Source organism: Balaenoptera musculus, chromosome 7 (genome assembly GCF_009873245.2).
Source record: "Balaenoptera musculus isolate JJ_BM4_2016_0621 chromosome 7, mBalMus1.pri.v3, whole genome shotgun sequence".
NCBI classification, from domain to species: Eukaryota; Metazoa; Chordata; class Mammalia; order Artiodactyla; family Balaenopteridae; genus Balaenoptera; species Balaenoptera musculus.
The window spans coordinates 101,361,857-101,491,810 of NC_045791.1; the positions used below are offsets into that span (position 1 = coordinate 101,361,857).

The 129,954-nt window shown below is 41.3% G+C and overlaps 1 protein-coding gene across 4 annotated transcripts; it reads right to left on the reverse strand.

Moving 5' to 3' along the window:
• Positions 1-55,178: 55,178 nt before the first annotated feature.
• Positions 55,179-121,559, reverse strand: IRS1 (insulin receptor substrate 1). Of its 4 annotated transcripts, none has more exons than XM_036857342.1 (2): positions 117,296-121,558; positions 55,179-59,741 (listed from the first exon to the last, which is right to left on the reverse strand). In XM_036857342.1, the coding sequence occupies exon 1, from the start codon at positions 121,040-121,042 to the stop codon at positions 117,317-117,319; it is 3,726 nt and encodes a 1,241-aa protein (XP_036713237.1). In that variant the 5' UTR covers positions 121,043-121,558; the 3' UTR covers positions 55,179-59,741; positions 117,296-117,316. The 4 variants fall into 4 exon arrangements, with proteins under 4 accessions (XP_036713237.1, XP_036713238.1, XP_036713240.1 ...); XM_036857343.1 differs by lacking the exon at positions 55,179-59,741 and adding an exon at positions 91,843-91,902 and having other exon boundaries at positions 117,296-121,559; XM_036857345.1 differs by lacking the exon at positions 55,179-59,741 and adding an exon at positions 93,244-93,276 and having other exon boundaries at positions 117,296-121,559.
• Positions 121,560-129,954: the final 8,395 nt, after the last annotated feature.

Genomic DNA, 129,954 nt, shown 5'->3' on the forward strand with positions numbered 1-129,954 from the left:
CCTTGTAAAAGCCTCTACACTGTTGTTTGTTCTCGGCACACTGTCCCATGTTCATTGATAGACATTCCAAAGTTCTATGGGAAATGTGGTTCAACTCGGGGCCTTCAAATCACCAAAGGATTTGTAAATTGATAAGTTATCACTTTCTAATGGTATGTAATCTGACTTTACAGTCTCTTATTTCACATTTCCAGTAAGTTTTATCACTGTATTTTCTATCAAGTCCATAGACATCGTTGCTACCATCCACTATTTTAAGACTGTCATGTCCACTCATCACTGTATAGACCGTTATGAGGGCTAAGATGTATGTGATATAAAAAATGGGAGTATCGCGTCAATGGAGAAGGGAAACCAAACTGTCAACCAGTTATTTTATCTTGCATGGCAATATTGCTTTACAGTCAATTAATTACACAATGTAGATGTCTGTGGCAAAGATGCTTATGGCAAAAATACTGGACACAATATATATTATATATATGTATATATATCTCACATATACATTATTAATATATATATATATATATATGTCCTATCGATTCTATTTCTCCAGAGAACACTGACTCATACATAGGGGGTGGGAATCTTAAGGGCCATCTTAGAATTCTGACTACCATAGATAGTTATTTTTAAATCTTGGAATTCGATGAAATCACAATGTTGAGTGTAGACAGAAAAAAAAAATTAGCTCCTCCTATTTATTCCCTTAGAGCTGCCTGTCTCTCTCCTTTTTCCGTCCCTGTTCTCCAGGCTTCCCTCTAGTTCTGAGAGCTGCCCGAACCCTTGCTGCTTACAGTAACCAGAGAAGATTTCTGTTACTTGCAACTGAAGAACGCCAACTGATTCACCCTTGGATGAGTCTTATTCATACCAAGGCTTGAGAACCACTGACTCAGACTAACAGAGCCGACAGAGTAAGACTGAGATGCAAATAAATGATAATGGATATTTTGTACCCAAATTTTGAAATAAAATGTATCTACATTTCACAGGGAATCCCCTCTAAATGATTTCTTGATAGTTTGCTCAATGCAAAGAGCTGAGACTCTGGTATAGAATGTGGAAACACAGCAGAACAGCATTCTGAAGTTGGCTTTACAAGACTAATTTCCTTTACTTGTGAACCAGTGACAACTAATGTCCCCATTGTTCTTGCTTGGGCATGGTGGATGGAGAAGGCAGAGGAAAATGTAACCAAGAGAGAATGTGACAAATGTAGAAAGACTCGTATAACCAGTGGCCCCCATCTCATCCCCTACCTTCTCAAAACCTTGCTTTCCAAAAAGCAGCCAAGTAGAGTAACAAAAGCACAGGCTTTAGCAGAAGACAAAGCTGGGTTTAAACTCTAACACTTTCATTCACCAGCTGTGCAAGTTTGAGCTCATTACCTGACTTTTCTGCATCTCCTTTTCCTCATCCATCAAATGTAGTAACATTGCCTTTCTCCCAGGTTATTGAAAGGATTAAATGAGATTAGGGATATGAAAGCATTTCTATTGTGTGCTAAATAACGGTGACTATTTGCTGCCGCTGTTTGCCTGTTATTCTCTCTGAAATAGGAACTGGAAAGATGACCTCCTTTGACTCTCATCATTGCCAAACACATACAGATCAGAAACCTTAAGAGAGAAAAGCTGTAAACAGCATGAAGCTGCAGCACGGCTTGCTCATACTCCTTGACCTATTCATGACTCGCTAATATTATCCGGCCCCCATCCCTCATCTCAACTCCACTTTGGATTGGATAGAAAGTGGAAAAAAAAAAAAAGAAAAAAGAAAAAGTCCTGGACATCTGAGCTATGCTATGTAAATGCATACCAAGGCAGTGAGATAAGAATCGTGAAGTCCAGAGAAAGTAAAAGCAAATTAAAGCATTAAAATTCTTTCATTAAGTGAATGCAAATTCAGAATGATTGCACAACTTATATGCCTTTTCTCCAGTTACCAAGCTCCCCTCTATCAATTCAGAGAAACACTAGCTAGGATGAACATGCCATGGTGTCTGTTCTCTTGGACAGTTTTTACTACACAAATTTACCGGTGTGACAACTTAAAAAAGGTTATGTGGATAAACCTTGCAGATGTTTTCCCACATTTACCTATACTATAACTAACTCTTTCATCTGGTATATCTAAAAGCTTTCCTTATATTACCTTCTTCATATTAACATTTAAGACTTGTGACAAATCCAATTTTTAATTATTCTCAATAAATCTCACAGTTCTATTCATGAAGCTAATCAGATGACTCCACCATTACATGGCTTATTTTCATGTTCCTTGACTCCAAGGATTATCGTCATCCTCAGAGTAAAGATAAGGATGAGTCAAATGTTCCCTTTCAGAGTTCCTCTTATTCATCTGTGCCTTAAATAAATTGGCTGCCACCCGACTATAAAAGATGAAGTTTAAGTACATATGAAACTCATCCTATCATTTTCTTGAGTGTAGACACCCCAGCACCCAAATCTCCCACATCAGGAGATTCAAAGACAACGCAAGCCATAGAGCAAGAATTGAAGTCTAGGACAATATGACTGAAAGTTCTCTTGACCTAATAATCCCTGGTTAACATGTTCTGACCCTCTTCCAAGTTTCACCTTAGCTAAATCATGATATTTATAAGACAGAATGAAACAACAGCATGCCTCACGAAAGCAGGAAGGGAGGGATTTTGGCCATCAGAAATGCAAATGAGCACTGGGGAAAATGATTAAAACAAAATTTGACCTATTAACTCCTAACCTTTACTTCTCATTTTAATTTGTAAGGGCTTACTGGGAGAAGGAAATTAAACAACTACAGGAAATGATCAACACCATTTTGTAAGTTCTCTATATTCTGTACATGAGATTAATAAGTAAACATAATAGATGTTTGGGGGCCAGATCAACTGGTTTGTGAGTCAGTAAGGTTCTTGATTCTATCTGCCATTTTGTCAGCTGCTAACTCCATCAGCCCATCCCACAAATTACTGAGTTAATGCATTCAGCGGTACCCAAGAGCCCCTGTAGAATGGCTAATTGTACTTAGCAAGCAATACCTAATTTAACTCAAAAATGAGAGGAAAAACTTTAGAGGTTAGAAAATTATTGCATATATATCCTCTTTGACTCCCACTGTTTGTATAGATATTTATTTCTCTTCCTCTCTCCTGCCTTTTCACGCCTTTTCATTTTTTTTCTTCTTTTTTTTTCTTCCATATTTATGGTAAGACATCAATCACCTCATGAGTATTATTAAAAACCCAAGAGCTTACTCCCTCTCAGCTCATACAAAGGATAATTTTTCTATTGTTTCATCACATTTCCTGGGGCTTACTTAAGATGTAATGATCCACTAAGTTCTCCACTGTGCAGAATTCATTCAATTGCTTTGCCTTTGGATCAAATGCAGAAATTGACTCCGGTTGTCCACCGAGGGCGTTCCTAATTCAAAACCAACAGGAAGCCCGGTGAAGTCACGGAGAAGAGGGAATGGATAAGGAAGGGGATTAGATACCAAGAAATATAGCCCTTTTCATGGTAAGAGAACTCTAGCAACCACAAACCGATAAGGAAAGCCTTGGGGCTGCCTTTCCAAAGGGATGCCAGCAAGGAAAGCTGATTCTGAATTCAGAGGAAGCAGCTGCCTGCCAGGGAACAGAGAGGCCACGAGGAACAGCAGAGAAGCAGTGCGGGGTGGTTGAAGCATTAAAGCCCCTGAGTCGGGACGCTAGCGTTTAGTCCTGGATTCTCTACACCAGCCGGGAAGTCCTGTACCATTCAGTTCATCTCCCTGAGTCTCGGCTGCCTCATCTGTACAATGTAGATGATACAAATTTACTCCAAGGAGCTGTTCTCAGGCTCAGATGAAGTTAGGTAGTGGCAGCCCTTTGTAAAGTGGAACGTGGTTTGCAAATGTTAATGTTAGCTCTTATTATTGTTTGCTGGACTTGTGGCCCAACCTTATGCTCTTTGCCTGGAAACACTGGGCAGGTCTTTCCCTCAGTGTAGCGTGATTTAGAGGGTTTCAAGGAAAATTACAGAAAAGGAGCCTTTATCCCTGAGTAATAGGAAAAAGTAATCATATCTTCAGACTACTTGGACAGAGTGTACCCTCCAGCACATTGCAAAGCATGAAAAGTTTCTTTTCTGGTGTTCCATGCTCTTTCTCTGTGTTCCATCCTATTCAGTCCTCCTCTGGGAAATATTTTCCTTTTACCTCCTTCCTTGCTCTATTTATTCTCCTGGACTCAAAACCTGAGCCCAGAAAAGAACACTAACAAACTCATTGTATTGGTTACATTAGCTTTTTGAAATCTAAAGGTTTTAACGCAGAACGTATGACTTACTTATCTGGAAGTCTTGATAAGGTTTGGATGATTGGGGGACTGGACAGTGTCATGAAACACTCAGGTTCTTTCTATCTCTCTGTTCTGCTAAACACAATGTCAGCTCCATCCTAAGGTTGTTTGCCCTATGGTTATAGGATGATTACATGAATCAATTAGGGCTCTGTGCTTCTATGTTCATGTCCACAGAGGGGCAAGTGAATGGGGACAGGCAGGGAGGAAGAGAAAGATGCTTTCCCCAGGCATTGAACCAAAGCCTTGTTTCTCTCTGTTTGGAAGGACCTCTGTCATTTAGCCCTGAGCTGTAAAACACGGAATGCTGTGCTTGAGTTCCTAAACCAATTGCCCATCTAGCTTGGCTTCATTCTTCAACCTGTGTCTCTCCAAGGTGACCTCCAGTGGCTGCCAGCTGCATCCTCTCCATTTAGCCACTCCAGCAGAAAATGGTTAACTCCAACTGAGACATTTTAGAGGAGGCAGTCAGTGATTGGCTCAAACTGGTCCATGTACCAATCTCCGAACCAATCACTGTAGCTGTGCCAAAGGGATAGTCTGAGTCATGTGCCTGGCTCCCGTAGTGAGGAGAGGACAGGCCACTGTGACCACCAGCCCCACCAGGTTCATGTGGAATGTGTAGGGTTAGCACTGAAAGGAAAACAGAGGGCTGTTATCAGAAAGACACTGGAGCAGCCTGCAGGACAGCTAGAGGACACAGTCACCACAGCCTTACACACTCTCTGGGTCTTAATCTTTACTTGTTTCTTCCTGAAAGGTAATTTAAATATGTTCAGTCTCCTACCTTGAATATAAAATCATGGTAATTCCCATCCACCCAAATCAGAGTGATATGCAAAAATCACCTAATACATTAAGAGTCCAGCAGATTGAATATCACAAAATGTTTAATAATAAACATCATAAAGCAGACCAAGAATACTACCGTGATGAAAGTGTTTACTAACCTCAAGTGAAGTTTACCCTAATTAGATGGTAACCACACTGGTCCAGTACACAGTGTTCATACACAAGAAACAGGCGCAGCCAACATTTGATCTGAGCTCCGATAATACTGGCTGCATTCTCCTTTTATTTTTTTTTTATTTATTTATTTTTTAAATTTATTTATTATTATTACTATTTTTTTTGGCTGCTTTGGGTCTTCGTTGCTGTGCGTGGGCTTTCTCTAGTTGCGGCGAGCGGAGGCTACTCTTTGTTGCGGTGCGCGAGCTTCTCATTGCGGTGGCTTCTCTTGTTGCGGAGCACGGGCTCTAGGGCGCAGGCTCAGTAGTTGTGACACATGGGCTCAGTAGTTGTGGCTCATGGGCCCTAGAGCACAGGCTCAGTAGTTGTGGCGCACCAGCTTAGTTGCTCCGCGGCGTGTGGGATCTTCCCGGACCAGGGCTCGAACCCATGTCCCCTGAATTGGCAGGCAAATTCTTAACCACTGTGCCACCAGGGAAGCCCTGCATTCTCCTTTCAGACACACGTGTCCTCAAAGGAGGAAACTTTTTACCTAATATTTTTGTATGTGTTTTGCTCCTTTATGATTAGCTTTGAAGGATAAAAAATTCACCAGATCATACCATACAAGCTGGGATGTGTTCCAGCATGCCTAAATGTCTTTTAAATAATTCTCCAGTAAAATTCTGCTTTCAGCACTCAAACAAGTGAGCAGAGCTGGTGAGGCAGAACAATATTGGTTTTATTGACAGGTTTTATTGCTATCTGTTATCCAGCTGTGTGTTCCATTGATAGTTTACCACAGGGCAATTAAAGACGTTGCTCCTTAGATGCATAGCTAGATTGTTTGTTTCAAAGTCATTTTGCTAATCAGAAAATACTACATTTGATATGCATAACTCTTTGTAAAAATCCTCATCCAAAGACGAACTTCACACTAGCATCTCAGAGGAACTTCCCCAATCAGAAATATGTTTGGACACAAAAATGTACAGAATACTTCATCTGTAGTGTCTTCACCTGGTCACATATAGCAGTTACATTACTCTCATTAAAAAAAGAACTGCTGGGCTTCCCTGGTGGTGCAGTGGTTGAGAATCTGCCTGCCAGTGCAGGGGTCACGGGTTCGAGCCTTGGTCTGGGAAGATCCCACATGCCGCGGAGCAACTAGGCCCGTGAACCACAACTACTGAGCCTGCGCATCTGGAGCCTGTGTTCCGCAACAAGAGAGGCCGCAACAGTGAGAGGCCCGTGCACCGCGATGAAGAGTGGCCCCCACTTGCCGCAACTAGAGAAAGCCCTCGCACAGAAACGAAGACCCAACACAGCCAAAAATAAAGAAAGAAAGAAAGAACTGAACACAGACATAAAGAACGGACGTATGGATACTGGGGGGGAGGGGGAGGGGGAGGGGAGGGGGGGGGGGGAGGGGGGAGGGGTGGGATGAATTGGGAGATTGGGATTGACATATATACACTACTATGTATGAAACAGATAACTAATGAGAACCTATTGTATAGCACAGGGAACTCTACTCAATGCTCTGTGGTGACCTAAATGGGAAGTAAATCCAAAAAACAGAGCATATATGTATACATATAGCTGATTCACTTTGCTGTACAACAGAAACTAACACAACATTGTAAAGCAACTATACTCCAATAAGAGTTAATTTTAAAAATAAAAATAAAAAAATAAAAAAAGAACTGCTCAATATGCAACAGTGAATCACGAATAAAAAATAGACTTCACAAAATGGTTGCAAAAATAAGCAAAATGCAAACAATTTTTTTAAAACCCACTTACCTTAAAAGTGAAAAATTAGGCCCCAGAACCATAAAATTCAAAACGTTTTGATTAATAAGACTATTTGTTGTACTTACAAAAAAATAAGCACCGGCTCTTTTCTTTGGCAAATGAATATTACAATATAATTCTCCCTGAAAAACATTGGCCCTGAGCCCAAAGGAAAGCAAGAAGCAAATGACAACCTATTTGTTGGGCTGCAATGAGCTGCCTTTTCTGTAATTGCCTCTGCCCCGGGGATGTCTGACCTTGCTTATCTGAGCATGAGCTCGCCGCTGAGTTTAGTCTGGCCTCTCAGTATCTGCACATGCTGGCTGGTAAATTAAGCAGGCTTCTCCACGCAGGTGGCCTGGCTTGTATATGCACCGCCTTTGTAGCCCGGTGACAAACGCTTGGTGTTATCGTGGGTGTTACACACCAAAATCCACAGAGACATGGGAGAAGTCCATTGGTTTTCAGTCACAAGGGAAAAGAGGCACATTTACACCAGGCTCTTTTCTTTCGGTTTATTTCTATGGCCCTTCTACTTTATACTACACTATCTAGGGGTCGAGGTGGAGGAGTAGTGATTACAATTCTCTATTCGGAGAAGGAAAGGATTTGACAGTGAAGCAAATATATCTAGTTCTCATTCCACATGTATTTGTGTTTTCATGTGATCTTACAAAAAGAGCGAGAGATTAGCAAACAACCTCACTAAAAGCCGTGCCTCGTGAATGGAAAGAAAGATCTAGATTTGAAGGGTAGCTTAGGAACAGTGTCTCTTTGAGAGTAGAGACTGTGTCCTCCTTATCATTCTATCTCCAGTGCCTAGAACATGCCTGGCACATAAATATTTGCCTAGGGATGATCAATTTTTCTCAGAACCATTTGATTCATAACAGGAGCTCAATTAGTGTGTATCTCCAACAAGCCTCTTCCTCCTACCTTTGCAATCTTTGGAAGAAGGAAGTTCTGATCTGCATAATCCCTGGTGAACACAGCCTGTGTGCAGCCTTGATGTGATCCAGGAATCATCAGGGTGTAGAATCTGCCTTGTGAGTCTTTGAGAAGGAAGTGCCATTTGGGCTGGGCTGCACACCTCAGCAGTGAATGGTATTTCAGGAGGGGAAACACGCAGACGTGAAAAAAATCACATGGGACGACTCCAGAGGTTCTGAAAAGCGAAAAAAATCATTCTTGTGTGGTCTGCTCCCCCAGGTTAGCTCAGATGTCGGATTGGTTGTGTGAGATGATTTACATGTGCCAGGAAATAACACTATAACCCAATTCCCAGGTTCAGTCTGTTTCTCCCTGCCGGGCACAGGGACTTCACCACCCTGCCACGTGCCCCCCAGGAGCCTGTCCTCAGCCGTACCTGCTGATAATCCTTTGAGGAACCTCAGCTTAGTCATTCCTCACGCTATGCTTCTCCTGAGAAAACTAGACACTAAATCTTAGGTGTCTGAGATCTGAGACAATTAGACTTAGAGGGACATAGCATAGAGGTTCAAAAACTGTCGCAGATGCCTTGATGTTTCAAAGTGAACAATCAGAGGTCTTGAATCCTTTTTGTTTTTTAAGTGATTGCTTAAAAAAATTAAGCAAAAAATTGAAAATTGAAGTCCAAACCGTAATTTGAGGGCCTTACACAGTCTTAAGTCATCAGATACTCAGTAAATAAAAGACTCTTAAAAACCTTTCCCTTAATAACTACATGGGCACCAGACAGGGAAAATGGATGTCAGTCTGGCACCACAGCCAGATCCTGGAAACCCCTATGGCTGGAGAGCTCTAGGGAATCTTAGGGGGTCCTTTGGGGACTGGGAGGCAGTATTTAACAACCAGTATGGAAATATCAGGTTAAATCATGAGAAATTACTGGTATTTAACCATTTGGAAACTACAAAACTGGCGATTTCATAGAGTGCAGCCTAATGCCTCACTATTTTAATAACCGGCACAGCCATATCAGTGCATATACAGGGATTCTGTCTCCCCCCAAACAGGCAAAGTTTGACACTTTGGTTGTGTTTACCCAGCACAAGTAGATATGCTCTGACAGGTATCTAGTTAACTTCATCCATCCGGGCAACTAGATATTTTAAATCCCAGGTAGAAGTTGCTAAGGCTGGGGGTTCCATCAACAGCATATCTTTCCCCACGCCCCATTCAGAACCATGAAAACTAGCATTTACTGAGCTTACACCCCGATCCCGATGTCATCCTAAGACCTTAATGTGAATAAACTCCTTTAATTCTCACATAACCCTAGGGGCTGGGTTCTACTGTCATCCTCATTTTATAAATGCAGAAACTGAGACGGAGAAATCGATCACTTTTCCAAAGTCCCAGGTGGAGAGCAGCCGAGGTAGCCTGTGCCCCCAACCCATCTGCCTCCAGAGTCTATGCATCTCAGTCTCATACTCAAGCTGCCTTGAGGTGACAGAGGACCACAGAGACAATTGGAGACCAAAATGGCAGCCTTATGGCTGATCAGAGCTGGACTGGAGCACGTGGTTGATTTAGTACCACTGCGAACACCAACCCCTGAAAGAGATAAATGTGCCCACTCAGTGCCTGGCACAGATCAAAACGGCAGGTCTGCCTTACAGCTCTACAGGACAGAGAGGAAGATACGAATCGTGCAGACAGGCTGGAAGGAAAAGAAAGAGGCCCAAGAGAGGCTGAGTTCCTCTTCCGAAGTCACCAGGCAGAGAAACCCACCTCCTCCTGGGCAAAGCTGTGGCCAGGGGCTCTGAACAAGGGGACCCTGGAGAGAATTCCGGGGGACTATGAAATTGGAAAGCGGAAAAACTACTTCTTTATTGTCATCGACCTCTCTCTGACCTACTAACCTCTAGCTGAAATTTAGCATTTCCTTCTGTTATGAAAGGAAGCAATAAGCCAAACTCATATGAGCAGCACGTGTGACCCTGTCAAATGCTTTCACAGCACGTTACTACTTGGAGAGATCTGGAATCTCACTCGTGGTCATCAGTACTTGAGACTCACGGAAGTTCAGACCTGTTGCTCGATCTTGCTACTTAGTGCATTAAGAAACTCATGTACATTTATACCACAACTTTCCTTTATTTTTTTTTTTTTTTGGTATTTTGAAAATGGCCTTTAGCTATAATTAATTTCCTCTATACTCCTAAATACTGTATTGTATATGTTTAAAAACATTATTTTTAAAGGGGTCCATAGGCTTTGTCAGACTTCCAAAGAGAACCCCCCAAAATACAAGAACCTCTGCTCTGATTGATGTCCCTCCATGTAGAAATTTGAGGCAATAGAAATGGAGCTGCCACCCTAAGAGATGTTAATAAACCATAAATAAGTAAATAATCTTGTTTCTCTAGGTTTGATGTCTCCTTCTTCCTTTCCATGAATCCGGTCACATCTCTCCACCAGAACCTTCAAAAATCAAGGCTGTATAACAGAAGTCTCTGAGACTAGACGGATAGGTTGGAGACTTTATTTCTTTCTAGCCTGTCTTTCTCTAATCACAAATTGCTTAAACTGTGCAAAAGTGTTAAATGCATCTATTTATTTTCAGTTTATGTATTTATGCCCTGCCTTGCTCCAGAAATATTTTTAGGGATTATTAGAATGCATGTCTTTTAGGATCATCAAGGCAATCTCACTAATTACAGTGATTGGCAATTCTGTAGCTCCCAGCAGCCTTGCCCTGGACCTTCCGTTCAAGTGCTGCTTTCAGCACAGGTACAAGTGCAAGTTCTTCCCAGAGCAGCAGTTAAGAAATGGCAGGCACCAACAATGAGAGGATGCTTCACCTCCACCGGACAAAAAATAGATTTAGAAATTCTTGTTCCAGATTCCACTTTTATTTGAACTGCATATTTACGTAAGTAAAGTTCATCCCCCCCCAAGCTCAGAATTTGTGTCTCACCCCACAGATGGCCTACCTCGTTGTAGAAGTCTTGGTGGGATCAGACTCAGCTTTACCCTGAGTGTCCATGACCAAGCAGAGTTCCCACTTTGTTCCTATCACCATAATTTCTCACGTCCAACTAGCACACTGAAATTAAGAGAAAATAACTGATGATTTAATGCTGACCTTGTCTTAAAGTCTTTACCTGTACTTGATTGGGCTTCTACTAGCCTCTTTTTGGAAATTTCATTTTCCTTTTTTTGATGTAAGTAACGGCCTAAATATTTGCTCCTAAGATTCAAGTCTTTGTCCCTTTTTCAATCATATCATGACATCCAATTCCGAATCATCCAAATCATATCATGATATCCAATGACATCTAAATCATTTATATAGCATTTTGAAAGACTTTAGAATTTGATTATCTCTCTCCCAATGCTCTGAGAAAAAAAGAATATGTAAATGGGTTTCCTTCCCTATCTCTGCCAAATATAAGCAGTGAGTACGTGACCAAAAGCAAGCGAGCTGTGTCCTAGCCTATCGTGGGACACGCCCAGACTGCACCAAGCCTAGCCCAGGCACACTCTGGGAGGATCGCTCTTTGTCTGGTCAGCCTCCTGGGAGGATTTGAATCTCCTAAGAACTCAGTTGATTCCACCTAGTACAGATATGTCTGTAAAAAATCTGAACTGACTCTTCAGCTCAAGAATTTATACAGAGTCCATTGAAAGTGATGAAACCCACACTATGAAATAAGAAGCTAGAGATGACTAACTAATTAATGTAAGCATGTGTGCACACACACCAGCAGGACCACAGCGACTGCCACCACACCCAGAAAACAAACAGAAAACGACAGATACTGTTCTGTAAAGTTCTGGTGTTCGCTTCTAAGCCTTTCTCACTAAGGAACTAGTGAAAACTCTTACCCAGGTAGGGCTAAGGGGCCTGTCCCTGGCCTATGCTGTCTGCATCCTTTCCTGCTGTCGTAGTCCCAATTCTGTCACCTGAAGACCGATTTCCAGGGGTTCTAGGGGTGTCTCTCTGTAGCAAGGCATTTCATATGGCTGCAAATGATGCTCAGTCTGCAACTGCTTGAAGCGGCAATTCTAAGTGTTCAGTCTTTATCAAGCAGAGCCCTACTGCAATTGCTCTCATTCTCTGACCTCTTGAAATGCAGCACCTGTCTGACAGGGCGTGGTGGTTGCGCTTGTCTGCAGACACCCTGTAGCTCTGTCTTTTTCTGCACCTTGAATGATCTCACCCCTGAGGCTCTGTCCAGCCTCCTCCAAGGGACTGCAGCATTTGGGGGGGTTTTTAAAGCAACTGATTTTAACTTATAGATTGGATCCAAACTGAAAGAGATTTCCAGACATGGAATTCTTGATCATCCCCAGTAGGCCCATTATACAGGCTCCCAGGAGCCTAGGCTCAAGACTTTAGAGTTTAACCCCTTTGTTCCCACAGATTCTCCGGCAACACCAGGGGTTCTCATCCACAGGATCAGGACACCATGTACTTTAGGTATAAGGTGTACTGGAAATAATTTACTGCTGACATTGGAAAATGATTGACTTGCTTAATAAGAGCCAATTCCAAGTTATTCCCTAACAATGACAATTCTACTCACCGTTTCTTTTGTGGGAGGGAGAGCTGTACATGTCAGCACTGGGAATAAAATATAGCCTAAGGCCTATTTTATCTATGCCCCAGGCTCTTAATTCTTGTGATGATAAAAACTTATTGTCGATAATTCCTCACTCCACCCTCCTCCCGTTCTGGTGTTCCAATAAAATCTGAGTACATCCAGGGAGTCTGTAGCACGTGGAAATGTCATCTAATCACAGAAGTAGAGTAAGAAAGAGGGCGAGGAGAAAGTTTAAAATGCCTGAGCTACTGTTGATCAATTTTACAATCAACCTGCAAAATATAAACCTAGAAATATCCATTCTAAGTATGACCATAAGAAATTGCCAATATTTGACCATTTCTGACCCACAAAAGCAGCAATCTCATATGGGTCAATTTAATATTACTCACATTGCATTAAAACAACCTGGGGAAGAGACCAACAAAAATCATCCAATCCTACCCGATAGGTCTGCATCAGGGGAAGGAAGCTGCCTGCAATGTTTTTGTTTTGTTTTGTTTTATTCCATTTTTAACCTAGAGGACTTCAACAATACACAGCGCTATAAGTGTTTCCTTGTCTTTACCCATGTTTGGGTATATACATCTGAGAATAGCAATGGAATTTCTTCCTCAGCTCTGGACATTTCATCACTGTTATAAAAAAAAAATGCATCAACAGAATTTAAGAATGGTTGGACTAAGTCCTCTCAAAATGGAAAGCTATTATTTTAAAGTTTCTGAGGAAGGATCTAACAGAGAGGAATAAATGATCCCTTCACTTGAACTTTTCTGACTGAGTTTCTCCATCAGTACAGGGTACTATTATAGCTGCCACTATAATTTTGACCCCAAAATACAAAGAAAAATGAGATAATGTGCATGAAGGGTTTAGAAGAATGAGTCTATTCTTTTCCTATTTTTGTCGTGTTTTCATTTCTCAAGTTAATCTGATGGTTGTTGTTACAAGGAGGGTATTCATCAAATACACTATAAATAAGCATTACCATGCTCAAAATCCTTCAATGTGGGAAGTTTTATTTCCTTAGTATATTTACCTGTATATATGGAATGAGGTCACCCTCCATTGCCGAGATCCTAACAATTGCTATTTCCAAACAAAGGTGTGACCGTAAGTAGTTCAAACACTGGCAGCCTCTCTCTTCCTCTTTTTAATACTAAACTTCCATAGACACAGAATTGCTCAGCTCCTCAGGTCTTGCCTTTTAGTTAAAAATTAAAATCTACACATTGTGGAAATACCTTAAACATTTTATCTAGTGAAGACCAATGAGGATCAGAAGATGTATTAGGAGATATCTTTACCTGTTGATGTTTCCAAAGGATTTCAGTTCTCTAGGAGGAAGGAAAAAAAAATATGGAGAGGAAAAAAGATGCTTAATTCCTTGATTACTGAACAGTAATCATGCAGTTTATCTTTTCAACACAGTAGTGGCAGTGTTGGTTGTATGAGTTTGCTTGGCTGCTATAACAAAATACTTCAGACTGGGTGGCCTAAACAGCAGACATTTATTTCTGGAGCCACAGTTCTGGAGGCTGGAAAGTCCAAGATCAAGGTGTCACCTGATTCAGTTCTTGATGAGGGATCTCTTCCTGGCTTGCAGATACCTGCCCTCTTATGTCCTCACATGATGGAGAAAGAGAAAGAGAGAGAGAAAAAGAAAGAGAGACAGAGGGCTCTTGGTGTCTCTTCCTCTTCTTATAATGGCACTAACGCCATCATGAGGCCCCTACCCTCATGACCTCATCTGAATCTAATTACCTCCAAAAGGCCCCACCTCCAAATGCCCTTGGAAGGTTAAGGCTTCAGTGTATGAACTTGGTGGGTTTGGGGTGGGGAGGACAATTCAGTCCATAGCGCTAGTTAACAGCAACCAAAAAATCTTAAAAGCAATCTTAAAAATCTTAAAATTCATCTTAGAAAGCGGCTTTCTAGATATCTGAATTTAACTAATAAAATACCAAGATGGCCATTCTAAAATGAATGTCTTCAATATTCCAGACAAATCTCACATCTTTAGTAAACTATGGCTACACACCAAGAAGTTTATATTACCTTTTCCTTTTAGTATTTATATTTCCTTACTTTATACTTACCCTCGGTCTTTTTTTTTTTTTTTTTTTAACAATTTGGCTTAGCATGCTAAAAATAGCCTGTGTGCACTGTTTTTCCTTTTAGCTTCATTGTTACAAACTGATTTCTAATTGTCTTTGAGACTGGGAAAAATCTCCTGCGAATGCAGTAAGCATATCTGATTGAAACTCACCAGCGGATTAACACAACCTCGGATTTGGGGGGCACAGTTCTTCCTACCCCTTCAGCCCTGACACTCTACCCCACCTATATCATACACCCTTGGGGATTTATTTCTGCCCGTGTAGAATCTGGGTATTAAATGCTCTGAGTTGCTATAGTTAGAGAGACTCTATTTTTAGTTACAAACTGTTTCCCTGAGATACATACAGCTGCTCATTAACACTGGGAGCCTTTTTCACAAAGCTTGTGTTCTGACCTTCCTTTTCAATGCCCGATAGGCTTATGAGGGAAAATACAAACACCGGTTATATTTAGTTTTCTCCTCAGCCATGTCAAACCCTAAATTGAAAGGAAGTCATAAATACACTACAAGGAAAGGGCTCTCCTTTCCTTTAAGTAGCATTTTAGTGCCCCGCAGTATTGTGGTATAAAGGGTAGAGAGGAACCTGTATGAAAATAAGAGATTAAGTAAATTAAAATTTAACCTTTTAAAGATGTTGTCCAGTACGTGGAGTTGTTCACACCATGTGGCCTTGAAGAGTATCTGAGACATAGTAGGCGTTCATCCAATATTTATGGAATGTGGAAGGATGACCCTGTGTAGCAGGCATTCTGAAAAGGCTAATTGCTTGAATGAATATATCATTTTGCATAGTTTACCCTTTAAGATCAGAAAGAACATTCTCTGAAAAGAATTCCTTGGAGAGGTAAGCACTGCAAACCCACAAACCAACACATTCCCAGCAATGGGTCCAACCGTCAGTTTGCAAGTTGTCTCAGCTGCTTCCTAGGTGATAATGAGCTTTCACTCACACAGACACAAGGAGAGGCATTGCTGGGTTTGGAGCTCCTGGCTTGTGAAAATTCTGATACCCGCTGTCTGCCGGTTGCTCCATGATCAATTCCATCTCACTCCTCAGCAGCTGGTAACTCATTTCCTAAGTTCTCTTGGGGGCCTGGTGATGAGGACCAGGAAGCCATCCACCACCGTCTTCGGCACCTCTCTCATCCTTCTCAAAGGCCTCATACACATCATGACCACCCACACCCTCCGGTTTTCACCGCTCACTGAAGTCTAGGGTATATTGTAACGTGAAGGCAGGGGCTTGGCACTCAGCAGGCTTTCGTTTAAATCCATACTCATCTACTTTTACCTGGAAGTGGGAGAGGGAGTGCCTTGAGTGAGTCGCTTCATCTCTAAACTTTGATCTCTCCATCTGAGGCATAGAAGGAAAAGCCTACTTCGTGAAAATTACATGAAATAATTAATGTAAATAATCTAGTTCAGTTCCTGGTGCTGGAAGGAAACGCTCTGTAAGTGGGGACCATTGTTATTCACAAGTCTGTGAATTTCACTTCTAGCCACCACCCTGCACCTTGACTTCTTCCTTCTCTCTCTTTCAACTTCTGTACATTATGCATTAGTCTCTTTTTCCCTCTCAATTTTTCTTTCTTTCCTGCTCTTTGCCCTTCTCACAAATCAAAACAAGGCTATTAGTGGTTCTAAAAGCAGCACTATTGATATAACCACAGACAAGAAAAAGGAAGCCATCAACTTTGAAATAAAATATTTGAAGTGAAATATAGGACTAGGGTTAATAAGTGCAAACAGCCTTAAAAATAAGTCCAAAATACCAAATTACTTCTTCAGAATGTCCCCAGAAGTCTCCACTGCTTCTCAGTTTAATCTGCTTTTCTTTGAGTAGTCAACAGTTCAGAACAAAACAAAACAGAAAGTTGGTTCTTATTCAATTTTTCAAACTTCAAACATATTTTTGGAGAGTAGTATCAAATAATTAACATTGCTGAGTTTTGATCCAGGCTTCCATTAACAACAAATATTCCACGGAAGTATTTTCTAGTATTTTTTACTGCAAATATACCATCATCAGTTCCATGATGGGTAAAATAGACTACTAGGGTTTAGCCTTGGAAACAGGTAAATTATAAAAGTGCTTCCATAAACAGTGTGTTCTAAATTCCAAATAAGTGAGTTACAGCTACGTATGGAATGGCTTGGTAGCAAGTTGAAACCTGTGTCGTTAAGCATTTTCCCACACCTAGCACATCATCCTTTCTCTGTTTTATTGCTTTGTTTTGTTTTTCTAAGATGTGGCTTGGAAAGGAGTTAGACAGCTCTCCAACACAGATAAAAGTGCAGGAACCCAGCATCTAAAAATGAATGACAGCAGGAGAGAGATCTACTTGCTGAGACATTACCACTTTTCATTTCAGCAAATGTTTGGCCAAGAAATAATCATCAGTCCTCTTCTAGGAACACCTGTAACCTCAGGTTTATTTTTTTTCCTTTTCATTTCTTCTCATTCTGGTTTTTAATGAGGGACTTATCATATTGCAGGAATGTGTTTTGTTTTTATGATCAGCATCACGGCTTCATGGGAAAACTAAATGGAATCTCCCAAACGTTAAACACACACAGCAGACACTGTCTCCAGTTTTAGATAGCACACGAAGCAGGGGCTCACACACATCCCTACTGTGGACCCCCTAGAACTGTGCTGTGCAATATAAAATCCGTTAGACACGTGACTGCTTAAAGTAAAATGAATTGACAATAAGTAAAATGAAACTTCAGTTCCTTGGTCTTGGTAGTCACATGTGGTTTGTGGCTACCATATTGGACAGTGCAGATATAGAGCATTTCCTTCATTGGAGAAAGTTTTTTTTTTTTTTTTAAAGATTTATTTATTGATTGATTGATTGATTGCTATGTTGGGTCTTCGTTTCTGTGCTAGGGCTTTCTGTAGTTGCGGCAAGCGGGGGGCCACTCTTCATCGCGGTGCGCGGGCCTCTCATTATCGCGGCCTCTCTTGTTGCGGAGCACGGGCTCCAGACGCGCAGGCTCAGTAGTTGTGGCTCACGGGCCTAGTTGCTCTGCGGCATGTGGGATCTTCCCAGACCAGGGCGCGAACCCGTGTCCCCTGCATTAGCAGGCAGATTCTCAACCACTGCGCCACCAGGGAAGCCCTGGAGGAAGTTTTTTTGAACAAGGCTGCATTGTTCAGAATCAGCAGAATACAGATTTTTCATGGAAGAACATGGAGATCTACACTACACCCAGATGATGAATTTTTGGAGAGGACTTTTGCTGCTCTGGACCAGTGTCCAAATAAAGACTTCTCTATTTTACCACACGACCATTTGCTGCTTCCCAGGGGGTAACATGAGAAAGTCACCACTCTGCTCTTCTGACGTAGTGGCTTGTTGCCTCAGAAATAGCTAACGTTGCAGATTCAGACCTCTGACCCTCTTACACAAGTCAGCAGGCCATGGGCTGCCAAGGAGTCAACCTTTGTTCTAAACCACTTTGTTAGCAAGCAAACTGAGCAAGGACAACCACCTAGTTATCGTGTTCTCCCCAAATGCAACAGAGATTGTGAGTACATAGCCAAGGTCATAATACAGTTCTGGAAGTAAAGCTTCCTTAGTTTCCTGGGTGGCACTGACTACACGTATAAAAATGACTCTTGACATTTTCAAGAACCCCAGCACATGCACCACCTGCTAAGGAAGGGAAGGCGGATAACAGAAAACTATTGCAGCCTTAGGACGGAGCAAGACTTCTGCATCTCAGTTCAGGCACAGAAAATATTCTCCTGACCTACGCAACAACCGCCCCCCCCCCCACCCCCGACCTCTTTATTACTTGGACACTAATTTCCACCTTCTAAAATGCACCTATTAAATTTGGTAGCCCAATAAGCATTTTAGTAATGTGGGTTGAGTTGGCTTTGACTTAACTCTGCCATGAGCTTATTTAATGAAAAAAACCTGCTAAGAAGATCAAAGTTCCTTCTTTTAATTCCTTTAGATCCTTTGAGGAAACCAATGTTTATCTCTGTAAAGTTCAAGTCTGCATAACTAAAAGTCAGCCAAATCTGACATCCAGATATTGAAACTTGCAGAGCCCATCTCCCCCTCCTCTCTCAGTCTTGGATTCCCATTCCCTGCTTAGACTACAGTTTGGAAGTGGCTGAATGAATTCACAAGTACTACCGTTTGCACTTTCACACACAGTTTAAAGGCAGAAGTATCAGGTTTCACAGCGCTGTGAGGAAGTTGGCAACCACTTCAAAGCAATGGTGAAGCATCTATTACTTTATTAAGCAAGGGCAATAATGATCTACAAAGTGCCAACTTGCTCACGTTTTCCTGCTCTCTCTGCATTTCATTGCAAATGCCACAGTCTCTCTCTTCCTGCTTAAACACCACTTAGTACATTTCCTTTAAAATTACAGATCTGACAGCAGTGACGAACAAAGCTCTAAAACCACATAGCTAAATGACTTATACAGCTATAAGAGCTACAGAGGGGTAGAAAAATCTGCTGTAAAATAATTTGTCTCTAATCACTTTGTAGCTGTGGGCACTTTATTCTCCCCCACTCCCTTCATTTTTGAGCTCTGTATATTTCTACAGATATTGTGAGACCCAATAATAATTACAAACAATTAGTCCCTACAGTAACTCAACAGATATTTAACTGTGTTTCCATTAGTCCAATGCTTGGTAATCAAAATGGAACAATGTAAGTGCAAATATTCTGTACTGTATCCAAGGAATACACAATCGAGTCTTGGAGATAAGTCTAACCCCTATTAAGCAACAATGACAAATTAAGGTACAGGTTAATTAAATGTGAATTTGGGAAAATAAATTATCTTTTCTGGTCCCTTTCTACTTTAATGGCATAGGAATTCTAGGCCAGTATAACCAGAATGCCCCATTATGCCTTACAGGCTGTAAGTCTTGTGGATGTTGAGACCTGAGGTGACAATTGAACTGCCATTCCTGAAACTTGACCTTGTCACTTTTAACAAGGCTGGTTCTTACCAAGTGATCCCTCACACTTAGGATCTGTTTGTCAGCAGCTAGTGAAACTCTAGCCAGCTGATATATACACTCACCTCTTTCCTCCCTGATGGTCCCCACTGGGGTAGATGAATGGAGGTGAATGACTTTTAAAGCCATGGTAACCACATCTGCCTTTTTAATGTTATCCATTAGCACTTGGTCCTGTCACAGTCTTCTGTAAGCTCTTATAAATGAATCAATTATATGGATTCCGGACAGTAAATCTGATTATTGGTCTTCCCATTTATATGTAAAATAGAAATGGTTTGGGGATTGCTACTCCCACCAGAAAAAATCCAACCTTGCAGAACATGGAAATGACATCTACCCAGAGAAGCCAAGATTATCATGACTATAGCTAACCCATCATCTGAGTATTTCAGAACTCAGGCCTGAGGCCAAAGACTGTTTGAGGAGGATAGTTGGGTATGGCCGAGCATAAAGGAATAGAAGTAGAATGGGTTACTTTGCATGCCCAGATCTCTTGTGCACGTGATGTAGCTACTGCCTGACTTCTCTCCTTTATTAAGCACAATGTCAAAGTTAATTAGCTCTTTGACCACACCAATAATGTTCATCTAACAATAAAATAAGAGCTAACTTTTTGCTCTTTTCCCTGCGTTGTTCTTGAGTCAAACTGTCATTTCTCACCATCACAGCTAATTGGTTCAATTCCAAAAAATATAGAAGCAGAGAACAAGTTTCCATATGCAAAGGGCCAGAGGAAAGAATTCAGAAATTAGAAAGAAATCCATATTCACAACTGTGAAGAGTGACTTATTAAGGTGTAACACTGCTTTTTTAGGCAGTTGTTTGTCCAAATGGACAATGGCTTTCAAAACAATCAGCTTAGAAGGTGATTTACGCCAAAGACACGATTCTCTTCTACATACATCTGAACCCTGACTTTGGAGCTACCTTCAGCTCCAATGTATGAGACACCTCTGAAAATCCAGCCCATTACTTTAAAATCACACTTCAGTTGAGGCCCAAACGATATTGCCCGATTTGATCATTCACTTTGTGAACCCAGTGTCTCAGTTCATTCAGGCTGTTTATTATAACAAAATACCAGAGACTGGGTGATTTATAAACAACAAATATTTATTTCTTACAGTTCTGGAGGCTGGGAAGTCCAAGGCACCAGCGGACTGCGTATGTAGTAGGAATCGACTTCCTAATTCTTAGTCTGCCATTTTCACTGTCTTCACGTGGTGGAAGGAGTGAGGGAGCTCTCTGAAGTCTCTTTTATAAGGACACTAATCCCATTATTAACCCCATGAAAGCCCTCATGACCTAATCACCTCCCAAAGGCCCCACCTCCTAATACTGTCACCTTGGGCATTAGGATCTCACATATAAATGCAGGGGGAGGGAGAGGACAAACATTCAGTCTATAGCACCCAGCTTGACCATGAACTACTGTTGGCTTGTCTCGAAATATTATATATGTTTTCCAATAATGGAAAGGATGCCCCCGGTGAGAAAGTTCAAAAGCACAAGTCACAGTCTCTGAAGATCATTTCCAAAGGGGCATTTCACCATGGTTGGAGGAAAAATATTGTTATTGGAATAAGTTTACTGTTTCCCAAGATAACTTATCTAAAGTTATCATGTAAACATCTAAAGGCTGTTTCATGTTATAGTTACCTCCCAGAGTCATGGCTTTGAAGAGTCTTCCCTATAAGTGATGTGCCCTGAAGAGTACATTTCTCTACCACCATTACCCCTGCCCCATAAGTTTCATTTCTTTTTTCTTAAAACCCATACCCAAGGTCAAGTCCTATATTTTCCAGGAAACTTTTCCTGACCAACCAGCTTACCCTCAGTCAACTCAGCTGAGATTGCTTAGACATCCCTTTAGTTATTTTTCTCTTTTTCTGCTTGAGATATCTCATTTTCCTATGTGTTGTTATCTTTTCGTACATGGTTTCATATCTACCTCACCAATTAAATTATAAGCTATCTGAAGGCAAAGATCTCTCCTGAGCTTCACTGCATTTGCCATATCACCCAATACTATGCCTAGTATGTCATAGGCACTCAATAAATATTAATTAGGTAATTGCAAGATGACTCTTTTTCCTTCCCACCTTTATCTAATATTTTCTCCTTAAATATTTTTGACTATGTAAAGCATAAACGTAAAATGCATAGGCCATTAGATATATCCTTAACTTTGTGCAAATGATAAAACTCCTCATCCTTGCTTTTCGTCAACAAGTATGTACCAAGCACTTCCTATATGAAAGCCACGATCCTAAGTGTTGAGACTACAACTGTGTAAGAATAGAGCTCACATTTCCAGTGAGGGAAGAGGGAGATAGTTGATTAATAATAATAGTAACAAATAAAAACTAATATATATTATATCAGATGGCGACAGTTGCTGGAGAAAAAGAAATAAAGCATGGAAAAAGAGTAGGGAATACTGGGGGTATGCCCGCAGAAGGTACAATCTAAAATAGGATGATCAGGGAAGACTTCAGTAGGAAGGTGATATTTGAGGAAAGACCCGAAGAGTATGGGATACCAAACCTTGTAACATGTAGAGAGCACTTGGGATATTCAAAGAAATAAAGATCCATATAGGTAGTTGTAGAAGTCTTGGCATTTCAGTGGATGATCTTCTGAGCCTGATATTCCCTGTCTGGAGCCCCCCAAATAGTTTCATAGCCTTCTGTGCTTACTTACACCTAAATATCAATCGCAATGTGCCATTAATCTTTCACTAAATGTCTCCCTCAAGAGACTGTGAGTGATTTGAAGACAAGGATTATCTCATTTATCAATACAAACCTCATAGCATTTAACACAATTCCTGGCCAACTGTGAGAAATCAATAAATGTTTGTTGAATACTGAATAAATCTTCATTCAGCTAAGCAATTCATCTCATCTAAATTCAAAGCATAGCCTATCCTAATTTGAGTCAAATGGTGTTTTTGTGGATATATTTGTTTTTACTGTAAACACTTGACAAACTTCTTTTGAAATGAAGAATTAAATCTCTTATAGAAAGTCAAATAAAGCTGACCCCATCACCTCTTTTGGCACTTCTGTCTGGACCATGGAGAACTTGCCAAATATGGCTTTAAAAGAGGTTAGCACATTTGCTACTGTTCAATAAAGGAGGAACAGCCAGTACAAGAAGAGATGGTGCAGGTTCCCAAAGTAAAATTTTAAACTAGCACACACAGTACTAATTTGGCCCTACAGTTATTAACATGAGGAAAGAGTGAAGTTCAAGCCTTCCAAACACTCAAGGGCAAATGAGATGACTATACAGTTTCCTTGGCATAATCATGGTTGTACAGAGATGTAACATTCTTGCCTGCTTTTAAGTTGGGGGAGGGAATATGAGGAATGCCAGTTTCTTCTTCACCATGATCTACACCTCATGGAGGAGAAGTTTTCTTTCCCTTTTAACTCATTTTCTGTTTCTCCTCTTATTGAGTGTTAGAGCCCTCAAGTCAGAGAAATCCAGCACTCTGTCATCTGGCCCTCTGTCCAAAAGGGCTCTTTACCTGAGAAAGGCTGTCTATTGAGTAGCCCTGAAGGCTGACATCACTCTCCTGTGGATGAGCTCCCTAGCAACAAAGCATCATGAGGAAGTTTACTCCAATCAAATAAAATCTATTATAATTCTAGTTGATACAACAGGCCAAACAAAGTCATTTGGTATCACTCAATACACAAATGTGAGCATTCCACTGCATCTCTCAAAGTGCTTAGAGAGAACACAGATGACTCAGGGGTCCTGCCATATGCTCCTTGGCCCTGAGCTGGTGTGGCAGTTCCAGTGAAATCTGCTGCTGGCTTCTGGCCAGCCAAGAGCCTATTTACTGCTACTGTTCTAGTCGGAAGTTTTGGCCAGCTCCAGCTGTAGCTCTTAATGGTAACTCTCTGCCATCCCCAGAGGTAACAGTGTGCCTATAAAAAGCTGCTATAGCCACTCTCAGAGCTCAGGCTCTGTCTCCCTTCCACTTCTAACCCTCTTGACTCATCTGATTTCTCTCCCATTAATCAGACTCTCTTTCTCTGCGTGCATCCTTCAGATTGACAAGCTACCTGGATGGTTTTATCTGATTTTTTTTTTTTTAGTTTCTGCCCCAGTTGCTGCCTCTGGGGCTGTTCTTTCAGTGACTGAGCATTAGCACCCAAGGCCATTGCTAGCCCTTTCAGTACCACACCACAATTATCCCAAGCTACTGCTCAGCTAGGAGAGGACATGGATGGGCTATCATACATGACCACACGTCGAAAAGTTAATATAAAACAAATGAAATAAAAGGAATGTATTCAATACCTATGCAACAATATAAATCTGACAGTCTATGATCTTAAGGCACACTTTTACCCTAGAAATAGTGTAAAAGGAATCAACATGGTGCTCCTAGATGCTCTGGGCTCTGCATATGGCCAACACATCAGCAAGAAAAAGATGTGGTGTCTAGATGAGTGGGCAAAAGGTGAATGGACACTTGATTTTGCCAATTTTTATTATAAAGAATTTTTTTTTTGAAAAAGCTAATCATGAACTACCTCAGGAAGCTTCCTAAGTCTTCTGTGTGTCTGTGAACAAAAAGTTCTGCCTTTAGGGTGCAGTGAATATTATGGGGTAGCCTAGAGGTCCCCTCTAAACTAGTAGGCAGAGATCCCTGAAGCTTAGATTTCAAAGAAGTCCGGAACTGGGTTTGAAATTATCGTTCTTTATCTTACAGGTGAAAAACCAAGGCCTTGGGAAGTTAAATAGTGAACCTAATAAATACCCTCTGCTGGAGCTTTTCACTGAGCCTTTTCAGACCTCTGTCCCTAATGCTTTGAGTTTACACATGGTTTAAGTCTCATCTCTCTCTAAACTCTATCTAATGATGTTGAATATCCCTTCCGTAAGAGAAGAAACACAGTGAGTTAAGAAATAAGTACATTACATATAGTTTTCCCGAATTTACTCGAAGAAATGAACTCTGAGGTCTCCCTCTGACTCAACATTCCCAGATGGTACTGTACGTACATTGGCCTCGGTCTCCCCCAATCAACTGTAAGCCCCATAAAGGCAGAGATGGTCCTGATAAGTAACGGTTTTCCTAGGATTTAGAACATGATTCATTATTAGCACTCAATATGCAGTTATTGAATAGATAATACATCCTCCTAGTGTTACCTGTAAGGTGGTCAACACTTAGACATATTGACTTAACTGTGCCCTGTCACCTCTAATTAGTAAGTTATCTGGGTTAAATTATTTCAAGAAAGTCATGGTTTGGGTATCCTATTAGCTGGTTATCTATGTTCTTTCCATAGAGATTATTATCACCTATAATCTCTACTAGTCTTCTTGAAGTTGGGCACCATAACCGAAAAACAATTTACATCAAGGGCCGTAAAATTGTGCTGTTTGACTTGATAGTTATACTTTAAGAAGTCAAATTTTAGGAAATAACTCCCAAGGTAGGTGATTTATAAATGTACCCCAAAGTGTTCAAAGCAGTATAATTTATAAAAGAAAAAAGTTGTCCCTGACTAAAGAGTGAAGTAAATTAGAGTACGTTCATAATAAATAGAACCATTCAATGACTATCTATTAAGTGCCTACCATGGCCAGGCACTATCCTTGGTGCCTGATTGACATTGATTAGCAAAACAGACAAAGATCTCTGCCATAATGGAGTTTGAATCATTAAAAAATCATGTTCTTAAGAGCTTTTACTTGCATAGAGACATGCTTAACATGATACTAAGTAAAACAAAAAAAAACAAGATACAAAATTATATATTCAACGAGAAATTTATATATTCCCTATATCCACAGGTAACTATTTTAAATGTCAAAATCGGGCTTCCCTGGTGGCGCAGAGGTTGAGAATCTGCCTGCCAATGCAGGGCACACGGGTTCGAGCCCTGGTCTGGGAAGATCCCACATGCCGTGGAGCAACTAGGCCTGTGAGCCACAACTACTGAGCCTGCGCGACTGGAGCCTGTGCTCCGCAACAAGAGAGGCCGCGATAGTGAGAGACCCGCGCACCGCGATGAAGAGAGTGGCCCCCGCTTGCCACAACTGGAGAGAGCCCTCGCGCAGAAACGAAGACCCAACACAGCCAAAATATAAATAAATAAATAAATAATAATTAAAAAAAAAAAAAGTCAAAATCTTAGTAGAAGTTGTCTCTGAGTGTTGAAATTGTAAGTTACTATTATTTTTATTTATGCTTTTCTAAATTTTGATATTTTAAAAATTATTTTCAATAAGCAACTTTTATAGTCAGATAAACAATGGATCAGGTAGAACAGTGAGTAACACAGCCATCTGAGCCACAGGAATCTGAAACTCTTGTTCTAAAAACTCCTACTCTGTGTTCCTTATAAGTAATATCACTTTTTTAAAGTATAAGTTTCCCAATGTACAAAGCCCTTTTCATCATTCCTTTATCTGGCAGCTGAGAAGAGCAAGCAATAACCAGCCATGTTCAGTGTTAAATGTGTTTGGGGCTGATAAGTTAACTAGTTGATGGGTCAATGTAAGCTGCATTTTGAGATATTACATATTCTAATACCCATGGAATTATTTATATAATGCTACTTGTATACAAAGTAGATCGAGCATCTGTGAGCATGATACACACACACACACACACACACACACACACACACACACACACACCCTAAAGGGTTACAAAACTGTGATAGACAGGTGCTGAAGATTTTCTAAAACAGTCCTAATGTCATTGAATGTTCTTATTATCGATACAGTTAACATTTAAACTAAACTTTGTTTTATTTTCACCCTTTTGTGAGACTTTGACCAAATAGATATTTAAACACTAGGAAAAAAAATACTTTATCAGACCACGTGTTGTAATTTTTGTTTTAGAATCTAAGGTTACCTAAACAAAGGAGCAACATATAAATATTCATGGAGTAACATAAGTAAGGAGTCTTCTTACATTTATTATCCCAAATAGATTGTCAAATGTGTACACACAGAGCCAATTGCTCTACTGTCATTTTCCTGTATATCTGCTCAGCTTAAATACACACACACACACACACACACAAATGAAGTTGAGAAACTAAGTTAAGCAGGAGGAAGGTGACTTGAAGGCATAAGAAGTTAGGTGGAAGTGAGTAATAGGGACAATGATATAAAGGATCAGAAATTGTAGCATCTCAGCTCTGGCGAGTGGGTAAGGAAGTAGGTACGGGATACAGGGAGAGTGGGTGTTGGATCTTTCTGAAGTATATGGAACTGGTCAGTTAACACCTTTGAAAGAAAAAAAAAGCCTCAAATACTTGATTAATGCCCAAAGCAGAATAAGTTCAAGATTATCTGTCTAATCAAAAGATTCGCTTCCAGGGTAAAGCTCGTGATGACATGAGAGAATGGCAGGTTTGACTTATTGCAGTCGGCCCAAGTATGATAGTTGTTGTTGAATGAGTAGTAATAATGTACACTGCCCTCTAAACAAGGTGGCTTGCAGAAAGGGGTCACTATGGGAGGATAGGAAAGTAACACAAAAGACTGTTCAAATTTTGTTCCAAATTGGTAGCTGAAAGAAAAACAATCCCTTTCATCCCGGAAGTCCAAAGAGTTTCCCAACTATGACATGTGAACAAGGCAGGCTTAGAGAAAAATTGTAAGGGTCAGAGAATCTGTAAAGCAGTGCCACTGAGGGCTTGATTCCGAGGACACAGGTGGTAGGAGGGGGGAGCAGCAGTCCCTGGGGAGTATATATAGATTCCAGTCCCTAAATAGCTTGACCTTGTACCATGCAAGGAACACAGAAGAGGAAGGACAGGGGACAGGGACTCAGATTATTTTTTCCTGTTATGTTCATCTTTCCTGTTTGTTTTATTGGGCTTATTTCTTAATATAATGGCAATACAGGTTAATATATGTTTATTGTGGAAAATACATAGAGGCAGACTAACACAAAAATAGAAGTAAATACCACCTGTAATGTCATCCCTCAGAGATACTCATCTTGAACATTCTGACATCTATCCATCCAGCTGTCATTTTTTTTTCAATGTATATAAAGTTGTCTGTTTTTTTTTTAAATTGGGAATCATTGTGAATATACTGCTTTGTAACCTGCCTCTTAAATTTTAAATAATATCTTGATCATTTGGCAATATCATTAAATATTCTTCTAAAACGTGCTTTTTAATGGCTGCATGCAATGCTGTCATGTGGATACCCTCTCATTTAGCCGACTATGACCACACTTTCAACTGCTTCTGACCCACACATAGCGTGTGAGGCACATCATCATACATAGGGCTGTAACAAATCTCTTTTTTGTTTTTCTTCTAGATATCTTTCTTGAGGTGAAATGGGGTGAATGGCTATGCATCTTTTTCAGGCATTTGGCATTTGGTGTCGAATTGTCCTCCAGAAAAGTCTGCTGCTCTATATTTCACCAGCAGCATATGAGTGTGCCCGTTCTCCCTGCATCCTCAGTCATGTTAAATATCACAATATTACAGTGAAAAGAATCTGTTGGGTTTATATTTAAATGTAAGTGCTATATTGTAGTTTCAATTGCAATTTTTAAAATTATTGGTGAGGTTCCCCTTGTACTTATTCACGTCTTGTGTTTTAACCTAAAAGTAAAACAAAAATGCAATTGTCTCTTGCACACATTCTTTTACACAAAAGCAGATGGAGACACTTACCTCCACTCATTCCCAGCGCCTGCGGTACTATTTTCCTCACTGTCGTTTTTCCCATCTAAGTGTTAGTAAAATGGTTAATAAAAAGAAGAGAGGGGAGAATTGCAAAAGAGAGTGTCAAAAAGTTTGGAAGAGGGAAGTGGCTTATGTTTCGACTTCGGTGTCCCTGGAGGAGAGGATTCATCAAGGAGCCAGGGAATATTTGCCAGAGAATATCGGAAACACTCAGAAGTTGGTATTAAGAAGAGTTCAGTCCTGACATTCCCTCTTCTAAGCCCATGGCCTGAGAGCTGCTTCTCCTAGGGAAGAAGGTGGGTGGTTACCTAGAGGTGGACATAGAACCAGTCCTTGTGTCCGAGCAAGTGCCCAGGCAAAGATGCTTAACTGGGTTCTGTCCAGCTTAGCATTGTCAATCCCAAAGTGTCTCGGTCTGAACAAAAAATATGTGGTCACTGTATTGGACTGAATTGTGTCACCCAAAAGATATCCACTTGCAATCTCAGAATGTGACCTTATTTGGAATGATCTTTGCAGATGTAGTGAAGGTAAGGATCTCAAAGTGAGACCATCCCTAATTAGGGTGGCCCTTAATACAATGAGGAGAGCCCTGTATGAGACAGAGACACAGGGGAGAAAGTCATGTGACAACCGAGGCAGGAAATGGAGATCACGCTGCCACAAGCCAAGGAACGTCAAGGACTGCCAAGAGCCACCAGAAGTGAGGAGAGAGGAGTGGATGGATGGCTTCTCCCGCAGCGCCTCCAAAAGGAACCCACCCTGCCAACATCTTGACTTAGGACTTCTGGCCTCCAGAACTGTGAGAAAGTAAATATCTGTTGTTTTAAGCCACCTGGTTTGTGGTACTTTGCGACAAACAGCCCTAGGCAAGTAATACTGTCACCCTGATTTGGAGACGCCATCGGGGGGTCGAGATAGAAATGCAACTTCCTGTCTATAGGAAGGTAAAGTGAAAAGTGCATGTTGAAAGGTCAGGCACTTTCATCAGCCTCCTTTTTTTTTTTTTTTTCTTGGAGTATAATTTCTTTACAATGTTGTGTTAGCTTCTGCTGTACAACGAAGTGAATCAGCTATGTGTATACCTATATCCCCTCCCTCTTGAACCTCCCTCCGGCCCCCCCATCCCACCCTTCTAGGTCACCACAGAGCACCGAGCTGAGCTCCCTGTGTTGCACAGCGGGTTCCCACTACCTCTCTGTTTTACATATGGTAGTGTGTATACATCAGTTCCAACCTGCCTGTCATCCCACCCCCCTTCCCCCACTCAGATCCAGAGCTCAGTTTCCAGGTTTATGGACCCAGCTGTTCCCAGCACAGGCAGGAGACGGGAAGAGATTTCTCTGGAGAAGCCAACTGCCCTGGTTAGTGCCCCACTGGAACCCTCTCCTGTGAGGCCCGCAGGTCAACCGGCTCTGCCCGTGCAGAAACAGCTTCCGGTCATATTTCCGTGCCACCCTCTTAACTATAAATGGAAACCAAATCATCATAAATGGAAGCAAATTCAGAGAATTAAGAGCCTGGCATGCAGAGATTTGCAAGTTAGTGGAGCACCGCATTCTCTAGGAAACTGGCCCTCCTTCCCACAGCCCCAAATCCCTCTATCTTGCTCTGGATTCCTACGGTATGACCTAGCTGCCTTAGTCCTGTGGCATTTACGAGGGCTTTTATATCTATTTTCCTCTTTCAGACGCTGAGTTCTATATTTTATACATCCCTGTCTTCCCCACAGCACTGACTCCAGTCAAGGGTCTCCATAAATATGACTAAAGATGGGACTCACGTTGCCATGCATTTTCCCCACACACACGCATATTCAGCCTAACCTTGCTGCGTCAACCAGCAAACCCATGTTCTAAGAGTCCCAGTGGCTGGACACATCATTCACAAGTGCACCCATGGATTGAGTGCTTCCAGATGCCAGGCACTCTGCTAAGAGTTTGACTCAAGGTTATATCATTCAATCTTTGCAGAACCCTGGAAGCTAAGAACTGCCATTGTCCCCCATTTTACAGGCAAAGAAACCAAGGCTCCCAACGTTTCTCAACTCACCCAGGATCACACAGACTAGATTTGGGCTTAGGCAATTTAACTCCAGATCCTGGGCCCTTCAATCTTTTTTTTTTTTTTTTAGATTTTTTTGAGGTGGACCATTTTTAACGGCTTTATTGAATTTGTTACAATATTGCTTCTGTTTCACGTTTTGGTTTTTTTTGGTCACAAGGCATGTGAGATCTTAGCTCCCCAACCAGGGATCGAACCCGCACCCCCTGCATTGGAAGGCAGGTTCTTAACCACTGGACTGCCAGGGAAGTCCCTGGGCCCTTCAATCTTAAGCCAGGTTCTTCCTCTGACATTATATGGGTCATTCGCTCTGGCCATAAGACTCATTCACCCCTTCTCCACTGATGGCCTCCCTAGCACCAGACGTTACAGGCACTCACAAGTTAATTCTAAAGGCTATGCCAAGAAGACAGAGAGGGAATTCACTGGCCAGTGTCATAGATGGGGCTCCCAACTGTGGAGTGGAAAGCAGCCAAGCCCAGAGCCTCGCACAGGATCTTTCCAGGCCCCACTGAGGTCCAGAGGGATCCCAGCCAATAGGGTTTCCAGTCAGTGCTCCTGCGCAGTGATGAGACTTGCATTTGGAAGGCTGAGGAATAATCCTCCTTCTCTGCACAAACTCAGGCAAACATGGCCTCCTCCAGAGAGTAGTGCAGATTGAATATAAATCTTGGCAATAGTCGTTATGGGTAAAAATCTACTCTGGTTCCCACGCCCCAACTTGGGTAGAGATTAAGCCTTTTGGGAAGTAGATAAACTTCTTTCGGCCTTTAGGATCCCACAGCATATTGAAGCAGTGGTTGTACCCAGCGGCCCCCTAGAATTACTTATGCTTAAAATTATGCTTAAAAAAATGGGAGTTCACGTAAACCCATGAGGAAGCTCAGTGACCTTGCAGTCTGTGGTCAGCTGAATAACGACCCCACCAAAGATACCGAGGATGTGATCCTTGGAACCTGTGGATGTTACCTTATATGGCAAACGAGACTTTGCAGGTGTGATTAAATTAAGGATCTCGAGATGAGATCACCCTGAATTATCCAGGTGGGCTCTGGACGCGATCGCTCAGTAAAACATCCAATGGAACATAGCCCTGCTGACATCGTGAGTTTGGTCCAGTGAAACTCATTCCAGGCTTCTTTCCTCCAGAACCGTAACAGAGTAAATGTGTGTTGTGTTAAGCCACCAAATTTGTGGTCATTTGTTAAAGCAGCCACAGGAAACTAGTACACAGACTCAGGCCTACGAGTGAATAATCAGTTTATTTTGCACTCATTTAGTCTCCCCATTTTCCTTGTTACTAAAGAAGTAGCAAACATAATCATCAGATGCTTTGTGAACAAAGAATGGCAACAGCTGGTCTAGCAAATGCCGCTGCTAACTGCTAGCAGACTGGCTTCTCATTCCTTCTGATTTGGAGGAAGGGTAAGTACGGGGCAGGCTTCAATAGGATCCATGTGTCCCAGAGTCCATTAAGATCATCTGCTGTTTCTCAACAAGTACCAAGGTAAAACACTGCAAATTCCCAGCTATCAGCATGATGCCACAGCCCCAGACAACTGCTTCGCTGCAACTCCATCCCACATAGGTGTAGAGAGGCTGAAATCACAGTGTCATCATGGTGCCTGCAGATCAAGGGCAAGGTATAAAGTGCTTCCCTCTTTTCCTCAATAGGAAGGAACAAAGCTAGGGGACAAAATGGACTTAGCCACTGTAACTCAATTCCTATTGTTTGGGCCAAGTTGACGTTTTGAATAAGAGCTTTGAGGAAATTGTTCAAGACACTTGATAGACAGTTTTGGCCACATTCCAGGCACTTCCAATCTTCTGGCAGCATTGGGTGGTAGACAGTAGACTGCTCTTAGAATTAGACAAACTCACCTTTGACACTTCACATCTGGGCCTCAGTGTCCTCATTTGTAAAATGCGAGGATTGGATTAGATCAGGGTTTGCATGCCAGAATCTCTTATCTGCTGATTTCATTGGTCTGCGTTGTCAAAATAGTTTAAATATCATTGCTCAATGTGTAGCTGAGAGATAGTCTTTTTTAGAATCTATATGCAATGAAAATTATTTTTCCTTTTACAGATAAAACTATGTAGAATGAGCAGCATTCTTTTTAAATTCTCAGTAGAGATGACTTTTTTTTTTTTTCTAATTTATTTTTGGCTGTGTTGGGTCTTCGTTTCGTGCGAGGGCTTTCTCTAGTTGCGGCGAGCGGTGGCCACTCTTCATCGCGGTGCGTGTGCCTCTCACTGTGGCGGCCTCTCTTGTTGCGGAGCACAGGCCCCAGACGCGCAGGCTCAGTAGTTGTGGCTCACAGGCCTAGTTGCTCTGTGGCATGTGGGATCTTCCCAGACCAGGGCTCGAACCCGTGTCCCCTGCATTGGCAGGCAGATTCTCAACCACTGCGTCACCAGGGAAGCCCAAGATGACTATTTTTTGAAGGGAGTACTTCGAGAGAGCAATCAAAATAATGCCAGCGGGGGCTTCCCTGGTGGCGCAGTGGTTAATAATCCGCCTGCCAATGCAGGGGACACGGGTTCGAGCCCTGGTCTGGGAAGATCCCACATGCCACAGAGCAACTAGGCCCGTGAGCCACAACTACTGAGCCTGCGCGTCTGGGGCCTGTGCTCCGCAACAAGAGAGGCCGCCACAGTGAGAGGCACACGCACCGCAATGAAGAGTGGCCACCGCTCGCCGCAACTAGAGAAAGCCCTCGCACGAAACGAAGACCCAACACAGCCAAAATAAAATAAATAATAAAAATTATATTAAAAAAAAATAATGCCAGCTAGAACTATAACTATCTTATTTGTGATAGTGAAGTCCTATGCTAACTAACCAAGTATTTAACTGAATATCACATTTCAAAGCCCCTAATTCAACCCTAGATATAAACATGTGTCTGAATTGCTAGATGCTTTGCCAAACTTTAATGCATGATATAAACTTGTAGAAGCTATCACGACATACACTTTAAACGCCTTCTGAAATAAACGTATGAAGTCTCTAACATCAAGACACTCTGTAGAAAGTGCTGATTATTAATTGTGAAAGAAATCAACATATGCGGTACTATAGGTGCCATAGGTGAGAAAGTACTTATCAGTGAATATTTTCCACAGTCACAAACTTAAGAAAATGCATTTGCACTTCATCAGGCTGTTAGCTCTGTGTTATTTACTGTGCAAGGGCTTCCTCTTTTTCTTTCACTTTTGTACAGGAAAGTGTTTATCTTGCTGGAAGGCAGAGCTGGAAGGTTGGAAAGACCCTCCGCACAGATGAGCATTTCCTGGAAGACGTGGAGATTAAAGGGATTCTGTAGGTCTGCCCAAGGCGGCACTTCCTGCCTGCTCCATTCACACAATTGCTCTTTCTTCTGTATTACATCATTGCCCTGCCTTGACTGCTCTAAATTAACTGCTAGGAATCAAAGTGTCGATGTCCATTGTAGAGAGATGTTCATCTTCTCTCCTAGCACAGCAGCATGGCTAAGGGCTTCGAAAAAGGATCCCAGCTCCACCAGCAACCAGTGGTGTGTCCTCAACCTCCATGAGTCTTGGCTGGGATTGAAACCAAGTAGGACCATATGGGGATCTCCTGGGTACAAATCCTTTTCATGTCCCCTGTTTCTTTCTTTCTTTTTTTAAAATAAATAAATTTATTTATTTATTTATTTATTTATTTATTTATTTTTGGCTGCATTGGGTCTTCGTTGCTGTGCAAGGGTTTTCTCTCGGTGCAGCGAGCGGGAGCTACTCTTCATTGTGGTTCACGGGCTTCTCATTGCAGTGGCTTCTCTTGTTGCGGAGCACAGGCTCTAGGCACATGGGCTTCAGTAGTTGTGGCTCTCGGGCTCTAGAGTGCAGGATCAGTAGATGTGGTGCACAGGGCACCAGATGTAGTTGCTCCAGGGCATGTGGGACCTTCCTGGACCAGGGCTTGAAACTGTGTCCCCTGAATTGGCAGGCAGATTATTAACCACTGTGCCACCAGGGAAATCCCGTTTCTGGTTTGTAGGAAATAGGTTTCATCCAGTCTCCTAAGACTTTCCTTGAGTTCCAAAGGGCAGATTCAAACAGTTGCTAATCAAGGAAGTAAAGGAATGCAGGAACAAAAGAGGAGCAATCAAGAAACGACAGTGCAACGATTAAAGCAGGATCCTGGTTCCACCTCAAGTGATATATCTTTGAGTTCTTCTACAGGAACTAAAGCCCCTACCCAAGTGGAAGATGGTAACTACAAGCTGAGACCGCAGACTGGCTGAAACCAGAAAGCTGATGACTGAGAGTCCTGGAGCACCACCTGTTACCTCCCCACTGACCAATCAGAAGAAAGTCACACACCCTGCAGCCCTTACCCCAAATTTTGCCTATAAAAACTTTTCCCCAAAAACCATCAGGGAGTTTGGGTTTTTTGAGCATGAGCCACCCGTTCTCCTTGCTTGGTCCTGCAATAAACCTTTCTCTGCTCCAAACTCCAACATTTCAGTTTGCTTGGCTTTACTGTGCGTCAGGCACATGAACTGGCATTTGGTAATGGGACCACTAAGGGGAAGTGGGGTAATCCTCATTCTCTCTCCACCCCCTACTTCCTTCCTGACTTACCAACTGCTGTTTCTTGGCCTCACTAAGATCTAAGCAGGGAGGGAGGAGCAATCAACAGGTGAAAAGTTGTTAGTGCTGTCGTAAAATGGTTTCATGCCCTCTGGGACTAGGAGATATTTCAAGCTGACACTTTTTCTCGTGGGTGGGTGTTTTTATGGGTTCTCTGGAGACCCATTCCTGGGATACTCTGGCTATAAATTTGTGAGGAACAGTGCCTTCTTCATCAAGCCGGGCTCAATCCTTGTCAGCTTCTGTTCCCAGAAGGACTTTCCACAGCTGGGATCTCCAGGACTGTATTCCAGCCTGGGATTCCACAGTTGGGCTCTGGAGTCACCAGAGAGCAGGGCCAGTAGTTCCCAGATGTAGTCCTTGATCTGCAGGCACAGCCACTTTGGTTTGCTTAGGTTTGTGCCAGACACCTGACCACTATGCCCAGTCAGCCTGCGACGTGGGTCTCTGAGTGAGGTTAGATTTGGCTCAAGGGGAAGTTACCCCACTCCCCATCCCCTGGAGGGCTAGGGATTCCAGCAAAGCTCTCGCCATAAAACTCCCCTGACAAATCATCTCCTAATTCCCATGTTCTTGACCCTTTTATATCCTTCATCTAGGTGAGAGCCACTTGGATAAGAGAGATAACTGGTTCTAGAAGATATCTTTTGAAACATGCATATGGATGGATGATAGGTAAATTTGGTATCTGACATTTATTGCATCTTTTTAAAAAATTAAGATTAATTCATAAACCATAAAATTCACTCATTTAAAGACTATAATTCAGTGAATTTTAGCATATTCATGAGGTTGTGCAAACATCACCACTATCTAATTCCAGAACATTGCCATCAACCGCCAAAAGAAACCTCATACCCAGGAGCAGTTACGCCCCATTCTCCACTTCCCACAGCCCTGGCAACTACTAATCTACTTTCTATCTCCATAAATTTGCCTATTCTGGATATTTCATATACACGGAATTAAACAATATGTGGCTTCTTTCACTTAGCATAATGTTTTTAAGCTTCATCCGTATTGTAGCACACATCACTATTTCGTGGCTTCTTATGACTAAAAAATACCATTGTTTAGATATACCACATTTTGTCTATCCATTCATCAACTGATGGACATTTAGGTTGTTTTCATTTGTTGGCTATTATGACTGCTATGTACAACTTTTTGTGTGGACATGTTTTCAGTTCTCTTGGGTTTATACTTAAGAGTGGAATTGCTGGGTGACATGGTAACCCCATGTTGACCCTTTTGAGAAACTGCCAGCCTATTTTTCAAATTGCTACACCATTTTGCAATCCTAAATATATAAGCACCTGATTTCTCTTCATTCTTGTCAATATTTGTGGTTGTCCATCTTTTTTATTATAGCCACGCTAGAGGCTGTGAAATGGTTATCTCATTGTGATTTTGATTTGTATTTCTCCAATGACTAATGATGTTGACCATCTTTTCATATGCTTATTGGCCATCTGTATATCTTCTTTGGTGAAATGTCTATTCAAATCCTTTGCCTATTTTTTAATTGGGTAATTTGTCTTTTTATTGTTGACTTGTAAGAGTTCTTTACTCTCAATATCAGACTCTTATCAGATATATGATTTGCAAATATTTTCTCCCATTTGGTGGGCTGTCTTTTCACTTTCTTATTAGTGTTCTTCGAGGCATAAAGGTTTTTAATTTTGACGTGGTCTAATTTATCTATTTTTTTCTTTTGTTGATTTGTGCTTTAGGTGTCATAGCTAAGAAATCATTGCCTAATCCAAGGAAGATTTACACCTATGTTTTCTCTTAAGAGTTTTGTTATTTTATCTGTTACATTAATTTGGTCCATTTTGTATTAATTTTTTTATATGGTGTCAGCATTTGTTGTATCTTGACACTAAATTAAAACCTCCAACTCAGCATCCTGTTACATAAGTAAATCAATTATATTTTTGTAAATAGAGGTGGCTAAAAACATCTAAGCCATTAAAGAAAAATATTTTAAGCACTTTAAAATATTTATGTGTTATAAAAATTAAAGTAGTTATTGGTGTATACATTATAAATCATCCTTATGTATTAAAAGAGATGCCCTAAGGTCTTTATTAGGCAACAGATTATTGACTTTATTTGACTTGCTATTTTTACTTAAAAGCAATGCAAGCAGCATTTCTTTAAAAGTCATAATGCATACCTTTTAATGCATTTGAGTTATTTTAACACTCAATAACTAACTTCTTTAAGGAAAAAATCATTACAAATTAACATATTACTCTTATGGCTATAACCTATCAATACCTTAGGCACACGTTAACAAAATATTATCACTCATAATTGTTCTTGCTAAAGTGTAGGTGCCTGACAAAGAGAAATAGCCTTGTAACATTCTGATTTCTTCTTAAATGAAGTCTTGGATAAGATGAAATGTTAACAAATAGAACTGTTGGTAGACTGCCATTGGAACTCACAGCATTCAGAAATCTATGAAAACATAAGTAGAATACCTGTCTAATTCAGTGGATGTGAGAGGAGAAATGGGGAAGGAAACTAGAGACAGAGACATATTTTTTTAAGAAAAACCTTATGACAGAGGCACCCGAAAAACAATAAAGGATGTAATTTTGGTGTTAGACTTCCTATGTCTGCAACTCAGTTCCACTACTGACCAGTTGTGTGAACTTGAGTGAGTTAACCTTTGTAAAGCCTCTGTTTCTTCCTCTGTAAAATGGGTTTCATGACAGTATCTGTCTCGTAGGATTGCTATAAAGATTGAATTAGTGAATGCAGGTAAGGCACTTAACTCAGTTCCTTGTTTGTAGAGAGAACCCAATAAATGTTAGTTTTATTATTTATTATTGTTTTTGTTTTAAAAAATTTTGTACAGGTCCCCAAATTTCTGAAAATTCTTGGCTTCCAGAATTAAATTCCTTTTCCTTGAAGTTGCCATATGATACATAACTTCAGAATAGGACCCCAAGCAAAACATTTCTGTATACAGGTGAGTTTAGTTGTCCTTTAGTCTTTGGCCATGAATTTGAGCGAACTAATTCCCCACTGGGAGAAAACAAGCTTGGAAGGAACATGAAGTAGTTATTACACAATAAATATGAGGAAAGGCCACCTAAGTAAGAACAGGGGAGACAAAATAGCCTAAAATGAATCCTATAAATGATAACTAAAGTTGCCAGAGAATCAATAGGAAAACGCAAGGTGCCTTAGTTCTAGCTTAACTCTGACAGTGGGTAAAACAGACCACTTAACTTCTCTGGGTTTCACTTTTCTCTCTTGGCAAATGAGGTTTTGGATTTTATCTGATGATTGTTAAAGTTCACTCCAGGGCTTCCCTGGTGGCGCAGCGGTTGAGAATCCGCCTGCCAATGCAGGGGACACGGGTTCGAGCCCTGGTCTGGGAAGATCCCACATGCCGCGGAGCAACTAGGCCCGTGAGCCACAACTACTGAGCCTGCGCGTCTGGAGCCTGTGCTCCGCAACAAGAGAGGCCACGATAGTGAGAGGCCCGCGCACCGCGATGAGGAGTGGACCCCGCTTGCCGCAACTAGAGAAAGCCCTCGCACAGAAACGAAGACCCAACACAGCCAAAAATAAATAAGTTAATTTATTAAAAAAAAAAAGTTCACTCCAGATTAAAAAATCCAATGGTTACACTTCCAAAATAGTTGTGACCATTCATTTATTTTCAGTTTAATCCAAGACTATGTCAGAAAGCATCATTGGAGGGATTCACTCTTATAGTGAGAGCACATATAATCATAGTAACACAAATTTTTCATTTCTTTTTCAAGTTATCTATCTAATATTTTGAATAGGTAATAGATTCATTTAACTCAGACAACAAAAAGTGCAAAAAGGTATACAATAAAAAGCCTTCCTTACCCATTTGGTTCCAATCCTTCCCCTCCAACACACACGCATGTGCACACACACCAGTAACCATGATTTCACTTTCTTATTATCCTTCTGGATATTGTTTGTAAATTTATATATGCAAGGCAACACAAACATATGTTTTTTTCTCCTCTTCTACGTACCAATAATACATAATACTCTCTTTTACAGGCACCGAACATTTCATCGTGTATATGCATCATAATTTACGTAACTAGTCCCACTGATGACTCTACACTTTTCCAGTCCTTTCTATTTTGTTAAGGAACCTTTTTTCAATTAAAAAAAAAATGAGTATTAAATGTTATCAAATGCCTTTTCCACATATATTGGGACAAATGACCTTCATAGTTTCAGCTACTGATTTGCTAAATTATGTTAAACTTCCTATCTGAAAATCATCCTTTTGTCCCTAAAGTAAACCCTTCATTGGGATGAGTTATTTTGTAATGTGTTGTTGGAGTCTGTCTGCCAATATTTTATTCAGGCTTTTTGTCTTGATAGCTGTGTCATACTATTCATGGCTTTCTTGTCGTGCTATCTTTGTTGCGTTGTGAGGACAATACTATCCTGGTTTCATAAAGTTCATTTTGAAGCTTTCCCCTTTTCTGCTCTGAAACAGCCATTGGAGTTATCTGTTCTTGAACGATTTGGTAGAACCTCTCTGAGAAACCATCTGGGCCTGGGGCTTTCCAAGGTTTCGCTTTCACAAACTTCTCTATTTTGTTTGTATTATATGTCTAGTTTATATTTCAGTTTTGTTTTGCTTTTTAAGCCTCAGGAACAGAAAGTTAGATTTATCAGACTCTGATGTTCTGATAATAATGTTCATGGCACATTATTATCACTGGTTTCACAAGGCACCTCTTATTTATTCTCTCAAAGTATCTCTTCCTTTTCATCCCCACATTCCCTCCCCTTCCCTTCTCCCTCATAGGAGACCATTCTAACATGTTTTATGTATTTCTTTTTTTTTTTTTACTATAATACTGTTTATCAAAGTATTAGATTTTATACGTTTAAATCTTTTTACCACTTCATATATATTATTATATTATACACTCAGAATTGTCGATCTTTTATCTTAAGACAAACATTTTTCTTTTACTTTTTTTTTTTTTTTAATTTTTTTTAAAATTAATTATTTATTTATTTTGGCTGTGCTGGGTCTTCGTTTCTGTGCGAGGGCTCTCTCCAGCCGCGGCGAGCGGGGGCCACTCCCCATCGCGGTGCGCGGGCCTCTCACCATCGCGGCCTCCCCCGCTGCGGAGCACAGGCTCCAGACGCGCAGGCCCAGCAATTGTGGCGCACGGGCCCAGCCGCTCCGCGGCACGCGGGATCCTCCCAGACCAGGGCTCGAACGCGCGGCCCCTGCACTGGCAGGCAGATTCCCAACCACTGCACCACCAGGGAAGCCCCTACCTTTTTTTTTTAGTACTCTTATTTTTATCTATTTATTTAATTTTTTTTTTACATTAGGTCCTTGTTGGTTATCTATTTTAAATACAGCAGTGTGTACATGTCAATCCCAAACTCCCAATCTATCCCTCTCCCCTAACCCTTACCCCCCGCAACCATAAGTTCATTGTCTAAGTCTGTGAGTCTGTTTCTGTTTTGTAAATAAGTTCTTTTTTTTTAGATTCCACATATAAGCAATATCATATGATATTTGTCTTTCTCTGTCTGACTTACTTCACTTAGTATGACAATCTCTTATGTATTTCTTTATAAAAAAATATATCCTTGCAAACTGTGCATTGTTTTTCTGTGTGCATGCATTCTTTGATTTACATAAATGCTATTGTGCTACAGTCATCCCACCAGATCCACAGGGTATTGGTTTCAGGACCCCCATGGATACCAAGATCCGATGACGCTCAAGTCCTTTGCATAAAATGGCACAGTACTGTCAGCCTTGCACATCCACGGATTCAGAACCCATGGATACAGAGGGCTGACTTCTATGTTTCATTCCATTTGTTACCTTTTTTCTCAAGCACTGTGTTTAAGACCCATCCATGTCACTGTGCAAACATGGAACCCACTGCTTCTAACTGGTGCAATAAACTCCAAGGTGTGCACCCACTAATTGTACATCTCTACTCTTCCAGTGATGGGCACCTAGGACCCCTGCCACCACAAGAGGCTCAGGAATTAATATCATTGTACCTAGCCCCTTAGGAACCTATGTGAGAATTCATCTGGTGAAATTAAGTTAAACTAAAATATTAGTCCTTGGCTTAGCCATTGCAAATATCTTCTCTCATGCTGTCATTGATTTAGTCATGACAAACATCATGTTTAGTCAAACATCATCACTTTAGTCATGATGATGTTTGTTAAACAGAAATCCTTATTTCTGATGTAATTAAATATCTCAGATTTTTAGTTTATGCTCTCACTTTTGATGTATAATTTTAAAAATCTTTCTCTGTTCTAGGTAACAAAAATATTCTTCTGTATTTTTGCTATTAAATTTTTCTTTGAAATTTAATTATCTAATTAAATCCATTTAATATTCACCTTTATTTGAGATGCCTGGAATGGATCTACATGTATTTTTCTCCAAGATTTTCTAAAAACACCTTAACTGGATGTGTAGTGGTGAGGGTTAACTTTATGTTTCAGTTTGGCTGGCCATGATGCTCAGATATGTGGTCAGACATTATTCTGGATATTTTTGTGAGGGTGTTTTGGCACGAGATTAACATTTAAATTGGTGGATTTGAGGAAAGCAGACTACCCTCCATCTTGTGGGTGGGCCTCATCCAATCAGGTGAAGGCTCAAGTAGAACTAAAGATGGACCCCTGCTGAGCGAGAGGGAATTCTGCAGCAAATAGTTTTCAGGCTTAAACTACAGCACAGGAAGCTCTTCTGTGATCTCCAGTTTACCAGCTCGCCCTGCAGAGTTTGGATATGCCAGCCTCTGTAATCATGTGTTATGACTGTTAAATTAACTTTTGTTAACTAGAGCCCCAGGGTGCTGGATGGTGAGCCACAATTCAACAAAAGACCAGGAGAAATTGAAATAGAGATGTTTATTACTCATAGGTCCTGGAGGAAGTACACAGCAGACCCCCACAGGGCCACATAGAGAGGTCAAGGCAGGGTAAAATATTCTGTAATTTTGGTTTTGTATTCCTCTTTGACTCAAGTGTTAACTAAGAAACTTTTTAAAAAAAATTTCCAGGTGCGTAGTCCTTTTATTGTCTGGTTTTTTTCTTCTAATTTTTTTTCCATTACAATCAGGACATGATTTTTGTACAGATGCTACTTTTCAGACTTCACTTAGTTTTCTCTGTGTCCTAATATATAGTTATTTTTTGGTGAACATTCCATGTCCACTTGGGGGAAAATGTATGCTTTGTATTCATGGGACAGTGTATAATATATATCAATTGACTTTCTCTTGTTAATTCTGTTATTTATATCTTCTACTGCCTTTGTTACTTTTTATTCACTTGATGTGTCATGGACTAAAAGAATGCAGAAAAGTCTCTTCCTATAAAGTATTTCTGCCTACATATTATATTGAAATATTTTTCTGTGTGCATGTTGATACTCTGTTCTTAGGCTTATGTAGACTCAAAACTATCAGATCCTCATTCCTAATTGCACTCTTTGTCATGTTAAACTGTGATATGGTTGTAGTTATAAAGGCAACCAGTAGATCACAATTATTATAGTTGCTTCCTCCCCGTTATTCAATTTTATGTTTATCTTTATACTTTTACTTTAAATATACTTTTACTTCTACTGTTTGCTTTATCAGCTATAAATTATAAATTTTGTGTCTTCACCTGAAAGATCAGGAAATCAGTGATGTACAATGACCTCCATTTCATCATACTATCACTATCACCTTGACATTATCAGGATTGATGACTTTCACACTCAGTTCCATAACAACATATTGGTATCAATCTAAATGGAATCTATTATGATGCCAGTCCTTTCACTGTGCTTTCGATTCTTATTCCCAGCCCTCCCCGACAGGTCTTAGCCCTCAGAAGAGAGGAGGCCTTTGTCCCTGTCCTGTGAGGCTCCACTGCAAGGAGGACTGAAAGGGATGCAGCCAGTTTGGAAACTAGGGACTCTGGGTTTGGAGTCCTAAGCAGGAAACTTGGTCCAAAACACAGAGTCCAAGAGCCTGTGGAGACTTCAGCATCCAGCAGCAGAGAGAAGGCAAAGCGGTGCCAGCAAGGAGGACTTGTGTGAACACAGCTGATGTGCCTTCCTGAGGACTCAAGGAAAATCTGGGCGGAGACTTTGCAGGGGACATAAATCCTACTAGAATAGACGGAGACACTGGATCACAAAAATTTGGATTTAAGTGGTAAAGTGGTCACATGTGACCCCCCGAGACTAGATAGGCCTGGGAACATTCAGCCTACATCTGACATTGAAATGTGACTCAGTAGGAAAATACATTTTTTTGGTAGATAAATAGCAAGGTCTGCTTAAACAGAAATGGGGGATCAGAGATGTTTATATGAAGCTCTTACTCTAATAGATACAGATGTGTACTTTTGCCTTGAAAGAAGAATCGAAGTTAGAACTGGATAAAAGAAGGAAATATGCCCTCCTACAGCTACTTACAAGCTTTCTTAGAATAGAATTTAAACTCATATTGTCATTCTCACCTTTTTACTCTCTGCTGTAATACACACACACACACACACACACAGTAGCCTTCTGGTATTTTCCTTCAGCACACTCCAGGATTTCACATTCCACCTCCAACTGTCCAAATTCTCCTACCTCCCTCTCTTGAGTCTTCAGGGGCCGAGGTCCCGAAAAGCAAAACCACCATGTTACAATCCTTTCCTGTTGCCCTCATCCAGAGGCCACGTCTTCCTTCTCTGAATTCCCGTGATAGTTTATCTGTACCTCTCATGGAGCTTATCTCTTTCTGGCTTGTATTATAGTTGTTTACGTGTATGAGACATCATGGTCAAGAGGAAAGAACCACTGCTGGCTTGAGAGTCAGACCTGTCTGAGGATGGATACCAGGTCCTTCGCTCACAAGGTGGGTGGCCTTGGGAAAATACCAACTCTTGGGAGCCTCCTTTTTTTTGGCAAAATATAAAAGTAATACTCTCTCTCTCATAATTGTTTTGAAGATTGGAGATAGTATACATAAAACACAGTGCTTGGTAAAATACCAAAAAGGTCAATGATTATTTCATTATTTTCATTATTTATGATGTTATTTTTGTATTTCTTATGTCCTGTTACTAGAGTGTCTATCTATTTATCCATTCATTCAACAGATATTTATTGAAAACAGACTAACATGTCAGGCACTGGGGGCCACATGGAGAAAAAGATAGAGAGTTTGGGAGTGGGTAAAGGCAGAAAGTAAACAAGCAAACAAATAAACACAGAGATAGTTTCAGATGAAGATTAGTTCTGTGAAAAAACTAAAAAAAGTATGCAAGAGAGCGATAGAGGCTTTGGGAGACAAAGGCTTCTCTGGGAAGGGAGCGTTTGGGCTAAAACCAGGATAAGAGGAAAGCACCTATGAGAAGTGCTAAAGACAGAGCATTTCAGGAGGAGGGGTCGGATCGGTGTGGAGGCTCTGGGTGAGAATGAGCTGACAGCAGGGTGACCCAAGGAAGGCATGGTGGGGGGTGAAGAGATGGCAGGGTCTGGTCCCCTAGGGTCATTGCTGGCTCTGATGAAGAGCAAGGATTTTTTATTTTTCTTCATTATACCCATTTTTATTTTTGCACTATTGATACACTTTGTGAATTTTTTAAAAAATTTTTTGGGGTATAGTTGATTTATTACAATGTAGTGTCAGTTTCAGGTGTACAGCAAAGTGAATCTGTTATACATCTATATTTATTCACTCTTTTTTAGCTTCTTTTCCCATATTACAAAGCACATGAAAAGATGCTCAACATCACTAATTATTAGAGCAACGCAAATCAAAACTACAATGAGGTATCACCTCATACCCATCAGAACGGCCATCATCAAAAAATCTACAAACAATAAATGCTGGAGAGGGTGTGGAGAAAAGGAAACCCTCCTATGCTGTTGGTGGGAAAGAGCATGGATTTTATTCTCATTGTGGCTGGGCGCCTTCTTGAAGGCATGGACCACTGGCTTGTACTCAGTGTTATATCTGCCATTGTGTTTGCCTCCTGGAGAGACATTACCCCACAGGCATCCCGAAGACTTTTGTGGCAGAGATAAAGGGAGGGAAGGATGATGGGAGGGGAGACAGAGGAGAGAGCTGGAAGGAGGGAGGGAGATCAGAGTACAGACTTCCATACAGACGACTCTGATGGTTCTCCCCTTTGTCGGGGGCTCAAGGAGAGACCGAGGCCGGCCTTGGTGGGTGGAGAAATCTTCATCCTCCCGTGAACATTTGGTGTCACACTGGTCCCCTTCCTCGGGTCGTCCCAGATGATGGCGGGGGCTGGGGAGCTGGGAGGTCGGTGAGAAGCACCGCCCATCGCTGCCTCTGGCTCCCAATGCTGGCAGTTCTGTCTCTCAGGTGACAGATAACAATTGTCAGATGATCTCCCTGTGAAGCAATAAGCTTCCCCAAAACAAAGCGGCCGGCCAAGCTCCAGAAAACTGCAGTCTGGACAAAACACACAAGCCAGGAAAAAACTAAAAGCTCGTGAGCAACTGAACAAAGGACCTCGGGGAAATGCAAGGGGTTAAACATCAGCACACAATGTTCCCGACGCCCTTGAACATACAAGGAGAAAAATCATCTCACATCCCCGGTCAAGGGAAAAAGAAACCATGGGAGAAACAAGTCAGTGTTTTGGTAGGAGAACTAAAAATAATGCCATGAGAGGTTGGCCCAGCCCAGAAATGAAGGGAAAGAGAAATGATAGGCAGTAGGTGAAGGCTAGAAACGAGACGGGGGGAGGGGGCCAGAGCCCGGCCCTTGCGTCTTCCAGAGAGTGTTCCTTTCACAGCCTCAGTGACAGGTCCCCCTGGACACCCTCCTCTGTAAGAACACTGTGGTGAGGAGAATCTAGACTATATATGAAGCAGAAACAACAGTCTTATCTTAAATATTTTTCTTCATTAATTTTGGTCTTAAATATAAAAAGAAGTGAACTCAACCCCAGGGGCCAAGTGGTGCAGGGGGTATTTGCTACGAGACAAACATCTCCAATAGAAGGTTTATGGAGCAGAACGAAATAGCAGTGTTTGGATGAACAAGAAGTGTGAGAGTGGGAGACTCAGGGACCATATTTGAATCCAACTTAAAGGTGAGCACACCTGGATGGGATGACCATTTCTAACCTCAGCTCAGATCTTAAAGAAAGTAATGCAATAGTTGGAATTAAAGGCAGAACTAGCTAATATGTTCATCATTCATAATGTCCAGTTTCCTCATTGGTGTCAGTTTTGGGCTCAGGAAGCTGCATGAGTGCATTTCCGACAAGGGGCGCCATGATGGCAATATTCCATCTATGGTTTCATCATAAACCTCCTTGCACCACAGGCCTTTTTCACCAGAAAGGTAGGCTGCAGACTTCAAGCAAGGAAGACTCCTTGTGCCTAAGGCCTTTTAAACTTCACAGTTATAAAAAGGTAGACCCAACTGTTTTGGCATGAAGGAAGAGATTTTGTCCAAAAGTTGTAAAAATGTTTAGAATTAAAATTATTCTACAAGGTTTCCAATGTATGGGGTACCAGTTATGGGTGAAGCACTATTTCAAGTGCTCTGCATATGGTGAGAATGCCTTGAACGCTCTCCAAACCTCTGCAAAGTAAATGTCATCATCCCTACGTTACAGATGGTAAAACTATGGCTCCTAGAAGTTGACCATTTTCCCACAGTCTCCCAGCTAGTCAATGGGATTTCCAGGTTGGCCTAGGACTGTCTGGTTCCAACACTACAGCCTTTTTCTAGAACAAAAACTCATCACTCCTCAACCACATAGAAAAAATTAAATGGCAGATTTCAACTGCATGGTCATCTTTGGTGAAAGTCTTTGATAATCGATTATGTTCTCATTGGAGGCTCAACATTTTAACAGAACACACTCAGTGGGTATAGTCTTCTTACCTGAAATACTGTAGTGTAGTTTCCTAGAGAAGATATTTTGAGTTTATAATTTCCAAAGAGAAATGCTCTTTTTAAATTTTTGGCTGAGGGTTTCTTTGTGTCATGAAGATCAACTCCACTGCTAGGGCACAGAAGAGTAAAAATAGATTTCCCATTAGTAACAACAAGTAGGAGTTGTTGGTCAGCCCGAAGGAAATTCTTTCATTCTTTTCCTGCTTTCGTTCTTTTTCTGCTAACAACTAAGCAATGCTCATCAGAGGGTGGGCCAGAGCCAACTTCATGTACGGGTAGAGTAGGTGGTTACCTACAAGAGGTGACTTCAGAGATGTGAGAACGGGGTGTTAATCCCAGGCAAGTCTTGAGAGCAACAGCCAACCAGGAACCCCATCTCCCAAAAACAAAGGAGAAAAAGTTTAGCTTTGATGAATGTATCCAGAATTAAAATTTTTCAGAAAATCTAGAAATAAGCTTTCTTCATTGCAAACATGCAAGTTTCATGTCATTGTCAAAGTAAAGTTTTATTTTAATTACATAAAGGGACAAGGGACCAGTTCACCATTTTCCTTTTCAAGACTCAGTGCCTATAAAGCACTAAATCTGCTCCAAGTAAACTAAACATCTCCTACTAAACTTCTCTCCATATGGATACCTAAAACCCCACTATTAGCAATTAGTGTTGTCTCCACTCCAGAGAGACCCTGGGTCCCAAGAAAACATTTGGCAAAGGGGGAATACCCAACCTCAACCCACGTGTAGAGCTGAGGGGAGAAAGAAGTAGGGACAAACTTTACTGACCTACTCTTTTGCCCTAGGCCAGTCCCTAATTCTATAAAATTTGCTAGGGCATCATAAACATTATGAAATTCTGTGATTCTAAGAAACCATCTCTCTGTTTTGAATCTTTAAAGAATCCACTGGAAGTCACAGTGCCCCCTCCCCAGGAATAAAAAATACACACAGCTATACACGAGAAAAACAGTACATTCAATTTTAGAGTGTTGACAAATTTCTGAACCCCAGGGTAAGATCAGATAATTCTCCTATTTTATAAACAAAGAAGGAGCGAGCCAGAGAGAAGTGCTTTGCTCAAAGTCACTCAGTCAGTGGCAAAGCAAAGATGAGAGCTGAAGTATTCCACAGTCACTAAAAGAAACATCCCCTTCGGGTTCCCATCTGTCAAACATTTCAGCAAACACAAATAGTAAGGTTACTCTATTCAGGAAGAAGTTTGTTTAGCTCAGCCAAACTTATTTTCTTTTTCAACAGATGAAGTAAACCAGATTCAGAACTCTACTTTTTTTTTTTTTTTACATATGGGGCATGGGACCCTGCTAACTGGAATAGTTGGTGTGTGGTAGTGATGAAAGGGGGATGTAAAATTAAAGGAACAATTTGAATTTAAACCAGAAACATGCTGCTGACGTAAAAAAACAAGTTAGCTATTTTAGATGCATCATTAACTTTTCCTCTTTGAATTTTATGATGGGATGGGGAAGGAGGGGGGCTGTGGTGTGTGTGTGTGTGTATGAGTGGTATGATACGGTATGTGTGTGTGTGTGTGTATGAGTGGTATGATATGGGGTGTGTGTGTGTGTGTGTGTGTGTGTGTGTGTATTTGGCTGCCATCTTCTGTGAAAAGCAAATGGGAAGCTCTATTTAGTTGAGCTTCAAGAGGTTAATGAGAGAAAGCTGAGGAGCACTTGCATCCCAACTTAACCAGAAGCCCCCAAAAGCAAAAGTGTAGAGAAGAAAGTTAGACTGGGGAGGTGGGAGTGGGAGAGGGGTACAGGTTGTGTCCAGCAATGGAACTGCACCTTGAGAACTTTCCCCGTGGCTGCATAATTAAACATCTAATAATAGCAATGGGAATATGTGGAAGCCAAAAACTTATTTTTAAATAGATTTATCATTCATCTATTAGCACCTGAAGGCCGAATAAAGGGAAGTCAGCAATTTAAAATAAACAAAACAAACAAAAAAAAATACAAAACAAAAAAAAGAGAGAATTTTCCACATGGCATTTCTGACAACCCAGTGTCACAAAAGTATATCAGGATTTCAATGAACATGGATTTTTAATTTTTCCAGTTTCCATGTCTTTGAACTGTTAAACTCTGGAAGTAAAGGTTTGAAGTTGGAGGGAACTGAGTTGGAACCTCAACACTACACTTACCCACTGAGTGACTTAGACAGGTTCCCTTCTAGACCTTAGATTATTTTACTCTCTAAAATGGGGTTATATGTAATAGCTACAAACCTTTGGGACGAAGGCACACGAGCTGATCCGTGACCAGCGACAGGCGTGTGGGGAAATGCTTGATAAATGTGAGCCATGAGTGTTACTCGGGTTTTCACTCTACCTGATCCAGGAGGCGTTCTCAATTCATGGGCAGGAGACGGGGGACCTAAGATCCTTGACTTTAAGTGAGAACAACGAGTTGTACCATTGATAAGTAAAAGATTCCGGCCAGCAGTAACCCTCTGAGATTCTCTGATGCTTTCTGGTCTCTTTGAAAGCTGGGTACGGGAGACTTTCCACCTGGCCGCTCTGATTCCCTCATTCCAGCTTTCCGGTCCTTACAGCTGTCCCATTTCAACACTGTCCCTGTCTCCTGCTCGCCACCTTGCTGACTCTCAGGTCGACCTCAGCAACCCTCCAGGACAGGACTTCCCAATCTGCGCACACACTTCTCACACTGCATGCTGGGCCACGAGCGCACCTCAAACCTCGCCAGGAGAGGGGGCGTTAAAGCCCTTTTAGAATCTGTTTTAATCAATCTGGTACAGATACAGTTCTAAAATAAAGTCACATTAAATGCGGGTGGAACAGAAATCCAGTTTTCTTACCCATAAAACAAGTGGTCCAGACACTCTGAGATCAGAGATCACTTCCAGAACTAATACGGGAGTGCCAAGAACTGGGCCCTTGTGCCACATCATAGCATATAATAGTTCTCAAATAATATCACGGGTGTGGTGAATGAATAAGTAGTGGGATTTTATAATTTAAAAATACCAAGGAATTGTGTTCCTATCTAATGACAATTTATAACAAAGCTTTTTTTTTTTTTTTAATCCAACAATTCTCAAATATGTTATCTTCATCTCATAGGTTATCAGGTATTATCTTCCTGACCTGAATTCATGCTCTTGGCACTGTTTTCATTCTTAGCACTGCAGCTGATGACGAGTTGGAGAAAGAGACTGGAAGAGGATGCCTGTTTACTGCCTCTCCTATTGGTCGAGGTCCTGCCTGCTGTTCTGGAGACCGACCACAGTCTACTTTGAACTTCTTTTGGAGTCTCTTAGGGAAACCCAACTTCTATTTGAAAACAATAACTTTTAACTAATGATTTCTCCTTTTTTTTTTTTTTTTGGCTGTTAATCTAGAAAAACTGAGGCAACAAAAGGAAAAAGTATCATCCGAGATTTACTCTGCTTCAGCTCTGCATGCCTAACGGTAAAAGTAGTTTAGTGTTGGTAGACGACACTTAAAGAAGTCCTTTTAGCACTTCAAGGATCAGCTCCACAGGGATTAAGAGACAGTAATAAACTCTGTCCAGAGTGAAGTAAGTAAGTCAGAAAGAGAAAAACAAATACAGTATGCTAACACGTATATATGGAATCCAAGGGGAAAAAAAAAAAAGGTCATGAAGAACCTAGTGGCAAGATGGGAATAAAGACACAGACCTACTAGAGAATGGACTTGAGGATATGGGGAGGGGGAAGGGTAAGCTGTGACAAAGTGAGAGATTGGCATGGACATATATACACTACCAAACGTAAAATAGATAGCTAGTGGGAAGCAGCTGCATAGCACAGGGAGATCAGCTCTGTGCTTTGTGACCACCTAGAGGGGTGGGATAGGGAGGGTGGGAGGGAGGGAGATGCAAGAGGGAAGAGATATGGGAACATATGTATATGTATAACTGATTCACTTTGTTATAAAGCAGAAACTAACACACCATTGTAAAGCAATTATACTCCAATAAAGATGTTAAAAAAAACAACAACAACAACAAAAAAACTCTGTCCAACAGCACTGTAATTGTGGCAGGAGCACTCCAGAAAGCCCCTTGTACAGATCCAGGAGAATTTCAGAAGCCCAGGGCAAGGGTCGTTGCCTCATCCCAATTCTCTCTCTTAAAAAACATCTATTATAGGGCTGGGCAAACATTTTTATAAAGGATCAGATAGGAAGTGTATTACTTTGGGGGCCATTTGGTTTTTGTCACAGTTACTCAGCTCTGCTGTTGTAGTGCCATAGGCAATACATAAATGAATGAGCAGAGCTATGTTCCAATAAAACTTTATTTACAAAAACAGGCAGCTGGATTGGATTTCACTCACAGGCCATAGCTGGCTGACCCCTGACTGATTGATCACGGAGTGTTGAGATGTATGGAAATACCAGCATGTGGGGATTTACTAAGATTCTCACCCAACCTCTTCCCACCCTTTTTTTCTTTGGCTGCACCATGCAGCATGTGGGATCTTAGTTCCCCGACCAGGGATGGAAACTGTGCCCCCTGCATTGGGAGTGCTGGTTCCTAACCATTGGAGTGCCAGGGAAGTCCCAGACCCCCTTTTTTTTAACAATATTTTGTTTTCTTTCTCATTATGAAAATGAGACATGATCATTGTAAAAACTTACAGAAAAATAAAAAAGATAAAATAAAAATGATGCAAGAGGGAGGAGATATGGGGATGTATGTATATGTATAGCTGATTCACTTTGTTATACAGCAGAAACTAACACACCATTGTAAAGCAGTTATACGCCAATAAAGATGTTAAAAAAAATCATCCATCAAACATACCACTTTTTAATATTTTGAGCTCTTTTGTTTTGTTTGGGATTTTGTTTGATAGAATCAAGATAATGCTGTATTTACGGTAAGTGCAAATTTACCGAATTCTCGCATTTTTATGCTAATTCCTACGTAAGTTTAGACTAATTTTACTAATTTCTACTTTACAGATTATTTTTTCAGGAGCCATGAGAAACTCTAGCAATATCACTTCTCTCACATTTACAGTTAGAGGTTGTGGTGCTTGAGATTTGGAGCAACTTACACAGAGAAGGGAGTGGAAAGGATAGGGCCTAGTGACTGCCAATAACACATTCCAGCAAGGTCAGGGTGTAGAGCAGCCTCGGAGAGAAGGAGTGTGTGTGTGTGTGTGTGCGCGCGCGCGCACACGCGGGCGCGTGCGTGTGTTGCGGAAACAACTTGTTGCTAATATAGTTTCCTGAGGCCCTATTAAAATCTCTATGTTATAATAAGCCTGTCAGGAAATTCTGTATAGGTAGTGTGCAGTCCAAGCTTTGAGAAGCACTGTGGGTTCACGGGGTTCAGGACATGCCACCCCCAAATACAGCCCTTTGGCACACTGAATATTTTAAGCTGAAGGAGTTTGAGAAAACAGCAGCAGCAGGAAGGTCACTCTGACCTTCTCTCGCCGTCCGCCCCTGAGACAGGTCATAAAACCCTCATGTGAGAAGTGCCCTCCCTACACTCAGGAAAGGACCATCCTTATCTCCAAAGACAAAGAGACGCCAAGAAGAATGCAAACAGACAGGCCTTGCAAATTTTCCCCCAGTTCAGCATGCTAACCTCACACTCCTTAACCTATCATATCCCTCCACGAGGGTCCACGCTCCATCAAACCCAGCACAAAAATACTCAGCTAGCTGTTTCTTCGGGTCCTTAGGAAGGCTCCATGTCATGTAAAAATGCGTATGTATAAATTTGTATGTTTTTCTCTTGTTAATTCGTCTTTGTCAGTTTAATTTTCAGACCCAGCCAGGGACCTTAAGAGAGTCAAGGAAAACCTTTCCCTCCCCTGCAGGGAGGGGATGAGAGAGGGGATTCCTATATTGAGGAAGCTTTGACCATTCTATCACTTCAGGTCAGGACTCTCTCCAGCTCAGATGACCCCACTTTTTTCCTATTGCTCATCTTGGTCATTTATCTAATCATCAGTATCCACACTAGGGAAGGTAAGGAGTTCTGATTTAACGAGTTTACAGGAGGCCATATGTAAAAGCTGATGCCTAAAAACACAGGTGCTTGGATTTTTTTGTGGCTTTCACGTCTCACCTACTGTCCTGCTATGTTCCTAAAATAAAGTTATCTCTATTGTGTTGCTGAAGAGGGGTGAACTTCTTGAGGGAACAAATGGGGAAGCACAAAAAGACTTTGGACAGGAATGAACTAAGCTAGACACAAAGATAAAGAATGGAAATAAGTGTAATAAGGGTCTGTTACTTTGTAGGGTAAAAATTATAAGATGGAGAGAGGTTTCCTCTCTGGCTTGTGTGAGATCATATTTGCTCCGTAAGTTAGTAATACAAGTGATAGTGTTTTTAATGTAGAGAATTTAAATTTTTAAAGAATTTGGAAACCAGAGACTTGCAGTGGCATTGATGAGAATACAAGCTTTGCCATCAAGCAGTCCACGGTTGAGAGGCTGCTCCATCCCATAGTATCCCTTGACCATAGTCATGCCCCTTCTCTCTTCGCTTGCCTGTCTGGGGAATAGAGAAATGATAGATGATAGTATCTACCTCTGGGTTGCTGAAAGGATAAAATGAGATAACCGCTGTACATCCTGGTGGCTAATCTAGAATAAATGCAGAATAAATGCCGCTATTGTTTATAATAGAATCAGTGAGGTAATTACAAATTCTCCTGGCCTGTTCATTCTTGCAGGCATTTTGTTGACACTTTACTTGCCATAGTTTGTTTCTGTATATGTGTAAAGGTAATAAGACAATTATGCTATAAATTGCACCATTAATTCACTCCAACTAGACTTCCCTCAAATTAATACTAATTAGTGATGTTTACTTGTAATATCATTAGAAGTTAGAGTGATGTTTGCTTTGCAATACCACTAGCAGGGAAAAAATCAGTTTTTTGTTTTTGTTTTTTTAAAGAATAAATGGAGAAAGCTAATATAAAGTGAAGATGAAATAATGACTTCAAGCATTTATTCAATCATGTTGCATGCTGCTTCTTAACAATAAAAATTTCATTTACTATGCGTGCCAGGCAGAAGGAAGACTCCTCTGGCCTGGTGCACCAAATAAGGATAGAAAAGACAGAAAACTCAGTCTTGTTACTCTCATGGAGCGCCATGCTCGTTAAAAGTAAATAAATTAAAAAAATTAATCTCGAATCTGTTTCCAAAACGTTCAATAATTTGAGTCTACCCTAACAACATAAGACACGCCAATCATCTATTTAAATTGTTTAAGCAAGAAAGCTCAATTTGGGAGGAGTGGGGGAGTTGGCTGTTTGTATATTGGCAACATGGTTTACTATTTTCAAAAACCATTGGTGTTCTATCCATTCTAGTGGTGAAACAATCCAAAAGGCTCCCCTTGTACAGAAATCAGGATTTTCCAGACGTGCCAACCACAAGAGTCACCTGTTTAGACATACTTTCCCAGACAGCTCCAGGGAATCAGCATGTCGAGTAAGTGGCTCTAGTCATCAGACAAGTTTGGGCAACACTTCCCTGCAGCGGTTCTCAGCCCTGACCTGTACTGGAGTCTCCTGGAGAAGATAAAAAGCAGCCGCAGCAGCAACTGACGCCTAGCCCCCATCCCAGACAAAGTAAATCAGCATCTCTGGAGTTGGCCTGGCCATTGATTAAAATTTTTCAAATGCTACCCAGATGATCCTAACCATCTCAGACCCCGTCCCGAGGTCCCCTCCAAGGCAACCTGCATCAGAACAAGAGCTTCATTGAAGGTTGACAAGGCTGTTCTAGTGCCTCTCAACAGAACACATACCTTTCCACCCCAGGGAGGATAGATTTTTGCTCCCCTCTCTCTCTTCCCATCACACCACCACCAACAAAAGCAACTCACAATCTTTTCGGAGGTCTTTTCTTTATATTCTTGGCCACTGGAAGCCAAGTGAAGAGGGACAGGGTGAGGTAAACCTAACCATTCCAAAATCATTTATTGAAGTATGTTAAACAGTGTCACACTGCTCTTACCCAATCAAATGCCGCAGAAAACTTTAATTGGCAGTTTCTGTTTCATGTCCCATAATCAAAAACATGAAGGATCACTAGCATTCACATCCGTGAATTCATTTAGACAGTTTTCTTTAATTAACGATGAAGACACTACAGTTCTAAGTACCAGACAGAATCAGGGAGGAAAAAAAAACTGAAAATAAGCATAACACTATAAAGAAAACTTGGAAAAAGTGAATCTAAATAAAAATATATACCTGGCCTGGTATCCATTACATATATACATAATACATATGTTATACACATATATACAATAAATGTTTTGGTAGCAATATAGACCATGCATTGGTCCTCTTGAACACAGATGAAGTAGCACCATAAGCAGCACCACCATCTTAAGATGATAAACCAAACTGCACATACATTAAATGAAAAAATATATATGTATTTAATTTGGCCCACCCTGTAGCCAAGACGTGTAAGGAAAGAACTTTGTAAGAAAAATGGTTCCGGGAACTACATTCTTAAGCCAATAACAAAGTTCTAAAAAGAAAAAAAAAAAAAAGCACTAAAGATGTCTATACAAATACAGACAAGTTTTCCTGTTTACTGAATTTGTCCTATCATGTGGCATATTGGTTAACACTGGGGAAATTAACAACAAAAACAAAGAGAGAGATTTAAATGCCAGGTGAATAGCCAAAGTCTACAGTACCAGATCTCTTGGTGTATACATCGCAGATGCCATAATCAATGAACTAGGAAAGGAAGACAACTCTCCAGCTATGCCCTATGTTTTTCTAATCGTATTAGCTAATTCTAAGCTCTTGATTACTGATAAATTTCATTAAGAGTAGGGTCAAACACCTCCAACATCATTCCACCACTTCCCAGCACCTAATTTGATGCTCTGGTTACAAGTAGGGAAGGAATCCAGTATGCCATCTGACCCACACCTTCTCTATCCATCCATAGGAGACTGATTTACAGAGCTATAGAAGGACCCTCATGATCTTCTCTGACTTGGCTTTGGAAATGACCAATGGCACCAAGTGTTTAACCCCTTGCTGGTCTACTGACCACAAGGCTCTATTTTCCCTCCATGACCAAGCTCACAGAGTGGAGGTCGTTCTCTTACATCTGGCAAGGTCGCATTTCCTCACATCCCTAGAAGTGTATGCTTCTTCCTTTCGAATTTCTCAGCAGCCTATATAAATGCAGCATTCATACTGCAACTAACATACATGAGGTCCTAGGAACACTTACTCCCCTGTCAAGTCCTTGCAAAGGAGCAAGTTTCTATCTGGTCTCTATCCATTCTCCTTCCCATGCCTTCCAGAGGGTCCTGTCTCTCCCCAGTCAAGGTCTTAATTCCTGCAGTGTTTCTGGTTTCCGTGCCTCCTTGTGTGACGGACTGACCTACAGAGCCCTGACAAAGCAGTTGGAACATTGCACATTAATCTCATTTTTCGTGGCTCTGTTATCAGTGGATGATGAGCTCCCCTCCCCCATTTTGAAACCATCCACAGTGAGTAAAAATGAAAGTTTTCAACTACGCGGTGTATTGCATTCAGGATGCAAGATTGAACAAAACAGGGCCTCAGTATTGTCAAATACTGTTTCTTATAGTTTAGTAAAGCTGTTTAATACTTTAAATGTCTCAGATTTAAAAGACAGCTAGGAGGCAAGCGTCAGCGAAAGAAAAGTTAAAAATCTCTACTTCTGGCTAGATGATTTTTAGAAAATCCATTTTTGCAGTCAACGTAGATTAGTCAAGAGAGTCCCTGACCTTTGAAAGTTAGCAAGAAACAGCCACAAATGTAACATCAGTACTGAATTGTCATTATTGACTCAGGTGGTTGATCATTAATGGATTCTCTTCACTTTTAGCTGGTTCTAGGACTTTTATTTTCTTTTGCTCAGAATAAAGATATCATCAAAGTCATGGAACATATTTGTTCTTTCCACAAAGGAGAATTTTAAAACTCTGCCTAAGTCTCTAAGAAAGAACACTGTAAAAGGTTGGTCTCATGAAGAAAAGCCACTAACTTACAGGTTAACCAGAGGCCACTAGAAGTCCCATTAATGTAAGCCTTTGGCTGGCCTACAAATACTTTGAAATGGATAAAAGCCAAGTCTCCTGAATAGGAACTGAACACAAGGACTTAGCAGCTAAAGGTCAACCCCTCATGTAGACAGAGCAAGAGTTTTTGCCTTAAATACCAGCAACTTCCAGTTTTAAATGGGTGAAGTTTGATACCACCAGAAAACCCAGCTCGGGGACCACTAGAAGCAGCTTAAATAAGAATGCCTACCTTGATACTGTTTGACTCAACAAAACGTCAGTGAAACAGAAACCAAGAGATGGCTTTTTCCAGTCTGGTTCATTTCTTGTTCTCACCCAGAATATGTTGATAATCCCACATGCAGAGGTATCTTGGTAATACATAGTCAAAGTTTAGGTTCCTTTGGAAATAATAACTACCTTTACAGGAAAATGGGTGGGGCTGACTTCGTTCATTGATTTCTCTTTAATTATTTATGTCTTCAACAGAAGAGAGTGGACAGCTTGTCTCCTTCCTACACAAGCAAGAGTAAGAGTCAAAATACTTGAAAAATGAAAGTTTGACTAAGAAAGTCTTTTTTATAAAGAGTAAAAAAAAAAAAACTTTCATATCAAATTTTTAAAATCGGTAGTGTTCTCTCCTAATAGGAAATGATGTCATTCAGTAAGTTCCTTGAAAACAATGGATTCTTATGACTACAGACCTCTTTATCTTAGAAACTGAAGAGCATGCAAACGATTAGAATCTGCAACAATGAACATTGTACAAGAGTCTGCGAGGTACATGCCGTCCGGCTGCGTTAACAGTAGCACAGGTCTCAGCAGGGTGAGGGGTTCCATTGATCTCCACTCCCTTTTGAGTAGAGCAGGGGGTACCTGGCCCATTGATGAGCAGCGCAATGGCCCCCAACCCTGGCCCCTTCCTGGCAGCCCCTCTCCCACCCAGGGAGATCAACCCTTCAGTGAAAGAAAATGTTGCTTCTCTCAATAGCAGGGCTGGGACTTCCTGATAGAGAGTTTACATGGACTCCGGGCAAGTCTGATACTAGCTTTAATTTCACTGAACCTTTAGGAAGTTTCCTGGTCAAAGATTCAAAACTCTGTAGGCAATTTCTTGAAGTACGTCCATTGCCATTTCTTTTTCACAAGGAAAAATTCCAAGATGTGTGTACCTTCCAAACAAGAAAAGGATTAACATTTTCACTGCTGGCTAGATGTTTCCATAGCAGGTCATTATGCTTTGATGTGCTCTCTGTGCCCTGGGTTTTATTAACTAATCACGCATAGGCTAGTAGCCACCAGGGCAAATGGACCAAATTACATTCAGTTAAATAATGTAACACTGGACATTCTCAGAAAACATGAGATAAGAGTCTTAAGGAAAGTGACATGTAGCCCTGGTCATGATAAAAAAACACGTTCTGGAATTTTAATTTCTGGTTAGAAATGAAAGACAAGTATTCACTTGTCTTACATCTTTCTAGAGACAGTGCAGGAAATGAAAGATCCTAATGTGTGCAACGGAAAAAAAAAATGGTGGCAATGGAACAGGAAGCTTACAGAAGTGGGGGAGGGGAGAAGAAAAGATCAACAGTCTCTAGTTTATTATGAATAGAAAGAAATTTCCAGAATTTACAAACACCCACATTGTTCATTCCAAAGAGAGCTTTTGATTCGAAGGGATCACCCATGTCGCCTCCTCTTTACAGTATATACAATGGAAGACACTGATTGCCTTTTCTTGTAATTTTGCTTCCATTCAATTGCCAATTTTAAGCTGACACTTGAAAATACCCAGTAGAATATATCCTTCTTCAGTTTAATTAACATGGCCTATTGCCTTACAGAAAAAAAAAAATACAAAATTAAGATCAATTCTTGTAAGGATCTCAGCTCAACATCAGGGCTATATTACAAGAGATAGTATCAGCAAATAGAACTATACAATTGAGAACCATCTATGGCACTATGATTCTTATTATATTACTTTTCTGAATTACAATCTTAAAACAAGGATCGTACCCTATTCTACTCTTGTTAGCCTTGTTTTAAGCATTTGCTCCACTCTTTACAACAGAACATTGTATACCTCAGTTCCACATCCCAAAAAAAGATGTGCTGTAAGAAAAGTTACATTTTAATTAAAAAAATTACACTTATAAATCAAAAACCTATGTTAAATATTTAATACTCTCTCCACCCAAAGCAAACAGTTCCGTATGAAATAATTTACAATGATGCTCTGTCGTACACGGTTTCAGCAGCAGATGAAATGTGTCTTGTAAATGCAATGAGCGTAAACCCATTCTCTCGTGGCACGGTGGGGGGCACATCAGCTCATGTGGCCAGCTAAGTCCTTAAGGTTGAAGATGAAGTTTATGCAGACTCATTGTTCTGGTGTCACAGTGCTTTTTTCTTGGCACGATATAGAACGTGCAGTTCAGTCAACAAACTCCTGAGGATTGTGTAAAGTAAACAAACTGAAATGGGTGCATCGTACCATCTACTGAGGAGGAAGATGTGAGGTCCTGGTTGTGAATCATGAAATATTTAGAGTCTGGGGACCCATGAGTTAAAGGAGGATTTGCTGAGGTCATTTAGGTCTTCATTCTGAAAAGGAAAACGAAAGAATTCGTCACCATGGGCATCTCAAAATGCACGTTTGATAGCTTTTTAGGGTTCTTCTTTTAAAAGGGGCAGCACCAGATAAACTGAAGTTACAGGCACAAGCAGTACTGAGTACTTCAGTACAATCAACAAACTGTACTTAACTTCTTTCTTTCAAAATGCAAGAGTCTAAAGCAATCACAAACTCAAAATAGTCAATATTAAGTCAGTAAACCAATCGATGTGATTTGGAGGTTTCAGAAGTTTAGCAATACAAAAATACAAAACACTTTGATGTTCTTATGATCCAAACAAAAATGTCCACTGCAGATTTTGTGTAAAACAACTACAAAATATGGTAAGCAGCTTACAGTCAGGCTAGGCTTAATCTTCTTTTGGTTAAAAGTCAACTACAGATTTTAGAATTTGAAGTTGCAGGGCTTAACATTACAAAATCTGAAATCGGTTTTTAACCTGACATTGGTTGACAGGAGAATTTTAGATGCAAAAGGAGATCCAAGCAAAAGAGACCTAGTTAATCATTAACTAAAGAAAGGGTTCCGATTTAGGTCTAACAGAAATAAGTTATTCTGGCAGAAACACAACATTTCTTCTATGCAATTTAAAAAGTCAAACCTCAAGGGGTGTTACCCATTCCCCTCCAGAGAGGAGACACCTTTTCAACCTCATAAAGCCTCTTTTGCTCTCAAGTCTTAACATTAGATAATCCTTCTGAGGTCCCTATTTTTCGTGCATCCAAAAGGTATCTATAAATATCAATATTTATAGAATGTCCTGAGCAGTAGATGGCACAGAGTAGCTAATCAATATATCTGTTGAATGAGTAAATGGTTGCATTAAGTACTATGGAGGATACAAAGGTGAATTCTGCTATAGGCTCTGCTTTCTAGAAATTCTAGCAAGGAAGGTAAGCTTCACTCACAGATAGACGGAATGCAAAGTAGAAACGGGGTGAATACCATGATAGATGCACATAAGCAAAAAGCTCTGGAGGTACGGAGGTGGGAAGAACACTTCTAGCTAGAAGAGTAAAGGAAGCACCTCGTTGACACACTTGGCTTGGTTTGGAAGAAATGGAATAGTTTGGGGATGTGGAAACAGGGATGGTGTTTCAGTGTTGCATCTCCAGAACCCAGCACATGGGCTGGTACCTAGCAGGAACTCATTAAATATGAGCAGAATGAATGAAAGGGACAAGGCACACTTCTCATTGGGGGCACAGGACAAAACGAGGCCCGGTGGGATGAGAGCCCAGCCCTGGACAGGCCAAGTGAGGGATGTGGTTTTGTCGGAGTACAAGATATCTGCAAAGGGGTAGGAGGAGTGACGTCTACAAACGCAGGTTGGGGTGGATGGTGAGGAACCTTGAAGGACAGGCCAAGACGTCTTTAAATAAGTGAAGGGACCACAAGGACATGCTTTGTGATATGATCAACCTGCAAGCAGTAATGATCCAGGTCAGTCACAAGGACAGCAAGAGACTAGAAAATCCACACAAGGTAAATGTTGACCGACGTTAACTTTTTCTTTTCTCTGTCCCTCCTCTTTGAAGGAGAGTATGGCTGGGACCAGCCAGCATTCACCGTCTACAGAATGGCTTTCAGGGAAGTTGAATTTACCAGATGAGGACTCAGTTTTACCAGGAGATTTCTGTTCATTTCACAGTCTTAACTCCGCCCCTAAATGACAGAGAAAGTCTATTTTTCTACTTACAAATAAAGCCTTGACATGGAGACACCAAGGTAAAAAAAACAAACAAAAAAAGCACTCCAGGCTTATCTCTTTAATTGCCAGAGAAACAGGATTTACTGTGAAAGCTACAAGTGAAAGAAAACCTGGCCTTTCAAAAACCCCAGAGATCTTACTTACTTTCAAGTTTCTCCTGAATTCATATTGCAATCTACCAAAATGTTCCCACCAGGATATCTACATACAGCTTAACACAGCTTCATACATCCGGGCCTAAAATTAAGTAGGAAGGCCATACTTTATTACAAAGGCTTGAGACAAACAAACAAACTGCCAATTTATGTAAAATGGGGGAAAAGTTAAGGATGCACAATGTGCTTTTCATTTCACATCTGGCTCTCATCCAGAACAGCTGAATGAACAGCTTAGCACAGGAACAAACTATATCCAGTTGTGTCATCACATGTGCCAACCTGCATGGATGCAGAAGGGCAGAAATTGGGGGCCCTTCGAGGAGAGAGAAAAAAAAATATGGCTTCGCCAGATGCTGAAATCTATTGCTTTGGCCCACTCGGAAACCATCCCTGTAATTTTCCACAAGTAGCATGTTCAAAGAGCAGGAAATAAAAGGATATAACAATTCCTTCATATACCTTCCACTCCAAAATCTCGGCATGCTACTTTTCAAAGCCTTTATCGTAAATCCTGATCAACGTATGTCTCAGCCACTAATGCTACCTACCAGCACCATCAACTTAGGAGTCTAGAAAAAAGTTAAAGTGGGAAAGTGGTAGGCAAGGCTGACACAGAGGAAATGGGAACAGAAGCTATAAACAGACGATAGAGGCCTGGAAAAATTTAAAGAGAGAGTCTGAAGTTCACAACTGTTTATCTTTGTGCAAGGGTGTGTGTGTGTGTGTCTGTGTCGGTACATAAAGTTTAGCTACTGAGTAAACGACAAAGATTTTTAACAGACATCCTCAGTGAGGACTCTTCCTTCCTGCAGCCACCTTGGGGTCTGCATACTTATTCCAGTCATGCAGCCATTGTTCGAAGCATTTTTGGAATGCCTTCTTTAAGTCCCATTTCCTTCTTGCAACTGCCTTCTCAGCCTTGGGCATATTCTTTTGAATGGTCTCTATAGCAGCCAGTTTGGCCGTGTGAGGGCACATTTGATCTCTGGAGACAGCCAAAAAGCTTTGAGAGCCAAATATGGTGAGTAAAAGAGCTGATTAAGCTGGATAATGGTTCCCAGAGAGGTATTATCGAAAGCCAAAGAACTCCAAAAACGAAAGTTCCAAAACCATAGCTGTTTACCATTGCTGTAATGAGTTTTGTCGGAAAGGAACTCTCCTAACATTACACACAGACCTTAGCAGACGCCGCATGGGACTTCAGTTCATCTGTCTACATGCCTGCCTCTACACACTTGCAATCGAGAAGGGCTGCGCTTGAATAAAGCAACTCACTTGAAGAAGGGCAACCGTGTATATTTGTTTGCATGCAATATAATCTATATTCATACATCTTTGTAACTTGGGAATATGTAAAAAAAAAAACAAAAAGCAATACTAGCCTCCCACCGTCATTAAATGCAATAAACATCTGTTGAGTGACAAATTAAAAAAAATACAATGATAAAGGCTGTAACGCACGTGCTGAAAAAGAAGACATGGGTAATGTGTGTTTAATGCACTTTATATATACAACTCCAATCGACTCACAACCAACCATATCAGGCAAATATTGCTACGATGTTTTACAAAAACTCATTTGTAGCTCTCATAAACTGGAAACGGAAAAAGCAAAACATATCCTTGGAGAAGAGCTGTGCAAATATCAAATGGTGATGTTCCCGTTATACATTCTCTCTAGTTACATCACTGGGGAATAACTTCTGAACCCAGAAATACGATGCACCTGTCACAAGATTTAGTAGCAGGAAATTACATTTTGACAAAATTTCATCACCACATCAGCATCTACGGTCCGCATGTGTCTTCTCACAGGATAAAACCCACCTAATCCTGCTGCTAGTAATGAAAAATGTAATTTTTAAAGCATTATCAAATAAGTCAACACTTGGGCAATGCTACTTGAGACCTATGGATTATTGCATTATTGTATCCAGTAGGAATTTACATCTTCTGGACTCGACCCACTTAAACTATGCCGGCTAGAGCTGAAAAACAAATAAAGCTTCCGCTTCCTTTCACACTATCTCAGCCTACTGATTAGTCTCCACTGAGTAAGCAGCTGAAAACAGCATAAGGTTATGATATAAGTACAAGAGAAGGATCCGCACCCTTTCAGCAATGCATTTTTAGTCAAACCCATTGGCTAAAAGTTTTTATCTTGTATTTAAACGCCTTGAAACTTCCTACCAATTTGTTAAGCGCAACATACTTAAAATACCTGGTTAGAGCATTACTAGCGGTTTCTGCTTTTACTAAAGAGACAGGAGTATAATATTGTAAGTTGCTTGGCTGTTGTCATGTACTAAAATGTAGCCAGAAAGAAACTCTTCCTTATCCAACTATGCTTGAAAAAAAAAGTAACTATAGTAATGACTTTTCTTCAATGGAGATCATTGTTTGAGATCTTATATTGTAGATTCAACTAGAAAAATTCATATAAAAAAATTCCTCCACTTGAAGAAATGTGTCAAAACTGCACATTTCTCTTTCCCTTAACATAAACAGCTGTGACTTAAAAAAAAAAAAATCTTGAGCGTAATATAGAAAATTTATGAGACAGTAAATGTAAAGAAGGAATAAACATATAATTCATTATAAACATTGTAATTCCTGTCACCCAAGGAAAACCACTATTCAGCTATGGTTCTGATTTCATTATTTACTTAAAGGATTTGAACTTTTAGTATTCCATATTTAATGTCAAAAATATTTTAAGTAGCGAGGAAATAATGCTTTAATCACATTTAGATCTTTCCCATTCTGAAAAACCTGTGATGAGAAGATAAAATGTTAACCAACATTTTAAACCTTCTTGGTATTCTACCCCTTTCCCATCCTCCCAATTCATTGTGTATGGGGAGAAGTATGACAATTTGAAAGCAGAAAAAAACCCTCTGGCTTCCTGGGTTTGGCTTCCAAAAGCCTAAGTCCTTAAGGGAATGGCACAGGCAAAGTATTCAGAAGAACCAGGAGGAGGGTGGGGGGAGACTACTCTCAGAGGAGAAAAAGGTTACCTTTGGCTGGGATCAGAGGGAGAAAAAAGGTGGAAGGGATGTGAGAGCAGAGAGGTCGGTAGGGAGCTCTGTACCTTGCAGGATGCTGAACACAGCACCTGTGACATCTTCCTATATCCTGTCTTCCCAGGTCTGTTGATTTCTTATTTCGCACAATTATATTCAACTGCGTACCACTAACCATGACCACAGTTCATTTCTTCAGCTACCTCATTGATGCTAATGTAGTTAATTCATGGTACCGCTAATTTAGAGCTGATCAAGTCTTCCAGAATGCTTACCTATAACACCTTATAACACACTGCAAAAGTACTCTGTTTTTAAGCATACCTGAAACCTGAAAAACAGGCCCAGTAATTTTTTTTTAAATCATCAGTATCAAATACATTTATAGTCCTGGTAGTGTGTAGGTGTTCTTTATTTTACCATTCACCATGCAGTCTCCGATAGATAAATGAAAGCATGGATCCATCTGATGGAATGTGAAACCCCTTATGAAAGGAATTTCCTGACTTAGTGCTTGGGTTCTACCATGTGAGTTTGATGGTAGCATCTAGGGAGGAAGCAGCATTACCAGCCCAGCTCTGTTAGCTACGGTAATCACCCAAAGAAAAGAAAGTTAAATCCAGAGAGCTTGAAGTTTGGGCCAAGGGGAACATTTCTCTGCTCTTCACAAGGTACGGCTGGGAGGTATGGGGGCAAGCTGAGACTTTGGGAAAGGACAGATCTAAGTAGTGAAAAAGCCTTCTGTTTTAAAGCCTTCAGACCATAATCACCAAAAAGAAAAAAGAAAAAAATCAAGTTAGGATTGAACTAAAGAAGTCAAGTTAGAGGTAAGACCCAAGATGTTTGCTACTTTATGTTGAAAGGAGAAAGCCGTTTTAGCTAAAGGAAGGAAACCAACATCTTAGGCCAGAATTGAGCTGGAAAAGACTTGGTTTCATGGTCTTAAATGGCAAAGGGTAACCAACAGGCCAAGCCAGGGCTTTTTACTGGAGCTGCTTAAATAGCAGTTTTGCCTGTTGCGAGTCACATGGGGGAGGGCTGGTAAAAATAACAAGGTTGCTGGCCAGCCCTTCCAGAGCGCAGAGTTGCCAAGGAAGGATATTCGGGGACAGTTGCCAACATGTGAGAGGCCATCTCGCTCCAGTTCCCCTTTTGTCCCAGGGAAAGACCTTCTGGCAGGGCTGGTGACTGCAGGAGACCACCAATGAAGAAAGGCACACATATTACGCAAAGGAAAGAAGAGAGGGAGGGCCCAAGGAGCCGACCGTCACGCCTGTGGGCTCCCGATGTGGTCCAGTGGGGGGAAGGCTGTCAGCGCCGTGGATTTCTCCTTCCCCGACAACAAAGGGCAGAGGGAGGAGGGTCTGGAAACTTTTCCAGAGAGTTAGGGATTTATGCAGAAGATAGATTTAAACAACAACAACATATGGTTCTCAACAATGAAAAGTATTCCGTCAACGATCTATTAAGGAAATCTGAATAAACATTCAGAAATCTTTTAAGCCAAAGAATATACACTTCAGTTATTGCCCATTCTTTTTAGTAAAGACAGAGCATGCTGATAAAGCAAAAGGTAATTAAAAGATAAAGCAAGTGGGGGTCAATACCATAACGGTCTCCCCCCAAAATGTAAATCCAAATGTCTCAGATCTCTCTTCTGCCAAAATTCTAACAAGTCCCCACATACATGATCGTCAAGGTAGAGGAACTCAGAAAAACAATCCCTCTAACATTTCACGTCAGACCACATGTGCTGGGAGACAGGAAGCTTTCATTTTAACAGAGCTCAACCAAAATAAACCTGTTGCTTGAAGACATGAAAATAACAGGACATCATCTTCCCTACCTGAGGAGGCAAGTCATAAAAGTCGCTCTTTCTCCTGCCTTCGTGGGAGCTAATTCTGCAGTTTATTCCTGCCTCCCAGGAAGTACAATCCCAGCTCTGAGGTTTATATTGTAATTTCACATTGGTTTTTTTTTTTTTTTTTTTTTTTTTGGTGATGTTCAGATATACAGGACATAGGTTTTATTTGTCTGGCTCTGATAACAAACTAGTAGACTTAAATGAAAATCACGGCTTCATTTACAACATGGTGTTTGCAATACCGTTTCCGTAATTAGGCAAAAGGAAAAGCAAGCAGACCTAGTCCCCTTGCCTTTACTTTTTCTGTTAAATACTTCATAGAGGTCACATTCTTTGCCCACTCCCCGGAGTCATCTCATAAATTGAAGGAAGCAAGTGCCTGACTTTACCTTCGAGTAATTGTCCGGCTGCTCAGTTGTTTCTCATCTACCATCATCAGCTTTTCTGTAACAGCCCAGGAACCAGAGCACAGAACAAGTGTTCTCACAGACAGCCCTACGTCTGCAGAGGGCAGAGGCAAGGATCATTAAGGCCACTGACATCACTTTTGGCAGCCGGAGAAAAGGGAAAACCCGTGTTTAATCTATTTCCTACTTACTGCAAGTTTTAGTCAGAGTCCCCGATAATACAGGTTGTGGTTGACTTTATGGAAGAACTTGGTAATGCAAGAAAAATGTACTGAACTGAACAAGCATCTTTCAAAGGAACCACGAGGTACCTCAGCCATGTGGCCCTGATCTCCTTCCTGTAGGTGTTTTGGTCATTAAACTGGCCTAACACAGGACAGGGCCATTCCCAGCTGTTCATAAGAAGGTCAAGCCCAGAAGAAAACTTTCCCTACTACATACCTCTAATTAACATCTCCTTAAACGCATCATCATAAATCACAAACAAAAAGGTTTTAGCCTTTGTCTTCCTTCTTGCTTTGAGTATACCAAGGGGGAAAGCTGGGAAGAATTTCATCTGGGATTCTTTGAAGTTAAGTGAGTTGTCCCCATTTTTTTTTTTCTTTTTTCTTAAGCAGTCTAAATAATGAAAGAATGCTCTCTGAAACCAATTGAAACAGATCATAAATATATAAGTATATGGCAGCGTATTTCAAATGTATTCAACCTACAATTCTCATTCATTTTACCTTAAGAATTCTTGTTAAAGACATGCAAGGCATAAAGATCTCTGGGCTATGAGAGCAATAATTAAACAAAAGTCAATGTGAGGGAGGATGGAAAACTGTACCATCCACCTTAGACTACAGAAGGCCAGAGGTTCTAAAATAATTGGGTTACTTTAAAGATGAGCATCGTGTTGCTTACAATAAAGTAACAGAATAAATGTGTTTCCCTTGGGTTGCCACTACCTGAGTGTTACGTGAGTAACCTGTAAGCAATTTTGAATTCTAAAATGTAATTTAGGAAACCCTGTCCAGGCAGGTTATTTTGAGAATGAAGACAGAGCCATTACATGGCTGTTAATGCTTTTTAAAGACTGATCAATTTTAACTCAGGACTTATTTCCAAGTTAAAAATTTTTTTAATTAATTAATTAATTAATTTATATTTTTGGCTGTGTTGGGTCTTCGTTTCTGTGCGAGGGCTTTCTCTAGTTGCAGCAAGCGGGGGCCACTCTTCATTGCGGTGCGCGGGCCTCTCACTATCGTGGCCTCTCATTGCGGAGCACACTCCAGACGCACAGGCTCAGTAGTTGTGGCTCACGGGCCTAGTTGCTCCGCGGCATGTGGGAACTTCCCAGACCTGGCCTCGAACCCGTGTCCCCTGCATTGGCAGGCAGATTCTCAACCACGGCGCCACCAGGGAAGCCCCCCAAGTTAAAATTTTAAAAAAGACTGACAATGTACATTATCTCTAGTCTCGTTACCCTTCTCTCTGTAATTTTGGGAAAGTTACCAACTCTCCTGAATCGTAATATTTTCACCTGTAACATGGGGCTAACAGTGCCCATTCCATAGGGTTATCACTGAGGTTCAATGAGATAATACATGAAAAGGTCTCATCATTGTGTTTCACACATAGTAAGCCCTCAATCATTAAATCTTACTGGAACCACTGTCATGAAGAACTAGAAATCCTTGGATCTCATATCCTCTCCGGATACCTGAATACACACCAGCCAAAAACGCCCTGGTGGGAAAAGCAAGCAACAATGAATCCACAGACCAGATGGCAGCCAAGGACCAAAGGTAGAGCCAAGGTTAGGATGTATCTTGGGAAGAGAGACAAAGTTATTTCAGAAAGGAGGTGGGTACGGGGGCAAGGCCAGAACAAAATGTAAAAGTACTAAAAGTAGTAGTAGTAAAGCTAAAAATATGACCCTGTGACACGATTTTAGACAAAAGACCTGCTTACCTACAATGGGCACAGCTCCAGTTAAATATCGGGACGGAGAGCGTTAGCAGATCTTTGAGCAGTTCTTCAGTGAATGCCATCCACATAAATGTCACAGAAAGGCCACTTCTTCTGTTGCTTTCCCAGAAGAAATTAGAAGCTTGAAGTCCCCCCACCCTTTCGAAGTCGGCTAATGAAAGACTTATAATGCTACAGGAAAGAATTTACAAAGAATTCTCATGAATAGGCTTAAATGGATGTTCAATGAGGTTCTTATGCACGATTTCCAGGTGCCAAAGCATGTTTCTAATTGTCGGGGAAGGAATTGGACGGCTTTTGTTTCCGAATTCTTTTCCCCAATCTCTCATCTAAAGGAATCGAACAGGAGAGTGGCACAGCCAGCCAATGCTGCCTGAGTAACTTGACGAAAAACTGAAATTGCTGCCAGATGCACGCATCTAATCGTTGGCAGCTGGAAAAGGAGGGGAAGAAATCGGAAAGATAATCTGAAATAATTGATAATGTATACATCGTTCGCATCTCTAAGGTCTTTGAAGCAGACAATGGTGCAGATTTCTAACTAACTGCAAACACTTCTTTTTTGTCTCAGATAAGGAGGCAAATTCTTCCAGTTGACGAAGAGGGGCCGACGTTTCACCCACTGACCCCAAGCTCCTGGTCCTTTGCTTTCACCTTTCAAGTCTCACTTCCGCTGTGCCCTGTTCCTCCCTCTTTTCTCCATTATCTGACATCTCGGCCTTGTCCTTTTCGACTTGGACAAATGGCATTTGCTAAAAAGTTCCCTCCCAGCACGCTGAACTAAACGCGTCATGTTAGTGTGGTACTGAGCTGGCTGCCTGGATGAGCCAGAAGCAGCCTGGGGACAGTTGGGCCAAAATCCTAATGAAGAGCTGGTGACAACTCCTAACTAAGGAGCCCTTATGAAGAATACTGATCAGTGACTCTGAGGGGACCACAGTCCCAAGTGAGGTAAACGGGGTCTGTGAAGGCGACCCCCAGGCCCGCTGGAGTGCCAGGCAGGAGTCATCTGGACTTCAGCTGAAATGTGCTCATGGGGCTAAACCCACTTCTCATAAAAGAGACCCTCTGGCCTCCAAGCATTCCACAGAGTCTCTAGAGCAATAGTTCTCTGTTTGAGGGGGTGGGGATAATTCCTCCTTTCGATGGGCCCTTAGCAGTGCCTGGAAGCACTTTTGGTTGTCACACATCTGGGGTCGGGGGTAAGGTGAGAGAGATGCTGTTGGCATTCAGTAGGTAGAGGCTAGGAATGCTACCAAACGTCCCACAGTGCACACGGTGGCCGCCTACAGCAAAGAATTACCAAAAGGTCAGTAGTGCTGAGGCTGAGAAACCATGTTCCGGAGCTATTGCCTGTAGCTGAGAAAATGGAGGAAGCCATGCACACACTCGTCAGCTGTTTCTGGAGTTCACATCAGTTCTAGGGAAGAGTAGGAGGGAAGAAGTGCTCCTGTTCCGAGGCTTGCTTTATTGCTGACTGTCACACCATGACCTCAGAGTCCCAGTGGGTGCCTCCCAATTTCCACTGATGGAAAGTTACCTCTACTGCATCCCCCTCCCTCGTGACCTTTTTACTAGAAGATAGCTGGTTAATCTGATTAACCAGTCCTGCCCCATGTTTTCATATGTCCCTGCTCCAAAGGAAAACAGGAACCTTCTGGATGCAATGCAAAACACTGACTGAAGCGGGGAGAATATCAGGATTACTGAGGCCAAAGCAACAGAATTTGGGGAAGACTAGCAGGGTGTGATGCTTCTCCCCCTATTCTGACCACAGAAAAGAGATCAACCCCACAAGGAAATACATCTGATCACCCCCAGCTCTGTATCTCTGCCCAGCTTAGCCAGGACCTTCTGGATGGTCTTGGACCAGGCATTTGACCTCATTTTGCCTCCACAATGTAATAAAGTGAAGAAAATACCTTGCCCTCACGATCATTTGCAAAACTCAATGAGACAACAAGAGAAGGACACTGTGAACCAGAAGACACCTTCCTTATGTTACTTGTTACTATTAGTCCCGCTCATTGCCCTTCAAATGTCTGGGAGTTAAAACAAACAAACAAAAAAATTAAGGATTAGGTCCCCTCGGTTCCAGAGTTAGTTGACTTTTTAAAATAAATCCACTGACTTTGTTTTCTAAGAGGCTACTCCTAAGTCACAGAACTGTTTCCCACATTTTTTTTTTTCATTTGATGAAATAAATACCCACCTTGGAAGATGACTTATTACAAAAAAAATAGTCAAAGTACAAGACTGAGATAGAAACAGCAACTGGAATTTCTAAATATAAGATGTGTTCCCAGGAAGACACTTTTAGGTCTGTTTTCCCTAAACTTAAACTTGAAGAAAAATAGCAGGGTCGGGGTGGGGGGTTGTGGTGCAGGGCACTGCACTTGCACCATCATCGATGAGAGGATACAGTGTTCGAAAGCCTAAAATCTAGACAATGAACAGAGAGAACAAGTTCATTTCCAGGTAGTTAGATATGAAGTTTTTCTGAATGAATCCTAAGGTAATGGTGATAAGAACAGATCCTCTTTCAATATAGGCCACAGAAGCTGCTGTGGTTCTAAGGTACACAAAGAAAACAACAGCTTCTCTTCTTTCTAGACTGTAGCCTGAGCCGCTGACAAAATGTCTTCAAAATAAAACCGAACCACACAATTTCAATATTACTACCCACCAGCGACAGGCTATAATTAACACTTAATTAACAGCTCTATGATGAGCTTTGCTTAATTCTGCTCAAAAACTGCCTTACATTTTTTCTGTAAAACCGTGTCACCAATGGACAATGGCCGACCTGTTTGCTTGGTTTCTCCATGCTTTTTTTTCCTTAACAAGTTAAGGAAGAACGTGACTAGGTCAAGGTCCAGGCCAAGACAGAGTCTTCAGAGATGCTCCTTTCTTCCTGTCTTTCCACTCTCAGCTCTCCTCACTCCCAACCATTACAGTTCCTAACAGGGCCTCTAAACACAGCCACTGACTTACCACACAACATTTCTTCTTGGAGCCTCCCTAGAGAACTTCCAGTAGAAATAAAGGCTCTCCCAGAGTCTTTCAACAGAGGTGCAAGCCTTGAGAGCAACCAGATCCTTGCTAATTTCCCATACTAATGCACAGCTAGAGAAAGTCAATAGGAAGGTGACTTGAGAACCATTGGACATGAGTAAATAAGCTGGGACCCTTCCCCATGGTGGCCTTCTGCCCCTGCCTTTGACCATTTAGTGGTTTAGTAGCACTTCTTCCAGGGATAGAGCCAAGATATAGAAGGAAAACTCAACAAAAATTCAACTAATATGATATCACTTATATGTGGAATCTAAAATATGATACAAATGAACTTATTTACAAAACAGAAACAGACTCACAGACATAGAAAACAAATTTATGGTTACCAAAGGGAAAAGGGGGGATAAATTAGGAGTTTGGAATTAGCAGATACACACTACTATATATAAAATAAACAAGGTCCTACTGTATAGCACAGGGAACTATATTCAATATCCTGTAATAAACCATAATGGAAAAGAATATATATATATATATATATATGTATTTGAATCACTTTACTGTATACCAGAAACTAACACAATATTGTAAATCAACTATACTTCAATTAAAAAAAAAAAATCAACTTAGCAAGTTTTTCCCACCTGACAGTTCTATCAAAGTGGTAAGGAGGTTCGTACAATGACTAACCAAAATACACATCTGGATAACAATTATCCCAATTTTTGTTTTAGATGCCCCATTCCTATTTCTATAGGCAACTTCCACTCCATGACCAAGTCACTGTATAAAGGGTTCGTGGATTAATAGCAACAGAACAATCAAAGCAGTCCCAGGCCTAGTATTATCAGGACTTTCTTGATCGTGTGGTTAGAGAAGAGTTAAAATCATCATTAAATGAGTTGCCCAAGCTCATGAAACTGGTTAGTGGCAGCATGGGGGTGAGACCTGGAGTTTCCCCACCCCCAAAGTAGCATTCTTTCTAACCATGAGTCATTAAAATCTCAAGAGCCCAACTCTTTAGAAAAACAAAATGATCCCAATAGAAGAAGAAGACAGGGTGGTATTCAGTATAAGTGCAAAGCAAGATTCCTGGCAGCCAAGTCACTCAACTACAGTGAGGGGTTTCTTTAGTTGATGGATGTCAAGACACAGCAGAAAAGGACCTCCCCCAAAGTCTCTGAAGACTACACATTTATTGTAACTGAAGATTACACACCAATTTAGTTCAAAATATTTTAACATCTAGTTCAAAATATTTAAATATTTTAACAACCTCAGTTCAAAATATTCACGGGAATTGAGATAGACAAACACTTGCTAAAAATATTTCCACTCTTGTAGTATTGATACCATGTCTGACTTTGGCCTCCACTGTTAAGGCGCACTAGAGAAAAGCACAGAGAAAATAATAACCAAATTACGAAGAGATAAAATATAGTGGTGCCTGTCGCACTTTAATGTGCTTAGGGTCTCCTGAAGATTTGGTTAAAATGCAGATTTTGATTCTCTAGGTTTGGGGTAGGACCCAGGATTCTGCATTTCTAACCAGCTCCCAGGTAACACCAGGGCTGCTGATCTGAGACCACACTTTGAGTAGCAAAGGAGTAAAGAACCTAAAAGAGAAAACATACCATTTAATTGATAGAAAAGAGTAATAAGAGGGCTTAGCTGGGGAGTTATAAGGAGGACTACCCTGTAAGCCATCTCTTCTCCATCTCCATAGGGTAAATGGGCTCAAATTGCAAAAACAGCTTTGAATTGAAACACGAAGGAAAATTTCCAGGTGGAAAAGGTTCTAGAAGAGTTAACTGGAGAAGAATAAGAAAGCTCCGCCTCCAGGGCCCTGGAACAACACAGAGGATCTGGGTGATTGCAGAGAGGACACTGGGGAAGATAACAAGAGTTATTGTAGACGTCCTTAAGAGACTCCACATTGATGGGTTCGTACCCTGTCTAGTGTTCAGGCCATCGGAGACTGAGACTGTTGGATTGGGAAAAGGGGGATGGAAACTGTGACCCAATACATTCCTATCTCTTTCAAAAATGAATGCTGATTACTTTGATGTCTGGCAGTTTTGGTCAAGAGGAACTGAGGAGGGCCATGTGTATTAGCTCACAGATGACAGAACCAAAATAAACGGGCATTCCCCCAACTCAATGAAATGTATTCATCCTGCCCTCTGCCGTCTTTTGCCAAATAAACCACAAGGCATAAATCAGAGGTTAATTCCCAACATTGCATCTTTATTATTTGAGGGGACCCGCAGGTGGTAAAAGCCACCAAATTGCCTACTCAGATTTTATCTCAAATAAATGAGGAGAATCAACATAACAATTCAATGACTATAACAATCCACGGCACCTTTAACTTTGAAATATCAGAAGTACTGATATCAAAATATTCTTCCCATGAGTATTAATTCATCCTCTAAAATCTTTCTTAAGAACAAGGATGATTCCACGTGCAGATATCTCACCCCAGAACCATCAATGTGTGCAGAGGAAGATCTGGAAGCAGCACATTGGGTAGTAACAGGGGAAGCAGCAAAGCCATCATGACTTAAAGGTATCAAAATTTGGAAAAGACTGAAAAATAAGCACAAAAAAGATAGTCTATGGGTGCTAATAATTTCCATTCAGGTCAACAGGCGGTAGCAAACTGGTCCCAATCTCTAAAGGAAGGCAAACAGCCCCAAGTCAAGAGCGTGCCCATCAGTCTGACTTATCAGGAAGTCAGTTTACAACATTCTATTTCCCCATCAATAAAGTTTCACAGGAGTGCAAAGGCCTTCATTATTAGATGGTAATTTCATTCACTGGGCAGGACCCTGTGCCCTGACCAGGAGGTACAAGTTTTTGGGTGTGGAACAGAAGCCCAGGCAAGACAAGCATACACTTCTAATGGCTTTAGGAAACAGCAGGAAAATGATGAGGCGGCCACAGATACTCCCAAAAGCTAATTCCGAAATCACCGCCTGGGCAGTGCAATTCACACGCCGTGCCGTTCACATGAGTTGTTACCCTACCCAGTTGGGACAGAGTGAGAACACATTTCACCAAGATCTCTGGGATACAACAGGAAGTGAAACTGCCTGCAGGACACTCGCTGTTGGACCCATGTGGGCACCGCACAGTGGTAAGACCTTAGCTCCCCCAGTGCCACTTACTGGGACTCAGGCACTTGATCAACCTCAATGAGCTGCAGTTCCTGGTAAAATGGCATTAAAAGTGCCTAACTCACTGGCCTGTATCAAGGATTAAAAGAGATGGTGACTGTAAGACACATGGCACAGACCCTGACAATTGAGCCAACGCAGAACAATTCATTCATTCTACCCAGCAGCTAGAAGCCACCAGAAACCATAATGGGAAGGGGACAGAAGAGGAATGAAAGGGGAAGGAAGGTACTTGACATTGAAGCTCTCTGCTCTCAGTCATGCCGTGGACACGTTTGCAGAGGGGAGTACCTCAAAAAATGTTGTCAAGGACCACCTAGAGGGCTGGGATAGGGAGGGTGGGAGGGAGGGAGACGCAAGAGGGAAGAGATATGGGGACATATGTATACGTATAACTGATTCACTTTGTTGTAAAGCAGAAACTAACACACCATTGTAAAGCAGTTATACTCCACTAAAGATGTTAAAAAAAAAATGTTGTCAAGGAAACACCAGCAATTACACCCATCGTATGACACCACTGGTCTCAAATAAGGAATAGTGACCGAGTTACAATTGTTTTAACACGGGGTATGAAGGCGCTTCCTATTTTGCTTTGAACTTACAATTTTAAAAGTTGATCCATTATTAAAATGGATTGTCCTTAGCAAGTATAAAGCACCCCTAACTCTTATAACCTGAAGGTTTATACTTCACTAGCTGAAAGGAAAAACTATATCTAGGCATGGTAGAATCATACCACACTCCACGTATGCCATGAAGTTTAATTTTCTGAGACTGTGAAAAGTTCCACTTCATTAATATCCTTTCCCCAATAGTTCTTGAGGTTTCTTCTCTGCAACTCTCTACTTGATTTATCAGTGTTTGGTACATAATTGGCTCTCAATAACTGTACTGTCTTAAAAAGTATCTACAGAAAATCATATGTACTCACACACATATTCTAAGGTCCGTAAGACTTAATTAAGGGTAATTTCAGCCAAAGAAAAACTGGGCTCTTAAGTTTTTGTGAGGTTTCCTTCACATTTGGCAGTGAGTAAAGCAGGGGTTTGTTAACCCTTTAAAAGTGTTATCCCCTTTTGCTAAAAAAAAAAAAAACTCAACCAATTTTTTAATGCTACAAGTTAAGTATGACTAAGAAAATACAGAAATTTTACTATTGATTATAACTGTTTTCAAACAATACAAACAATACAAACTCTTGTATTCTCCTCCCTCCCTAAATATTTCAGTAAACCATTCCTGGGGTGACGGTGTGGTGTATAAACTTACCAAACCCACTAACACATAACAGTCATTTAGCGTCTCCATCAACAACATAGCCAACATTTGTTCCATGTCAGGCACTGTATTAGGGGTTTTAATTATGCATTATTTCATTTAGTCCTCACGACCATCCTGAGATTGTATTACTATCCCTGTTTAAAAACAAAGAAATCGAGGTTCAAAAAGGACGAGCAAATTCCTCCAGATTTCAAAGCTAGTAAGTGGGGCAGTTGGGATTCAAAGCCATGCTCTTGACCACAAATGTATAGACAATGCTATACAAAGCATGGGTGGAAGTGTTGTCAAACCTCTCATCTAAGTAGAGTCCACTGGAATATACAAAGTTGTTTTTATGAAAGGAAATGGGGGGGTAACCTTCGTGTTTACAAAGGGTATTGAGAAATTACACAGTAAATGCCATTCTGATAAGTCTAAACGGAATCAGCTAAAACAACATTTCACATAATAGGCACCTGGATATCAGAAATGCATTCACTTTGGGAAAATAGTTTGCAAAAGAGATTGCCATCATAAAAGCATCTTTTTATCCTTTAATTCACGCCCTCCTGTAAAAACACTAAATATGAAATCTCTCATTCCTTGAAGACTCTAGACAGTGGTAGACACAAGCAACTGGGTGTGACTAATAGATTCTGATAAACAACACAAACAGAGCCCTAAGGTAAAGAGCAAGGCCTGACATTTATTGTCCCCATAAAATAGAAACGCTTTTTACTCTAGGACTGTAGCTCTTCTGGCCCAATGCTTGTAGCTCAAGATCTAGTAGATGCAGGGCTATTTTTATCTGACAACTTTTCCTTCAGTCCTTCCGTCCTTTATTTAGAAAGGCAAAATAAAAACCAGAAAAAGTATATTCCAGAGGCATAAGCCATACACTAGAATAGGTAAAGAGAAGTCCTTTGACATTAGGAGCCACGAGAGAGCAGAAGATTAAAAAGTAAACCATAAACAGCTGCATCTCCCCTCCCAATTGTTTACATTCTTAGACATCCACTTTTAAAAAATATTCCCTATGTAGATCAAAATAGCCTGTACTTTGAGAAGGGGCAAACAATGACGTTAGCTTTAAGATATTACACAGTTTACATATAAACAGACCTGAGTTTATGCGCATTATTCTGGTTGGAGAGAACAGATCTGAAGGGCTCACATGGAGAGCTATCATTGTGTTAATTATCTGTCTACAGAAAACTCTAAAATATATATGTGACCTTTAAAATGCTACCTAGCTTGAGTGTATGCTCCCCATTGTACGGTATAGGATACTACTGGTTTCACTAATCAAGATAATCCAAAAAGCTTTTTCAAGTTGAACTTGGATGGCGCAAGGTCTGGATGACACTGGATGCAGTTATTGGGGGCACTCTGCCCCTTCATCCTCTACACTTCCCTCCCTCCTCCTCCCAACACTTTTTTTTCCCCCTTTCCCCTAACACCTTCTCCCTATCACTCAGTGCCACCCATAAACACTTGTCAGCATTGCTACTGATACTCATCGCTGTGGATACTATTGCCCCATACCAATAACCATTGTTTAAATTCTTGCCTCTGAGCATTACAACACTAATGCTTCAATAAAGGAACCTTAAGAGCATGGATCTCCCCCTCCCATCATCACGTATGTACCCAGGAGAGAAGAAGGAGGAGTCGAATCTCTAAAATTCTAGTTAGTTACATTTCAAGACATCAGCAGTGGGCAAAACGGCTTTACAACACGACGTCCATTCACAGACCTCATGGCATTTACTTTCAGCTGTCCGTATCAAGAGAGAGTCTTCACATTCTGGTTTTAACTTAACATAAGCCCCCTTCCATCAGAAGCAGCCAATTAACATCAATGGTAAGAGAGCCAATAAACTCAGGGAGATAAAAGATTTGGCCGCCCTGAACTATCATTAAGAAATCATTTATCCTACACCCACGTGTCTGAGGTGCAAGCCAAGGTGAATCACCAGCTTCATCCTTCTGAGAAAGTGCTGATGTTAAAATCTGGCATCGATGACCTCGCTGAAATCAAAACATATGCTCCATGGAAGGTGGTGAAACAGCCCTGGATATCCCTGTCATTCACCACTGGCATCCCTGTGGTGAATCACTGTTGCCCAAAAGTTTCCAAGGACTGTTTGTAAACATTAACCCTACAAGAGGTCAATGTCTTGACATCCAAAAAGGTGGCACTGAGTGTTTCACACCCAAAGGTTTAATGATGAAACAATATATTCTACCTTTAGAATATTAATAGGAAAGGTAGTTTTGAAATCAGATGACTCACTGATCAATTATATCCTTATCAATGCATTACAATAGCAATGTGAATTCAGACTCAATGGTCCAAACCACAACTCAGATAGAATTATAGGGAAGCACTGAATTGTCTCCTTTAAGATATGATGGTTCCGAGAAGGCTTTTTATTCATCTTTGCTGCCCAGGTTCATTATTAAAAGGGTTGGTTTACGTGTGTAAGTTTGCTAGGGAGGGAAGCGAAAACATCTGCAGAACCGTGCAATGCCCTGGAATGAAATTCTTCTAATAAAAGATTTATCATTTAAAAAAAAAAAAAGATATAATGGTTCCTCTCCTTAATAGCCTTCAGAGAAGGCAGCCCCAAGTAGCCAAAGAGAGGTCTAGATGCTTGTATGCTTGCTTTCAATGATGCAAGGCAGGTGTAAGAAGTACAAATTTGATTATTTATAAAGTGCTGCAATTAATGGGTCATGACAATGACTCCAAGTCATATGACATTTGGGGGACCTATAATATACAGAGTAAGAAGCAGTAGTACAGGACGGCTGGAGCCACTTCTGCAGACCCAGTCCTGGGCATGCACTAAGCCCGCAGTTCCAAGATGTGTTCTACAGAACAGGAGCTCCAGGAGAAAGAAGGTTCTGTGGCCAATGACATTTAGACAATATCTCCCTCTTGACATTAGAGGCTTCACATCTTGTTTAACCATGTGTTTCCTAAACTTCTGATCAGAAAATATGTAGATTTTATTTCATACTAACGACCCTTAACATCCTGTGAAACACACTTTGGAAAAGACTGTGTTAAAAATTTTCCCCCAAAAAAGCATTTTCCCCTGAACTCTGCTATTCAAAAAGTATTCTGATAAAATATTAGACACAATAATATATAGGCATAAACAAAAGAAACATATTTTTGGATGGAAAAGTTGATCAAAATTCACTGAACACAAAAAATATACTTTGCAAACAATGTATTTGTTTTTTATTCCTAAAGTTCTAATATGATTTGCAGTCAATAATGCATCCATCCTTATAATTTGGCATACCATATGTTTAAAGTATTATTTGCTGCTTTGATTTTGAAAGAAAATAAATATATAGAGAGAGATAAAATGAATTGAAGAGTGGAGAGAGCAAACTTCCTTCCCTAATTATTCATAGACTTCATTTGACTTCAGAAAACCATCCTTCAGTTTTCATGGCTCATGTATGAAAGGTGCTTTATATTTACCTTCACGGCATTGCTGGATGAATGTCATATAAATGAAATGGTTTATTACTGCACAAATAATTTTAAATAACACTTGAAGAAATACAGACAAAAGTAAAAATATTTTATATTGCTAGAAAAACCAATTCTACCATTAATCTACCACTATGACCAAACACGCATGATGAGTACTTTCATAAAAAACACCATAAATGAAAAACACCATACTTTTTTTCAAAATACTAAACAGAATATTGTATTATTTTAGCCTAAATATTTTCTCAGTATACAGTTGTATATATTGGAAAAATGTGTAGTTTGAATGTCTGTGAATATTTAGACTTGGGCAGAAATTATACCTTATGGGGTTAAATTTTGATTAATATAGCAATAATTACAATGAATCAGACTATTACTTTGATCCCTTTCTTGGCCTCCAAAGGGCTGTGATGATATGCATATTTTCTAAGATATTTTATGTGTACAAATTATATACTCCCAGAAATATGGAAATGAAACAGAAAGAGCATAGTGTTTTTTTGTTTTATATTTTATTTATTTATTTATTTTTCATCTTTATTGGAGTATAATTGCTTTACAATGTTGTGTCAGTTTCTGCTGTATAACAAAGTGAATCAGCTATATGTATACATTTATCCCTGTATCCCCTCCCTGTTGCATCTCTCTCCCACCCTCCCTATCCCTCCCCTCTAGGTCCTCACAGAGCATGGAGCTGATCTCCCTGTGGGGCATAGTGTTTTACAGGAGTAAAGCAAAGAGGAAATGGTGGCAGGGGAGGGAAAGTTAAATTACCATATGCAAATGGTAACAACCCCACAATTAGCCAGATAGGACACAGTCCAATCTAAGATGCCTAAAATGTCCAAGGAAGTGGAATTTTTGAAACTCTTCAGATAGACACAGGGATTATCTTGAAGACGTTTTTGTAAATTCCTTTAGCAAAAATGCTCAGTGCATATTACAAATTATTGTATCCAATAATTGTGGAATAAGAGAGGCTGTGCAATTATATATTTGCTTCTGTTTGTGCCCAGAAGATGACTCATAGAGGCCCAATGGGGGATCATGAAAAAAATAAGCCCTAATATTCCAAAACTGCCTGCTTCATCAGGGGAAAAAAAATCACACAACGCTCAAGGCACAAATAAAAGTCACAACTAGCAAGTAATATTCATTAGGCAACCATGTGGTTTTGAAAGCCAAATCCAAATGCTTATTCATAAACGTGAGATAAATAGTTGCTGTATTTTTACAACGCAATGCTGGTAAATGGAAAAGTTCTTTCCACAAAGCAAAACACCTTGTCCAGAGCAAACTTTTACGGAGGTCTGGAAAAAATGAACTTCTAAACATGGTACCTGCATTTAATAAAGGGGAAAATAAGTACTGGGTTCTTGAGTCTGAAGTTACAAAGGTTTTGACATCGCCAGCAAACCATGGCAGCTGGCAAACATCCTGAACCATTAACCACCAAACAGCAGCTGAAGCAAAGTCACATTCCAAAACTCAGCAGCATTTCCTATAATGTAACAAAACGTCGATGTGCAGGGAAATTTATTTCCTTCACTAAGGCTGAATGAAGATCATGTGAGCAGAGAAGAGCTCATTATGATCAAAACAGATAGAAATTTTCAAATGTACTTAAAAAGTGAATGAAAAACAACACGGCAACTTATTATTTTCAAAATTCATGCAAAGGCAAATAAAAATCATTTTCTTAATATAATTTAAAACACGCCACTTTCTTTACGCTAGCGAAAACTCGAGAGAATCAAATGTCACAATGAAATGTAAATATGTCACAAATCAGGAAAACACATTGAAATGTTTTGTCTCCTAGAACTCTGTTAGAACATGTACACAGGCTTAGACGAGAGAAGTCACTTGCAGAATAAGCTCACCCTCCAAACAAAAAGTCTTTTAATTTATGTGCATAAATTAAATTCAGGGTTGGTTTTGTTTGGGTGGGTTTTTTTTTTTTGCATTGTTTGTTTTGTTGTCTTTTGCCCTAAGACAAGATTAAAAGTTAACTTTAAAACCAAGATTTGATAAGTGGCTTTACTAAAAGGTTATCTGAAATATTAATTCAACAAAAGGTAGCATTAAGAATCTCCTCTCTATTCCTTGGAGCGAGTTGAAATACCCAGTTAGTTTATAAAATGTCAATAGGAGAGGATCTCATGAACAGTAAATCTAATGGTGTCTGGTCCACACTTCCCTACTAAGATAAGCAGTCATCCTTTTTCTTTGTCCTCTTAATCTGCTGCGGCTCCATTAGTAAGCCCCTAAAAATGTAACCTGGCATTTACACTCTTGTCCATCTGGAATGTCCCTACATCAGAGGAAAACCCTCACCCCCCCTGTGGAAGATGAATAAGTACACAGCTGGCAGAGATCTGGGCACGTAGGAAGGAACCCACTTAAGTGCGTACATCCACATGGCTCAACGGTTAATCCATCCTGCACCCTCTTCTTTCCACTTTTGGATGAAGCTAGCGAGGAAATGAGTGTTTTTATCACTGAATTCTGTACTATTATCAGACACCAAACAATTCCTTGTCGAAAAGGTATTGCAAGAACAAAGCTTGAAAACTCGCCATCAAAGCTGTCTGAAGTCCAAGGTGCTGTCTTTTACCGTCACTAGAAGCCTTGGAAGCAAATGCGCACAAGGCTGAGGCCAGTCTTGTGAAAGTAGCATTGTGAAATCTAACCCTGCACCTCTGCCCTCGTCCCAGCGACAGACTCACATATGTGCATTGCAGTGGAGATTCGGGAATTGCTGAGGTTTTCCATGCCACTTCCATGAAAACCAACACTTCTAGGTTTCACTGCTGGCTCGTGATGTGAAGCTAAACTTAGAAATAAAGCTGGGCTCTATATCAAGCTACATCACCTCACTAGCTGTGGGCAGGAATGTGAACATACAGACAATTCCAATCCTAAACTACTGGTTTTAATGAGCAAAGGGCAATCAAACCCAACTCTCCAGATAATTTAACTACAACAACAGCGTAATTGCTTTGGAATGCTTTTGGTATTAAATTTGGCTTTTGTTGAAACTGAGGTTTTGACATTGCAACCACGGGGGGTGCTATTTACACCATCATCTGTAGGAAACAGTCCTGAGTTGTGCTCAGGTGGTTGTGAGTTTTATTAAGTCTACCAAGAGCTATACCAGAAAGAGTTGGAAATTATCCATTTTATCTCTGATACTTCTTATGTAATACACGTACTTCTTATGTGACTTGCTCCATGCTGGTCAACCGTCATTCACAGTGACAAAGTTTTGCTTCTTATCGAAATTTACACTGAATAAAGAATGGTTGAGGTTTCAAAGAGCTTCCTTCTTTCCACAAAGAATCCTAAATTGCAGATGATACAGGTTCTAAAATTTGAACAGAACTAAGATTTTATAGGTACTTCAATAAATCTGAAATTCTCCAAAGCCAAGGAATCTGCCCAAGGAAGAGGTGTTTGACCTAGTGAAGCTCCAAATTGTCAGCCTCAAAACTTAAATGACTGTTTTGTTAATGTAATTTGGAAATCATGACACAGCCATAAGCATGGTCATGAATAACAGAGGTTGCCAAGTGACGTTGCTTTCCTTCGTAAACTAAAGAGATATTAAAGTTTCTCATTATTTTTAGCAAACACCCCTAGCTCCTGGCTTGTACAGGCACTTCATTCTGATTATCCAAAAAGCATGTAAGGCAGGGCAAAAATGACTGATCTATACAAAGGGCCGATCTGTAGCCCTACATCAATACTATATAATCCTTGCTTACTACAGAAGCACTCTCAACACAAATCAGAAGGCTCCCTAAGGCTCACTTTCTTCCAGCAACTGGCAATCATTATTTTCCAGAACAACACAGATTTGACTTTGGTTTGATTCATTAATTTAGTGAAGGTTTTAAAACCCTTGCTCTTTGTGAATATAAAAATGCACTATCACCATCTGAATGTGCCATCCTGACTCAGAATCAATGAATTCTTTGGGAAGCCGTTACATATTTCATATTGCACTAACAATTAAAGACACATAACTCATGCCTGCTGTGATATAACCATCCAAACTGCCATGAGACCATAGAGATGTAAAAAAGAGATAAGGAGCAAAAAATCACAATATAAGTTTTACCTACCATATCTACCTACAACCTCTGTTGCAAGAACTCTACTTTGCTGTTATAGCCAGAAAGCAGCCACAGATAATACATAAGGAAATGGGTATAGCTGTGCCCCCCCCCCCCAAAACTACAGAAACAGGTGATGGCCAGATTTTGGCCAATAAGGCTAATTTGTTGACTCCTGATCTAGTGTAAAGTCAGCAAAACCACATATTCCACTGTAAATCAGCAATAAGAATACAGGGACCCTGGTGGTCCAGTGGTTAAGACTCCATTCTTCCACTGCAGCGGCTACGGATTTGGTCCCTGGTCAGGGAAGATCCCACATGCCGCGGGGTGTAACCAAAAAATAAAAAAATTAAAAATTTAAAAAAAATTTTTTTTAAAGTAATAAGAATACAAAGGGACTGCACATAGAAACCAAATCAGGGGTGGGGTGATGGGGGAGGGATGGATTCGGAGTTTGGAATTAGTAGATGTAAACTATTATATACAGAATGGATAAACAACAAGGTCCTGCTGTATAGCACGGGAACTATATTCAATATCCTGTGATAAACCATAATGGAAAAGAATATAAAAAAGAATGTATATATATGTATATATATACTGAATCACTTTGCTATACAGTAGAAATTAACACAGCACTGTCAATCAACTATTCTTCAATAAAATAAATTAAAAAAGAAAAACAAATCAGCTCGGAGTAACAACCTTACAAACAGAAAACAGCTTTCTAATGCAGGGAATCAGGTAAGGAAAATAGCTAAAAAGAGGCCTGCCCAAGTATAAATAGGTATTTGCTATTCTTACAAAATACTCTAATACTATTTTGATCACCCAGAAGAGAACAAGGCTACTTTCAGAACATTCTGTGCCTTAATCTTCCTTTAAATGCTTTTGTAGTAAAGAAGACACAGAAATTTTCTGAATGGAAAGATAAAAGGAGAAAAGAGACAATACTTTGAAAGGCAAGGGAAGAAGATAATTAGCATGAGGAATAAAGGACCTGCAGAGACTGCATGGCTGAGGGGCTTACACTGGAGGGTCTTGTTAGTTTTAAATTCACCATTCCCTAAACATTCCCCATACCATCCTATTTTCGGCTTCTTTTTATTCAAATTACTACATTTTTGGGGTTTTTCCTTTTATACCATATTGTGGTTTCTTCAGTCCTCAAATTATGCAAGGTTCTGTATTAAGACTCTCTGGGAAGGCTACTATGCACATTTATGACAAAAATATTACAAACAAAATCCACAAAAAGTGCTATAGATGGCACATCTCAGATCCTGGTGGTTTCCCCCCTTTGAATGCCAACAGGACAATGAAATGAGCCATTCAGAGAGCATGACTTTCAAAAGATGCCATCTGCTTTCCAAAGGCAAAACAGCAGTAGAAATAGTTCTCTCCTTCTCTAGCACCAGCAATCCAAAACATTAGATCATAGTGCATTTGATTTCCAATGGCCAAGGTATCAACATTTTTGTGGTCTTTCTTGGTTTCTATAAGTTTTATCTCATCTGGAATTATTCATTATTCTCACAATAAGTCCGAATCAACTTTAAATGCTGTCAAAAAAAAGACCCTACACAAATCCCGCATTCACAAAAAAACTTTGACTTCTGAATTGAATTTCTCTTTAGCAATACCCAAGCTACTCTTTTCTTCATTAGCAATACCAAAAATGAACCTCAGGGTATTAACATATCCTACTTATATCCTACTTAATATGATAATCTTTGGGCCAGTCACTTAGTAGTCAGGGCTTCAGAGCTCATTTGTATCAATGTTGTACGGTAAATGAACTCCAAATACTAATACTAAAATGAAAATCCCTAGACATAACTCTGTAGAGGGAGCATGGGTAACCTTTAACAGCACACAATCCAGTATCATTTCTACTCCATTTGAAAGTGAGTTTTATGATTTCTCCCCATACCAGATTTTCTAAATAATATTTTGCTTTTGCTTTTACCGCACTAATAAAAGTGTGTGCTCCTTTGGCAATAACAAGGGATCACTAAAGCAATGTGACAAAATAATCAGATTTTAAAATATGGAGTTTTTAAATTGCTATGGAAAGTATTCCATAAACCTGACACATGAAGACCAGGAAAAAAGAGAGAGAATGAATGAGGATAATGTTATGAATCCAGAAAGATGTTGAGGCAGATCACGGTGGTGGCATCACAGCATCATCTCTGTACAAGAATGACCTACAGTCTAACTTTGGTGTTGGAGTTGTCAAGGTCTTATGCTCATCTATATGTGAGCAGATCAGAACTGGGTCAACTGCCTAACTGGTTTTCTTACAAGATTACATCCCACACGCCACTAATGAAGTGCTCCCTAAAAATCTAAAAAATACAACAAACTAGTGAATATAACAAAAACGAAGCAAACTCACAGATCTAGAGAACAAACTAGTGGTTACCAGTGGGGAGGGGGGAGGGACAATACAGGGGTAGGGGAGTAAGAGGTACAAACTATTAGGTAGAAAATAAGCTACAAGGATATATTATACCACATGGAGAATATAGCCAATATTTTATAATAACTATAAATGGAGTATAACCTTTAAACGTTATGAGTCACGGGACTTCCCTGGTGGTCCAGCAGTTAAGAATCCGCCTTCCAATGCATAGGATGGGGGTTCGATCCCTGGTCCGGGAACTAAGATCCCACATGCCGTGGGGCAACTAAGCCCACGCACCACAACTACAGAGAAGCCCGAGCACCGCAACAAAACATCCCATATGCCGCAACTAAGACCTTGACACAGCCAAAAATAAAAAATAAGTAAATACTAAAAAAAAATTTTTTTAAATATAAAAGTTATGAGTCACTATATTGTATATCTGTAACATATAATATTATATAGCAACTATACTTCAACAAAAATAATTAATTAAAAAAATAAAGACCTAACAGTGCACAATCACACTGATATCGTGGTTACAGAAATGCCATCGGTATAGTACTCAGAACTCTATTGCCCAAACTTTGTTTCTTGGTAATTCTCTTCAAAGCCAAGAACATCTGCTTCTATTTCCATTTCCTTCCTCTTGGATTATATCCCTATCTATCCCAATCTCACACTAGCACTTCATCAATTCTTATTTCTTTCTTAGAAAAAAAATCTGCTCAAACTCACCTCCTTCAGGAAACACAGTGGAGCTGACATGGGAATTAGACACGAGATGATCCCCTTAAAATCTAAAATGTTATTGACTAGCAAGTAGCAAGCTCTTTTTGAATAGCTATTTGTTGTCAGACAAACTTCTTTGGAGGGTCCTCTTGATGCAGTTGTCTTCAGAACTGGTCCATATCCAGTTCTAAGGGCCAGGAAGAATTTTTATGGGGGTCCTGTGAGGAATCGATATCTTATTTGTGTTTACTACAAAGTTGGCTAGCATCACTCTGTTCCAGTGAGTTCTTGAAAACAACCCACGAGCACTAATGGTCTTTCTTGGGTTCACAGGAGTGAAATATCCCTGGAGCTTTGCCACCTGCCTGTTTAACAACTGGCCTCAAAGCTCTGGAACAATGAGAAACTCCAATTTCTACTTAGCAAAATTTGGGGAGCAAAAGAAAAGGGCTTCCCGTGACTGTCTGCTGCCACATCTCTAAAAGAAATATGCAGGATGCCTTTATCAGCTGAACATAACTGGTAGCAGAAAAAGGTCATTTTAAAAAGTAAAGTCTAGGGACTTCCCTGGCAGTCCAGTGGTTAGGACTCCGCGCTTCCACTGCATGGGGCGCAGGTTCAATCCCCGGTTGGGGAACTAAGATCCGCATGCCACACAGAGCAGCCAAAAAAAAAAAAAGAAAAATACAAAAATAAAAAGTAAAGTCTATTTAACACAGGTACCTGATTTTCATAGTGAAAAAAAAGGGGGGGGGGCTTGAATGGAATTTTATACTGGAAAACTAAAATGTTGGACATATTGAAACTAAAATATATGGGGAAAAGCTCTTTCACCCTATTTTAGCAAAAAAGTCTCAGTTGCATCTACTGGCAAAGTCTCAGAATGAACAGAGTGTGATTGAGTGTTCATTTTTTGGATTATTTTTCCATCATGTTTCATCTTTGACTTCTTGTTTGGTTTTTATAGAACAATCACATAAAGGATCATTTCTATAGAAATATTCAAAGGCTTTACCAATTTCCCCAAGGGCCTCTCTTAATCCTATATTTTTACCATGTGCATTAGAAGTACTAAGAGAGTCATTATCTTTGATTTGTTTCTTCAACAGGTGACTCCTCTAATTCTGCTAGACCTTTACTTGTCATTGACTACTTGTGAATCCCAGACCTTCTTTGACATCACTTTCATTGACTTTGTGAAATCCTGCATCTTTTGCAAAATGCATATTTTCAAGGTCGAATTAAACCGATGGAGGCATAGTCCTTGGTATTAAGGATAGTTTGATAATAAGCAAGGAGAGAGTTTTAAAGTGGTTCATTCATTAGTGAGTATTTTTACAGCTTCTACTTCCCAGCTAAATCCTTCTAATTGCAGGAACTCAGATCATGAAGATCACTCTCCCACCACCAGCCACCCCAGCCACCCCCCTATTTAGGGTTTCATCAACCCACTAGCATGTCCCCATGAAATCACTAGAGCTGGCTGTCCAAAACAAGAATGGTCACAGAATTAACACCTTAAAGCACATGGCATATCCAAACACTGTGAAAGTTAACTCTGCCAACATTTTCCAGGAAGTAGGTAAAATCCAGTTTAAAAAAAGCAATAAAAGTCCAAGCTAACTCACTCTACCTGACTGATGCCATATGTTTCCATGATGGGTTTTAAATGTCACAGAAAGAATGCTCTGAGATGTAGGTGTTGGAGCAGACCAGCATCTAGCATACAGAAGATTAAAGGATTAAAATGAACTAATACTGTACTTCCTAAAACATACAGACTTCCACTCAGTCAACTGGCAGCCAAGTGATATCAGCAAGTCTAAATTTGGATCTCATAACCTAAAAACCAGTTAAGATACAAAGAGCGCTGAAATAAGTACAAGTAGTAATAGGGCCAATATGTGAACAGGTCATGTCAGGTAACATGGATTCCAAAACAAAAACGACCGAATCAAGGTATATAAACACAGGGTTAAATTATTTACAGTTAGTAAGCTTAAATCAATGCTCTTACCCCAGAAGGAAGGGCCTTTGCCATTCTTTACAAGAACTGGGATCTGGCTTTAAAGAAACCAGATTAGGTGTGTCTTGCAAGGAATGTGTTAACGATCACCAGGTAGGTGGCCAAGCATCCAGACAGGCCTGGAACTAGGAACAAACTGTAGTCATAATATTCACAGGGCCCAGTTTGGCCAATGGGCATCCCAGGGGCCTGAGCAGGAGGCTGCTGTGGCAAGACTAAAGAGGAAATCTCCTGAATGCACCCCTGGGTGATGCTGGGAACACGTCTAGGAAAATCTAGGTCACAGGTGGCTTTAGTTCATATCTAAGAGGTCCCAGCTGATTGGCTCAATCAAAAGAAGAACTCCATACAGAAGAACTCCATGTCTCTCCAATAGGAAACTTGGTAGGCATGTTGGGTGGTCCTGGCACATACGCTAACCTTCTTCATGGGCTTCCCATCACACTTAGAATGAATCCAAATGACTCATCATGGTCTATCAAGCCCTCCAGGATCTGGCCCTAACCTACTATTCCAGTCACATCCCCCGCCCCTCTCTCTGCTGCTACGGATGTGTGGGAACATGCTGGAATTGTTCCCAGTGTAGGACTCCATCTGCTGCTGCCTTTCCTGAGAACAGTCTTCACCAGCAAACACTTGCCATAACTTTCTCCTTCACCTTATTCGGGTGTTTGCTCAAACACTGCCTACTTTTCTGACTACCCTTATCAAAATCAGCCCACGCTACCTTTCATCTCTATCACTTTACACTACTTTATATTCTCTGTAATGCTTACTCCCTGAAATTATATTACTTTTGTTTGCTTGCTTATCAATTGTCTCTTCCACTGCAATAATATATACTCCATGAGGACAAAAACCTATTACTCTGCCTGAGTCACTAGAGAATCTCCATTTTCCAAAAACATGTCTGGGCACAGAGTAGGGACTCAACAAGTAATTGGACATATACTTGTTGCATTGATATAAATACATTTTATGAAATAATAATGAAAATAAGCAAATAATCAACCAGAGGGCAGACAGCTGAAGCAAGAAGAACTAAAATTTTGCAGCCTGTGGAAGGAAAACCACATTCACAGAAAGACAGACAGAATGAAAAGGCAGAGGACTATGTACCAGATGAAGGAACAAGATAAAACCCCAGAAAAACAACTAAATGAGGTGGAGATAGGCAACCTTCCAGAAAAAGAATTCAAAATAATGATAGCGAAGACGATCCAGGACCTCGGAAGAAGAATGGAGGCAAAGATCGAGAAGACGCAAGAAATGTTTAACAAAGACCCAGAAGAATTAAAGAAAAAACACCTAGAAGAATTAAAGAACAAACAAACAGAGATGAACAATACAATAACTGAAATGAAAAATGCACTAGAAGGAATCAATAGCACAGTAACTGAGGCAGAAGAACAGATAAGTGACCTGGAAGACAGAATGGTGGAATTCACTGCCATGGAACATAATAAAGAAAAAAGAATGAAAAGAAATGAAGACAGCCTAAAAGACCTCTGGGACAACATTAACCGCAACAACATTCGCATTATAGGGGTCCCAGAAGGAGAAGAGAGAGAGAAAGGACCCAAGAAAATATTTGAAGAGATCATAGATGAAAACTTCCCTAACATGGGAAAGGAAATAGGCACCCAAGTCCAGGAAGCGCAGAGAGTCCCAGGCAGGATAAACCCAAGGAGAAACACACCAAGATACATAGTAATCAAATTGACAAAAATTAAAGACAAAGAAGAATTATTGAAAGCAACAAGGGAAAAAAGACAAATAACATACAAGGATACAAGGGAACTCCCATAAGGTTAGCAGCTGATTTCTCAGCAGAAACTCTACAAGCCAGAGGGAGTGGCACAATATATTTAAACTGATGAAAGGGAAGAACCTACAACCAAGATTACTCTACCTAGCAAGGATCTCATTCAGATTCAATGGAATAATCAAAAGCTTTACAGACAAGCAAAAGCTAAGAGAATTCAGCACCACCAAACCAGCTCTACAAGAAATGCTAAAGGAACTTCTCTAAGTGAGAAACACAGGAGAAGAAAAGGACCTACAGAAACAAACCCATAACAATTAAGAAAATGGTAATAGGAACATACATATCGATAAGTCCCTTAAACGTGAATGGATTAAATGTTCCAACCAAAAGACACAGGCTTGCTGAATGGATACAAAAACAAGACCCATCTATATGCTGTCTACAAGAGACCCACTTCAGACCTAGGGACACATACAGACTGAAAGTGAGGGGATGGAAAAAGATAATCCATGCAATGGAAATCAAAAGAAAGCTGGAATAGCAATACTCATAAAGATAAAATCGACTTTAAAATAAAGAATGTTATAAGAGACATGGAAGGACACTACATAATGATCAAGGGATCAATCCAAGAAGAAGATTTAACAATTATAAATATATATGCATCCAACATAGGAGCACCTCAATACATAAGGCAAATGCTAACAGCTATAAAAGAGGAAATCAACAGTAACACAATAATAGTGGGGGACTTTAACACCTCACTTACACCAATAGACAGATCATCCAGACAGAAAATTAATAAGGAAACACAACCTTTAAATGACACAATAGACCAGATAGATTTAATTGATATTTATAGGACATTCCATCTGAAAACAGCAGATTACACTTTCTTCTCAAGTGCACATGGAACATTCTCCAGGACAGATCACATCTTGGGTCACAAATCAAGCCTCTGTAAATGTAAGAAAATTGAAATCATATCAAGTATCTTTTCCGACCACAAAGCTATGAGATTAGAAATGAATTACAGGGGAAAAATCGTAAAAAACACAAACACATGGAGGCTAAACAATATGTTACTAAATAACCAAGAGATCACTGAATAAATCAAAGAGGAAATCAAAAAATACCTAGAGACAAATGACAACAAAAAACCTGATGATCCAAAACCTACGGGATGCAGCAAAAGCAGTTCTAAGAGGGAAGTTTATAGCAATAAAATCCTACCTCAAGGAACAAGAAAAATCTCAAATAAAAACTCTAACCTTACACCTAAAGGAACCAGAGAAATAAGAACAAACAAAACCTGAAGTTAGTAGAAGGAAAGAAATCAAAAAGATCAGAGCAGAAATAAATGAAATAGAAACAAAACAATAGCAAAGATCAATAAAACTAAAAGCTGGTTCTTTGAGAAGATAAACAAAATTGATAAACCTTTAGCCAGACTCATCAAGGAAAAGAGGGAGAGGATTCATTTCAAAATTAGAAATTCAAAAGGAGAAGTTACAACAGACACTGCAGAAATACAAAGGCATCATAAAAGACTACTACAAGCAACTCTATGCCAATAAAATGGACAACCTGGAAGAAATGGACAAATTCCTGGAAAGGTATAACCTTCCAAGAGTGAACCAGGAAGAAATAGAAAATATGAACAGAGCAATCACAAGTAATGAAATTGAAACTGTGATTAAGTCTTCCAACAAACAAAAGTCCAGGACCAGATGGCTTCACAGGTGAATTCTATCAAACATTTAGAGAAGAGCTAACACCCATCCTTCTCAAACTCTTCCAAGATATTGCAGAGGAAGAAACATTCCCAAACTCCTTCTACGAGGCCACCATCACCCTGATAACAAAACCAGACAAAGATACTACAAAAGAAGAAAATTACAGACCAATATCACTGATGAACATAGATGCAAAAATCCTCAGCAAAATACTAGCAAACAGAATCCAACAACACATTAAAAGGATCATACACTGTGATCAAGTGGGATTTATCCCAGGGATGCAAGGATTCTTCAGTATACACAAATCAATCAATGTGATACATCATATTAACAAATTGAAGAATAAAAACCGTATGATCATCTCAATAGATGCAGAAAAAGCTTTTGACAAAATTCAACACCCATTTATGATAAAAACTCTCCAGAAAGTGGGCATAGAGGGAACCTACCTCAACATAATAAAGGCCGTGTACGACAAACCCACGGCAAACATCATTCTCAATGGTGAAGAACTGAAAGCATTTCCTCTAAGATCAGGAACAAAACAAGGATGTCCACTCTCACCACTATTATTCAACATAGTTTTGGAAGTCCTAGTCATAGCAGTCAGAGAAGGAAAAGAAAGAAAAGGAATACAAATTGGAAAAGAAGAAGTAAAACTGTCACGGTTTGCAGATGACATGATATTATACATAGAAAATCCTAAAGATGCCACCAGAAAACTACTAGAGCTAATCAATGAATTTGGTAAAGTTGAAGGATAACAAAATTAATGCACACAAATCTCTTGCATTCCTATACGCTAACAACGAAAGATCAGAAAGAGAAATTAAGGAAATAATCCCATTCACCATTGCAACAAAAAGAATAAAATACCTAGGAATAAACCTACCTACGGAGGTAAAAGACCTGTACTCAGAAAACTATAAGACACTGATGAAAGAAATCAAAGATGACACAAACAGATGGAGAGATATACCATGTTTTTGGATTGGAAGAATCAATACTGTGACAATGACTATACTACCCAAAGCAATCTACAGATTCAATGCAATCCTTATCAAACTACCACTGGCATTTTTCACAGAAATAGAACAAAAAATTTCACCATTTGTATGGAAACACAAAAGACCCCAAACAGCCAAAGCAATCTTGAGAAAGAAAAACGGAGCTGGAGGAATCAGGCTCCCTGACTTCAGACTATACTACAAAGCTACAGTAATCAAGACAGTATGGTATTGGCAGAAAAACAGAAATATAGATCAATGGAACAGGATAGAAAGCCCAGAGGTAAACCCACACACCTATGGTCACCTAATCTATGACAGAGGAGGCAAGAATACACAATGGAAAAAAGACAGCCTCTTCAATAAGTGGTGCTGGGAAAACTGGACAGTATGTGTAAAAGAATGAAATTGGAACTCTCCCTAACACCATACACAAAAATAAACTCAAAATGGATTAAAGACCTAAATGTAAGACTGGACACTATAAAACTCTTAGAGGATAACATAGGAAACATAGGAAGAACACTCTTTGACATAAATCACAGCAAGATCTTTTATGACCCATCCCCTAGAGTAATGGAAATAAAAATTTCCATTATATTAATAAAAATAAAAAATAAAAATTTCCAATAAAAATTGTTTATTTTTGTAAACAAATGGGACCTAATGAAACTTCAAAGCTTTTGCACAGCAAAGGAAACTACAAACAAGACGAAAAGACAACCCTCAGAATGGGAGAAAATATTTACAAATGAATCAATGGACAAAGGATTAATCTCCAAAATATATAAACAGCTCATGCAGTTCAATATTAAAAAAACAAACAACCCAATCCAAAAATGGGCAGAAGACCTAAATAGACATCTCTCTAAAGAAGACATACAGATTGCCAAGAGGCACTTGAAAAGCTGCTCAACATCACTACTCATTAGAGAAATGCAAATCAAAACTACAATGAGGCATCACCTCACACTGGTTAGAATGGGCATCATCAGAAAATCTACAAACAACAAATGCTGAAGGGGGTGTGGAGAAAAGGAAACCCTCTTGCACTGTTGGTGGGAATGTAAACTGATACAGCCACTATGGAGAACAGTATGGAGGTTCCTTAAAAAACTAACAATAGAATTACCATATGACCCAGCAATCCCACTACTGGGCATACACCCAGAGAAAACCATAATTCAAAAAGACACATGGACCCCAATGTTCATTGCAGCACTATTCACAATAGCCAGGTCATGGAAGCAACCTAAATGCCCATCAACAGACAAATGGATAAAGAAGATGTGGTACATATATACAATGGAGTATTAGCCACAAAAAGGAACAAAATTGGGTCATTTGTAGAGATGTGGATGGACCTAGAGACTGTCATACAGTGTGAAGTAAGTCAGAAAGAGAAAAACAAATATTCTATACTAACGCATATATGTGGGATCTAGAAAAATGGTACAGGTGAGCCAATTTGCAACGCAGAAATAGAGACACAGATGCAGAGAACAAACGTATGGACACCAAGGGGGCAAAGCCAGGGGAAGTGGTGGTGGTGGTGGTGGTGGGATGAATTGGGAGATTGGGATTGACATATATACACTAATATGTATAAAATAGATAACTAATAAGAACCTGCTGTATAAAAAAATAAATAAAATTAAATTTTTTAAAAAACTGAAGAAAAAAAAGCAAATAATCATTGATAAGATGAAAACAAACCGAACCACAGCCAAAGGGCTAATCAACGGCATAAGTGTTTGTGTACTACATAATATGCCAAGAGTTGATTGGCAAAACTGTCTTGAGCACTCTTCTGTATTTGCTGACCTTAACATCCATTGGAAACTAGACCTTGGCTATGACCAATTTGTTTTTTTACTTATTTTTTAATTTTTTCTTTTTATTCAAGTATTGTTGATTTACAATCTTGTACCAATCTCTGCTGTGCAGCAAAGTGACTCAGTTACACACATATAGACATTCTTTTTTTTACATTCTTTTCCATTATGGTTTATCACAGGATATTGAATATAGTTCCCTGTGCTATACAGTAGGGCCTTGTTATTTGGCTATTACCATTTTGGATGCCCTCAGAAGTTCACTAAGATCTTGGTTCTTCTTGAAAGTCATCAGAGCTGCCGGAGGCAGGATAGCTGGTACCTTCTGCGACCCATTCTCCAACAGCATTGTAATAGTTGTTTGCATAACAGGACCACTCATATTCTACGTATTTTATGAAACTCTATTCTATATATTTCAAAACTGTTTATGCAACTGAAGAGATGATCAGAACCTAGAAACTGGTACTAGAATTCTCCTAATCCAAGGCTGCCAAATCGCTCTATGACCGCAAGAATGCTCTTACAGCATTGACGACGTGCCAAAGATTGCAGTAAACTGTACAGAGTCAGAAAAGAGTTATGAACAAACAATGAAACTGAAGACAACTAAGGACACCAGCCCTTGCCCAGCCAAGGATGGACACTGGCAATGCAGAACATGGACCTTAAAATCAGGCCAGTTCAGGTTCATATGATCAGTGACTAACAAGGAAAAGGAAGCTCAATCAAGACTGTCCAGGGTGTCTTCAGGAAGTTCAAACATTAGACCAAAGCACTGCAGGCCTCCAGCACCCCATGGAACCACAGAGCCACTTCTGGGCCTGGCCATCCAGCCAACCAGTCAATGCACGGAAGACCTAGACACGCAGGATGTGTCATTTCAGGCTTCCTAAGAGTTTCACAGGAGGCTAGAGACTTACCTTCCATTTGAAAAGCAACAACTTATCAACCTATCATTATAACATCAAAGTACTTTAATAAAGTGATCCTTTTATTGGAAAAGGGGGAGATAATAGGGAGGGATTCTTGGTTATTCTCTCTAGAAAACTTTGCATCTATGACTCTGGGAAAACAGGTGCATAAATAAAGTCATAAGCCAATGAAATAGTCTTCCAACTTTTCTGAATGAACTCCGGGTTACACTGATAACAAGCATACATTTATCTTAGTTAAAACATATCATCCATTGATTGCCTTACTATTACGTAAGATATACCCCTTCAAGTTGTGTAAAATATAGCCTCACAGTTTTCACTGCTCTTCTATATGAGAAGCATAGGCACTAGGAAACATATTCCTCTCCCAGAAAGGAAACAGGAGGTTGAAAAAAAGAGCACTAATAAAATCCTAGTAGTCATAAATGCATTTTTAAAACTTTATGGTAACGGTTGACTAAATCATAGATACAGGCAGTTAATTACTAGTGTTCATAAATTATTTTCAAGCAGGGCTAATAATCAAACACTCTGCATATAAAAGAGGAAACTTCATTTAACGAGCAATCTTTTAAATCCTTTAATTATTCTCATAAATTACAATTTTTTCCCAACATATCTTTGAAACTTTGAATGCTTCCTGCCCAATAGAATTTTTCAAAACAACCCTCAAAAATAATAAATTAAAACTAAATCTGAGTGTGGTCCACTTAGCTTCTTTGATAAATTCATGATCATATACTTTGCCCACCAACTCCTCTACTCTGCTTGGTTTTTTCCTAAGAGTACTTACCACTATTTGAAATAACTTTATCTGTTTGTCCCACTAGAATATAAACTCCATGAGGACAGAAACTAAATCTTATTCCCCAGCAATATTCCCAGAACCCAAAACAGTGCCTGGCATTAAAAATATGTGAGGAACAAATGAACGAACAATTAAATCTGTAATACACACACACACACAGAGCCTACATATAAAGGTGAATATGTAACATATGCGTAACATATTTTATATGTATGTAAATTAAAATAGACAAAGCATTATACACACGCACATCTGTATGTAGTATAGCATGGGGAAAAGCATCAAGCTGGAGAGGATACATTGGAGTTCTTGGCTGATGCTACCACAAAACAGCTGTGTCATCTTGAGCAAGTTACTCACCTTTTCTGGGCCTGAGTTTATCTATAAGATGAACATTTTCAGCTTTATCATCTTTAAGTTCACTTAACAGCCCTAATATTTTTCTTAATAAATTCTAGAGACTCATACAACAGTTTACGTAATCCACTCTACATAGAAAACAAAATAGCAAAATAACTAAAATTCTAACTCCTGACCCCTGGTTAGTTATAAATCATTAACTAACTATGGCGAATGACTAGCTCCAAAAGTGTCATACAATTTTACATCTCCTCCAACTTACCCCTTTGTTCTCATTTTTTCTCTATTTACTTTTTCCTTGACCAATGGAGCCACATGCTCTGAATTTTGGACTACAAATGCGCCTACTGAGCCCCTGAAATTATCGTTCTGGATAGCTAACTAATGCTTTGCACTTGAGCATTGGAAAGGGCACCCTGCTGGAAACTCCTCTACAGCTACGTGTACCCTATCGCCATTATCCCTCCACAAAACCCGTGACCTTGACAAAAGCAAGTCAGGACCAAGAATGAGCTCACACCTGAATACTCACTCTCCCCTGTGGCAGGGGTTGGGGGGAAGGGGGTACTTTCAAAATCACAACACAGCCAACACCACCAAAGCCATTTTATCCCATCAAGAGTAAAATAGCACTCTTTCAGCTATTGGAGCTTTCATTCTCCAAAGCTTCCTTTCTTTAGCACTGGTAAACTGTACCATTGAGATTCTAGGACCAACCTTCAAGAGCTAATCTAGTTCCTTCACTAAGTGGGTGAGTCATTCTTTCCGTTCCCTGTCACTTCAAGATGACAGGGAAAGGAAAGGAACAGCACAGCAAGGAACACCAGGTCTCTCTGGCAAAGGGTGCTGAGACTCCAGAGTAGAGATATTTATCAACAAGAATTTTGTGGAAGAAAACATTCATCACCACCCAGTAATACTTTTATTTTCCATATTTAGTATATAATTAAATCCACAGGAACTATAAAATGCATAAAATGCATGCACATACCTCCTTTTAAAATTTAATAAATACATTTCCGTCTTTAATCCTGATTTATACTTTCAGCTTATAAAATAATTTAGCCCACGTGTAGAACTTTATTTTTTCTATGCCCAGCTAATAAATGCAACCCAGTTTCCTAGAATTTCACTGTACAACACATTCAAGCTTCATGAAACAAATAGAACTAGAGAGTCAGAGTCGATGCATCTTTTCAGGCACTCAATCACAATATACCCGTCCAGCCAAGATGTCTAAGAGGCTCACTGAATTTGAAAAATATTCTTAATAAGGAAAGAACATAAACCAAAAGCACCCTTGTGTTCTAAGGGCGAAAGGGGAGTGGTGGGATTTAAACTCAAACCACTGCAAACCTTAGGCTCGAAAGGCAATTCATAGTTTACAACTGCACTTTTACTTGATCCAAACAAAACTGTAAGATAGACTGGGGAAATTATCACTGCATCCAATTTTATGGACCAGAAAATTAGGTCAAAGAATGCTGGATCCCAGGAAGTGGCCAAATCAGGAATAAAATTTACATCTCCTCTTTTCCTGCCCATGCTGGTTCTGTCATATCATTCAACCTTTCACGTATGATAGGCAACCTAGCCTTGCATTACAATATATACAGAAGCAATCCTATAGGCATAAACACAGTAGATGAGCCAATGGGATGAGTGAACCACAGTACACGGTTCTTCTCTTAGCAGAGTAAGTACCATTGAGTGGTAGGAAATGAAAGAGTCTTATCAAGACAGGAAAAATGATGCTGGTAAATTCTCTCCGGACCCCTGAACCACCCCCCCCCGCCCCCCCGTTTTTAATCCTCTTATAGAAGCTGATTACAGGAAAAGAAATCAGGAAAGCAGAACTGAAACCAAAAGCTTATCAGACTGATAAGAATACTTATACAGGATGCAGTAAATTACCATTGCTTCCTGTTTTAAGTATTCTTATCTGTAGGACACTAAATTTTTTTCCACCACAGAACCTCACATTTAGGACACGTCCCAAAATAGAATCTTCTGATCTTCAGCTGTCAGCTGAAGTTGTTTCATAAATAGCCCAGCATATGTACTCTGGAGGCTTGCTAACACTCTAAATGCAAATATAGTCCAGTCACACCAATTCCTCTTAGGCTTTGGTGGCAATCGAGAACGTGCAAAATCCAGCAGCCCCAGGAATTCTATGGAGGATCCCATGAATGTCCCTAGTCAATGACCTATGGCACTCTATTTGGATATTTCTGGAAATTTTGAAACAAAAGCCATTAGCAGATATAGATCCCTATTTTTAATATATAGTTCACAAAAGAACATAAGATTTATTTCAGGTCAGTTAATTTTTAAACAGTCTTAAAAATAGCTTTTGTTCAGAGAGTCATTTTGATGAAAAGGATGTGTTTCAAGAAACCCCTAGGTCTTTTAAACAACTCTTCCAGGGGCTTTCATAGTCAACAAGTACAGACAACAAAACTGATTATACAGGAATGTGTTTGAAAAATTACTCATGTAACCCAAGGATAAAATACATGGAGACACACACATGCACACAGGTATAAAAGACACCTAGCTATAATCTTTATGATTATATGAGTATGTCAGGAATTCTATTGCCAGAATCACACAACAAGCTGAGACCATTTCAGAGAAAGAGAGGAAAAAAATCAACGTCTGTGTTTTTAAAGAAAAAAAAAAAGACTATGTGGAATGGGACTATGGCACAGAACACAAACGATAAACGGCCTGGGATTTTATGGTATTTGAACAAAACATCTGTGCCTTTATGGCCCTCTTATCACTCCCTCCTCTAGTTACCTGCCCCAGAGCACATCCACCCAAGCTGGGTAAGAAGGGGTTTTACCTTGGTCAATGGAAGTCACCCTAGGAGAGTAGCCTTAAGGTTGACTTCACCTTGAATTATAGTAAATGCTCAAAAATTTTTGTTAAGTGGTGAAAGATTCTATAAATAGGCTCTTCATGCCCCTTTTAGCCAATTGCTAAGTAGCTGCCTTTTTTCACACCAGGGTGATAAGCACAGATTCTCACAGAGTGGCCCCTTTATGAGCCAGGAACAATTCTGTAGTCCAGGAAGGAAAGCCCTGTTCCCAGACTACAAGTCCAGACAGGGATGAACCTTGTGGCTGCCTTGTGTGAACCACCCAGAACCCAGATCAGACGGGAATGCCTGGCCAGTTCCAGATTCCTCCTGGATGTCCAGAATCGATGATGACCAAGCTCACATGAAGTGGATTAACTTGATCCCCTGAGACCTGGGAAACAATTACTGTAAGAGAAAAATGGATTTTGTAAATCTCTATAGTGAGGCAATATTATAAAATATTTTTTAAAAGACTACTAGTAGAAGGATTCATGTAATTGTTTAAAAAAATCCAACTAGCTAGGTCCTTGAAGCAAGAGAGCTTAAGAAGGTGATCACAGTGGCTCCAACGTGATACAAAAATCTAAAACGTTCTGCTGCCATTGAACAAATAAACACTGACACAAGCAGATTAAAATGGGGGAGAACTGGAGAAATCAGAAAGCAAATCTCCAACTGTAGCCTGGGTTGGTCTGAAACACTCTACTCCAGAATGTTGGCCAATTCTGCGCAGGAAAAAGATGCAGAATATTTTATAGGTTTTGGAAAGAACCACAAAACTGACTGAAGGTTTGAGAAATCCGAACGCCAACTAAAACTTAATAATGGTGAATATGAAGGGAAAACTGAGAGATGACTTCACAAAGGTCTTCAAACACATGTAGGAAAACATCCCATAAAAGGTCAATGGTCTGGATAAACAAACTGTGGTACATCCATACAATGGAATATTATTCCCCAATAAAAAGAAATGAAACTGTCAAGCCATAAAAAAGGACATGGATGAATCTTAAGAGCATACTGCTATGTATAAGAAGCCAGTCTGGTAAATGTACGTACTGTGTGATTCCAATTATATAACATTCTGGAAGAGGCAAAACTACAGAGATGATAAACAGATCAGTGGTTTATCCCCAGAGGCTGGGGAGAGGGAGGAGGTTTAAACAGGGAAGCACAGGTAATTTTTAGGATAGTGAAACTATTCTGCATGATACTGTAATGGTAAACACAAGACATTAAGCATTTGTCAAAACTTAGAACTTGATAGCAAAAAGAGTAAGCCTTAAGTGTATGCAAAATTTTTTTTTTAAATTTGAGAGATCAGTGATTACAGGTGGAATGTAGAATGTGACCGAAGCATCTAGATGTATTACAGATGCATGAAGCAACCTCACTGAAGCATGTGGAGATTATCAGGTGCTGACCTAGGTAACTGGAAAGGAGGCAAATCTACAAAACTAAAGGCAAAAGAAACTGCACTCTAGTTGATCAAGTCATTTCCTATAGGGCATGGGCTGACAATTCTGACACTTCTTTGTATATATATGTAGTGGAATTGAACAAATAAGTAAATGGATGAAGGATGGTGACAGCCAGGTTTCTCACTTTTGGGGTGGGAGGTGCAGATAAGCAAGGGAAGGAGGCGAGAATAATCCATACAGAAATTTATTAGAGTTTATACATTAGTATGAACTCATGCTTAGCTTAGTATAGTTACAGATGGTTACACGCAGAAATTTTTATAGATATGTGTATATATATATGGGTTAGTAATACACACAAACATTTCCTTACTCTGACAGCTGAGAGGGCAAAAAAGAAATAACATCCCAGTAGGAACAAACACATCTAGTGCCAAGATCTTGGTTTCTAATACAATTCTCCAATAAAAGGAATCAGGGCTCCTTGGAGAAACTGATGATTCTAGGACTGGGGCAGGAAACGAATAAGATGATCATGGAGTATCTTATAGTAACAGAAAGTAAGGAAATGCTTAAAAAAAATACTACTGAGTTAAAAATGAGCAATAAAACAAGTTTAGTTAGCTATAAAAATATTCATGCATTCTGCTCTCTAAATGGTTTTCAAACACCTTTAAATTTCCTGGCCACTTTAAAGAACCCCAAATTGTAAACTGTATTTGATATAATTATTGATTTTTTTATAGAAAAGTTGGATGATGCAAAATTTCTTTCAGAGGCAACTGGCTCTACAATTAAATTTCAGCAATTAAATATTGATATATATTATATTTGAAACCCAGAAAGTCATATTCAGTTTCATGAGCATTGTCCAATCACTTATGAAATATTTTATGTTTATGGCCTATTTTCTTCTATGAATTTCTGTTTAAATTCATTTCCAGTCTTACTTCCTCTTTTAGCAAACTGATTAATAACAGTACCAATGTTGTTATGATTTCTTGTTTTATCTTCTGCACGTTTAAATGTATTCATTGTTTTATCTTTAATTTGTTTTTAGAACCTTATTGTACCTTACAGAAGTTTTTTTTTTACTACATAAAGTTAAATCTCCTGATAAAAATATAACTTATATATTCAATTTACAAAAAAAAAAGGACAAGGGTCATCACTTGTCACCACAACTAAAATCAGAATGAGGGAAATAATCTCAGATTTCGTCACCGTAAAAGCTGGTAACCACTAGAAAAGTCACCTCAAAATGGTGGAATTTACTCTCGTGATGTATGGATGTAACAGGAACATACCTGAAGATCCTTATTAGTAAATTACACAGTAATATCAAAATAAAAGCATTTTTTAAAGAGTAGTTTCAAGATATTGGTCTTTCCTCACATTTTGTATAAGGAATAAATGTAGAGAAAAGCAAACATATTAAATAATTGTCCAACAGAATTTTCAACCAAAACTTCAGAAAAGAATTGGTATGACAAATTACCAGTTTTGCATAATAGTCTTCAAAAGGAACCTCTTAATACGCAGTGAAAACTATCAATACTACCATCTAAAACTACAACATAAGCTGTGGTTCATGACACCAGCACACACACGTGGCCCAACACACAGCGGTGGCCACAGCTGTGGCCAGTCTTTTCCAGGGCCTACTGGAGACATCACACACCCCGCACACCCTTCCCATGGTGTCATCTGTTCTAGATCTTGCCTTTCACATAAGACAATCTTCTCTCAAGCAGACACACACCAATTTCAAGTCTTACTTCCCTCTCTTTCAAATCCTGCCCTTTGACGTCAGGAAAATCTGACTTTGCTTCATTTGTGAGTCACAAGGCAACCTTAGTCATGACTGAAAAACCACAAGGAGTACAAATGACGTACTTAGATCCAGGCAAAAGGACATGATGAGTTTTAAAGTAAAAGTACATGAACAAATCAATGTCAACCCCTCAAGTCCAGAAAAAGGGCCAGTAGTCCCTATTCCTTCTCTCAGTGGATGTTATTTGTCCCCCGAGAAGGCTGATCCTTTCTAGCCTCTCCCTCAACCAGTCCTCATGAAAAAAAGCTCTTTGAGGGTCTGAATTTTCATGTGTTTTCTTTACAGTTGTAACTCAAAAACTTAGGGATACGCCTGACACTCAGTAGTATCTCACTAACTCCTTGTTGCATTATTTAGCCAGAACTACAAACATTTGAGTCTTTGGCGATTCCCCAAAACTATCTTCAAGACCAGTTATGATTTCTTCAAACTTCCAGGTTCAGTAATTACAACAGTTTAATTATGGAATGAATGGAAACATGTAAGACAAGAAGTACCACCAAGTGTCAGACAGTGGTAATGTAGCTAAGAAAAACTCTCTGTCCTCCTGAATAGAATAGGATTCTGCTCTCCAGATAAATGAGGTGTTGGCACCTTTCCCATACTGTGGTTTAAAAACATATGGTCCCACATTCATTCATTCAGTATCTACAACAAACAGTGTCAACCAAATGCCAGACACATTGCACTAAGCATGTAAACCCAGTCAACCACCCTGGCAGAGAGAGAAATAGCCTAGCTCAATACCCGACACATACCCGCTGGAAACACTTTCAAGTTTTAGAAAGTAGCCTGAATGCCAATGTGACTGTGCAAGACCAAGAAAACTGAAGTCCTATTTAAAATAAAATAGAACACATTTATGTTACAGATCCTGGGGACTTGTGGAGTTTTATGTGAAAGGATGACAAATGTTTTGCTATATGTAAAATTGCTTGGATGCTAATTGTTAGCGTAATACTTAAAATTTCAAGCAATGTTTAAGAAGAATTGTTATAATAGCTGAATAGCTAGTTTAGAACATACATTCTACTCCTTTGGTCATCAAACTAGCCCAGCCTTAATCAAGAGCTGAAACAGGGGAAAAGTCTCGTATCTTGGCAATTAGGATCAACTGCTGAGACCAAGATAACTTTTTAGCAGAGTAGTAAGAAGTACCACACTTGCAAAATGGACTTGTTTAAATTTAATTCCTTTTCCCAGACCTTACCTATATTTTAGTAGAAGGGCTAATTAGCAACAATATACTCGAGAAGAAGAAAAAGAACGAGCATAGGGACAAATTAGAAGGCTACTCTATGAATCAAATACTTAACAACTGGCCTCTTTTTAAAAATAGAGGTAACTATGATACAATAATTATTTTTCAAATACTTTTCTCATTGCTTTTGATATCTTAAACCTCAGTGAAAATGCTATGCTCTGACCTAGATCAGTAGGCTACAATTAACATCAGAAGAACTCTATTAGCAGAATAAAAGTTGATGAACTACTGTTGGAAGCAAAGAAATAAATCTTGTCAAAACAAAGCAAAGTTTCCGTCAATCTTTAAAAGAATGGTTTGGGGGAACAGAGGAAGTTTCCAAGCATTTCAGACACAGCAATGAGGCAGCTGTAATTAATTTTCCCCAAGTTTTCATATCCGGTCATATCAGGTTGCAAAGACTCCTGTAATTTTGCTTGACTATTTTTTTAAATATATTGTTAAATCTGAATATGATTTTAAAAATATTTGGCAAATGAAATGGCTTGAGGTACTCAAAATATATCCACAGTATTGTTTTTGTTTGGGATTTTTCTAAAGCCGTCTTCTCCTTCGTTCAACAACTCTCTCCAGATCTGTTTGTTGATATACAAATTTTTAAGTCGGCAAGCATTTTGTGTGCGCCTCCACAGATACTGGAGTCATGAAACAATTAGTGACACTACTCTCAAACAGCTTACAATTTTTAGTAGGAAGGAGTAGCATTAAACCAGTAATTAGAGCCAGGACAGGGGTTTCCAGCATCTCTCAGGAAGGGGTAAGCTTTCTAAAAGAAAGGAAAGAGACTGGGTGCTAGGTACACTGGAACCCAGCAAATCGAATACTCTAAATGTTTTCTTTGATCATTTAAATGTATTGATTTTACATTGCAAATGCAATTTTACAGATGGTGAAATCCATTCTGAACTCATCAGAGCTAAGAACTCTTTATTTATGTCCCTAAATACCTCCTGCCACTATTTTTTAAAATAATATTCCCCAAGCCAAAAAAAAGCCTGAAGTTTCTTTATCTCACGAGTAACCATAAATCATCTCAGTTGGGGTGGTGAGGAAGCTATAGAATGGGGTTCTATTCTTAGAGAAGAGACATTCATTTAAAATCCACCAAAAAGTAGCTAATGAATTAGATCGAATTGGGTGGCATGGGTTTTTGTTTTTGTTTTTGTTTTCACACACACACACACACACACACACACTGTATTTTATTTTTACAAGAGATAAATTAACTGACACCAAGCATTGTAAATGGATGACCACAACAAAAGCAACAATGATTGCAATTACCAAACACGAAACACACTCATACTATGTCATAATATTAACATTCAGTCCAGTATGTGGCATGGGTTTTTGTTGAGGACTTCATTCTGCAAAGATGCTTTCCAAGAGGCCAGGTGGCTGGAAAGCAGGCTCTGAAGGGACAATAACATTCCTCCAGCGAGTTTCAAGCTGGAGGCTAAAAGCACCAATCATTCATTTTTCCGTCTTGAGATACATTCCTCACCCGGTTCAAAGGCCCGAGAAACAACAAGCCGGCACACTTTCTGAAGGTCGTCCCTTGCAGGGACTCGCGAGGGACCAAGGCTCAGGCTGCAAGATACTTTTAAAGACCTAGTTTTAGGAATAGAACCCTTTTTACTGGACTGTAGTTTCCATATCCTAACCCTCTGACCCACCTCCCCACTTCCCCCCCCCACACACATGCGCGCACACACACACGCAGTAAAGTTTAGGCAAAAGGGAAAGTTTTAACTATAATCCCAATGATGTCCAGGGTACCCTACTAGTGGAGGTAAAATATTTTCAGAAATTAAGTCATTACCCATTCTTTAAAAAAGAATGTAATATTTACATTCCTTAATCTAACCAGAGGGATGGGATCAACTTTGAAAGAAAATTATTGTTTAGCTGTAGTTTAAAGCAGGCACTGGAATTGGGAAAGGGGGCAAAAACAGCAGTCAAGGGAGGAGTTGAGCAGGGTAGGTAGGAGTTGCCAAGACTAGGCTATAAATACCCTCACTCAGCCAGCCCCTCAAAACACTTTAGGGATCTCCCTCCCCTCCCTCTACCATGACATACTTTATACAGTGGCCCCATTTTGCTTTGTTCCATAACCTCAGGAACATTTAAGACATTGGGGATTCTGGTAAAAGAAAAAAGTAAATACGGCCTGGTAGAAGATCTGGGGCAAAGAGTTAAAAGTCCTGCTTTGGCTTTGAGTGGGATGTTGCCAACCCTTTGGGTTTGCTTTCCAATAATTAGCAACTCTGCATTACCCAGATCTGGGCTTGTGCTCAGGTGGGAAAACCTCTTTCAACCCATTTAAAAGTCTTTGACTCCATTTCAGTCATTGCTCCCCATCTCTCCCCACTCAAGTTTAAGTTCTCATCCGGTCCAGCTTCCTGTGTCCATGGGAAAAGGGCAGTCCTGGTGAAGAGGAAGAGGGAGGATGGTTCAAGATGCCTCATGTCCTCGGGCTCTGGGTGCCTTTCCAGGACAACATTTCATTTCCAGTCCTGTGTGAGCCGCCTGAGGACTGTTAGAAAGTATAATTCTCTACTCTAGGAAAATAGCATGAATATTTGCACCAACCACCAATGGCATTAAGAATATAGACAACAGCCTCTGGTACTAGAAGCTCCAAGCAGTCACTTTTTATGTTTTTCTCAGAGGTGAACTTCTAGCTCTCAGTCATCCAGCAAGAGGCATTAATTCATTTGAACTCTCAAAACTATGAGACCCTAGTGTCCAGAAAGTCTTCACAAAGATCCTTAACCTTTATACTTAATCCTACTACACTATATTAAGAACTAGTTATTCATTCAGTCTTGGGGTGGGGGGCTAAGGTGGTTGGGTGCCGAATGCTTGAGTAATACCATGATAATTTGAAAATTTAGACACCTTCCCCTTCTCCATCAATCAGCACAAACACCTCAAAGTTAGAAAAGGTGACCATTTCTTAACTAACGCTTTTCCTCCTTTGTGGGTTATGTACTTCTTTTAACCTGAGTATTCAAAGGAGGCATGGAAAATAAAGAGTACTTTTCTCTTTCCCTTTAACAAAAACAAAGCAGTGAGTCTATTGTAAGAGGTATATCGTCTGCTGTGATCCTTTCGTGCAGAAATGTGGGGTCTGAGTGTGCTCTTCCATGGAAGACTCTGAGCTGCTGGGCATTTACCCAACTTTCTGTTACTAAGCTTCAAATTTTATGAGCAGCTCAGCTCTGGAAAGATAAACAAAAAACGAGCATTGGTGGTGGCCTCTGAGAAGAGAAGCTGGGGAACTGGAGTGGGAGGAAGGCTTCATTTTCACGCTATACCTTTAAAAAAAAAGTTTAAACCACTTGAAACTTACAGCACATGCATGCGTTGCCTATACCAAAATATTAAAGAAAAAAATAGTGTGAATAGATACAGCAAACTATCATAAAACTTGGTGGTCTTTAAAAAAATGCTTTTTAATGTTTCTGGAAGAAACTACCATAAGCTTAAAAACAAGTATGACTGCACACCATCAAAACAAATAGAGAGAGAGAGAGAGAGAGAGAAAGCTTAAAAAAGAGAAATGACAAAATCTCAAAGAAGATTATACTTCCCGCCAGAAGCAAGCACAGGAACCAGAGGTCAGAGGCTTAGAGGTTTTCACTACTAAAAATAAAAACCACCTACCCAAAGGGGGAGAAAAAGTCCTTGAATAATAATGCTTCTAAGACCAAAAGAAAAGATTTTACAATTTCTTTTGCAGCACTCATCTTCACCCCATGTTTCCTAACACTGACCAACCCGTGACAAGTACTCACAAAACTCCTGCATATTTAACACCTGGACCCCTCTCCTGGCTGCTTCACTTAGACCAAAGATATCTTTTTCTTGCTTCTTGTAAATATTATGTTTGCTAGCAGAATGGCCGAAAATGCACCATTCTCCCAAAGGAGAGTTTCAACAGCCTTATAAACTATTTAAGTATGCTTGTGTTATGGTAAGGCGGGAAGCCATGGTTAGATGGCTGCAAAACTTTAAGACACATGGGCACTTTAGCCCTGTAAGTATAGGAAAAATGCAGATTTTCATGGACTGCACCTTCTGAATCTCAATTTTTTCCCCCAAGTAAGCTGTGCCATAAGAAACTTGGTAATTACTTGGATGAATCCTCCTCGCTCCCATTTTTGTCCCCGTTTCCATGTCTTCATCCCCATCCTCTTAACAAAATACGTGCTATTTGGAATACCACAGGTGCTCAGTGGTGTTTATTGAGGCAAAGTGGGGGAGGGGAATCATAGTTTAGGGCCTGTCTGGCCAAAGGCAGATCAGTTATTTTGGGGTTGGGAGGTGGGTGGCCTCCATTATTGTAATGGAGATGGAAAGTTCTTCTGATTATTCCCACAATCCCTAAAATTCAAGGCTAAGTACGATTATGTTTCATATCCCATAGAGCCCTTTTAATAATCTTTAAAAGAACAGGGAACTCATCATTGGAGAATATTGAATAGTAGTTAAATACATAGTAATTACTGAATATTTCAGAGACCTTCAACTGCTCTATTTTTAGCAAATGTCTTTTTTTTTTTAAATTTTGCCTGTCTCATTTAGATCATAACCTTCCTAAAAGAATCACGACTTTCTGTGTAAAATATAACTTGTTTGCCACACTAGATATATATGAAGGAAAACAACAACAACCAAAAGAATGACTCTTTGATCATTTCAACAAACATAACACAACTATCAATTTCTCAAGATTAACTGATACTGTTCAGTACCATGACCTAAATATGTCAGGGAGGATCAGAGAACTCACATCAAAGTACTTTTTGGTCAACAGAAAAAAAAGGGGGGAGGGAAGTTTATCAACGTCTTTTTTCTTTACTACAACTTGGGTTATACTGGCATCTTCTTCAGCCCGACCAATTAGCAACCAGTGTATATGGGTTTGGCTCCAACAGGGTCAGGGGTGATGATGGACAGTGTGACACAGACTGGAAAACAGCAACAACAAAAAACAGGGAATGGCAAAGGAAGACAATGAAGGCAACACAGCTTAATAAAATATTCAAGGTAGGGTAATAAAACCACAAAAATCTCCTCTCTGCTTGAAGATAAATACAATTAAAATTATAGTCTGACCCACGTATTTAATTCCACCGCTATCATTCATGAAAATGCAGAAAGGGGGTTGAAAAAGAAAAGCAGCCTTTTCAACATAAACACATCATTTGTAAAAGCTCTGTTATTCAAAGATCACTGACTCATTGAAGAAGCACAAATAACATTTATCCAACCAAATTTGTTTTAACAAATAGATTATGGTAGAGCCTGCAGCAAGATTATTAAAATGGAAAACTTTCCTCTTCCCATAGATGACAGTACCTTATATTTATCTGATCTATCTTCCGCCTATTCCCATAAATTAAGAATGGGAGAAAATACTATCATTTCTATACTGGAAGATAAGAATAGAACCAAAAAGATGATATTTACTAGTCTATCATTTTAAAAAGCTTTACAACAACTTTTTTTGCAACATTTCACAATAGTTTGAAATGAGTATACAATTATACCATACCAACATCAAAATTTAATTCTGTTAAGTTAAAATTCAATGTGATTACAACTTCTGAGCCTGTTTCAATTACATTTTTAAGAGAACTTTTAAAGTTTGCCATATAGCTATGGACTCACAAGGTAATGAAATAATAAGTCAATTACATAATTATAAATGTGGTAGAGTATCTATTATTTTAAACGCAAGAAAAGTATTAGGGGACTTCCCTGGTGGCGCAGTGGTTAAGAATCCACCTGCCAACGCAGGGGAAACGGGTTCGATCCCTAGTCCGGGAAGATCCCACATGCCGCGGAGCGGCTAAGCCCGTGCGCCACAACTACTGAGCCTGAGCTCTAGAGCCCACGAGCCACAACTAGTGAAGTCCGCGTGCCTAGAGCCCGTGCTCCGCAACAAGAGAAGCCACTGCAATGAGAAGCCCGCGCACCGCAACGAAGAGTAGCCCCCACTCATCACAACTAGAGAAAGCCCATGCACAGCAACGAAGACCCAACGCAGCCAAAAAAAAAAAAAAAAAAGTATTAGTATGAAAAAAGTTACAGAATCTTTAGTGTGAAACTGACTTCAAACTAATCCACAAGAAGCTATTTTCCTTGAATACAATTTCCAGTAACTCCGTAACATGAGGAAATAATTGAGGAAATGGTTTTCTTTAAAACAAAGCAAAACAAAACCTTAAAATTGTGAAATGTTCTATTATACTAAAACTACCAACCCACCAAAATAAAAGGAACCATTCATATACTATACAGCTAAGAAATATATATGATTATAGCAGGAGGATTGGAAAAGCATTAGGTCAAAGAAGTTTTGATTGAAAGAGTCAATAAACTATTCTAATGATTTATGAAATCCACATGGAGGTGCCCAAAGGGTAGGAACCTCTGAATACATTGGCAACTGGACAGTCAGGATTACACTGGGTCAGCAAAGCACTGTACAGCTCAAACGACCAATCAAAAATCCTGAAGTACAAAGTCGGACAACACTGATTTCTGCCAGCAAGAACTTTTTCACACATCTAACAGAGAAAAATAAAACTAAAAAAATTGTGCACAAATTCCTATAGTTCCCAATTGCCCTCTCAGATTTCCTCTCCATTCACTCAAGTGGATACCTCACTGAAGGATTCTGATGGAACAAATGAGAAACATTGTCCATAAACAGACCACCAGCGCAAGAAGGGGTGATTTCCAACATAATAAACAGAGTAATGTCATAGACATGGATTGGTTAAAGCCTGACCTATACTGTCAGGTGGGGAGGGATGCTTCCAACAGGTGACCTTAGGGAGGAGGGAGAGGAACCGAATCCAGTCTAGAGAAGGTTCCAAAAATTTAGACTGGTGTAGTCAGGAAGGTTTGTCTTAAGGTCTGTTAAAACCTGAAAATGCCCCCTCCAAACAAGAAAGGTTAAAAATCAGTCCTGAATCAAACCATAAAGAGTGATCCAGAAGTTAGAACAGGACAGAACAGTATATTCTAATGCACTTCATTACAACCCCATCAATAGCTTCTTCAGAAAGAATCCTCAGGACAACTGACCCATTAAAGAATATCAGTCATTTTCTCCAAAATATCCCTACGTTTAGAGCTGCAAAGGAAGTTAGAATAATTTAGAACAAAATTCTCCAGTTACTGATGAGGAAATATGTACAGAGAAATAAAGTGACTTTCTCAAGGTCGCTCAGCTTAGTGAAGGGCACAGGCTGTGCTACAACCCAAGATCTCTGGCTCCCAGAAGCTGTTTTTTCCATTGTATCATTCAAGATAGCATTAAACTACTTTCCGGGAATTCTGATAAACAAACAAAAAAAAAAAAAAAAAAGGAGGGGGGAGGGAAGTATGCCCTTTTGGATTCCAAGTCTCTTACTTGTAAGACAATCTTGGAGATAGTGTGTTTATCTGGGGGGCAATCAGATAAATGACTCTAATATATGAAATTTTTTATGGATTTATTTTTAACACAAAAAGCTACCCAAACAATGGCAGAAATTAAGAAGATTGTTAGATGCTCAAGGTTTTCTGGAACAGCAGAGAAGCTCACTCCCACCGGCTCAGAAGCAGTATTGGGGCATAGAATTACTCAGGGGCATAGAATTACTTCCTTACATTTTCACCTGCGATGTTTCAACCAACACCTAAGGAAAAATGCTGCCTTTGGGGCTTATGATTCAGTGATTGCAACAGGGATTGCTGGCTGGTGAGAAATGCTTATTTGAGAGGGATGGGGAGAAGAAAATACTTCCATGGTATTTCTCTTTGTTATTTCCCCTCTTTATTGTACAAAAGACAAATCTGAACAAATTTCCGATCTCATTTGGTACTACACTTCACACAATTTTGGTTATGTGAGGGAGCACAACACAAATCTAGCAAGCTTTCAAAATCAGTTCGCCCAGTCTGCCCTGATGAGCTGCCACTAGGGCTGTCACTGGTCAAAAGACAAACCTGTTTCTGAGAAGCAAGCAGCATTACCTCCAAGCTCAGTAAGGAGCCCTACCCAAGCCCTTGTAACGAATTTCTAGATTCTCACGATTTGCAAGCAAGCTACATCAGACGGTTTCATTTCTCAGTGAGCTCCCATGGGCCGAGGATGGTCAGTTTTTGTTGATCTTATCTAGCTTGGTGCTTTGCAAACTGCAAGCACTCAGTAAAGGGTTGACCCTAACGTAATTTCAAGCCAAATGTGTTTTCCGAATGATCCCCACACGGTGCCAGCCACAGCACTTGTATTTCCTGCTCCGTTTTTTTCTCTCCTCCCTCCCAGTAGTAAGAGAAGTAAATGTAAAAATCTTGAGCCAACCCAATCAATCCTACAACCACGTGCTGTAGAGCTCCCTCCTGCTTGCAGATTTCAAGACAGGAAGGTGAAGGAACAGGAACGTGGCGTAGTAGTAAACCGTAGTAAAGAGAGGAGGGAAACAAAATGGGGCACGTCACATGGTCACGGCCTGGATTTTTCTCAATTAAATATAAGAGGAAGCGTGTGTTTCCGGCCTCTGTCAGTGGGCTGGTTGGACTTTCTCATTCTTAGGATTCTGGTCTAGATGGACAAGAATAAGGCCGAGTGCATAACATCCTCTGGGAGGGGGGTGGAGGGGGCGTGTACTTGGCTCAGTTCTGTGGGCTCCAGAGGGAAGGGGCGGAGGGAGAAGGGTGGGCGACGGATGCCCGGCCCGCCGCCACCCCCAGACTCCGGACCAAGGCCCCCCTATCAACCCTCGCCCGAGGCCCCTCCCCACCCCTGCAGCGGCTCGGCCTACGCTCGCGCTGATTGGCTCCGGCGGGGCCAATCAGAGCCCGGCTGCCCCGCCCGCTCAGGGCCAGACTCTGTACTGCCCTGCAGGGGCCGCGGCTCGCCCGCCACCGCCGTCAGCCACCGCCGTCAGCCACCGCCGCCACCTCACACCACGCGCCGGGGAAGGGACCCGGCCGCCCCCGCGCCCCCAGGCGATCGGAGGAGGGCCGGGCTGATCGGAGGAGGGCCGGGCTGGAGTCTTCTTAGGGTGCCCTCAGCCTCGCTGCAGATCCCCCGACCCCAGGCCAAAGGGGGCTTGCAGGAGGCAGGGGAGCCAAGCCCCAAATAAATAGGGAGGAATGCAGGAAGCAGAGGTGACCGAGGAAACGGGAAAGTGCCAGAGCCCAGAGGGTGTGCGCCAGACAAAAAGGCCACACAGCGAGGGGACAGGAGGGAGGGAGAGGGAAGGAGAGATGGGAGGTAGTCGTGGAGGTAGGCATCCTGGAAATCACAACTAGGAAATGCAGTGAAAGGAAGAAAAATGGCCCATTTTGTTTTTCAAGGGGATGTAACAAAATGACCAAAAAAAAAAAGGAACCTTAAAGCAATGGCTGGAGTCTGTGTCTTTGCCAAAGCCTGCTCTATCTGCCCAGCTGCAGTTACAAAACTAACACACAAATTTGCGGTAAATGCTGGTTGAAGATAGCTGGGCTGCCATGCCCTTTCTGCCCTCTCTTTTGGACTCTCAATGTACTCTCTGCGGAGAGTAGGCCACAAGTACTGCGAAATTATGAAATGGAGCCAAAAAGAAAAAAAAAGACAATGGCAGGAACATGAAATAAGAGGTGGGAAACAAGGGGCATAGGAGAGGGGGATAAAACAATCCGGCAGGTCAGAACCCAGAGGAGACACGGACGGACAAGAGAGAGAAGAGAAACAGAAAAGGTGGTCAGACAGAAGGTGAATCAAGGGCAACCAGCAGTCCTGGGGCACCTGCACTAAATGCCTCAGAAATGTTCCAGTGAAAAATATTCAACAAGCAGAGCTGTTTAAAATGAGGGCTTAGGAGAAAGAGCACACATCTCTGAGCCCCTCATTCCTTTCCTATTTCAGGTTTTACCTGAGAAACAGGAAAGACAGGCAAAGATAGCAATTGCTGAGGAAGTTAGGAAAACAAGGTTTTCACAAACTAACACACTCATTCCCAGGCAAAGTGGTTTGCCACAGACAGGTTTGATTTCTTTTTGTTTCAGGTGATAGTTGCCTATCGTATCACATCTTTAAACTCAACAGGGCAAAGGCAGACAAGCAGAATTCAGGATGTAAATGTGCCAAGTAGCATTTGGTACCTCACTTAAAACACACACATACACACACACACCCTCAACTCTCTCCATTTACATCTTACAAATACACATTTTAGAATTTTTGTTGCATGGTGCTATCAAAGCATGGTCTATTGCTACTCCAGGATTATTAAGGATATGCTTATATGGTTGTTCCAGAATATTATATTTTCCCTCAGAAAGCTAAGAATAGAAGATTGTTTTGTTTTGGTTGGTTCGTTTTTAGTGGATCCTCCATATGAGGAGGATTTTATTTTAAAGCCCTTTTGAAAAACAAAAACTTTATTTGGTCATCAATTTCCTTCAGAACAAAATAGTATTTATTCTACTCTCTTGAAAAACAAAACCTGTTCAAATTAAGAAAACAGGTGAGGAAAACTTATTGTTTGTTAGCCTCATCTTTCATCTCCTTTAAAAGCAAAATCTTAGTTCTGCTGGGTTTTTTTCCCTTCAAATTCTCATTCTTTTATAAATGAAACACTTTGCAACACAAACAGTTAAAGTGTTAGAGAGATTCACATTTCCAAAAACATCATTTGAAGTAACCAAAATTTTTACTGTTGAGGTACACAATTAAATCTCTCTTCTAGAGAACGAATCATGAAAATAAATCTTGAATACTAATCAAATAAATGCTTTGTGTAATATATCAGCTAAAATCTTAGTTTGAATGTCTGTATACCTGTACCTTGTTCTACGAAACAGAAAATGATATGGGTCAAATATTAGAAACTGTTAGAATCGAGGAGACTGTGACCACATAATAAAAAAATACCTATCAATAGGAACCCAGTACACACATGAATTTCTTATGAATGGACACACATTAGGAAGAAAAATGATTTTAAAAGCTCATTCGGTGAAGCATATATAAAAAGACTATCACAAGATTATCAGTTTGTCAGAATAAAGTGTTTCCAAATGCTGGAAATTTCTACATTGCCAACTCATCTCATTATTTGCAAACTATACTCCTCTCCTCCTCCCACAATCATGACCCCCAGAAAACAGTCTCAACAGAACCAAGGGCAGGCTAATTTCCTATTACAAATGTTTTTCGTTTTCAGTACAGCCTTAGCCGCAGACCACCTGAAGCCAACTTTCAACAGTCACTGAGGCATCTACTCTAGAACTTAAAAGGCAAACAATAAATATCCTACAAATGAAGAGTACAAGGGTTAGCCCTTACATTCAGTGCAGATGAAAACCAAACTCTTCCATTTCCCTGACTTAATATTCCTTCTCTTCAGTGTAAAAATGTTAGGTAATTTTACAGAAGATGTACAGTAGCCCCAATATGCTCTGTGTGGTGTCTCTGTGCGGGCCTTTTCAAGAAAAGACAATTGTAAGGCACACAAGCTGAGATGAATTTTCGTAACTCTTAACTCAGTAATGGGTCCCAGACGGACGCAGCCTTAACTGTACAAAAGCAGCCACGCCTGTGAGGTTGTGGGTCGGTGTGTGAGTAATATTTCATAAATCTTCATGCAGGAACAAAAACAAATGTCACCAATAATTATGTTCTAAAGAGAGTCATAGACAGGTATTTCTTTAAATACGTAAGCCGAAGCAAGCTCTTACTTCTGAATCTTTTTAGGGCAACAGGAATAAAAATTGATGCTTCCCACTGCTATTTATGTTGCCTTGGTATTGTGAAATCACAGAACCAAAGTACACAGAACAACTTGATAAAATCACCCTTAAGAGCTCTGAGAAATTACCTTTACATGAAGGGCTTAGCCCCTGTATTAATAAATATTTTTATAGAACTGTCCCTTCCTGAGACTGACCTAATTGTACAGTCAAAAGAAAACTTCGATAAAGAGATCAAGGTTCTTATATATGAACTTCACAAACCTCAGAACTGGTATTGTAGCATATATGTCTTGGAAAAACCAAAGTACTTCACTTGGGAACCTCAAAGGAAAAAGCCCTCCTGTGGCTGCTCCTACAGATTTATCGGGCCATCAGACAGGTGTCATCTCCTGTGCCCTGACCCCTCCCTCCTAGGAGTGCACTCCCTAAAGAAGCCGTGGGGAGGAGAGGGAAGAAGGGGCGGGGGCAGGGGAACCGAATTCGAGCACAAGGTTAAAAGCAATTTTGTCTTCTGACTTTTGTCACCATGAAACGCACCTGCTGTGATGTCCAGTTGAGCTACTGGAGGTCCTCTGGCGGCTTCTGGAAACTGATGCTGGCATAGGCGCTTAAATCCTCGCTGGAGCGGCTGGTGGAGCCGCTCTCGCTGCGTCCCAGAGACTGATGAGGGGGCGGGGGAGGAGGAGGCTGCGGCTGAGCGGGGCGCTCTTGAGGGCTCTGTTTGAAGTCCTTGACCAAATCCAGGTCTATGTAGTTAAGCCCATTCTCCAAACCCCCCGCGGCCCCGCACACTTGGGCCAGCTCCTTGGGGGCTCCCCCGAGCTCCCCAGGCCGCAGCCACACGTTCTCAAAGGAAGCAGAGCTGTGGCGTTTCACATCCTCCGTGCTGCTGCTGCCACCACCGCCGCCCCCGGCTGCAGCCCCCCCTCCGAAGGGCACCGTGTTGCCTGCCCGGGTGGCACTGGGCGTCGAGGAGAAGGTCTCGGAGCTGTGCCGCCTCCTGCACCCTTGCGGGTCGGCACGGATCACTTTGGCACTCTGGTTGCGGTTGGGACTGAGGTTCACCCGCGTGAAGGCACTCGGGCCCCCTGGTCCCTGCGGGCCCCCCAGCAGGGAAGAGCGGGCCGCCAGCTCCTCTGCTCCTTGAGGCGCAGCGGGGGAAGCAGAGGCCGGCGAGGATGAGGAGGGCGTGGCCGCGGCGGCCCCAGGCAGGCTGGCCTCCTCGACGACGACGCCGGTCCGCATGTCCGCATAGCTGATGGGGGCGACCGGCGAGGTGTCCACGTAGCTCTGCCGGGGACAGCCCATCTGCATGGTCATGTAGTCACCCCGGCTGCTGGGCACTGCCCTGGTGGGCCTGCACACGCTAGCAGCTCCAGGGGGCGCCGGGCCCATGCTGCCCGGCTGGACCCCAGCGCTCTCCCGCCAGACGGCCCTCCGGCCCGGCCCCAGGTCCATGTTCATGTACTCTTCCGCGCCCGTCTCCTCCTCTCTGGGAGCCGGCTGGAGCTGGGATGGACACCGGACAGAAGGCGAGCTGTGGGACGCCCCCGGGCCTGATAAGTAGCCGGGCTGATCGCTCCCAAATTCAATATTCACATACTCCCCTGGGCTCTTGGGCTCCGGAGGGGGCAGCAGGGGCGGCGGCGGCTGCGGCTGTGGCTGCGGCTGCTCTCGGGCCCGAGGTAAGGTGCTGGCCTTGGGATCCCCCAGGGACAGCCTCGTGGGCCGAGCCAGGCGGCTGTTGGTCTGGGCAGCTGTGTCCACCTTTCGAGGCAGATGGGGCTGCAGGACCTGATGGTGGAGATGCGGCAGGCCGGGCTCGGGCCTAGCCGCGCAGTATCCCCCGCCCAGGCTGTCGCTGCTGGTGGACGAGGAGGAATCTTCCACGGCCGCAGCATAGAGGAGTCGACCCGAGCTGGAGGAAAGGCGGAGGTGCTGATGCCGGGCGCCCTCCTCCAGCTCCCCCGGACGCTGGGTGTGCTTAAAGGACCTTGGCAATGAGTAGTAGGAGAGGACTGGCTTGTGCTGGGGGTCCTCAGGGCCATAGTAGCAGTCGGAAGGGCTGCTGGTGTTGGAGTCCCCCACTGGCGACATGTTCATGTAGTCACCCGTACAAGACAACAGCTTGCCGCTACTGCTCTCCACAGGGAGTTTGGGGTGTGGCAGGGCGTGAGAGTGGTGGCCCCCTACCCCATTCGTCCAGAGCTTGCCATAGCTGCTCCCAGAAGGGGCGGCACCGCTGCTGGGCCCACCTCCAATGTCAGGAGAGCAGCTGCCGCTTGGGGACATCATCATGTAGCCATTGGGGTCCACTCTCTGGGGATGGCGTCTGATGGGGTTGATGATCTGCTGAGGGGCAGACACGCTCTTGGGGCTCATGGGCATGTAGTCCCCACTGCCCTTTCGGCTCCCGGGCACTGGGGCCACCCCTGGGGACATGGGCATGTAGCCATCATCGGTGTGGAGGTTGGAGGTGTCTGGGCGGTGGTGGCCCACACGCCGCTCCAAGGGGTGCATTTCCAGACCCTCCTCTGGGTAGGAGTGGGTGGGCACGAAGGCGGAGTGCCGGTAGCTGGGCACTCGGCCTCCACTGCCACCTCCTGGTGGGTAGGCAGGCATCATCTCGGTATATTCCTCAATGGAGGCCACAGAGGACTGGGATGGGGTCTTCTGGTGGGAAATGGTAGGCGACGTGCCAGCAGAGTGAGTCCGCTTTCGGAACCGATTATCCAGATCTGCAGCACTGGCTGCTTCATCCCCTGTCAGGGCTGGGCTCGTGCCCAAGCCGGCTGCCGGGATGTAGCGGTGACCGTTGCCACTCCGAGGCAAAATGTAGTGACCATTGGGGGCCGTGAGGGTGGAGGCCCCCTTGCCTCCCATGCAGATGTAGTTGCTCAGCTCCTCCTCACCGCGGGCCGGCGGGGTGTGGCCCAGGGAATCCGGGGTGACGCTGCGGAAGGAACTTCGGAAATCGCAGGGACTGGAGCCATACTCATCAGAGGAGATGAATCCGCCATCACTGGGGGAACCGGACACGGAAGCACTAGACCGCCGCGGGAAGAGGCAGTCCGAGGTGGAGCCGTGGCCACTGGTGCTACTGGACGACAGACTGACCGGGCTGGTGGCGGAAGGCGAGCAGCGAGAAGAAGGCATGGGGATGGAGCGGCTGTGGTTGAGAGGCGGGTGCAGCCGGGAACTGCCTCGATGCCGGTGGGCATGGGTCCTGTTGGTGCTGGGACTCACAGGACTGCCGTCCACAGAGGCAGGGCGAGACATGGTGCCTTCGCCATCACTAGAGGCACGGACCCGGAAGGAGCCCTGCTTCCCGCCCACCAAGCTGGCCGGGGAGGTGGCAGTGATGCTCTCTGTGCGCGAGCGGCGGGTCAGCCCCACCTGGCTGGGCGGAGGGTTGTTGAGGTGGTGCCTGCGCAGGGGGACGCTGATGGGGTTGGAGCAGTTGGAGGAGGACTGGCTCTTGCTTCGAGGCCGGAACTCATCGCTCATGGCCCGCATGGCCTCCAGGATTGTCTCGTGCATGTTCTGGGCCACCACAGAGTCATCCACCTGCATCCAGAACTCCCCGGGTCCCGTCACTGCGGAACGGCCCACTTCGATGAAGAAGAAGTTCTCTGAGTGGCCACAGCGCCTGATGTTCATCAGCTGCAGCACCACCGCGGCAGCCTCCGAGTTCAGCTTCACGAAACTGATGGTCTTGCTGGTCAGGCAGAGGCGGTAGATGCCAATCAGGTTCTTTGTCTGACCCAGGCCCTTGGGTTTCAGGATCACCTGCCAGACTTCCTTGAAGGCGGGTCCTGGGGGCACGTCCCCGTAGCTCAAGTCCTCCCCAGCCTCGCCAAGGCCGGAGCTGCCACTGCAGCTGCCCCCGCCACCTCCCGCCCCGGGGGCCGCGGCCCCGTCGTGGTGGCCCTTGGCACGGTTGTGCAGCTGCAGGAGGGCCTGGTACCAGCTGTCCTGCTCGGCCTCGCTGTCCGCCGCGATGGCAAAGTGCTCGTCCCGGGTATAGAGGGCCACCAGGTGCTTGTTCTTGGAGTCGGCCCGCTTGTTGATGTTGAAGCAGCTCTCGAGGGGGATCGAGCGTTTGGGGGCGCTCGACTTGTGCCGCCACTTCTTCTCGTTCTCGTAGTACTCGAGGCGCGCCGGGCCCCCAGCCTCGCTGGCCGCCCGCAGCACGAAGAATCGCTTGTGCATGCTCTTGGGCTTGCGCAGGTAGCCCACCTTGCGCACGTCGGAGAAGCCGTCCGTCTCGGGAGGGCTCGCCATGCTGCCGCCGCCGCCGCCACCGCGCAGAGGGAGGCGCCGAAAAACAACCGGGCGGGGGGCGGAGGCTCCTCGCCGCGGCCCCGCACATGCAAACAGGGCTGGAGGCGGCAGAAACCCTGACTCCGAAATCCACGCCGCCCTCCGCGCCGGGGAGGGGCAGTAGAGGAGGACGCAGCAGCTGCGCCAAGGAGATAGCCCCGACCGGAGTTTACTGGCGTTTCATGCCCTGCGGGGAGGTTGCGCGTCCAGCGCGAGTGCAGCCCGGATACCCCGAGAGCCAAGTCTCCTCTCAGCCGCCGCGGCCGGGAAGAAGCATCTCTCGCCGCCGGGGCCAGAGTCCGGCGCAGGCAGGCGGCGGCCGGGGGTCCTGGCGTTGCCCCTCCAGACGCGCGCGCCTTCCCTCCTGAGTTCCCCTCTGGAAGTAACGATTCCCGAGGCAAATTAAATATCCTTGGGCAGGGGGAGGCGAGCTGCCAAGTCCCAACGTTGCACGGGGTTCTCCCTCCTCCTCCTCCTTCGCCTCTTCCTCCGCCTCCTCCCACCCCCACCCCCCCAACCGTCCCCGCCGCCACCAGCCGCCCAAATACCAGCTCAATCGCAGAGACCGCGGCGCTGCGGCCGTTGCTGCTGCTGCTGCCGCCGCCCGCGGACGCGTCCTCTGCAGCCCCCGTTCGGGCCCATCTCGCCAGGCGGAGAAAGTGGCTTTTCCACGCGAAACGCTACTAGGCAGCCTGGGGAGCTGGGGACGCGCCAGAGGGACAGGCTCATCCCTGCCCCTCGCTCCAGTCGGCAGGGGAGGAGGGGGGAGGACGAGGGCGGGAGGCGAAACGGGGGAAGGTTGGGGAAGGAGTCGGGGAAGACGTATCTTCCCCGGGAGGCGCTGCCGCTGCAGTTACTTCTCCCCTCCTCCCTCCTCCTCGGAGAGTTGCCGAGAGCCCCAACCAAAACAAGCGGCGGCGTCTGGCTCTGCGCGCCGGCCCCCTCCGACCGCGCCGCCGTCTCACTCGGAGGAGAAAAACACGTGACGGAGCCTCTGCGCTCCGCAGCCTGGCCGCCGCCGCCGCCGCCGGGAGGCTCCCGCCCGGGTCTCTACATTCCCGGCCGAGCCCGCCCCGCGCCCGCCCCTCTCCGCCCCGCGGCAGTGCCGCAGCGGCGCCCGCGCCCGGCCTCTGCGCAGCGCTCGGGCAGCGCCCCTATGCGGCCGCCCGCCCTGGCGCAGAGCCTTCCTCCTCGCGCGCCACCCAGGGCGCCCCCGGCCCGCAGGAATCCCCGCCGCGGGCGCAGGCGGGGGTGTTTGGGTGGCTACCCGAAAGCACGAGGGGAGTCTGGGAAAACGCGGGGGGGGCGAACTCGGGAAGACGCAGGAGCGAGGGTGGGGGGCGACGGGGGGGCACTGCGGCTTCAGAGCCCAGCGTAGGAGGGCCCGGGGAGGAGGGGGCGCGAGAGCTGGGCTGGATCTTACCTAACAGGTAAGATCAACCCCTCCGGAGGGAGGTTTCTAGTCAAGGCTTTTTCTCCCCGGAAATATAAAGGCTGGATTTCAGTTTCAGGGTGATAGGCCATGGTGAGATCTGTATTTTGTGTGAGGTTTTCTAAAGGACTTCTGGGCCAGCCTTCCACCTTGGAATCCCCGCATTTGCTGCAGTGAAGTACCACGAAAAAGCTGAGGGACCCCGAAGGGCAGTGATTGGGGGGTTTATGGTCACTCCAAAACAAGAAGAGGGATACCTGGGAAGCGTCGTATGTCTGGCGCGGTGGGGTTAGCTGCTGAGGAACTGAGGGAGAAAATGTCAATATCACTGCTTCTTCCCCCGCCCCATCCTAGAGAGAGGGCGGGGATTCACACCTTGGGATGAAGGCTTGGGGAGAAAGTGAGACGCCCGCCCCTTATCATATTCTGAAATCTAGTTGTGATTTTAAAAAGATGTTAGGGACCTACAGAGGGTTCATAAGGCCAGAACTCTACTGTGTAAATATTGGCTGAAGTGTTTGTTTCACACACAGCTTCCACACCCATTGAACCACCCCATAAAATTTTTACCCTTGACCACAAGGATAATCGGGAGAAAACAAGGATGGTGCTAGCTCAACTGTACAGGAAAAGGCTCTACTTCATGAGTAGAACAGGTCAGCAGCTCGGGTCTACTTGCAGAGACTCTTACACTGTTAGCTTGCGGTATCAGTCTCACCACAAGCAAATGCTCCCCAAAGTTTTTGTTTGTTTGTTAAACTGACTTGTAAACAAGCAGTTTGTCCCCTGCTGGTCCAGGTGGCATTAAGAACCCTTAATAAAACGACGCTTCTCACTCTTTTTAACGCTATCTTATTTTCCCACCCCACTGCTGGCCGTTTTGGGGTCGCCAGCTCTCAAGCACTGCAAGACGCTCGCCGGGAAACGCAGCAGTGGAGGCGCCGGGCATGCTCAGTGACGGGACCCGCTGGGCAGCCGAGGAGCGCGCCTGGGCCTAATACCGGGCTGAGGGGCGGGGGGAGTTTCTTGGGGAAGCCTGCTGATTGGTGGGGCTGCCTGTCTTTCAAGCCTTGCATTGCAGGAGGGAGGTGGGGAGAGAGGGTGAGGGTACCAAGGTAGGTTGCAAAGCGTAGTTAAAAAAGAAGAAGAAGAAGAACCAAAGGCGCCATTCAGCAGCGTGTGATACGTGAAGTTGGGGAGCCGGTATCTGTAAGGCGCCTACTCCCCACCGAAGCCTGGGAGCTTCTCATTTCTTCCCTCACCTTCTTATTCCGTGCCATCGTTCAGCCTCATCTCAACCTGGTTAATCTATAATTTGTGTACGCGCTGTTGAAGTGAAAGCCCGCCCTTCTCCACCTCTGACAGCTTGGTGATGTGGGCACACGTGCCCACTACAGCAAAGCTATAAATAGCAGATATGATCTGGTAACAAGGCGGCAATAACAGTGACCGGGATTCTGGGGGAAGAGCGTGCTTTACGGGGAGCAGAGGAGGGAGAAGCGAAGCAGGGAAGTCTGAAGTTAGTAGTAAAGTAATTGTGGGGTTTTACCCTTGGAGAGGAAAAAAATAAAAGGTAAAAGTGTTGTTTACTAGTAACAATGTAATCTAAGGCCAAAGGGCTTTTTAGAGGTTGGATGTTTAGCGCGGGGTGGGGGTGGAGAATATTTCAAATTTTGTAGGAAAAACAATCCCAATCCATTTACTTTTGAAATGATCCCCCCCCCCAAAAAAAAGCTAAATAAAAGAAATACACCTATATGGAAAACAAAATACTCCTTTCTAGAAGAAAGAGTCGTCTGGAAGATCAACTTAATTTGCAAATATTCTAGAATAATCTTCACAGAAAGGTTAGAATTGTGATCATATAAAACTAATTGTTATTATAAAAGCTTTTTAAAAAAAAATCTCAGCGGGAAAGGATTTCTGCTTTAAAAACACAACTTCAGTGGCTAATATATTCATTAGAAATCATGAAATAAGCCAGATTGCTGTGACATTTTGTTCCAAACCAATGGATTTCACGTGGTAGATAATCACTGATCATCGGATGTTCTTGTCCTTTCTTCCTACTTGCTGATGTTTTACTACCAACGTTAAAGGTGTTTAATATTTAATTATACTTATACTATAGCAATTTCATATTTTCTCTACTTTTTTATTAATGGGTTGAGATAACTCTGGAAATCTGGTTCATATACAGAATAGAAAGAGATGCTTTTGTGGAAACTAACTGAAGTAACTTTGAGCAGGTACACGTATTACCTTGCCACCGTATGCTAAATTAGTCTTGAGGTGTACTGTAATGAAATATGCTGTATGAAAAATTCACTCCCAACTGAAAATTCACAGAAACCAAAAAATCAATCTTACCAAATATATTGCTCAATGCTGCCATCTATAGGACAGTTAGAGATGATTTACGTAACAGGCTAAAGTGCGTTTTAAAACTACAAGAGCTGAAATAATGATACATCAAAACAGTGGGACAGCCATGTTGATGTTGACAAATGCAGTGATGATTCCAGGAGTTAAAACTTTACATGCCATGGGTGCACTATGGGGCAATATGTCTACAATTAGCTTTAAAACGGAAATATCCGTCTGTGTGTGACACTCTCAGGGACATCATATAAACTTTATAAATTATTACATAATTTCCCTAAAGTGATCTCTAGCTATAAATTTATTTTAGTTATGAATTAATCTGTTATAAATTAAACATTTTATATATGCTCAACATAGAGAAGTATAAGTTACTGGCATAAATAACAGAAATGAGAATTGAGTTGGCTGAAGGGACAACCAACCATTTGAAAATTAGAAAGTATTTCTTATATCAAAGTACATGTTTTACCTAAGTTAAATAGGTCAAAACTGGAGGAGCTGTTTAAATATTGTCAACTCTAGAATTAATTTTGACAATTTAGAATGATGCTTGAAGGAAAATCAAAACTTGTAGATTTTCTCACTTTAGTGGTTTTTTAAAATTTTAAGAGAGCTCTCAATAGTAAGCAATATTTGAATGCCTACTCTGCAAGGCAGTATGAAAAGTATAAAAAGAAGCAGCTTCTTACACCTTTGGTAGGATAATAAGAGAGAGAGAAAATAAAGATAATTGATAACTAAAGTCGTGTGTGTGTTAAATGTCAAATAAGTGGTATTTACTTAGAGCAGGTGGATGGTAGGTGAAATAACCAAAGAAATCTTCTGGAGGAAAGGAGCCTTAAGCTTGAACTTGAAGAGTGGATATAACTCGTAAGCAACTGGCAATTTTTTCCCAGCCAGGCGTTTTGGAGCACCTCCTTGCATTAGGCATTAGCCACGGAAGATATAAATATCTCAGACATTATCCTGCCCACAGGAAACTTACAGTGAAGATGAGAGACGAATACAATTACAAGGTACTGGGATCTTAGAGCACTGTGATCTACAGAGCACTGTGATCTCAGATACCATAAAAACCAACTGCCTTCTGATTTAAAAGTCATCAATCACAGGCATAATTTGGGACCCTCCTGATGTCTCTCTCCTTAATAACCTTATTTTCTCTTGTAATTAAAATCTTTCATCCTTTTGGATTGAAAATGTGAAGTAGTGAAATTAAAATAGTGAGCTGAAAAGTCACATTTAGCTGGAGAGTCTGCTAGATCAATGCATCTCAAACCTAAGGATCTTGTTAAAATGCAGGTTCTGATTTAGAAGGTCTAGGGCAGGCTGAGGTCTGCATTTTTATCACGCTCCAGGGGACGCTGATTCTGCTGGGTGGGTGGGTGTGGGCACCACACTTTCAGTAGCACAGGTGTAGGTGACTGATGATTGGTTTAAAGGCACAGTAATATGGTTCTGTGAAAGGCAAGGGGGATACTTACATTTTAAGATTGTATACATACCAAGAACTACAGCAATAAAAACTCTACTTAACTGAGACATTATGGCATTGAGGTTTCTCTCTTTTCAATCACAAGTATTAAATTTTCTGACAAGTGTGAAGAGTTATTCTCTCTCAAACATTTGTGTTAGTGTTTTCCAAAGTGTGATGAAAAATGCAGAGTTCTGGCTATATCCAAATCCTATTGAACCAGGATCTCTCAGAGAACGCTGGACCCCCCCACCAAATGCATTCTAAGAAGTATTACAGGAGAATGTTATTTATGCTAAAATTTAAGAATCACTGGTTTAGGCACACAGGAAAATTAAATACCTTGGAAACAGGATTTCAGAAAGACACTAATACTTTCAAAAGACAATTTCAAAACAGTTGTTGGTTTTGGTTAAATAAAGCATGAAATAAACAGATGGATGAGGTTGAAGGAGAGGGAGAAGGTGAAAACTCTATGCCCCTATTTAATTTTTCCATTCCAGAAATTTTACTGATTGGTGATTTTTTTACATTAGTCCCTAATAACTGACACTTATCTAAGAGACTTGCTTTTTCTTTTTAAAAATTTTCTTGATTTCTTTAATTATTCTATTTTCATTTTCTTTTGCATTCTTTGATGAGGATTGGGGGTTTGTCAGTCAAGTTAACTGAAACATTACTGTATTGAGGTTTCTCTCTTTTCAATCACAAGCGTCAAATCTTTCTGACAGGTGTGAAGAGTTATTCCCTCTCAAATATTTGTGTTAGTGTTTTCAGTGGTGATCTGCCTGCTCCCCTAGGTGACCTTGCTTATGCATGTGGACATTTGCATAGATGACAATACTTCCCACAGATTTGCTTACTCTCTTTCAGTTTGGCCAAGGTTAATTGTGGTTTCTTTGATAGTAACAAAATTGACAAAACAAAAATATCTTCTTTCTCCCTAACAGCTTCAATTTCTCTACTCCCTAATTCCCCTCCTATCACATTTCAGCTGACTCTAAAAGGGAGCACTGTTCAGGACCACCAACGGGTGGTTCAGGACCACGGAGAGCGTGAGGAAGGGGCACTTCCAGAATATTCTAGTCATGCAGGTGGGAGAAAAGATGACCCTGGAATTGTTGCTGGACAACCTTCACTTAAAGAATAGCAGTGGAATTCTGATTTCTGATATTTGGGAGGAATTATTTTTCGGAACATTAAAATGTTCCATCAGTGTTTTCTCAACTTCTTTATCGAATTCTATCTAATGACAGATGAGAAGACACCAAGAGTAGGCAGAGCTAGAAGCTGCCAGTGCAAAACGTCTTTTGAAGTTTCATGTTTATGATGTGCTACCTTTTGTGTAAATTTTCACATTTTTTCAGTTATGAGACCCACCCGTCTACCATAGAAGAGAATGGAAATCATTCAGAGATACATGAAGTTGGAAACGGATAATTAGAGGAGTGTGTGAGGGCTCCAGTCCTAGGTTTGTAGAACTGCCCTGGGAACTTGCAGCTCACCTTTCAGTTCTGTGAACTACCTAGAATCCTTTCAGTAGTTTTCCTCCCCTCTACTTTTAATTTTACTTAAGCTACTTTCATTTGAGTTCTGTTACTTGCAACTGAGTGTGTCCTACTAATGCAGATAGGTAGATAGACAAATGAGAAGAAAGGTAATTCTAAGCTAGCAGCAAAACAAGATCACAGACAAGGAGGCAGGAGTGTAACTTGGGGTTTTCTGGGACAGTGAGAAAATTGGCTTAAGAAAATTGGAGTGGTTTATAAGGAATATATTTAAATAACTTCTCTGTACTACAACTGAGTAGGAATATAAATTCTTTCAGCCTCTTCAGAAGGCAGTTGAACAAGAGCTATAAAAATTTCAAATGCATATGCCATTTGACCCAGCAATTCCACTTACAGAAATGAATTTTATGGAAATCATCATACAAGGATTCATTGAAATTTATTTTGTAATAGAAAATGACTGAAAGCAACATACATGTCCATCAATAGAGAACTTATTAAATAAGTTATTCCATATTTACTTGTTGAAATACTGCATGGTCATTAAAAATAATTTAGTAAACTTATTTGTATCACTGTGGAACAATCCTTACAGGAAAAAAAAGGCAAAGTCCAAAACTGTATTAAAAGTGCTATCATTTATGTTTTTTTTTTTAAAAGGCACAAGTATATTTTTAAATACATAGAAAAAAATCTAGAAGGGCAAATAAGAAATCTTAGCAATGGTTTTCTCTCGGAAAGGGATTCTTTTTTCCCATATTCTCTTATAGTGCTTGTTTGTTTTTTCAACTACATTCCTGTACTACTACTTGAATTAAACTACTATAATTATATATAACAAGTACAGAACAATGAAACCTTTAATGATGTGTAATAGCTATCACTTGCTTAGGAATTTCTATGTAGCCATTGTTTTAAACCCTTTTATATATTGGGTTGGCCAAAAAGTTCGTTCGGTCTTAAGTAAAAATAAGACATTTTTCATTTTCAGAAAGAACTTTACTGAACAATTGCCACAGACCGGCTGCAGAAAGCTAGAAGTTCCTGGCGGTGAGGGGTAAGGAACTGAAAAGCACCAGTATGGGGTCAGAAGGGCCAAGACAACTGATGGTTGCAAGGCAAGTTTATTCAAAGAGCATGAATGTATATATAGGTTTAGTACGGAACGAATATTAGACAATAAATCAGTAAACCTTGTATTTCCACATAATTCTGTCACCACTATCTATGCGCCACTATCTGTGCGTCAGCATGCCTTATGGGCCATTCTTTGGAGATACAGACTTCCTCCTCAGGGCAGCATGTCCTTCTTCTGGGGAACAACCAGGGGCTCTTAGATCCAGAGCAGGCACCTGGAACGAAACTGGCCGCAAGCCATTTTCCTTTTTTACGCTCAATACCACAGCGTCAGGAGTGCATACCAAGAAAGAGACAAGCAGTTCCCCGGAAAGCAGAAAGCTAAATAAGCTTACAGCTTGGGGGCCACCACAAACAATGTATTCACTAACCTAACGAACTTTTTGGCTAACCCAATATTTTCTCATTCAGTCCTCAAAGTAGCCCTATGAGAAAGATGTTATCCTCAAATTGCACTTGAGGCTGCTGCAAATAAGGCTCAAAGAGTCAGTGTCATAATTCCCAACTCTGACTCCAAAGCTTCTGTCTTTAACCATGCCACCCTTTTGACTCCATGAGTTGCTCCTGACTTTGCTGTGATACCACCAAGGACAGATTTCTGTGGATAAAAACTAAATTTCCTTGCAGACAGTCAATGACATCCAATAAGGATTCTCTTCATAATGGCTAACAAAACAAAACAAACTTGTCCTTCTGTACCAGGTGCTTAGATTTGGTGCAGCGGTTTTCTTAAACTGACAGTTAAGGTACACACCACCTTGTCAATTTCATTAGCAAGCAATGAATAATAATAGTTTCTCTCTCCAGCAGTGAGAGCCATTAAATTGTTTAATCAGGATAACGACAAAGTTGGCCTTTCATGTTGGATAAATCAGTCTTGGAGTTTTGGAGGATGGATTTAGAAGACAGAAGGTTGGAGGCAGAGAGGTAATCG

Bases quoted from the DNA above. Each gene is read 5' to 3' on its own strand.
- IRS1 (XM_036857342.1), bottom strand. From the start codon at position 121,042: ATGGCGAGCCCTCCCGAGACGGACGGCTTCTCCGACGTGCGCAAGGTG.